Source organism: Aythya fuligula, chromosome W, assembly GCF_009819795.1.
Source record: "Aythya fuligula isolate bAytFul2 chromosome W, bAytFul2.pri, whole genome shotgun sequence".
NCBI lineage: Eukaryota > Metazoa > Chordata > Aves > Anseriformes > Anatidae > Aythya > Aythya fuligula.
The window spans coordinates 18545637-18689815 of NC_045594.1; the positions used below are offsets into that span (position 1 = coordinate 18545637).

At 43.8% G+C, this 144179-nt stretch overlaps 1 protein-coding gene across 1 annotated transcript; it reads right to left on the minus strand.

Annotated features, from left to right (window-relative positions):
• Positions 1 to 22478: 22478 nt before the first annotated feature.
• LOC116501394 (polycomb group RING finger protein 3-like) lies at positions 22479 to 96254 on the minus strand. The gene is made up of 9 exons (XM_032206926.1): positions 96173 to 96254; positions 95115 to 95232; positions 93628 to 93724; positions 86446 to 86501; positions 84562 to 84672; positions 83529 to 83614; positions 50233 to 50370; positions 44726 to 44806; positions 22479 to 22526 (listed from the first exon to the last, which is right to left on the minus strand). Exons 2-9 carry the CDS (start codon positions 95221 to 95223, stop codon positions 22479 to 22481), a joined length of 726 nt encoding a protein of 241 aa, XP_032062817.1. The 5' UTR covers positions 95224 to 95232; positions 96173 to 96254.
• Positions 96255 to 144179: the final 47925 nt, after the last annotated feature.

Here is a 144179-nt window from a genome sequence, read left to right on the forward strand (position 1 = left end):
AAAATGGATAAAAATGTGTTGTTATACATATCAAGTGACTTTGACTGTGAATGTGCTGGTTTTTTGTCTTGAAATGTAAGTGCATTGAAGTTGCAGACCAAATGTATCTTATTTGAGATAGTGTTATCTCTTGAGTTTAAATAGCTAAATTGTTTACGAGCTCTGTTTTACTTCATGGCAAGAAGGTGGGGAAAAATAGAGATTAAACTTGTTTCAAGGAAAGAAATTGTAAAGCTTACTGTGAGATTTGATTTTTAATTTTATTATGCACTGTTTGGTAATTGCATTTTGTACTCTTTTGTGTTCAAGAATACCTGGAATCAGAGAACAATTGACATAACGTTATTAGTTTAGCTTTGTGACTGGCTTCATGGCTGATCATAGATAGATTATCTAGGAAAGTTTTATTACTGTTTAGGTATTTGAGAAGTGTCTAAAGAAGCTGTGTTGCCAGGCTTGGTGCTGACATGCACTAATGCTCCGTGCAAGAGGAAAGCGATACACTCTGTTATAAATGAAGATACAACTCAATCTGAATTTAGTAATATTTATAAAAGACAAGTAAACAGTGCTGGGTGCACGGTGAGTCTACGCTCTACCAACACACACACACAACCATTGAACTTTCTAAATATACAGAACATTGCTTTTACATATTAAACCCGAGTACACCTATACATATGTACAAGCAGAAAAGGTAACAATTGAAACATAAACATTGCAAAGTTTTTAAAGGCAAGTGTTTAACAAGCAATCCTAAGATTCTATTACTATTAATGTCCATGACTGGGGAAGCATAGTTGGAGTTGGTAATCCTGGTTGAAGTGAGAAACACTCTGTAGCCAATAATTTGGCTCGGGTGAGGATCTCAGTGAAGTAGTAATTTATTCGCGATTGCAATGGCGGGCGCCCCACAAGCAGGAGAGAGGGCATCTACTAGTTCCAAAACACAGTTTATATACCTTTTGATGACAGGACCCTCCCCTGTTTCCCCACTGAGTGGGTAATCCAGGTTCACTATCTATCTGATGCTTCACAAACAATGCATGGCCTTCAGTCGCCGGCCTGTTAAATTTCAAATTTCTTTTGACATTTTTACTGCTTGAAGTGGTAATGTTTCTTCACTTATCTGACTTGACTTGACACTGTGATTTTCACCTAATTGTCCTAAGGAGTCTGATTGTCTGCATTCTACAAGGTCGCCTGCTAAGCTTTCTTATCACTGTAAGCATATCTCAGTACCACATTCCCTCCTTCTAAACAATGTAACTCTGCAAAAACAACATTTATATTCCCACAAAGTGCTCCCATATCTTCATTAATTTCTCTCAGATCATATAACAGTCTCCATTTTCCATTCCTTTTCTTGATTACAAACACCGGAGAATTCCAGGGCTAGTCGTGGGAACAATATGTCTCACTATGTCAATAGAGGGTTTGAAAGGTAAACCTTGAGACTCGGGTCTAGGGGATAAGAGAACAAAGGAGTTTCAATATAACTATCGCATGAGGCGCTTCACGGGTCTCTGATATCCGGCTAAGAGATGAGTGAATAAGGAGAAAGGGGGGGAAGATGAAGAACAACTGAAAGACAAAGCCTGGAAGGAAGACTATGAGCCTTAAGTATGAACGACCCCCCAGAGGGACCACCGGAGACTGATACGCAAGTGTCTGTGGGATGGTTCGGATCCCGGGAAACTAATTATAATAACCCTGCCTTTTCCAAAAAGTGGTGTGGAATATGTATTAGCCTAGGAGCATAAAAAACAGCCATCTGATGTAATAGGTGTGCGTCTTGGTGGAGCAGAGACTCCCGGCACACTCAGCGCTGTTTGCTTGCCTCTATTCTTTAATAAGTTGTAAACTTTAATTTCAATCCTATTTGGGACTCAGTCAATTATTACAGTTAATAAAGGGAATAAGCTGTAAGGTTACCAGGACAGTCTTTGTTCCTAAGTGTTATAAGTTAGACCATACAATTTACTGGTCTATTGAAATTATTTTATTAATCAAGTAAGCAGACACAAGCAAAACAGCGCTGGGCGGCTGGGGAGTCTCCGCTCCACCACGGCACGCAACTTCCCCTTTCCAGTGTCGCTGTTTTATAGCATTGAAGTTCCAGCTTGTCGAGACTTGTCGAGACCTGTCGAGACCTGTCGACTTGTCGACTTGTCGAGACCTGTCCTGAGACTGCGCAGTCTGTTGTTGGGGGTCGTTATTCTTCCTCTGGTGATCATGCGTTGTGCTTGTGTTCAGGTGGGGGCAAAACAGGATGTCTTGCTTTGTCCCCATGTTACAATGCCGTGAGTTGTGAAACCTTATCTCCTCAGTAGATTCTTTAAATTCTCAAGGACAATGAACAAACCCCCACTAATTTATCACAATCCCTCCTTTTTCTTTTTCTAACATATTTTGTTCATTGAATTTTTGCAATATCTGCTTGCTGAGCATCAAAGTTTCTGCGTTGTCCTCCTCTTGCTCAAGAGATTCATACTTAGCATGCACAAGCATAAGATGAGCAGCTTCTAATCAACTTTTCACAATTGCGATTACTTGATTGAATATACATGGTCCAAAAGTCAGTGTTAATATAAGTAACAACAAGGGGGCCCTGCTATGGTTGATAGCAGGGTAGTAAGCCAAGGTGAGTAAATTAAACCAGGATTCATACCAATTCTTACGAGCCTCATTTTCCCTTTTGCGTTTTTCTAATCCTTCCCGCAATTTAGTCATTGTATCCCATACCACCCCAGTATGATCTGCATATACACAACATTCTTCACGTAGGGCTGCACACAGTCCTCCTTGTTGTAAGAAAATCAAATCCAACCCTCTACGGTTTTGGAGTACCACTTCAGATAATGACCTAACTGATTTTTCCAGAGCTGTTATTGACTGCTCTATATGGGCCAGATCCTCATCTACGGCAATGCGTAGAGAAGTAAATTCCTGGCTTTGTTTTATCAGGGAAGCAATTCCAGTTCCTGCACCTGCAGCCCCGAGAGCCATTAAAGTGGCTAAGGTGACGGCCGTAATAGGCTCCCTCTTTACCAGATGGTATTCAGACACTGTGTGATGGGTATACATATACTCTTCAGTGTGGTATAGAATCCTTGGTATAATGACCACCTGTACACAAAAATCATGAGATGTGCTAAACAATTTTAAAGATAGGCAAGGAGTGACTCCTAATGATGAACATACCCACCTAGTGTTATTTGCAGGAATTAACCATTTGTGTGTTTGGTCCATTTTTTTCAGTGACATGGCACAAATCATTTTTATCTCTTGGAACTGTGCCGATACCTCTACCTTTTCCCGTAACTTGAGTCAAAGTTCTCCCGATTTCCTGACCCCAGCTGCATTTGGAAGGATTTAACTCATTTGAATATTCAGACCTCACCATATCTCCTGTAGCTTCATAATATGGGGGCTTAACACTTACACATAGCCAGCACCCTTCAGTTATCTCAGGATTAGTTTGATTTAGTACCTGGAAACTAGCATTTATAACTTTCCACATACTACTCTCGGGTACAACCCCTTTTTTTTTTTTTTTTTTTTTCATAATGTTTGGAAGCAGTGTGGGAAAGGATAACTCTGTCGACTTACTAGAAAACATTGTAGTAGGTTGGGCAGTCCCAGGTATATTTACAGTCTGGACAACCAAACCTTCCCCTAGTAACTCTTTATTAAGCCCGACTACCTTGGAAGTCTCGGGTTTTTCCTTCTTTATTAGTATGAGTCCTCCCCTATCTGTTCCGTGTTCGTAAAATCTGACATTTTTCCTAGTACCCAGCTAGTATCGTCCGAGTTTGTTATATTTATATATAGAACCTTGCATATTTCTTTATTTCCGTGGAAGGTTCCTGTATACACTATACCATGCCCTCGCCACCTGTAACAAGGATCCAATTGTTGGTTACAACCTTGCAGCCCATATTCCACCTGTAAGAATTTATCCCGACCAGCCCCGAGTGTCCAGTCTGTAGCAATGGTTTCACACCCCCGGTATGCACAATAATACAAGTTCAGGCATTTACAGTACCCCTTTCCCGGGTTAGAACTTGGGCAGAAATAAAATCCCATATATTCCCAGCATCGGGGCCTCGAGATCAGCTGACATAGTGTAGAAGTAATGCTTGCCCCCCCCCCCGATGTTATCTGGGTTGCAATAACCTGTTGATCTTTGAGTCGACTTAAAGTCCATTTAAAAGGTTGGTGGGGGTGGTGTTGAGTCATTATGCAGGATGAAATCACTGCGAGAACCCCCAAATACCGATAGGAATGGCTGAGGCCCATGTCTTTCCCCACTTATTCAGTCCTCTGCCTCACTCGTCAGTTGGGTTGCAGCCAACTACGAGGTTTTAGTTCTTCTCGGCAGCAGTAGTGTTCTTCAGGGGAGAGCCTCTACCTTAACCCACGGTACCTATCGAGTTCGTCGCAATGTGAGCTTCAGGTCTTTGTTTCCTGGAGCGATCTCCCACTTCTCATCACAGATGGGTCCTTTAACACAGCTGGCATGTGTCCATCCTTTCTCCGCAGTCCGGATGACTGTTTCTGTAGTAAGCAAAACAACATAGGGGCCTTCCCCGTCGTGGTGTTAAAAAAAAAAAGTCTCTTTCCAAGTCTTAATTAGAATTGAGGGTGATCAAGTGGCAATTCCAAGTCACAGGGCATACCATATAGCATTTCAAAAGGAGAAATTCCTACATCAGTTCTGGGCTGCGTCCATATGTTTAACAGTGCAAGGGGTAAGCATTTTACCCAAGAAGCCTTAGTTTCCAGCATAAGTTTTGTTAGTTGTTTCTTAATTTCACCATTCATTCGCTCTACCTTTCCAGAAGAGGAGGGGTGCCAGGGGCTGTGAAAATCCCACTCAATCTCTAAGGCCTGTTTTAATCCTTGCAGTAAAGCTTTACACCCATTCAGTCATGTGGTCAATTCGGACAAACAAGTAACTCAGTAAAGTCTACCTGTATACTTTGGAAAGGTCAAAGCCCTGGCTCCCGTCCCCCTCTAGATAGGTTACAGAAGACCTTTTTATTTACCCTTTGACATATAGTACATCCTCTGCATGTGTGCTTCCCTAAAGTATATATTTCTACACAGACATGCTTTCTTAGAACAACATCACACATTGCTTGCACCTCCCAATGACTCTTCTGACGTAAAACAGTTAATATTTGCCTCATTATCACTTTATTCAGCATTTCTCTCCCATCAGGGAGTATCGATTTTCCTTAAAATGATCCACATATTTGTAACATTAATAACTCCTTGGGAGGTTGTAATTGCTCCAAAACCTTTTTTAGAATTTACCCAAATATATAGGTGGCCCTGTAAACCCCTGAGGTAAAATTGTCCACCTATATTGTTGCTTCCACCCCCATTTCAGAGTCTTTCCAGTCAGAGGCGAATATACGTTCTCAGGGCCTGAGAGCACTCCATTCATAACACTGTTTTTCCAGTCTAACAATTTACTATTTGAATGCCCAATTTAATCATCAAATCCCTTCCCAACAAGTTAGTATCCGCCTTGGATACATACAATAATTGCCCAGTGATCATTTTATCCCCTGGTCTCAGCTTAGTATTCCCCAAAAGTGGCACTGTTATCCCAATACCTTCTACCCCCATCACATTTAGGGTTTCATTAGTTAATTTAATCCCTGATGCTTTACAAGTCAGTAATGACTTAACTGCCCCAGTGTATTGGGTTTGATGACAGGGTTCGGGGGGTGTGAGGGGTGTGGGAGTGGGAAACTGCAGTGGCAGCCCCCGTGAGAAAAAAAACAGAAACTTCCCCGTGGTAGATAAGGGACATTTTCATCTGGCCCCAAAGGGGCCCACTGCTGCCCAGAGCCAAGCCATGAGCAATACAGTCCGTGCCTCTGTGAGAGCACATCCACAAAAACAAACAAACAAAGAAACAAACAAAAACCTGCTGCTCAACAGCAGTTGGGAGAGCGAGAAACCCCCCCGCAGACACCAAAGTCAGTGCAGAAGGAGGGGGAGGAGGCGCTCCAGGCGCTGGGGCCGAAGCCCCCCTGCGGCCGCTGGAGAGGCCCCTGGTAGAGCAGGCTGTTCCCCCCTCCCCGATGCTTGGGAAACTGAACAAACACCACAGCAAATATGCAAATATACCAAAACTTCTAGACTGTTACTTAGATAATGCCTACATCACCTTTCCCTGCTCATTCAATTTCAAACAGCTCTGTTAAATATTACATGCCACACCTTTAACACCTTCGGCAAGACTTTTAATACTTCCTTTATCTTTCTCCAGCCCGTACTTTTCTAATACCAGCACCAAAGGCTCAGTCAGAGTCCAACTTAATTCCATACCTTTTCCCTCCAAGATACTGAAACAACATATCAATCAATATACCATATTTCATCCCATTTTTATTCTTTCCACAAAAACAACATTGACTGTAATATGGTGTTATAATTAATAGTTCCATTTAGGGGCCACTCTGCTCCATCCTCTAGTTTATAAAGTGGCCACCATTGATTACAATATTTGATAAGAGTTCTTTACTTTCTGTACCCTCTCACCCCACTATATCCCTCCAATGTGTTAGTATACATCCTAGGGGGCTTTTCCTCGGGATTTCTTTGCTTTGAACTTTTCCTATTGTAATCTACAGTGGTTAATATTCCACTGTTTTCCTAGAAGCTCTTTACTAGTCAATCCCAATTCCTCCAAAATTCACAATATATAGATACACAAGTAAAATCAGACCACAGTAAATTAACTGCCTGTTGACAATTACACTGAGGACATTTAAACCTGATGAGCCGATAATATGCCTGGGCAAATTTTGTTCCCTTAGACATACACCTCAATGGCAGTTCTTATATTTACATATTTACATATTAACATATGTAAAAAGAATACTTTAACAAAAAATGCCCGGGCTTTTATATATACAATATACAATGTACAGTTATTATTCCAGTTAGAATTATTCTTCAGCAGCTGCAAACATTATGCCAGAAGCCATTAAAGCTCGCTTACCCTCCTCCTGTCCTTTTCTTAAAATCTCGGACATCCCCAGAGTTAATGGGGATGGCCACATATTCCATTCCTGGCTGGGGTCCCCCCATCGCTATTTCTCGTAGGGGATATAATCCCTCCCTTAAAGCAGATTTCTGATTTCTTGCCCTGCTTCTCGTTACCGGCCCCTGTGTTTCATGATCTGATTCCAATTCTCCTGGATTAGCTAATTCGGGGAGTCCATTAAGGACGGGAGCCGTTGGTGCAGGCGGTGGAATATAGGGCGGGGGCGGTGTCGGGACTTCTAAGTCCTTTCTCTTTTTATCCCGCCCTCCTTTTTCTTTTAGAGGATATAGATGCGTCCTCGTATCTGAATTTATCCAGAGGTGCGCATACTCACTTTCTTCCAGGCTAAAGGGTTCCTTTGAGTTTACATAAATATTTAGACCTGACAAACCCAATCTTCAAAAGACCCAAATACAGGTCAGTAAAGGTGGTCTCCTCGAATCTGTTTACCACCCCAAACTTCAACACAATAATGTATCATTTTTACTTTATTCCTTCCCCGCCTAAAAGGGGAATCCTCCCAATTTTTAATCATTAATCCCGGGGTAACCTAACATCAGACGTTACCCCACCCATGGGACCAGAAGGCTTACTCTTCTTCTGTCCCATCTTCCGGAACACCTTCACACACACACGCATGGATCGCTTCCCCCTTTTTGTGGCCCAGTCCCTCATGGGATGTGGGAACCGCACTACCGAGGGGTCCACACTTGCTTCGTCCGCAATTGGACGTCTCGTTTGTTGTGTTCCGGGATACCCAACCCCAACCGAACAGAACACCGGCCTATACTTACCCACCCCGTGGGTCTTCGTTCGGGCTTCGTGCACAAAGGTTGCCTGGGGTTTACCGGTTTTATTTGCTTGTGTCTAATTTGGGGTTCGTCGGTGAAGGATTTGAATGAAAATAGTCCTAGCGAAGGCCACTGAAATCAGCGGGGCGCCCCCTCCAAAGGTCTTTCAATCAGATTGCCTTCATCCGAGTCATGGCACCAAATTGTTATAAGTTAGACAATAGAATTAACTGGTCTATTGAAATTATTTTATTAATCAAGTAAGCAGACACAAGCAAAACAGCACTGGGCAGCTGGGGAGTCTCCGCTCCACCACGACACGCAACTTCCCCTTTCCAGTGTCGCTGTTTTATAGCATTGAAGTTCCAGCTTGTCGAGACTTGTCGAGACCTGTCGAGACCTGTCGACTTGTCGAGACCTGTCGACTTGTCGACTTGTCGAGACCTGTCCTGAGACTGCGCAGTCTGTTGTTAGGGGTCGTTATTCTTCCGTTATTCTTCATGCGTTGTGCTTGTGTTCAGGTGGGGGCAAAACAGGATGTCTTGCTTTGTCCCCATGTTACAATGCCGTGAGTTGTGAAACCTTATCTCCTCAGTAGATTCTTTAAATTCTCAAGGACAATGAACAAACCCCTACTAATTTATCACACTAAGGACATATGATTTCCTATAATGCGCAACTGCTTACCAGCTAGGTGAAGTTGTGTGCGTGGGTCCGCTTCTCTCAACTTGAGTTTCTTTCCAGCTCCGGTGCGCCTATTTCCAGCGACTTTCTGTATGAGCTTCTCTGAGCGGTTTGCTGAGTTTATATACTTATATGTACTATATATACTTATATACTTTATATACTTATATACTTTATTTACTTATATAGTATTGCATTTTCATCTTGAGGACAGGCTCCCCTCTTATACCCTTCTCTCCACAGCAGTTCTTTTCCACTAACTATTCATTGGTCAACAACTTTGCTAGGCAACTCGCATATCCCCAGCAACTTCCATGCCTTAACGGCTGGAGAACAAGCAACCCGAGACTGCATGGCCTCTCCTGAATCACCCTTCTTTGTTCCCCCTAAACTCTTTTACATTCCTGATGGCCTCATCTTAAGAGTCTGTTGTGCCGACCCCCATGGCCACACTCCCAAATCTCCCCCTTCTTTATTAATATCAACCATTTTCTTGACATGAATTACCACTCCATATATAATGTTTTAAATGAAGTCTCAACTCAATCTGAATTTAGTAATATTTATACTTATAAAACGTATAAAAGGTATAAAAGGTATAAAAGGTATAAAAGGCAAGTAAACAGCGCTGGGTGTGCGGGGAGTCCACGCTCCACCAACACGCACACGCGAACATCAAACATTCTAAATATACAGAACATTGCTTTACATACTAAGCCCGAGTATGCCTATACATACATACAATCAGGAAAGGTAACAAACAATCCTTTAAGTTCCATGACTTACTAAAATCAAGTATGCCTATACATATTCACATTCAGAAAAGGTAACAAACAATCCTTAAAGTTCCATGACTTAACAATCTCCATTTTCCACTCCTTTTCTTGATTACAAACAAGTCTCCATTTTCCATTCCTTTTTGTTATAAATGAGGTCTCAACTCAATCTGAATTTTGTAATATTTATAAAAGAAATATTTCTAAAAGGTATAAAAGGCAAGTAAACAGCACTGGGTGTGCGGGGAGTCCACACTCCACCAACAGGCACACACAAACATCAAACATTCTAAATATACAGAACATTGCTTTACATACTAAACGCAAGCATGCCTATATATACATACAATCAGGAAAGGTAACAAACAATCCTTTACGTTCCATAACTTACTAAAATCAAGTATGCCTATACATATTCACATTCAGAAAAGGTAACAAACAATCCTTAAAGTTCCATGACTTAACAGTCTCCATTTTCCATTCCTTTTCTTGATTACAAACAAGTCTCCATTTTCCATTCCTTTTGAACAATATGTCTCGCTTTAAGTTGTCAAGCAACTTGGTCTTCAGACCTTATGTATCCCGTTCTTCCCAGATCGAAGAAAAGCATATCCATCTCCTTTTCAAGGCCAATAGGCCTGGATCAAAAGGCACGTTCAGGTCAACAGGGGGCATAACAGCAAAAGCCTTTGATGGCTGTAGCAGCAGAGGGGCCGATGGCGTAGCAGTTGGATCAGTAAAGGAGCCCGCAGCTCCCTCACTATCTGGCAAGCCACACTTTTGTGATTGTGGCTCCACATGGCTCTTTAAGGCCTCAGAGACTGCTCGCCAGGTGCCAAGCAATTCCACTGCAACCTTGCCGTTTTTAGTTGCAGAGTCCCACACCTTGACCTCAGTTTGGTCCCATATTTCAGGCTCATAAACTGTCCGATTGTTAATAAAGAGAATAAGCTGTAAGGTTACCAGGACAGTCTTTGTTTCTAAGAACGTATGATTCCCCATAATGTGCAGCTGCTTACCAGAGAGGGGCAGCTCTGTGCGCGGGTCTGCTTCTCTCAGCTCGAACTTCTCTCCAGCTCCAGTGTACCTGTTTCCAGCGACTTTCTGTACGAGCTTCTCTGAGCAGTTTGTTGAGTTTGGCTGAAGCTATGTTCATGAGGCAATCAAAGTGCCTGTTCTCGTCCTAGTCTCCATTCTGCCAGCCTGTTCCTCTTCACTTCTTTTTCCTGCTTCTTTATTGATATAACTTCATCATGTTGCCTTTTTTTTATCTTGAGGGCAGGCTCCCCTCTTATACCCTTCTCTCCACATTTACGATGGCATACCTTGATCTTCTTTTTCCATCTACTACTTTTGAAGATACAACAATAAATAATTTTTCCCCTGTTTCTAATTCTGTCTCCTCGAGATCGGGTCGGATTTTGGTTTGCAATTCAATCACTTCCACGCAGTTATGCTGTAGTTCTGTTAGGGGTTCCCCATATAGAAATTGTGCAGGACTCTGTGCAGCAGTTACTTTTAGTTCTAAATCAGGGGAGTCGATCAGGATGGCCTCATACTTCAGCATCCTACTATCAGTTAACCATTTTTTTCAGCCTTTTGCTGGAGTACTCCCCTAACATTATGTGGAGCATATATCGTCAGAGGTGCCCTAAAAGTGACTTTTCTAGCTTCCTCAATCAGTAAGGCAGTAGCCACAATTGCCTGTAAGCACACTGGCCACCCCCTACTCAGGGTCTAATAGTTTGGAACAATATACCACAGGTTTCTTGATTCCTGCCCATTCTTGAGTTAGTACTCCATATGCAGTTTGGTTAGAAACATTTACAAATAAATAAAAGGGTCTTTCTAAATCTGGGAGGCTCAGCACTGGAGCTTCTACATGTATTAACGTTTTCTTGATCAACCTCAACTTTTCCTCATCTTCCTCGTTCCACTTAATTTTTTCTCCAGTCAATTTTTCATATAAAAACTTTGCCTTTTCACTAAACCCTTCAATCCAGGGCCTACAATATCCCAAGAGGCCGAGCATTTGCCTCACTTCCTTCTTCATTTTGGGTGATGACAGGGCTAAAATCCCAGATACCCTGTCAGGATCCAATTTTTTCTTTCCTTGGGTTCTCTTTCACCCTGTTTTTTTCCTGATCCTTTCCTGCTTTCCTGTCCACTTGGTTTTTCAGTTTCCCTTATTGCTGCCATAAAAACATTTGCTTTTGCCTTCTGTTTTTCCCCATCTCTCCTCACATAGACCTTTTATGTTTCCCTCAATAATTCTTCTAATCCTTTTTCATGCCAATCATCAAGTTTCTCCGATTTCTTTTGGATGTCTTCCCAGGATTTTGCTACAAACTGTGTTCTCAACAGTGCCCCTCCTGCAGGGGAATCAGGATCTATACCCGAGTACATCTGAAGGCTTTTTCTCAGCCTGTCTAACCATTCAGTTGGAGATTCATCTCTACACTGACACTCATTAAAAGCTTTATTTATATTTTGTCCCCTTGGAACCGATTCCTTTATCCCTTGTATCATTATGGTCCTAAGATTCCTCATATTTTGCCTCCTCTGAGCAGCCTGATGATCCCAGTTAGGGTTGGTATTTGGCCATTTCACATCCCCTGGAGGACCTCCCTGATTTTGTCTTTCCCACAGTCTCATTCCTGCTTGCCTGATCATTCCTCTTTCTTCTATAGTGAAGAGGATTCCTAATATGGACTGCATTTCTTCCCAGGTATACGTGCTCAGACCTAGGAACTGGTCCAATCTTTCGGCAACTCCTAAAGGGTCATCTAAATGGTTTCCCATTTCCTTCTTAAAATTTCTTACATCTGACGTGTTCAAAGGAACCACTACAAACCCTATTCCTCCCTGGTTCTCCCCAAGGGGTACCTCCCTCAAAGGGTAAAGGCCTCCTAAATCGTCAGTCCGGCCTCGTGTTTCACTTTCCTCCTTTTCTATGGCCCTTATCTTACTTCTAGTCCTTTGTGCAGGAGGAGAGGGATAGAGAACAGGGGCTGTGGGCAATTGACTTTCGAAATGTGGTGGTTCTGGTTGCCATGAATAGGGAGGGGGTAAATTATCCAGAGGTTCCCATTCTTCCTTTCCCCGTCAGTTCTTGTAATATTTGTTTTGGGGGAAATGCGTTTGAGGCTCCTACCCACAGAGCCGCATAATCTCTTTCTTCTTGGTTAAAAGGCTCCTTAGAGTTAACATAGAGGTTTAATGCCTGACATACCCAATCCTCAAAGGATCCAAAAGCTGGCCAAAAAACATGTGGCCTTAAAGGTTCCTTTGGCCATTTTATCATACAAAATTGAGCCATTTTCTCTTTATTTTTTCCTTTTCCTCGATTCCCAAACATCCCAATATTTTAACATTATCCCTAATGGGCTTTCTGGTGGAATGTCTGGGCTCTCTGAGTCTCCCAGGTCAGAGAATCTACTTTCCCCCAGACCCATCCTGGAACCTTCAAATAAGTTCCGAATCCCTGGAACCCTTAAAGAGGTTCTGAATCCCTGGCTGCGTTTGTGTAGAGGTGTCTTGCAAGTGGTTAACCCACCCATGAATTCCTAGACCAATCGCATCAGTCCTTCACCGGCCGAGTCCCTCGCGGGAGATCGGAACCGCGGTTAGAAGACCTCTGCACTCGCTTTGTAACTAAGTTCCGTCTCAGTCACACCCTTACACACAGTCACACAGCCGAATCCCACCCAACCAAATGGTATCTTCATTCGGGTCTTTGCGCGCAGAATTATGGGTCACAAAGGGAGAGCTCTTGGTTCTTTACTTGCCTCTTATGTTTGAAATCTTGTTGGACTCTAGCACCACTATCGGCAAGGGCCACTATGTGGGGCGTCTACCTTTACCGGTCACAGATCCAAAGTCCAAGAAGATTATGTCGGGGTCACCAATTTGTTATAAATGAAGTCTCAACTCAATCTGAATTTAGTAATATTTATAAAAGGCAAATAAACAGCGCTGAGTGTGCGGGTGTGGTGCAGTTGCCTGAAGTAACTACAAAAATAAAACTAACATTCACATTTTAAAGAAAATGTACAGCACTGAAGAGGCTTTTAGGGTAGGGCATAGCTGTATTACCTGAGTGTTCCCTAGGCTTCCAACCTTAGATGCTATCGCGCTGGGGAAACCTGGTGTGCTAGCTCTAAGGAACAGTACGGAGCATAGAGTGGAGTGGAGACACCACGGCTAGGCTCTGTGATCAGGTGGGGACTCGATTGTTCTTGTGCACACCGAGACCGATAAGCTGCACTTTTTGCCACCCTGAGCCAAGAACCTGTAATTTTTTGACAAATGCTGTACCCTAGTGTACTTTTGCTCATTATAATATCATTATAATACCAAAACACACCTCCATCCCAAAAGCTACCTGCCTCCAAGGTGCAATCACCCCTTACTGAGCATGCGCTCTGAATTTCTTGGAGCCTATTACTTTAAACGGAGACGGGAGAACTTTTCACCAGTCATAACTAAGATATGCTTGACTAGAGCCACTCAAGCTCCACCTAAAAGATAGAAAATAATATAAATTGTCTTAAGAGAAAGGGGATGTTAGAGAAGATACCATTGTCAGGGAAGATACTGTCGTGAGGGACCTTCTGACTTCTGGGATCAGTCGATGAGCTGAGCCTCTCTTCCCCCCCACTGGTATGCCTTTGGGTGAGATTTGAACACTTGGTTATAAATCTTTCTAGAGTCTTTGATCCTTTTAACGCATTTATTTCTAGGCTGCGCACCTGTAACACTTGTAACACCTGTGTTTCATGCATGATAGCTTGCTTTTGCAGACAGTCACTATCGCCGGCAATCCAAAGAGTGTACCTGTTGCTGTAATAAATCACACTTGATTGTATTGTTATAGCTCTCATTAAGTGCAACTAGGGTAAGGGTGGTTATACGTTATTGGTGAATCCGTGACCGTGATAGTTCAGCGTTCTGAATCCAACCAGACCCCAGACGGTTAACGCATTATTGGTGAATCCGACTGGACCCGAGACGGTTAATGCGTTATTGGTGAAATCTGTGATTGATAGTTCAGTACCCTGAATCTGACCGGGCCCATAACGGTTAATCAGCTACACCCCTTAACGCGACAGCGGGGAGTCTACGCTCCACCAACATGCACACACGAACATCAAACTTTCTAAATATACAAAACATTGCTTTTACATACTAAACCTGAGTACACCTATACATATGTACAATCAGAAAAGGTAACAAACAATCCTTTAAGTTCCATGACTTAACAGTCTCCATTTTCCATTCCTTTTGAGCAATATGTCTTGCTTTAAGTTGTCAAGCAACTAGGCCTTCGGTCCTTATGTATCCCATTCTTCCCGTATCGAAGAAAAGCATATCCATCATGTCCATGGCTCTATGTCCAGGTGGAGACCAGTGACAAGTGGTGTCCCTCAGGGGACTGTCCTGGGACTGGTACTGTTTAAAATCTTTATCAATGACATAGACAGTGGGATCGAGCGTGCCCTCAGCAAGTTTGCAAAGGGCATCAAGCTGAGTTGTGCAGTTGATACAAGAGAAGGAAGGGATGCCATCCAAAGGGACCTGGACAAGCTTGAGAACTCGACCCACATGAACCTAATGAGGTTCAAAAAGTCCAAGTGAAGCATGGGATTAAAAATTAGAGAGTGATTGATTAAGAGTGAATATGTAGGCAACACTCATTGCTTAATATGTGCTATATTTCTGATGTACTGTGCCTGTGCTGCGCTTAGGCCTCCAGATAACAAGAGCCCCTGGGACCCCGAGAACTAGATGAAACCAACTTTATGGTTTGGACTGTGATCAAGGGCTCAGAAATAAGAAGGACTATTCTTAAAAAGGGATGTCAAACAAGCAAGGCCTTGAGATAACAGGAGCCCCTCGTGAGAGAGGGAGTTAGGAGAATCTTACCAAGTAGCGATAAAGCGCTGACGGCATTAAACTAGGATGCTACTTAGTGTCTTTGCTAACTATGGTGCATTGTGCAAATTAACTAAAGCAAGAAGCCTTGGGCCCCTTACCAAGGTCAGTCTCCTAATGTGTGAGCCTATTTTAAGAAACTGGTAGAAACTGGTCCTGCGGATCGACAAGAGCCAAGGAGCAACTGAGTCTGCGCAAAGACAAGAGGTCAACTAGCGGTGACGAGGAAGAGTCATCAATCTTCGTCCCCATGATCCCCGACGACCACCACCAGAATACACTGTGCAAGCGCAGATGGGAGGAGTTTATGGAAATGACTCTGGAACTAATTTTAATACAAAGCGGGGACAGGTTATGAATATGTATAGGCATATTGTGAAACTTCATGCATATGTAACTGTTTACTACATATAGCTAAGGCAAGTTGCCACGTCAGGCGCACACGACTTTGGCGGGACTACCCCCCATGCTGCCCAGCGCTGAATAAACATACCTACTTTACAATCTTACTGATTGTGGAGTCAGTTTTCCATGACTCACAAGTGCAAGGTGCTGCACTTGGATTGGGGCAATCCTGCACATGAGTACAGACTAGGAAAATAACTCATTGAGAGCAGACCAGCATGAAAAGGACTTCGGGGTTCTGATGGATGAAAAGCTCGATGTGAGCCAGCAGTGCATGCTTGTAGATCAGAAGGCCAGCTGCATCCTGGCTGCATCAAAAGGCGAGTGGCCAGCAGATCGAGGGAGGGGATTGTGCCCCTCTCCTCTGCCCTTGTGAGGCCCCACTTGGAGTACATCCAGGTTTGGAGCCCCCAGCACAAGAAATATGTTGATCTGTTAAAGCGGGTCCAGAGGAGGACTACAAAGATCATTAAGGGGTTGGATTAGCTCTTCTACGAAGAAAGGCTGAGAGAGTTGGTGCTGTTCAGTCTGGACAAAAGAAGGATCTGGGGCAACTTTATTGCAATCTTTAAGTACTTAAAGGGGCCATAAAAAAGTTGGAGAGTGACTCTTTGCTCAAATAGATAATGTCAGGAGAAGGGGGAATGGTTTAAGCTAAAAGAGGTGAGATTTAGATTAGAGGTTAGGAAGAAATTCTTCACTCAGAGGGTGGTGAGGCACTGGAACAGGTTTCCCAGAGAGGTTGTGGATGCTCCATTCCTGGAGGTATTGAAGACCAGGTTAGATGAGGCCCTGGGCAACCTGATCTAGTGGGTGACATCCCTGCCTATGGCAGGGGGGTTGGAACTAGATGATCTTTGAGGTCCCTTCCAACCCAAGCTATTCTATGATTGAATGACTCTATGATTCATTCTATGATTCTATGATTATATATGGCTACCATTGGTGTGAGAATTGCATGTAAGAACAAACCTCTAACTTGGAACCTATCAAAAATTCTTGACAGTTCCTAAATTGATAGCAGGAAAAGAACCCTTTTGCATTCCTCAATACAAAGAGCAATAGAATAGTCTGTAAACTTGCAGTACTGTAGAAAGATGCTGTAAGAAAATCATCAGGGACAGGTATGACCCCTTCCCCCCTATTTGAGAACAAACAGAATTTGGGTTGGTATGCATTTCACTTTTACTTGTGTCACAGTCCAGTCTACCCCTCTACATCAGCATCATCAGTTGCAAGCTAAACTTAAAGTAACATGTACATGTAGGGTAAGTATATTTAGATACACAAATACATATAGATGGCAAAACACCTACAACCCCCCAATAGAAGATATTAACTGACATTAATAGTTAATTTCAGCATGATAAGTAGTGAAGTATGGGGATAAAAATTGATTATGGAATCATGTATGTCATTCTTGTTCCAATAGTTGTGTGTTTAAGAACATAAAGGACTAGCTCACATAATATAGTACTGGGGGCGGGGGCAGGGGTAGGGGGGAATGGAACAACTACCACCAGCCTTGCAGGATTTCAATTAGCTTTTTTACTTTTATTAACAAGCATATAATATTATTTGGCAAAACACTGAATACAAGCATCACTATCATAAAATCAAAACATTAAGCAATAATCCCAAAAGACTTCTTCAGACCAAAACTATACACCAATAGTACAAAAATCACAGAGGAAACAGTATAAAAAGTAAACTCTCAAGTGAAACCAAGTAAAAAATATGGTCTTACACTGTGATAGTTTTAGTATTTCTATTATGCCACATATTGAGGATAAAGGTTTAGTGATTGCACTAGCTTATTGTATTTAACCTTAATTTAATACTGTTGCAGAAAGAACAAACTCTTTTTGTCCAATTAAACTACTTCGATAAAAACTCTATTAAACCAATGCTTTAAGTTAAATGTTACAGAAACATCAATCCATCCTTCAAAAATTGGGACTCCATCTTGCAGACGCACATTTAAGCAATTCCACTGCCTTCAGTGGAATCATCCAGGTTAGTAATAAAGTTACCAGTGTTAGAATTTGCAGAATTGGACTTTTAACCTCTGTTCTGTAATCTAACCTTAGCAGGTCATGACAGCTTCAGAAGGTTTCCAAGAAGCCTTGAGGATCCGCTCAAGTGGCTCAATGAGCAGAAATGGAGTTTTAGATTTGTATATACGCATATCAAACTATGTTGTAGAAATTTAACTGTTGGCTTTCCATAAAAGGCAGGTACCCAGAGAGTGTCTGTACCTGATTACAAATTTTGAGGAAAGCAGATATTACCGTAATGCTCTCTCTGTACCTTTAAAAGAGACAGAAGTCAATACCTCTCAGTTGTATCTAAGTGAATCTTATGCAATGATTCCAATGCGTATGACATTTTTTCTTGTTATTAACTACTACCTTCTGGCAGAAGAACTAAAGTATAAATTGTATTAATATCTCCGGGTGAAATGTCCAAACTGAATCAATCACCATAGGAAATACATAAACTAAATTTCTCTATACAATTCAGCCTTATGTACTAAACACATTTCTTAAGTACTGCTGAGAAAACACATTTATTAAGTTTAATGTGTTGATGTACAGACTAGTTGGCTCTTTCCTATTATACTTAACTAAGATTCATATAATTGGAGAATAGGCTAGCTGCATAGTCACTTTTACCATCCAGTAGGAACAACAACAAAAAAGTGAATCTCTTAAGACTAATTATACTGTTATAACAATAGAGCCAGAAAAGCTTTCAAAGCTTCATAGTCTATTGAAAAAACAATAGTACCATCATAGTTGTAGTATTATTTTGGCAGTTGCATGTTATCAGAGGTTACAAGTGCTGTGTATATTATTGCACAACCAATAAAAATACATATTCCCAGTTTAGATGATACACAAAGATACCAAACATAACTATGGCAAAATACAATTTTAGATAGGCTGCATCTTTTGCAGATTACTTCCACAATTCTTGCTAGATAATTCATTTTAAAATATTGCTGATGGGTAGTTCTTGCACTTACATATTTTACAACCCCATAAAATTCCAAACTTCGTTCTTAAACACAAAAGAACGACAAAAGCCACAAATGACAATCCAAAGCAAAAACCCACTGAATATATATATGAAAATTCCCTCCTACATTCCTTTTCAGTTTAGGAGTAGATGCTAAATTTACAATTTAAACACATACCTTATAAATGCATGTTTCTGACCCACTGGACAAAAGAATAATCAATGCTCTTTAGCCATACAACTCAAAGACATACAAATAAAAGGCATTCAAACTTCATATAAAAAGAATCTCTAAAACCTTTTTTGTTCTTATATGCAAATAAAACCAGACCTTTGAAACCAAAAATACTCAGATGACAAAACAGAATGCTTAATATAATGAATAATTTTTATAAAGTTAACTTAAAGTTCACAAATCTTATTTAAATACAATATTATATATATTTCTGTGAATTACCTATTTTTAATGAAAACTATATCTACAGAAGCTCTGAACCTGGGATAATTCAGTCTCATTGCTGCTGAGGATGATATGAGATACTTTTTATCTCAATTATTTACCAGCATAAGTGGATGCAAAAATTGCTTCACAATAATGCTATCTTTATTAAGATCAAAATAAATTAATCATGACCTCAGCAAGTTTCAAGAAATACCAAGCCCAACTTTAAGATTTTAAAGTTTTAAAAGTCAGTATTTTTTTTTACCCAATATAATTTTGACATTAAACCAACGGTTTCTTAAGCTTCAAAGAAATAAAACTGAATTTTGACCCCAAGGCTTGCCTCTGACTTTAATTAACAGCTGTTGTGTAGTCTTCCTATAAAGCTAGAAAGCAAACAAATTGTGTAGACACCCTCCCATTCCTCCCTATGGGAAATAAGTTTTTGGAATGAATATATTGTGAAATGATGAGAAAAAATAGGGCTGTGAGGTGTGGGTTGTTTGTTTGTTTGTTTGTTTTATTTTGTGTGTGTGTGTGTTTTTTTTTTGTTTGTTTTGTTTTTTTAACATTGCTGAGGTTTTATCAGATTAAACACAGATAGAATTATGAGTAATCACCAGCTATAAGTATTAACACTGGCTACAGGTGCATACCTATATAAACAGATTTAAATATATTGATATAGCACCATAACAAATTCAAGTGATTCCAAATGTAGTTACATATTCTGTACTATAGACTGTTAGAGCAAGAGTTAGAACTGAATGGCTGAGTGGTTTCTGAAATTACGTTTGTAACTGCTAACCTCTTTCAGTTGTAGAACTAACACTAAAATCTCAATAAACTTCAACAACACTGCATCAGCATCTGATCTTGCAATAAGTTTCCATGGTGTACATATACTGAGGTAGACCAATCACAAATGTATTTATTAAACCCTTACATTGCACCTGAAGAATTAGGCATTTACATGGTCTGTGGGTTTGAGCTCCATGTCTACATCGGGTACATGGAGGATGGGTATTTAGAACCATATTTGCACTCTCTGGGGGCTTCAATAACTGGAACCAGACCCTGATTTACACTGGGAAGTATACAATGATAGTGACATGAACAGCTCCAGAAAGGCCTATTATGTCAACTTGCACACACATCCATGTCACCTGCATACACTGTTCTGTAGAAAAACTACTAATAATATAGATTAATTAGATCTCATCTGTCCTCTTCTGCCACTTCTATTAATGCTAAAATGAGCTAAAAGCTAAATTGTAGGTAAGCAAGTATAGAAACAATACAGCAAAACTGGACCAAACTTCTAATTCCATCATGCACATTCTCTAACCTTTGACATAAAGAAGTCCTGTCTAACCCAGGTGTTCAAAATTAGTGGTCTCACATCACTATTTGCAGAGATGGCAGTATTCCACTGGCCTTACTGTGTCTTTCTTGGTCATCCCCATAGTTCAGTAGACTTTTTTTTTTTTCTCTTTGTATTTCTTTCAACTTCCTTACCATTCACATATGGGTACTGAAATGAAAACAAGGGTCCCATTCCCAAAGAAAACCAAGAAAACTTAACACTTCACTCTAGCAACAGCAAAACTAGGAACGAACTAAAAAGCCCAATTAAGAAAAGCATGGGAGATGCACAGAACAACATGTTTGAAAAATTCAAAAAGAGACAATAGGATTTAGAATACTCGAATAAGCCTCTTGTGGGATCAACCTCCCATTATCAAGTAACATTAAGCAATGCTTTCTTGCAAAGTAGGAGAATACATCTGAAAGAAACAGGACAGTGCTAACTGGCATACTGATTTTCTGAGTCATTGACATTTTATGAAAGAATAAAGTGTTTGATAAAACTGCCATTTTCAGCTGACAGGAAAACTCATCCAAGAGTTAAAAACTACTGGCAGCCACCAGCTGCCAATAATACTACTTATCTTCTTTTCAGTGACTTAAGACCCCATGTCAAACACACACACCCATGCTATATATAATGCTATGCAGCATAAAGCTTGCAGAAATCACTTTCAACTACTACCACAATTTTATGAAGCTGACTATTTTAAAAAGTCTTTCAAGCTGTGTAATCAATACTCTGCTAAGTACTACTGAAGGTGGATTCTCTAAGGTGCATGCACATCTGTACATAGACACCCATACACATATTGTATCTCTCAGGGGTTGACACAATCAAAATTATCAGATAAGGTCAGAAGGTACCCCTGTAATCTAATCTGACCTCAAAGATAACTATCAGTTGCGCTTAAAATAGTTATGGTTTCATATAGAAAACGGAAAGAAACACAGAACTGGTTTGCAGTTAACTGAAGAATTTTTATCTAGTGAAATGGAAGCTTCTGCAGCATCAATAAAAGGTGCCTAACAACCATAGTTTTTACAGCTATGAAACAGCAAATACTCCCTAAAGTAAAATTTGAGTTTTGCAATCTCTGATTACATGACATATTTGTTTTAAAACAATTTCACAAGTTCAGTACTTCTGAGTATTTGTTACAATCAGACCTAATGTATTCCATGGCAAAAATATTAAGACTTATTTAAAAAAAATAAAAAAAAAGATTAAAGAAAAAGTCAAGTGAACTCATTTCTATTAAACCCAAAACAACACATAAATGTGGGGATATTAAAACATTACTGAAATACAAAATAAAGATCAAACATTGCATAAAACTAATGAACTAATTGGATCTCCAGGCTTTTTGGAAGTTTATAATGCAGCATAATAAATATTACCAGTCACTGTATCATTAATTCAATGATACACTATGATTCACTATATTCAATGTTCTATAGAATGGCTTGATTAAAGGTGACAAAACTGGACATATTATATAAAACAAGAAAAACTCAGAAAGATATACGGAAATAAGTTGTAAAGTTTCAAGAAAAAAATAAGCAAATGTAGTAATTTGGTGTTAAAAGCAACATTTTAAATCATTCCCACGACATTCTAACTTATTTTTGTATGGCTACAAATAGATGAATCAGGCTGAGCTCCATGGAACTGTGAAGTGTTCACTACCTGTAAATTCAGTGCTGGTAGAGTACTGTTGAGTTGTGAATTATTTTATTTTGTACAAAAATATATATATATATATTTGTCCAAAAATCCATGCAGCAAATCACTAGAAATATTCAGAAGGACAGTCTGCTATAAAAGCACTACAGACTTCCAAAATGATTCTGTTGGTTCACATCACATAAGAGTTAAATGCTGCACTAAGGTGTCAAATGATAGTCTCTGCAAAAAAAAAAAACAAACAAACAAAAAAAAAAAAAAAAAAAAAAAAAAAACTGTCCAGAAGGACAATAAAGATCTCTTACAGCAATTCCATTTTGGGTCTGTAATGTAGAAGTAGAGGTGCTTTCTGCAAGACAGAATCATCGGACAGGTTAAGAGGCAAAATTAAAATGAATTAAACTACTTTGTAAATAAAACTTATCTGTTTCATAAATTAAAGCTTAGAGGGACTATCAGTGTAGCTATATTCCAAAATGCAACCAAAATATCCCACCTATCGAGCTTCCCCCAAAGAATCCTTCTATTTTTGTTTGCAATCTGTTCCCAGCAGGGGCCAACTGCAGATCCTTGAGGAAAGGCATAAGAATGGCAAATAAATAACAATAGCCTCCAGAATGCTCCCCAATTACAAACAATTCAGGACTTTCCTAAACCAGATGTGGGGCCTTGTATTAATAATCCTCAGCCAATAATTTTTCTGAGAATTTACCAATTGCTTTTTAAAAGCTATGTAAATGTCTAATACCCACATCATCCTGCAGTACAGAGTTCTATAGTGTAAGTATACACAACATAAAGAACTGTTATAAAAGCCTCTTCCGTACAAATTTGTGTGAATTGGCTCTATAGGTACATATGTATGTGGATGGAGCAATAGTTACCAGAAAAGAGCAGGCCAAAGAAGAAAAACCCATGCTGAGAAGATAATATGTGAAAGTCTCCCAAGGACTGATAAGCTCCTAAAACTAGCAATCCTGTTGAATCCACAAGAACCGATAAACTCAGAACACCAAAGGTCTGCTGAATGTCATAGCCATGAGCACACACTGGCATCAATAATGGGTTGCATACTTGGACCACATTCCAGACAGTGGTGGCTACTATAAGCAGGTGAAAACTAAGAGTATTATATACCATAGAATAATAGAATGGTTTGGATTGGAAAGGACCTTAAAGACCATCAATTTCCAACCCTCCCCCGCCATGGGCAGGGACACCTACCACTAGAAAAGGTTGCTCAAAGTCCCATACAACCTGACATTGAACACCTCCAAGGATGGGGCGGGCATCCACAAGTTCTCTGGGCAACCTGTTCCAGTGCCTCACCACCCTCATAGTAAAGAATTTCTTCCTTATATCTAATCTAAATCTACCATTTTTTAGTTTAAAACTTTTACCCATTCTCCTATCACTACATAACCTGGTAAAAAGTCCCTCATCTTTTCTGTAGGCCTTCTTTAAGTGCTGAAAGGCTGCTATAAGGTCTTCCTTGAGCCTTCTCTTCTCTAGGCTATAACCCAACTCTCTCAACCTACTTTCTGAGGGTGTACTCAATCCCATTGTCCATTTCACCAACAAAAATGCTAAATAATACCAGTCCCAAAAAAGACCACTAAGGGACAACACTAGTCACTGGTCTCTACCTGGACAATGAGCCGCTGACTTCAACTCTGTATGTGAACATACAGCCTACTCACTGGCGAGGCAGCATGAGAAGCACTATGTAAGCACTGCTTAGCAAAAACTAAAATATCAGTGTGTTATCAGCACTACTGTCATTACAAATCCATAACATAGCACCATACCAGCCACTATAAAGAAAATTAACTTTATCCCTGTGGGAGTATTGCCATGGGAGTCGACAAGCCCCATGACTGGTGATAAGTTGGACTCCTGATGATGAAGCCATGAGGAATGTAAACAAGTAAGAAGGAACAAAGAAGGGTGATTCAGGAGACACCTTGCTGTCTCAAACTGCTTATTCTCAAACATTAAGATATGGAAGTTGCTAAATATTTGCTTTTGCCGAGCAAATATTTAACCAATGAATAGTTAGTGGAAAAGTACTACTGGTAGAGCTAATGATATAAGAAGGGAGCCTGTCCTCAATAAAGTAGTTGAAGTTATTGATCCTAAAAGAAATGATGGTGTCCTTGTGGTCATTACGCCACATGTTCCAACCAAAGACCAGATCAATATCTATTCCTTATTCTATACCATTTACATCATGATCACGTCTCACACTTTCCTATATGTGATAAATTAGTAGGGGTTTGTTCATTGTCCTTGAGAATTTAAAGAATCTACTGAGGAGATAAGGTTTCACAACTCACGGCATTGTAACATGGGGACAAATGGGGAAGGGGGGTTGGGTAAACATCCTTGTTAAAACAAAGATTTTGTAAGATACCACCCACCCACCGCAAGACATCCTGTTTTGCCCCCACCTGAACACAAGCACAACGCATTATCACCGGAGGAAGAATAACGACCCCTAACAACAGACTGCACAGTCTCAGGACAGGTCTCGACAAGTCGACAAGTCTCGACAAGCCGGAACTTGAATGCTATAAAACAGCGACACTGGAAAGGGAAGTTGCGTGCTGTGGCGAAGCAGAGACTCCCCAGCCGCCCAGCGCTGTTTTGCTTGTGTCTGCTTACTTGATTAATAAAATAATTTCAATAGACCAGTAAATTGTGTGGTCTAATTTATAACACTATACATCTTCATTAATCACTACCACCCTTCCCGTTCTTTGATATATACACACAGATACCATTCTCTTAGGCTATGGACCATCCCTCTAAAATGTCTGTTGAGTTCATTTAGTCCACGACTTTGGGCCCCATCTGTCATAATGCTCCATCAGGGCAGGAGGGATGGTGTACGGTGTTCAATTGCTTCAAGTTGAAGGCAGCTCAATTTGCATCACCACAACCAATTCCTTATCCACCGAGTGGTTTGTCCATCAAATCCATGTCTCTCCAATTTTAAGACAAGGATATAGTGCAGAACAGCGTCAAATGCTTTGCACGAGTCCAGGTAGACGATGTCAGTTGCTCTTCCCCTATCCACCAATGCTATAACCCTGTTGTAGAAGGCCACCAAATTTGTCAGGCATGATTTGCCCTTAGCGAAGCCATGCTGGCTGCCACCAATCATGCCCTTATTTTCATAGTTTGCAGGAGGGTCTGTTCCATGATCTTGCTGGACACAGAGGTGAGACTGACCAACCTGTAGTTCCCTGGGTGTTCCTTTTTTCCCTTTTTAAAAATAGGGGTTATGTTTCCCCTTTTCCAGTCACTGGGAACTTCACCAGACTTCCACGACTTCACAAATATAATGGATAGTAACTTAGCAACTTCATCTGCCAGTTCCCTCAGAACCGTTGGATACATCTCACCTGGTAAAATGGACTTGTGCTCCTTCAGTTTCCTTAGATGGTCTCAAACCTGATCCTCTGCTACACTGGGCAGTTCATCATTCTTCTAGTCCCTGTCTTTGCCTTCTGGGACTTGGACTATGTGGCTGGAGCTCTCATCAGTGAAGAGTGAGGCAAAAAAGTCATTGAGTACCTCAGCCTTCTCTATATCCTGAGTACCCAGGTCTCCAATTTCCTTCTGGAGAGGGCCCACAATTTTCATAGTTTTCTTTTTATCACTGACATAATTATAGAAGCCTTTCTTGTTGCCCTTGATGTCCCTGGACAAGTTTAATTGTAAAAGGCCTTTAGTATTCCTAACTTGATCCCTTGCTGCTCAGACAATGTCTCTGTATTCCTCTGAGGCTGCCTGTACTTGCTTCTAACCTCTGTAGGCCTCCTTTCTGTGTCTGAGGTTCTCCAGAATCTCCTTGTGCATCCATACAGGCTGCCTGGTATTTTTGCCTGATTTCCATTTTGTTGGGATTCATCTCTCCTGAGCTTGGAGGAGGTGATCCTTGAATATTAGCCGCCTTTTGTGGGTCTCTCTTCCTTCCAGGGCTTTATCCCACATGACTCTACTAAGCAGATCCCTGATGAGGCCAAAGTCTGTCCCCCCAATGTCCAGGGTGCTGAGCTTGCTGTGCACCCTCCTTGCTGCCCTAAGGGTCTTGAACTCCACCGTTTCATGGTCACTGCAGCCAAAGCTGCCCTTGAGGTTCACATTCCCCACAAGCCCCTCCTTGCTGGTGAGAATGAGGTCCAGCAGAGCATGTCTCCTCGTTGGCTCCTCTATCACTTGGAGAAGGAGGTTATCATCAATGCATTCCAGGAACCTCCTGGATTGCCTGTGTCCTTCTGTGTTGTCCCTCGAACAGATATCGTGGTGGTGAAGTCTCCCATGAGGACCAGGGCTTGTGAGTGTGAGACTGCGCCTATCTGTCTGTTTGGGGCATCATCTGCTCCATCTTCCTGGTTGAGTGGCCTGTAGCACACTCTAACTATAATGTCCCTTGTTCCTGCCCTCCCTTTAATCCTGACCCATAAGCTCTCAGTCAGCTCCTCTCCTCATCCATTCCCAGGCAGAGCTCTATGCACTGGTCATTGGCATAGAGGGTGACACCCCTTCCTCATCTCCCCTGCCTGTCTTTCCCAAAGAACCTGTATCCTTCCATTCCAACACTCCAGTCATAGAAGCCACTACATCTCCGTGATGCCAATAGGATCATAGCCCTGCAGGCACGCATACATCTCTAACTCCTCTTGTTTATTCCCCATGCTACGTGCATTAACGTAGAGACATTTGACTTGGGCCTCTGATGAAGCTAACTTACTGGCTGGAGTGGCTGGACTTCCTTTGTGCTGCTCTTCAGGTGTTTTCCTGCTGACCTGTGATACTTTTCCAGGCTTTGGGCATATATTACTGGCACTGGCATCAAACTGGTAGGAGCTGGATGGATTGAGGTTCCCCTACAACAGCAACTTTAGTTTAAAGCCCTCTTCACTAGCTTGGCAAGCCTATGACCGAAGATGCTCTTCCCCTTCTCTGACAGATGGATGCCATCTGCCCCAAGTAGACCAGGTTTCTCAAAGCAAGTCCCATGGTCTAACTAGCTAAACCCTTGGTTGTCACACCAGTCCTGCAAACATCTGTTAATTTTCCAGCTTTGACTTTGGCAGAGGAGCTGGCCAAGCCACTGTCCATCACTTATCAACAGTCCTGGCTATCGGGGGAGGTCCCAATCGACTGGCGGCTAGCAAACGTGACGCCCATCTACAAGAAGGGCCGGAGGGCTGACCCAGGAAACTACAGGCCTGTCAGTTTGACCTCAGTGCCAGGAAAGCTCATGGAGCAGATCCTCCTGAGAGTCATCATGCAGCACTTGAAGGGGAAGCAGGCGATCAGGCCCAGTCAGCATGGCTTTATGAAAGGCAGGTCATGCCTGACGAACCTGATCTCCTTCTATGACAGAGTGACGCGCTGGGTGGATGAGGGAAAGGCTGTGGATGTGGTCTACCTTGACTTCAGCAAGGCTTTTGACACCGTCTCCCACAGCATTCTCCTCAAGAAACTGGCTGCTCTTGGCTTGGACTGGCGCACGCTTCGTTGGGTTAGAAACTGGCTGGATAGCCGGGCCCAAAGAGTCGTGGTGAATGGAGCCAAGTCCAGTTGGAGGCCAGTCACTAGTGGCGTCCCCCAGGGCTCGGTGCTGGGGCCGGTCCTCTTTAATATCTTCATCGATGATCTGGACGAGGGCATCGAGTGCACCCTCAGTAAGTTCGCAGATGACACCAAGTTAGGTGCGTGTGTCGATCTGCTTGAGGGTAGGAAAGCTCTGCAGGAGGATCTGGATAGGCTGCACCGATGGGCTGAGGTCAACTGCATGAAGTTTAACAAGGCCAAGTGCTGGGTCCTGCACCTGGGGCGCAATAACCCCAAGCAGAGCTACAGGCTGGGAGAGGAATGGTTGGAAAGCTGCCAGGCAGAGAAGGACCTGGGAGTGATGGTGGACAGTCGGCTGAATATGAGCCAGCAGTGTGCTCAGGTGGCCAAGAAGGCCAACGGCATCCTGGCTTGTATTAGGAACAGCGTGACCAGCAGGGCTAGGGAGGTGATCGTCCCCCTGTACTCAGCTCTGGTGAGGCCGCACCTCGAGTACTGTGTTCAGTTTTGGGCCCCTCGCTACAAGAAGGACATCGAGGTGCTTGAGCGGGTGCAGAGAAGGGCGACGAAGCTGGTGAGGGGCCTGGAGAACAAGTCCTACGAGGAGCGGCTGAGGGAGCTGGGCTTGTTCAGCCTGGAGAAGAGGAGGCTCAGGGGCGACCTTATCGCTCTTTTTAGGTACCTCAAGGGAGGCTGTAGCGAGGTGGGGGTTGGCCTGTTCTCCCACGTGCCTGGTGACAGGACGAGGGGGAATGGGTTTAAGTTGAGCCAGGGGAGTTTTAGGCTAGATGTTAGGAAGAACTTCTTCACTGAAAGGGTTGTGAGGCATTGGAACAGGCTGCCCAGGGAAGTGGTGGAGTCACCATCCTTGGAAGTCTTCAAAAGACGTTTAGATGTAGATCTTAGGGATATGGTTTAGTGGAGGGCTGTTAGCGTTAGGTTGGAGGTTGGACTCGATGACCTTGAGGTCTCTTCCAACCTAGAAAATTCTGTGATTCTGTGATTCTGTGACTGGCCCTTTCAATCTTCTCCCCTTTGACCAGCAGGACTAATGATAAAACTACCTGCACTCCTGAGTCCTTTACTACTGCTCCCAGGGCTCTGTAATCCCTCTTGACACTCCTCAGGCTGCTCCTGGCTGCATCATTGGTGCCCTTGTGAAACAACAGCAGCGGATAATTGTCCTTAGGCCGTACAAGGCTTGGCAGTCTCTTGGTAACATCCCGGATACGAGCCCCTGGTAAGCAGCAGACTTACTTCAAGAGCAGATCGGGTCAACAGATGGGTGCCTCTGTACCTCTCAGAAGAGAATCTCCTACTAGAATCATAATCATAGAATCATTAGGGTTGGAAAAGACCTCCAAGATCATCTGGTCCAACCATACCCCTACCACCAGTATCACCCACTAAACCATGTCCCTAAGCACCACATCCAACCTTTCCTTAAATACCCCCAGGGACGATGTAGTGGGTTTATGTGGCAAGGTTTTGGTAGTGGGGGGGGCAGAGGGGTGGCTTTTGTGACAAAAATCTAGAAGCTGCCCCATGTTAGGTAAGGGCCCCGCTGCTGACCAGAGCTGAGCCAATAAGTGGTGTTGTTAGCGCCTCATATTTAAGACAGGAAAACAAATAAACAAACAAACAAACAACTGCTGGGGAACAGCAGCAGAGAGAGGAGTGAGAAACAGTTTTGTAGGCACCAAGGTCAGTGAAAGAGGGGGAGGGCAGGAGCGGCGCTCCAGGCAGAAGTCCCCTGTGGCCTGTGGTGAGGACCATGGTGTAGCAGGTTATCCCCCTGCAGCTCATGGAGTACCACAGTGCAGCAGGGTTCCACACTTCAGCCTGTGGAGGAGACCACGGAGAAGCAGATGGACCTGCACTGAAGGAGGCTGCGGCCTGTGTAGGACCCCTGCCGGAGCAGATTCTAGGCCGGACCTGTAGCCCATGGAGAGGAGCCCACACAAGAGCAGGTGACCTGGCAGGAGCCGTTGTCCATGGGGGACCCAGGTTGGAGCAATGTGCTCCTGAGGGATGGACCCCGTGGTACGGACCCATATCTGGAGCAGTTCTGGAAGAGCTGCTGCCTGTGTGAAGCCCACGCAGGATCAGTTTGGATCAGACCTCCCTGGTCCTGCTGGCTACACTATTCCTGATACAAGCCAGGATGCCAGTGGCCTTCTTGGCCGCCTGGGCATACTGCCAGCTCATGTTCAGGCGAGCATCAGCCAACACCTCTAGATCCCTTTCCTCTGCACAGCTTTCCAGCCACTCTGCCCCAAGCCTGTAGCGCTGCATGGGGTTGTTGTGGCCAAAGTGCAGGACCTGGCACTTGGCCATGTTGAACCTCATCCCATTTTTAATCTCTGCCTATTTATCCAACCTGTTCAGGTCCCTTTGCAGGGCCCTTCCAACCCTCCAGCAGGTCGACCCTTCCCCCCAGCTTGGTGTCGTCTGCAAACTTACTGAGGGCACACTCTATTCCCTCATCCAAATCAGTAAAGATATTAAAAAGGGTGGGCCCCAACAAGGCCCACTAAGGGCTTGTTGAAGCACCAGATATGAGAGACTGAATGTTGGGATCACTCAGGCTGGAGGAAAAAGCTGTATGGGATCTCATCAATGTATATATACTCCTGATTAGGAATGAATGGGGGAAGCAGGGAGTAAAGAAGATGGAGCTAGACTCTCAGAGGTATCTAGTGACATGACAAACAGCAGCATACAGAAGTTGAGATACAGCATATTCCATTTAAACATAAGAGTAAACTTCTTTGCTATGAGAATGGTCAAATAACGAAACAGCTTCCCTAGAAGTGTTGTGGAGTCTCTATCCTTGAAGATATTCAAAATCCAACTAGATGTGGCCCTGGAGAACCTGCTGTAGTTGAGCCTACTCTGAGCAGTGCATGGCAAGGTGGATGTCGTGGTTTAACCCGGCTGGCAGCTAAACACCACGCAGCCGTTCGCTCACCCTCCCCCCTCCCTCTCTGGGACGGGGGAGAGAAATGGAAAGTGAAGCCCGTGAGTTGAGATAAAGACAGTTTAATAAGACAGGAAAATAATAATAATAATAATAATAATGATGATACAATGGTGATAATACGAAAGTAATAATAGTATGTACAAACAAGTGATGCACAATGCAATTGCTCACCACCCGCTGACCGATGCCCAGCCTAACCCCGAGCAGTCCGGCCCCCTCCCCCCGGCTAGCCACCCCTATATATTGTTTAGCATGACGTCAGATGGTATGGAATACCCCTTTGGCTAGTTTGGGTCACCTGTCCTGGGTCTGTCCCCTCCCAGCTCTTACTGCACCCCCCAGCCTGCCCGTTGGCAGGACAGAGCAAAGGCTGAGATGTCCTTGGCTTAGTATAAGCACTGCTCTGCAACAATTAAAGCATCGGGGTGTTATCAGCACTCTTCTCATTCTAAGCCAAAACACAGCATTCCACCAGCTACTAGGAAGAAAATTAATTCTGTGCTAACTGAAACCAGGACATCTATCCACCCCTTATTCCATACCATTTATGTCATGCTCAGGTTACACTCTTTTCCATACATTCTAATTAGTCACCTATAGTAATCATGGTAGTGATAATATACAGTATAATATACTATTTAACATGGTGCAATTCAGTTCATGGGCTATTCTCACCCAGTATTAAATCTCCTTGAGGTACACACCGGACCTCTCCGTTCTTTTGCATTACCCACCAAGTATATCCAGGTCCCTGAGCGAAAACAATTCCACGAATAGGTTTGCCTTTTCCTGAGGCAGGAGTAGCCCAGACTGTTTTACCCAGCATATTTTTTACATGCACTACAGGAACTTTATCCCCATCTACAGTACGTAACAGGTTTGATTGGGCAGGTCCAGCTCGGTTGGTAGATCCCCTAGTATTGACTAACCAGGTGGCCTTTGCCAAATGCGTATCCCAGTTTTTGAACGTCCCAGCGCCCATTGCTTTCAAGGTAGTCTTTAACAGGCCATTGTATCGTTCAACTTTCCCGGAGGCTGGTGCATGATAGGGGATGTGATACACCCATTCAATACCATGTTCTTTGGCCCAAGTGTCTATAAGGTTGTTTCGGAAGTGAGTCCCATTGTCTGATTCTATTCTTTCTGGGGTGCCATGTCGCCATAGGACTTGCTTTTCAAGGCCCAGGATGGTGTTCCGGGCGGTAGCATGAGGCACAGGATATGTTTCCAGCCATCCGGTGGTTGCTTCCACCATTGTAAGTACGTGGCGCTTGCCATTGCGAGTTTGAGGGAGTGTGATGTAATCAATCTGCCAGGCCTCTCCATATTTATATTTCAGCCATCGTCCTCCATACCAAAGAGGCTTTGACCGTTTGGCTTGCTTGATTGCAGCACATGTTTCACAGTCATGAATAACCTGTGCTATAGCGTCCATGGTCAAGTCCACCCCTCGATCACGAGCCCATCTGTATGTTGCATCTCTACCTTGATGGCCTGAGGTGTCATGGGCCCATCGGGCTATAAATAATTCACCTTTATGCTGCCAATCCAGGTCCACCTGAGCTACTTCAATCTTAGCAGCCTGATCCACCTGCTGGTTGTTTTGATGTTCTTCAGTAGCCCGATTCTTGGGCACATGAGCATCTACGTGGCGTACTTTCACAGCCAGGTTCTCTACCCGAGCAGCAATATCTTGCCACAATGCAGCAGCCCAGATAGGTTTGCCCCTACGCTGCCAGTTGTTTTGCTTCCATTGCTGTAACCATCCCCACAGGGCATTTGCTACCATCCATGAATCGGTGTAGAGATAGAGAACTGGCCATTTTTCTCGTTCAGCAATGTCTAAAGCCAGCTGAATGGCTTTCACTTCTGCAAACTGACTCGATTCACCTTCTCCCTCAGCAGCTTCTGCAACTCGTCGCGTAGGACTCCATACAGCAGCCTTCCATCTCCGATGCTTCCCCACAATACGACAGGACCCATCAGTGAACAGGGCATATTTCTTTTCATTCTCTGGCAACTGGTTGTACAGTGGGGCTTCTTCAGCACGACCCACCTCCTCCTCTGATGATATCCCAAAGTATTTGCCTTCTGGCCAGTCCATGATCACTTCCAATATTCCTGGGCGACTGGGGTTTCCTATTCGAGCCCGCTGAGTAATCAGTGCAACCCACTTGCTCCATGTAGCATCAGTTGCATGATGCGTAGAGGGGACCCTTCCCTTGAACATCCAGCCTAGTACCGGTAATCGGGGTGCTAGGAGGAGCTGCGCTTCAGTACCGACCACCTCCGAAGCAGATCGAACTCCTTCATATGCTGCCAATATCTCCTTTTCAGTTGGAGTATAGCGGGCCTCAGATCCTCTGTATCCCCGACTCCAAAACCCCAGAGGCCGACCTCGAGTTTCCCCAGGTTCTTTCTGCCAGAGGCTCCAGGTGGGGCCGTTCTCCCCGGCTGCAGTGTAGAGCACATTCTTTACATCTGGTCCTGTTCGAACTGGCCCAAGGGCTACTGCATGGACTATTTCCTGCTTGATTTGTTCAAAGGCTTGTCGTTGTTCAGGGCCCCATTCAAACTCATTCTTCTTACGAGTTACTTGGTAGAGTGGGTTTACAATCAGACTGTAATTTGGGATGTGCATTCTCCAAAACCCCACAACACCTAGGAAAGTCTGTGTTTCTTTTTTGTTAGTTGGTGGAGACATAGCTGTTATTTTGTTGATCACATCCATTGGGATTTGACGACGTCCATCTTGCCATTTTATTCCTAAAAACTGGATCTCCCGTGCAGGTCCTTTGACTTTATTTTGTTTTATGGCAAAACCGGCTTTCAGAAGGATTTGGACTATTTTCTTCCCTTTCTCGAAAACTTCCTCTGCTGTGTCACCCCACACAATAATGTCATCGATGTACTGCAGGTGTTCAGGAGCTTCCCCATGCTCTAGTGCAGACTGGATCAGCCCATGGCAAATGGTAGGGCTGTGTTTCCACCCCTGGGGCAGCCTATTCCAGGTATATTGGACTCCCCTCCAAGTGAAGGCAAATTGTGGCCTGCACTCTGCTGCTAGAGGGATGGAGAAAAATGCATTAGCGATATCAATTGTGGCGTACCACTTGGCTGCCTTCGATTCAAGTTCATACTGAAGTTCCAGCATGTCCGGCACTGCAGCACTCAGTGGTGGCGTGACTTCGTTCAGGCTGCGATAGTCCACTGTTAGTCTCCACTCGCCATTAGACTTTCGCACTGGCCATATGGGACTATTGAAAGGTGAATGAGTCTTGCTGATCACTCCTTGGCTCTCCAATTGACGAATTAGCTTATGGATGGGAATCAGGGAGTCTCGGTTGGTGCGATATTGCCGCCGGTGCACAGTTGTGGTAGCAATTGGCACTTGCTGTTCTTCGACCCTCAGCAACCCCACAACAGAAGGGTCCTCTGAGAGACCAGGCAAGGTAGATAATTGTTTAATGCCCTCTGTCTCTAAGGCAGCAATACCAAAAGCCCATCGGAACCCTTTTGGGTCCTTGCAGTATCCTCTTCTAAGATAGTCTATGCCAAGGATACATGGAGCATCCGGACCAGTCACAATGCGGTGCTTTTCCCACTCATTCCCAGTCAGACTCACTTCAGCCTCCAATACAGTCAACTGCTGAGATCCCCCTGTCACTCCACAAATATAGATGGGCTCTGGTCCTTTATAGCTCGATGGCATTATAGTACATTGTGCACCGGTGTCTACTAAAGCCTTATACTTCTGTGCGCGTGATGTGCCAGGCCATCGAATCCACACAGTCCAATAAACTCGATTGTCCCTTTCCTCCCCCTGGCTGGAGGCAGGGCCCCCCTAATCCTGGTCAGAATCTTCCTCGTTTCTGTGTTTGAAGGACTGTCTGCTGGAAGTTGGAGCAGCAAACTTTTCGGAGAATCCCTTTTTCCTGATTGTTTTCTTTTGCAACTCACGTACCCGTGCCTCTAGGGTCGCGGTAGATTTTCCATCCCACTTTCTCATGTCCTCTCCATGGTCTCGTAAGTAAAACCACAGGGTGGCACGGGGTGAGTACCCACCATATCGTCTTCCTTGTGTGGGTGAACGCCTACCCCTGACAGCTGAGACACTGCTTTGTACAGGTGCGAAGGAGAATAATCTCTCTTCAAGTTGGTGAACCTTTTCAGAAAGTTTCTCCCAAGTGTTCTCCTTTGGTCGGTGGGCACTGGTTGGTTCAGGTGGGGAGGACAATAGATTCTCTTCAAGTTGGTGAACCTTTTCAGAAAGTTTCTCCACAGCTGAGACGCAGGCCTGTAAGGAAGAGGAGAGACTTTCTTCGTACTGCCGGAGTTGTTTCGCCGCTTCACCCACTGTGGGTTCCTCATCCTCTTTCCAGGCCATTATTGCCAATGAGCTGGCATATGATGATGGTGCACTCCGTACAAACTTCCGCCACATGGGTCGTGTACACTTGACTTCATCTGGATCTGTGGATGTTTGTTTGAGGTCTGGATCCTCATAAATCACTTCCCGTACGGCTAATTCCCTCAGGTACTGGATTCCCTTCTCCATAGTGGTCCACTTGCCTGGTAGACATAAAATATCTTCCTTGAAGGGATACCTTTCCCTCACAGCTGAGAGGAGACGCCTCCAGAGGCTGGTGGGTCGTGCTCCATCTGCAATTGCTTTGTCAATGCCGGCGTCTCGAGCAAGGGATCCCAGCCGCTTGGCTTCCCTGCCGTCTAATTCCACACAATTGGCTCCAGAGTCCCAGCACCGGAGCAGCCAGGTGACAAGCTGCTCACCTATACAGCGACCAAAATCTTTTCGCACATCTCGTAGCTCGCGCTCGTTTAGGCTTCGGGTAGTTACTGTTGCTCTTTCGGCATCCTCATCTTCCTCCTCCTGAATCCTTGACGGCCCAGCGTCGTCATCATCTTCGTCATCTCTATACTTAGTTTTGGCAGAAGCCTTACCTGGATTGGCAGAAGACTCTCTGCGTTCTAAACGACTTGAATTTCTATACCATATTTTCACCTTCTCTACAGGGGCAGCTTGCACTGCTACTGCTCGTTTCTCTGACTTTGTTACAGGGTCTGCCACAGGGGTTGGAATGCCCTCTGCAGGGTCAACTTGCACTGCTACAGCTCGTTTCTCTGACACGGCCACAGGAGCTGGAGCGGCTACAGGAGCTGGAGCAGTTGCAGGAACCGGAGCTGTAGCGGCTACAGGAGCTGGAGTTGGAGCTGGAGCAGTTGCAGGAGCTGGGACTGGAGCAGCAGTAGGAGCTGGAGCTGGAGCGGCTTCAGGAGCTGGAGCTGGAGCGACTTCAGGAGCTGGGACTGGAGCAGTTGCAGGAACTGGGACTGGAGTAGCGGCCGGAGCTGGAACTGGAGCGACTGCAGGAACTGGGACTGGAGTAGCGGCCGGAGCTGGAACTGGAGCGACTGCAGGAACTGGGACTGGGGCGGCTTCAGGAGCTGGGACTGGAGCGGCTGCAGGAGCTGGGACTGGAGCGGCTGCAGGAGCTGGGACTGGAGTGGCTGCAGGAGCTGGGACTGGAGCATCTGCAGAAGCTGGGACTGGAGCATCTGCAGAAGCTGGGACTGGAGCGGCTGCAGAGTCCACCGTAGGGGTCACAGTGGCCGTTGGATCTGTCACGGGACTTGGAGTGGCCGCAGGGTCTGTCACTAAGTTGATAGCAGTATCCATGGCAGCTCGATAGGCATGAGCCAGGCCCCAGCATGTTACAATGATTTGTGTTACTTTGGAACTTCCCGAATCGCGACACCTTTTATTCAAGCATTCTGCCAGTTTTTGAGGATTTTGCACTTGTTCAGGGGTGAATTTCCAAAACACTGGGGGTGCCAACTGGTCTAGATGCCTGCCCATATCCTCCCATACTCCCTGCCACCCACAACTATACTGCCTCCGGGCAGATCTCCGGATGAGCTTCCTAAGTAGTTGTTTAACTTTAAGCAGAACCTGAAGTGCATTCAGGAGGCAGAACAACAGGACTATGCTGGTCTGAGTATCCCAAGGATATTCAATATCTTGGAGAGCTATTGTAATAAACTCGGAGGATAAGAGGGTGGTGAAGGAGGAAGGGAGAGTGATCAAGGAGGGTACAGGGGTGGTGAAGGAGAAAGGGAGAGTGATCAAGTAAGAAAAATTATCTTCCCCTTTCCCCTCCACAGATTGACTCCCTAATGAAAAAAGGCAACAGATACAATTGCTAATAGTTTCCAAAATACAGTTTCCAAAGTATAGAATCGAAGATGTTACTGAGTACAAATACCAGGTTAGAGTCATGGCCAGATATTTCATCATCTCATAAGCCACTGATACAACACACAGTACCATAATGGTCTGAAACCAGGGCCCGGAGAGGATAAACAACATGACAGAGAGCACATACGGAAAATAACGTGCTATAATACTCAATTTGGAAAACAGGCGCAGCACAGTTGAGATTAAAGCAATCAGCATTATGACAAGTGACTATTAAGCAGGTCTAATACTTATACCAATTTTAGTTTAACACACTCTGGTCAGATCTGCCGTTATCTCAACCTTTCGTGCCCCACGTTGGGCCCCTCCCAGCTCTTACTGCACCCCCCAGCCTGCCCGTTGGCAGGACAGAGCAAAGGCTGAGATGTCCTTGGCTTAGTATAAGCACTGCTCTGCAACAATTAAAGCATCGGGGTGTTATCAGCACTCTTCTCATTCTAAGCCAAAACACAGCATTCCACCAGCTACTAGGAAGAAAATTAATTCTGTGCTAACTGAAACCAGGACAGTGGAGGAGGAGATGGACATTCACACAACTAGCTGATTTCCAGAGTTTTCATCTAACCTCAACAGTTTTGTAATTGTGTGAAATATTTTGATAAGCGTACTTTTAACACCACAGGTACATCAAAACATCCTTCTGCAAAAGGGGCGGGGGTTCCTGGTGCACCAAGAATCAGGTTCTTAACTCAGAACTGTACTATTACCAAAAGTCAAAACTATGAAATGCTAGAGTACACTAACAACTGTTTATCTTAAACGTTTCAGCTTACTATATTATTCAGTCAAGTTTGACCAAGTGGGAAGGTTACATAATAAGTTAGCTATCCGATAAGGAGGAAGTCAGACAACTACTCAAACCTCATTATGCGAACCTATACTTTTCTGTAGATGTCTGGGAGAAGCAGATTGCTTGCAAAGAGCAAAAAAAAAGGAGGAAACTGTTTCTGTCAGTTGCCATTGCAACTGTAATAATTTAAAAATTAAGTGCAGGAAGTTTGGTTCACTGCAATGGTACAGAACAACGTAATAAATTAAGCAAAATATTTTCTAGATGAGACTACTCTGGGCACATGAAAAGCATTTGCATATACTGAACAGTTAGTTTACAATCCAAACATACTACTCTTACTTGGAAAATTTCTGTGTGACTATACTGAGGTACACAAAGATCAATCATAGATGATTTAGAGATTTTTAGTGATAATTCATTTTTCGCTTGTCATGCGTTGTTAGAATCTTCAGAGGCAAACTGCTAACCAGGCAGAGTCATAAGGCAAGTGCAAACTCAGCTACTAAATGTCCCAGACTGCTTAAAGAAATAACAGTATGCAACAAATACTACTATCACCCATTGCCTTTTCTTAGTTAGACTACTTGTTACGCGGGGAGCAGATCGGGCTTTCTCAGCTCCACCCTCCCTGCAATGGGTCTTTCCTTTTCAGTCTGCAGAGAGGGGTGAAGCAGTTCTGTAAGGGTACCTCAGGCTTTGGGGGGAAGACCGTGAGTGTCAGTGAGGGAGTTTTGGGCTGTTTGGCTGTGGGCTGTTGGTCCCCTGCAGACTGTCCTAGGATCCAGTTAACTCTGTTTTGTGTGAAAGAGATAAAATATGTACTTTGAGGAAAGGACAAGATGACCCAGGCCTTGGAGATGTCTAAAGGATGATGAACTGAGGAACTGCTAATCAGGAAGACCATTATGTTGACATTCTTGAGGGAAATAGGTCGCCAATCAATGTAATGTGAATAGTTCCCTGTAAAACAAAGATCAGGAGTATTCTAATATAATCTATCTGTGAACTATCCTCATTATAATAGTAAAAATCATGCCCCTTGTCTGGAAGACCCTGGCCCAACAAGGAACCCTTCCTCTCTGAGGATGTGCAGAATGATTATGTCATGTCAGCAGTATGCTAATTATGTAACCAATCAGAGGCTAGGGGATTGTAAAAACATGTAAATGTATTGATAAGTGATTGTATAAAGAGTGGCACAGAAAATCCTTAGGTGTGCCAGCTTAGTGGTAATCCACCTGGTACCCAGACTTGCACAATTCTGAAATAAACAATATCTCAACCTAGTGTGTGGATTGTCTCATTGCACACCAGGTAACAAATCTGAACTTCTTATCAGACAACAACGTGGCCCTCCATGGGCTGCATTGGGAACAACCTGCTTCAGGTTCATGGTCTTCTCCTAGGGCTTGTGGGGAATCTTTGCTCTAGTGCCTGGAGCACCTAGTGCCTGGAGCACCTCCTCCCCTTCCTTCTTCACTGACCTTGGTGTCTGCAGTGTTGTTCCTCTCACATTTTCCTCACCCATCTCACCAAGGTGCTGCTGTGCAGTGTTTTTTTTTTTTTATCCTTTCTTAAATATGCTCTCACAGAGGTACAACCAGCATCACTCATTGGCTCAGCTTTGGCCAGCAGTGGGTCCCTTTTGGAGTCAGCTGGAACTGGCTCAGTCTGACACGGGGCCAGCTTCCGGCCTCTTTTCACAGAGGCCACCCCTGCAGCGCCCCCCCCCCAAAAAAAAAAAAAAAAAAAAAAAAGTTCCATGTCAAACCAATACAGTACACACACCCACACACCCCCCTTAACTTATTAATCTGTCTTTATCTGGACCCCTGAGTTTTCTTGCTTTTACTCTTCTTATTCTGTTCCCTGTCCCATTGATGGGGAATAAGTGAGTGACTGTGCGGGTGTTTAGTGGCTGATCAGGGTCAACCCACAACAAAGGATTATCCAAAACAGCAGAAGTATAGGCTACCATAGAAGTTATTAAAAGGCAAACCCTCTAAACAGAACCCATTAAATCTCTTTATGTACAGTGATTATTGGAGTAAAATAGTAGACTAATGACTAGGTGAAAGGGGAATGGAAGACCAGAATGGAAGAAAACCAGAGGTTCATTTTACAAGCTCAGAGAGACAGTGGGAAAAATATATAAGCATGTTAAAGCACATGAGAAGACTGAAAACAACACTGAGAAACAGTTCAATGATCAAATAGATCAGTCAACAATTGCCACAGTTTAAACCAGGAAACAGGTAATGATAAGAGGAAATGGATAGCAGTGTTGTCTTAAAGAAAACAAATCATCTTAGATTGTCATAATAAGTTACATGAAGGAGCACAAGGCACTCTAAAAAGAGTTCAAGGAATTTATACTTGGCCACAAATGAAGCAAAAAATTGAGCACATAATTAAAAATTATATAAGATATTCAATGATACAAAAGTAAACTAGTAAAACTAAGGTGCCACCTCTATTGTATCAGAAAAGCATTGGATCTTAGCAAATACTTCAAATGGATTATAAAGATAAGTTTCCATGAACTAAAGGAGGATATAAGTATTTCCTTGTCATCATAGATATATTATCAGGATGGGTTGAAATTTTTTCCACTAAAAGGAACACAGCCACTGTAACTGTAAAAAATCTGTTTAAGGAAATTATGTGTAGATATGGAACACCAGCAGACAGAGGATCAGAAAACAAAGGGACTTTTGTAAATGAAGGTACTCGAGCCTGAATGAGTGACCGGGGGATTAAACAAAGACTGCATATATCCTACCACCCACAATCATCCAGAATGGTAGAAAGAATGAATCAGACTATAAAAAATAGTCTAACAAAAATTGTAGGACAATATCCAAAACAATGGGCTGGAAAAATACCCTTTATATTAGCAGCTTTAAGGAATGGTGACAGATTAAGTAGTGGTTTAAAACTGTACCATATAACATTTGCACAGCCCATACCTTGGTGACCCCTAGAGCTCCTGAAAAGAGATCAGTGTGAAAAAGTGAAAACATTACAACAGGATGAAGAAGAAATCAAGTCTCACGTGGAAGTAATACAAGAAAAATATGGAAAATAAGAAAGGAAGAATTGAATTCATGTATATCCTATAGAAAAGGGGACCAAGTGATGTATTTGAAACTGGATAAAAAGGAACATGCTTTAGAGCTGAAATAGAAAGGGTCCAATTATATAATAGATAGGATGAACCCTGTAACATCAAATAGATGAAGGTAATGGCAAATGTCAGGACTTTGAGGGCACTAATAGGCCTTAATGGACCTGAACAACATCACCTGGGGCCTCCCCTCATCTGTCCATCTCAGAGCTGAGCCTTCACTTCTTGTCTGAGATGTGTTGTGGGAGTATTGATCTCCACAGCTGTTGCTGATCATATACCCTCATAGATCCTGACCTGTGGCCTAACTTTCTGGCTTGATCTTGGACCTGACCTGTTTTGGATGTTACTTATATCTAATAATCAGAACTTAACCACTAAACCTAGCATTTCTGTAAAAGAAGAAAGAGAATGGTAGAAGTCTATACATGAATGTAATGAATGTGAACAGCTCTGTGTAATTCCCCCTTGCTATTTCTCCTTCTCCCTCCCCAACTGTTTAGTCACCTGCGTCCCAAGGATCCAAAGCCCAGCTCTGATACTACACAGCTGCCTAGCCTGGGGACACATTTCTGAGAAAATCACTAAGTTATGAGAGAGCCTGCAAGAAGATAAGAAGGGCAAAATTAGAGCAAGGCTAGCTGAGAACTTTGGATCAGATCAAGCCACTAATATCAACAGTGAAAGCTAGATGAAACTGGTTTGATCATGTTCACTTTTTCAGTAGTGACCAGGAATATCACTATTCTTGTACCAGGGCTACATTATGTGACAATTATATTAGGATACCTAACAAGATATGTAAAATGTACATGTATAATAGAAATGGGAAAGATCTACTGTAAATGTAATCTTACTCATGATAAAAGAGAACATATTGGCTAACTAAACAATTATATGAGGAATGAGAAACATTTCAACATTACCAACATGTCATGGGGAGATATTGGGGAAAACATTTAAGGGATAAGGCTGAAGGAAATATTTGTATATCTTTTAAGCCCCTCCCCGTTGTATGATTAATCACATTTGAATGTATAGTTTTATTAATTGTGATAATCATAAAATACTATAGAATCAAAATGTTTATGCTTATAATTATTATACAGTTAATGAAACATTCTGTGATTATGTAAACTATGAATGAAAATTGACAATACTGTTTAACTTAGGTATGAACGTGGAGAGTTGTGTCATAAAGGACTGTTTGAACACCTACTTAGAAGCCACTGGCATGTCTGTATGACCCTCTGCTTCTGAATACACAGATGGAGTTGGTCTCCCTGTTGTTTTTCCAACTGGGTAACTATGAGCAAATGTGTGAGGGAATAAATGAGTTATCATCTGCTATTAATAATAGTTTGACCCTATTAATAACAGCTTTATAAATTCTGTTATTAATGAATATTGGTTGTGATCTTTGTTTCTCCCAACTCAATCCCCCATCAGGGTAAATAGAATTTACAACAAAATTGCTTTTCCTCTTTGTTCATTCCAAACTTCATACCTACTAGTTTCACTTGCCACCCTTCATCTCTTTCATAGAATATGACAGTTTATAGTTTTTCCTTTTTCCATGCCAATCACGACTGCACATGATACAGGTAAATAGTGGATTTATACAGAAGCACAGCAGTGCTCTTGTTTAGCTCTCTATTCTTTTCCTAATAATTTCTAGCATTTCTTCTGTGTTTTTCTTGGACCATTACTGAGCCAATATCTTTATGTCTAACCCCAAAGCCTGATTACTGTTTGATGTCAGTCAATTCAGAGCCCACCATTTTTATATATAAAGTTCAGATACATGTTTTGCCCTCGATACATGATTTATCTATGTATCTATGCCCAGATACATGATTTACCCTTACTGAACCTCAGGTGCCATTTTATCATCTGGTCATCCAGTACTATAAAGGTCTCCTGCGACCTTTCATCACTAACATTTATCTTTACTGTCTTGAATAACTTTATTGGTGCCAGTGTCACCTCACTATTTCACCTCTCTTCCAGGTCATTCACGAATATGTCATAACTGACCTAAGTCTCATATCCTCTATTTCCTAATCTGAAATCAATTATTTCCTCATACATGGATAAAAATTGCCTACCTATTCTCACTCATCCCTTCTATTTATGCATCCAAAAGTATTAGGAAGCTTGTGTTGCATATTCATTATGAACACTAACCCCTCTTCAAAGTTCAAACTCATGAGGTATGAACCTCAAGAAGTTCAACTAGGCCAAGTACAAGGTCCTGCACCTGTGTTGGGGCAATCCCAAGCATAAATACAGGATGGGCAGAGAATGGACTGAGAGCAGCCATGAGGAGAAGGACTTGGGGGTGTTGGTTGATGAGAAGCTCAGCGTGAGTCAGCACATTGCTAACCATATCCTGGGCTGCATCAAAAATAGTGTGGACAGCAGGTTGAGGGAGATTATTCTCCCCCTCTACTCTGATCTTGTGAGACCCCACCCAGAGTACTGCATTCAGCTCTGGAGCCCCCCATATAAGAAGGACATGGGCCTGTTGGAGCATGTCCAGAGGAGGGCCATGAGGATGCTCAGAGGGCTGGAACACCTCTCCTACAAAGACAGGCTGAGAGAGTTGGGGTTCTTCAGCCTGAAGAAGAGAAGGCTCCAGGGAGACCTCATAGCAGCCTTCCAGTACCTAAAGGGGACCTACAAGAAAGCTGGGGAGGGACTCTTTATCAGGGAGTGTACTGATAGGACAAGGAGGAATGACTTTAAACTACAAGAGGGTCGATTTAGATTAGATATTAAGATGAAAGTCTTTACTCTGAGGGAGGTGAGGCACTGGAACAGGTTGCCCACAGAAGCTGTGGATGCCCCATTCCTGGAAGTGGTTGGATGGGGCTTTGAGCAACCTTGTCTAATAGAAGGTGTCCTTGCCCATGGCAGGGGGGTTAGAACTAGATGATTTTTAAGGTCCCTTCCAATCCAAACTATTCTCTGAACCTATTATTCTATATAGGTTCTCTCTCCCAAACCACACACACTTCTAGGTGTGACTTGTAGCCTAGATTTTTAACCTGACATTTCATGATACTTAAACCCATTTTATTTGTGTGGGTATAAATCACATGAATGCACAGTATGAATCCTCATGAATCCAGTATAAATCTCTCAGTATGAATGCCCCATCATTGCTATTCAGTTCTGTTTTGTTGTGCAGGGTTTTGGTTTTATTTTGTTTAAAGATACTAACATCAGTAACTCAGAGACCCACTCAACTGCTTTCCCCAGACTACTAAATGTTGATACAAGTCTCTTGAACTTAAAGTGGGGAGTAAATTTAATTCATCCTCATCCTTTAATGAGTATATTCACCCTCTCTCTACCAAACTACAGGGTACGAATATACTAAATATTTGTCTCTTCTGCATTGTAACCAGTTTCACAACCTACACAAAGTAATATTAATTGTATATGATTTACATGGCTGAGAAAAATGCCCTTCTCAATGGCTTCAGCCTCTTTTACCTTATAATTTTTAATTGCTATCAACTTGACATCTGCCATTAACTTCCCCTTTTCCTTAGTGGCATATTTTAAAATTTTCCTCCCTTTTCTCTTTCAAACCAAGAAAAATACCTGCTTTTAAAGGTAGTTTATTAGACATTTTTAAAAATATGTTTTAACCATTTTGAAGTTATTGCAGTATAGACATGTGAGATATATGTTTTATGAACTTTGTTCTTTAGTCAGCTAACAATTTATATGGAACATGAAAATTTTGCTGAAAAGCAGTTGTGTCATACCTTAAACCTCCATCTAGTAACGACTACAAACTTGAGTGTGTGGTCCTTGCCAAGAATCTCTTCATTGCATAATATATCCAGCTGACAAAAAAAGAAGAAATAATTAATTCACTGATACACAGAACATGGCCTTGAAACAATACACTTCATACAAGGCCCAATAAAAAGATCAAAGAAACAGAACAATTCTCAGGTAAAGACAGCTTTGTTGTTTGACATGCTATGAAAATTGCTTACACAGTGCCCAGGAAGTGACTTTCTACTTTGAAGATACATTTTTAAAAAGGCTATTCCCCCTTACACATCAGTGGGGTTTTTGTTTTACAGAGACTTTATAGTTGTTTTTTCTTTTCTATGTCAGCTTTGAAAGATCTTGATATTGGAAACAGCGAGGGTATGGATACATGAGCAAATGTGAAATCATGTGACCAGCCATCAGCTGAATTTCAATAGATGTTCACGCACATGATCTTATCTTACTTGAACTGCAAGGTGACATGTACTGAAAGGATAAGTCACCGTGACAGTGACATATGCTAGTGGCACTTTACCACAACCTGAGAAAGCTAAGAATGTGCATGCAATCCATTAACATGGCTTAGCTGACAGACTCAAATCAGGATTTGTCTATAGCATTCAACCAAGTGTTCACATCCTTATAGCTTTCCTCCTCAACACATATTTTCACTGGACATACCAATACACTGTTTCCACAAAAATGCTGTGTGCCCTTTAAGGGGGAAAGACTCCTGAAACTCAAATACATGAACATTCTTGCATTTCAATAAGAGCCAGGTAGGTTGTAAAAACAGAGATTGCTGCAGTGGAATAGTAAGTTTAAACACAAAAGGAATGGTGCAATTGGTAAGAAAGCAGTCCAGGTTTCTGAAAGGTATCGGAGACTAACATAGATGCTAGATGGGCCAACCAGGGGTGATATACAGCTGGATCTATTACTCACCAAAAAGGAAGAACTTTCTGGGGACATGATAATCGATGGCAGTCATGACTATAGGAACAACGAAATAGTGAAATTCAAGATTCTGAAGGGAGTGAGGAAATCAAGTAGCAGAGTATAGATCCCAGACTTCAGGAGAGCAGATTTTTGCTTTTCAGGGAGCTGGTGGGTGGAATCCCATGGGAGACAGCTCTGAAGTGCAAAGAAGCTCAAGAGATGACAGGTCTTTAAAGACAACCTCTTCCAACCACAAGAACTGTTCATCCCAATACTCAGCAAAATGAGTAGATGTGTCAGGAGATCAGTTTGACTCAACAGGAAGCTCATGACTGAACTCCAATGCAAAAAGAACATATACAGGAGGTGGAAATGGGAACAGGCTACATAGAAGGAATATAGAAACATTGCCTGGGTATACAGAGATGGTTTGGGGAAAGCTCATCTGGAATTGAAACTGGCAAGAGACATTAAAGGCAACAAGAACTTCTACTGCTATGTTACCAATAAAAGAATAAACAAGGAAAATGTGTGCCCATTGCTGCATGGGCTAGACAATTTAGTGACAGTGTCTGCAGATAAAGCTGAGGTACTCAGTTCCTTCTTTGCCTTGTTTTTCACCAACACGGTCTCCCATGTCTTTGTGCCTAGAGACAGGTTTCAAGGAGGAGAAGAACTACCAGTAGTAGAGGAGGATTGAGCCAGGGATGTATTGAGAAATCTCAACCCATAGTAGTCCAGATGGGATGCATCCAAGGGTGCCACAAGAGTTGGCTGATATAATTGCAAGGCCACACTATCATCACTGAAAGGTCATGGAGATCAGGAAAGGTATCCAATGACTTGAGAAATGTTGCACCCATCTTTAAAAATGGTATTAAGGACTATCTAGGGAACTAGAGACCAGTCAGCCTCACTTTGTTGATCTCTGAGAGAGTCATCTTGGAAGCCATTTCTGGGCACATAAAGGTGAAGGTGTTGGCTATTTCCAGCCACCAAGGGAAAAATAATGCTTGACCAACCTGATTTTCTTCTTTAATGAAATAACTAGATCCATGGATCAGTAGAGAACAGTGGATGTTGTCCACCTTGACGGAAGCAAGGCTTTCAGCACCATCTTGCACAGCATCCTTGTATCCAAATTTGCTGGATGGGTGGACTTCCTGATGGGTGAAAAAATGGGTGGATCGTTGGGCTCAGAGGGCAGTGGTTAATGGGTTGTACTCTACACAGAGAACAGTGACATGTGGAGTATTGCAGGGGTCTATCCTGGGACCTGTCCTGTTGATTGTCCATATCAGTGATCTGGAAGAGGGGACAGAATCCATCTCATCGAGCTTGTGTATGACACCATGTCGTGGTTCCACTCGAGTGGGCAGCCGAGCTCCACCACAGCCGCTCTCTCACTCCCCCTCCTCAAAGAGGAACGGCGAGAAAATACGATGGAAAGGGCTCAAAGGTCGAGATAAGGACAAGGAGATCACGCAGCAATTATTGTAACAGGCAAAACAGACTCTGCATAAGGAGACAGTAAGATTTATTGCTTATTACTAACAAGCTAGAGAAGTGAGAAACAAAGGAAAGAAACCAAAAGCACCTTCCCCCCCCATCCACTCTCTTCCACCTCCTCCCCCCAAGTGGCACAGGGGAATGGGAGAATGGGGGTTATGGTCAGTCTACAGCACTTCTTCTCTGCCGCTCCTTCTCGGTCACTCTCGTCCCCTGTGCTGTGGGGTCCCTCCCACGGGATGCAGTCCCTGATGAACTGATCCGGCGTGGGCTCCCCACAGGCAGCAGCTCTTCCAGAACTGCTCCAGATATGGGTCTGTACCACGGGGTCCATCCCTCAGGAGAAAACTGCTCCAACCTGGGTCCCCCACGGGCAGCAGCTTCTGCCAAGTCACCTGCTCCTGCGTGATCTCCTCTCCACGGGCTACAGGTCCAGCCCAGAATCTGCTCTGGCAGCAGCCTCCGTCGGTGCAGGTCCACCTGCTCCACTGTGGTCTCCTCCACGGGCTGCAGCGTGAAACCCTGCTCCACCGTGGTACTCCATGGGCTGCAGGGGGACATCCTGCTTCACCATGGTCCTCACCACAGGCCGCAAGGGACTTCTGCTCCAGCGCCTGGAGCACCTCTCCCCCTCCTTCTTCACTGACCTTGGCGCCTGCAAGGCTGTTCCTCACTCCTCTCACTCTCCCGGCTGCTGTGTGGCGCAGCGTTTTTTTCCCTGTCTTAAATATACTCTCACAGAGGCACAAAACAATATCTCTTATTGGCTCGCCTCTGGTCAGCAGTGGGGCCCTTACCAAACATGGGGCAGCTTCTAGATCCTTCTTACAGAAGCCATTCCCATGGCCCCTGCTACCAAAACCTTGCCACGTAAACCCACTACACACCATACTGGGGGAGAGCAGCTGACTTAATTGAGGAAGCTGCTGCCTTTCAGGGAGACCTAAACAGACTAGAGGGATGGGCTGACAAGAACCTCATGAAATTCAACAAGAATACTAGAAAAGTCATGAGATGGTACAAGCTGGGCAGCAGCTCTGCTGAAAAGGACCTGGGGGTTCTGGTTGACAGCAAGCTGAACATCAGTCAGCAGTATGTTCTTGCAGTGATGAAGACTAACAGCATTCTGGACTGTATCAATAGAAGCAGAGCCAGCAGATTGAGGGAGGTGATTATTCCCCTTTACTCAGCACTTATTAGACCACATATAGAATGCTGCATCCAGTTTTGGCCCCTCCAGTAGAAGAAATGTTGATAAACTTGAGCAAGTTCAGTGGATGGCCACCAAGATGGTCAGGGTGCTTGAACACAGGTCCTATGAGGAGAGGTTGAGGGAACTGGGCTTGTTTAGCTTGGAAAAGAGAAAGCTTAAGGGGAACCTAGTTACAGACTTCCAGTACCTAAGAGAAGCCTATAGAGAATATAGAGCTAGGGTCTTTGCCTAGGTACATGGTGGGAGAATGAGAGACAATGGTCTTCAATGGAAAAAAAAAGGAAGCTCTGACTGGATATAAGAAAAAAAATCAATACGAGGATAATTAATCAACAGAAAAAGTTGTCCAAAGAGGTCATGGCATCACCATCTTTAGAAGTTTTCAAGATTGAGAGATGGAAGTTTGAGAGTCAGACTGAATGGAAGGGACTTTGACTAATACCAACAAAGGGAGGAACAGAGGCTGAGTTTTCACATGCCTGCCATTATGTGTTCTAGTTTTAGAACCTGAAATGGCAGAACTTGCAGAGGATAGAAATGCCTCTTTCTTCCCTTACCAAGATTTCTTTGAGGATCAGTCTGATTATGTACTCCCTGCAGGGAAAAAGTTGTCCTAGTTTCAGTTAGGATAGAGTTAATTTTCTTCCTAGTAGCTGGTAGAATGCTATGTTTTGGCTTAGGATGAGAAGAGTGCTGATAACATGCTGATGTTTTAATTGTTGCAGAGCAGTGCTTACACCAAGCCTAGGACTTTTCAGCTTCTCACTCTGTCCTTCAAGTGGGCAGGCTGGGGGTGCAGCAGGAGCTGGGAGGGGACAGACCCAGGACAGCTGACCCAAACTGGCCAAAGGGATATTCCACCCCATCTGACATCATGCTAAACAATATATAGGGGTGGCTAGCCGGGGTGGGGGAGGGGCGGCTGCTCGAGGATTGTCAGGGCATCGGTCAGTGGGTGGTGAGCAGTTGCATTGTGCATCACTTGTTCCGTATATATTATTATTATTATTATTATTATTATTATTATTATTTTCCTGTCTTTAAAAACTGTCTTTATCTCAACCCACAGGCTTCACTTTCCCATTTCTCTCCCCCATCGCAGAGAGGGAAGGGGGAGGGTGAAAGAATAGCTCTGTGGTGCTTGGCTGCTGGCCAGCTGTGTGGTGCTTAGCTGCTGGCTGGGTTAAACCACAACAATTAACTCTATCCTAACTGAAACCAGGACAAGGTAAAATAGTTATTTACTGCCCTTCTTCTCAGAGTAGGCAGCACCAGCTGAGTTTCACTCAGAGTAGAGAAGCAGAAGAAAGTATATATGCTGCTTTCCATTAAATCAGTCTTTCAGTAGTCCCCAAGTGTTATCATCTATTCTCCGCACTGAGTGAAAAATCTCAGGTGAAGCAGCGTATCCCTTCATTTAAGGCCACCAAAGCATCTTGGAGAACAGAGGTGGAAATACATAACCAAGCCTCTTGGTATATTTTAAAACTGATCATGGAACAACACACAGAGCTGCACTGCCAACTCTGTATAAAGCCAACAATCAGTAAGAGCTACATTTCCATTGTATTGGGGGAGAGGAATAAAAGGGAAGATGACCAGCATTCCTAAATTAAAGTGTGTGTGTATGTGTGTGTGTGAAAAAAAACTATTTCTCTGCATTAAGCTCATCAATTTAAATAGCCATTTTCTGTTCCTTTATATCAGGAAATACAGTATGCTTTTGTTTTTTGAAAATCTAATTGGAAAGAAATACACTGTTTTGAAAATAATCCATAAGATTTTGATTTACAAAATCATGTTTAAACATTAAAACATTAAAACAATTACCTCATTAAAAGAAGAAAGGTTAAGTTTTTTAGCAATGAACTTCTTTAGATGCAAGACCGTTGCTTGTGCTGAGCAGCGGATCCATTTTCGTTTCAATCCACGTAATTTGCTGCTATTGCATTCCAAGCAGATGCTCACCTTTGGGGAAAAGCAAACAGTCAGGGCTGGTTGACAGAATTTTCAGCAATCCCCATTAAGCATTGCACATCCAGCCTTCATGAGTCCAACAAAAAGGTGAAAATGTAGAATAACAGTATTGTTTAAACTGAAAAACATACAGTCTCACTAAAGAAAAGGTTCTCTAGTATTTTGTCATCTTATTATTAAGCACCATTCAATTCAAAATCACAGAATCACAGAATGGCCGAGTTTAGAAGGGACCTATGAAGATCATCTAGTCCAACCCCCCTGCCAAGCAGGATCACTTAGAGAATACTGTGCAGGATGGTATCAAGGTGGGTTTTGAATATTCCCAGAGAAGGAGACTCTACAACCTCTCTGGGCAACCTGTTCCAGTGCTCTGTCACCCTCACAGTAAAGTGCCTCCTCATATTAAGCCAGAACCTCCTGTGCTTCAGTTTGTGCCCATTGCCTCTCGTCCTCTCACTGGGCACAACTGAAAAGAGACCAGATCCATCCTCTCGACACCCTCCCCTCAGATATTCATACATGTTGATGAGGTCTCCCCTCAGTCTTCTCTTTTCCAGGCTAAACAGGCCCAGTTCTTTCAGCCTGTCCTCCTATGGCAGGTGCTCCAGTCCTCTAATCATCTTCATAGCCTTCCTTTGGACTCACTCCAGTAGTTCCATATTCCTCTTGTACTGGGGAGCCCAGAACTGGTCACACTACTCCAGGTGTGGCCTCACTGGGACTGAGTAGAGGGGGAGAATCACCTCCCTTGACCTGCTGGAAACACTCTTCCGAATGCAGCCCAAGATACCATTGGCCTTCTTGGCCACAATGGCACATTGCTGACTCATGGTCAGCCTGCCATCCACCAGGACTCACAGGTCCTCTCTGCAGAGCTGCACTCCAGAAGGTCAGCCCCCAGCCTGTACTGGTGCTTAGAGTTATTCCTCCCTAGGTGCAGGACCCTGCACTTGCCCTTTGTTGAACTTTATGAGGTTCCTCTCGGCCCAACCCTACAGCCTCTTGAGGTCATTCTGAAAGGCAGCACAGCCCTCTGGGGTGTCAGCCACTCCTCCCAGCTTTGTGTCTTCAGCAAACTTGCTGAAGGTGCACTCTGTTCCATCGTACAGGCTCTTGATGAATAAATTGAACAAGACTGGACCCAGTACTGACCCCTGGCAGACACCGCTATCTACAGGCCTCCAACTAGATTTTGTACCACTAAGCAGAACCCTCTGAGCTCTTTTGTCCAGCCAATCGCCAATCCACCTCACCGTCTACTCATCTAGGTTGCACGTCCTGAGCTTGTCTATGAGGATGTGGGAGACAGTGTCAAAAGTCTTGCTGAAGTCAAGGTAGACCACATCCACCACTCTCTCCTCATCTACACAACCAGTCATCTCATCATAGAAGGATATCAGATTGGACAAACATGACTTCCCCTTGGTGAACCCATGATGACTATTCCTGATCACCTTCGTATCCTCCACATGCTTGGAGATAGCATCCAGGGTGAGCTGTTCCATCACCTTTCCAGGGATGGAGGTGAGACTGACTGGCCTGTAGTTGCCTGGGTCCTCCTTCTTGCTCTTTTTGAAGACTGGCATGACATTGGCTCTCTTCCAGTCCTCAGGCACCTCTCCTATTCTCCACACCATATTCTGGCCTAGCAATAACATCGGTCAGCATCCCTCAGCATCTGTGGGTGCATTCCATCAGGGCCCATGGATTTGTGGATGTCAAGTTTGCTTAGATGATCTCTGAACTGATCCTCTTTGACCAAGGGAAAGTCCTCCTTTCTCTGGACTTCCTCTCTTGTCTCCAGAGTCTGAGATTCCTGAAGGCTGAAGCGAAAAAGGCATTCAGCAACTCTGCCTTCTCCATATTGTTTGTCACCAAGGCACCTGCCCCATTCAGCAGCGGGCCAACATTTTCCCCAGTCTTCCTTTTTTCTACTGATGTATTTGAAGAAGCCCTTCCTGTTGTCCTTGACATCCCTTGACAAATTTAATTCCAAATGGGCTGTGGCCTTCCTTGTTGTATCCCTGCATACTCTGACAGTGTCCCTATATTCCTCCCAAGTAGTCTGTCCCTTTTTCCACATGCTGTAAACTTCCTTCTTCTGTCTGAGCTTTGCCAGGAGTAAGGAATAGTAATAAATAAATAAATAAAGGGAATGGGAAATCAAGGAAATGAGTAATATCCAAAACAATGACGTTTTAAAGAAAGCCTCCTTGGGTGCATATTGGCACATTCGAAGGATATTGTTAGAACTGGGGGCACAGAAACCAAGAGGACTTCCACTAAGTGTTGCAATCAATAGTGGCCACTATATAAACTAAACGGCCACTTTATGGATCAGTCGACTATAACACTATCTTGCAATTAATGTTGTTTTTGAGGAGAGAAGAAAAATAGGATGAAATGTAGTATACTGATATGTTGTTTCAGCATCTTAGAGGAAAAAGGAGTGGAATTAAGTTGGCCCCTGACTGAGCCTTTGGTGTTGGCATGAGAAAAGTACAGGCTGGAGAAAGATAAAGGAAGTGTTAAAAGGGTTGCTGAAGGTGTTAAAGGTGTGGCATGTAGTATTTAACAGAGCTGTTTGAAGTTGAATGAGCAGGGAAAGAGGATGTAGGAATGTTAATAGTTCTGCCTCAACCCAAGGCTGTGATCTTAAAATCACGGGCCTTCCTTGTTGTATCCCTGCATACTCTGACAGTGTCTCTATATTCCTCCCAAGTAGTCTGCCCCTTTTTCCACATGCTGTAAACTTCCTTCTTCTGTCTGAGCTTTGCCAGGAGCTCCCTGCTCATCCATGCAGGTCTCCCGCCCTCTTTGCTTGTCTTTTTGCTCATAGGGATGCACTGATCTTCAGCTTGGAGAAAGTGATACTTGAATACTGACCAGCTGTCTTGGATCCCCTTTCCTTCCAGGTCCCTAACCCATGGAATTCTTCCAAGCAGATACCTGAAAAGGACAAAATGGATCTGGACAAAAGTTCAAGGCAGAACATGAGGGCTGCCTTGTTCCAGAGCTTTACTCCAACTGAAAAGGTTACAAGTAGTTCAGAAGGAGACTAGGTAAAAGCCAAAGTGAGAGATCTAATATGAAAACCTATAACAATAAGATAAAATGAGGTGTTAAAAGGGTTGTTGAAGGTGTTGAAGGTGTGGCATGTAGTATTTGACAGAGATGTCTGAAGTTGAATAAGCAGGGAAAGAGGATGTATTCCAGGGTTGAGGCAGAGACCTCAAAATCACCGGTGTGAGCCCTCTGGAGCAGAGGGATCATGATGGGTCTGAGAGAGTTGTCATGGAAACAGAAAAATAGCTAACTCTTAAAACAACCTGAGTTCATGTGTGAGCTCAGATTGCCAATGGGACCGCTTAGGGAACTTTCAATGATTGCATTCCCCTGACCAACCCCCCCAAGTGAGACCCTAATCACCCCGGAAATTACGGATGGTTATACCAAAATATTGCCTTTGGATGGGAAAATAATAATAGAGGACGGAAAACTCAGCTTACTTAGTGTTACCACAGGGGTTCAAGAATAGCCCCACCATATTTGGGAACTGTGATCTTGAAGCTTGAAAGACCCCTTCAGGAAAAGGGGACACTGCTGCAATATGCAAATGATAGCTACTGAAGAAGAAAAGGAATGTGTACAATGGACTCTTAGTTTACTTTTTTTTTTTTTTTTGGCACTAATACTGTAAACCCAGCCTTTTTCCTCAGTAACAGAGTTTCCAGATCACCCATTCATGATTGCATCAAGACACGGTACACTCCAGCTGACCAGATTTAAAGGAAACACCCCTAGAAGATGCGGAGGATTGGTATATAGATGGCAGCAGCTTCGTCCGCCAGGGATTTCACCTCACAGGATATGCGGTAACAAACATCAGCCCAAAAGGTGGAAATCATCGCCTTGATAAGAGCTCTTGAGCTGGCAAACATTTGGACAGATTTGAAATATGCCTTTGGTGTGGTGCATGCACACGGGGCAATTTGGAAGGAGAGAGGACTGTTACCTTCCTCAATTAAATATGCAGAAGAGGCTGATAGCAGTTATTAGGGAAGAAGGAAAAAGGAGGCCCAGACAGGAACAGCCCCAGCTAGGCAAGGAGCAATGTGCCCTATGTAAGAAATTTGGGCATCCAGGAAGCACGCAAGTTCACCTTGGGACAGAAAATAACTGTACTAGTGTCTCACACAGTGTCCACAGTGCTGGAAGTGAAAGGCGGTCACTGGCTTTCCCCACAAAGGTTCCTGAAATCAGCAGAAACCAAGGAGAGCCAGTACACCATGACTGCCTGGAGACCATTGAAGCTACCTACTCCAGCCGTCCAGATCTGAAAGACACTCCTTTTGATGATGTGGAAATATGGGAGCAGCTACGTCATCAGCGGAAAACGACATGCTGGGTATGCAGTTACCACTTGCAAAGACATAATAGAATCTGGAAAATAAACATCTATACGGACTAAATAATGAGATTATGGGAAGCAGTTCAGCTGCCTGAAAAGGTAGCAATCATGCACACTGAGGCACACCAGAAGGTGAGCTCAGAATTGGAGGAAGGAAATGATCTGGCGGACAGAGAGGCAAAAGAAGCAGCAGAAGGTGAGGTAGCAACTGAGGGAGCCCTGACTCCAGACAGGCAAATTCCCCTTGAAGGTAACCTTGTATATAACAAAAAGGATAGAAAATTAATCAAAAGACAAAAGGGAAAATATAACCAAGAGGGATGGGCTATTACCAAAAAGGGAAGGGAAGCCAGTCATGCCCTCCAATTTATTGTGGTCACCGGTAAAGAAAGAACACCAGAAAACACATTGGGGAATAGATGCTTTGCATAATTATCTAATTGAAAAAAAATATTGCCAGGAACTTATATGCTACCATCACTCAAATAACAATGTGATCTTTGTCTCCAGACTACCCCCAAAAATGCCCCCAAACCAAAACTGTCAAATTGGAAAAGGCCATGAGCCCAGGAAACAGTGGCAAATTGACTTTTTTGAACTTCTAAGAAAAGGGGGGTGTCGATATTTACTGGTGTTGACAGATACCTTTTCGGGATGGCCAGAGGCTTTCCCCACTAGGACTGCCAAAGCCTGAGAGGTAACTAAGTCTCTTGTAGAGAAAACTTTGAAACCACAGTGGAAAGGACTATACCAGGTGCTTCTTACAACCTCTACCGCAATTGAGATCAAGGAACAGAGTGCCTGGATTCACCATTCTCAAGTGAAGAAAGCTCCAGAAGCCCCCTGGAAAGTAACGCCAGGTGACGGTGAACTGAAACTAAAGCTCAGTCGAGCAAAATGAGGACATTATGGTCAGGAGTATTTAGTAATATAGTTAGCAGGAATTTAGTTAACAGAATTGTTTTATTTCTATGGCTTATAAGTTTTAATTGTGATTCAAGAAGGTGCCTCTATGATAATAGAGAATGGTGAGTGGCCTTGGTCTGAAGCTGTAACAACAGAGGATAAGAGCATTAATGGAAAGTTAGATCTTTAGCTCTTAGTTGTATGCAAGCACAGCTATGGATGCAGGCAACGGCTGCCTTGATCGTTAGGGAAGGAAGTGAAGGAATTTTTTCCAGCTGAAGTCCAAAAGACTGTTTGGGACAATACCAATGATTTTGAGAAGTTCCAACCTTGGTGGACTCTGGTGAATTTTACCTATGATCCCATTGTTAACATGGCTACTGCCTTTGTGCTTACTATACATAATGCCACAGCTTATGTTACCCACCCGATCATTGCACTAGGATTAAACCATGAGGAAACAGTGCTCTGTCCTTCAGAGCATAGAACATGGGCACGGATGGAGAATGGAAATTGGCAGTCTGTAAATCTAGAATCATGTGTTACCTGGAAACAACAGGGATTTGTGAAAGCAATACAATTGATGCTCAGGATGTATGTCTTCACATGGAGCAAGGTGTTTGCCACTTTGAAATTCATCCAAATACTAGTCAAAAAACTGTGCTTGTATATGTTGGTCACGGCTGTGTGTTTAAGAACTGCTTGTGATTTTGTAGAAGTAGATAAGGAGTACATAACTCTCCCTAGCAGAAATCATTCTAACTTTTGTATTTGTAACTTTGTTAGAATCGTCGGGTGTGATTTTCTCTATTTGGCATCAATGGTGTCCCACCAGTTGATCAAGCCTAACAACACAATGTATCACAAGTTATTACCTACACCTATTGGGATGAACCTCACATTAGTGAAGCAACTAGTTAAACATCAAGACCTGATCAAAATTTTAAAAGGCATTATGGAAAATGGAGAGAAGACTAATCACTGTCAATCATGATACAAAGGAAATAAGCAGAGTTTTGCAAAGAGTAAAACAAGACACAAATCACAACTGGTGGGACGCACTCTATGGATGGTTGCCAACTGCAATTGGGATTTTGAACACATTGTGTCACCCAATTATTGTTTTACTGATATTAGTTGGTATAAGTTTAATATTGTCTTTTGTAATATTTTCTTGGAATCAGAAATTGTTACAATGAATGGCGATATTAGCTTCCTTGATAAAAGTACATGGCAAGTGTGTTGGGTCTGTCTGAGCTGGAGTCACCTTTTCCCTGCAGCAGCCCACACAGTGCTGTGCTCTGCACTCGTAGCTGGAACAACACTGATATCACTCCAGTGTTGTGTCTATTGCTGCGTAGTGCTGGCACAGCATCAGGACTCCTTCCAAGCCCCCAAGAGCCAGCAGGCTGGGGGTGGGCAAGTGATGGGGAGGGGACATTGCCGGGGCAGCTGATCTAAACCAACCAAAGGGATATTCCATAACACCTGATGTCACAGCAATAAAAGGGGGGGCTCTTGTGGGGGAGGGGGCTGTTCCTCATGAACAACCACTACGCGTTTGAGGCCCTGCTTCCCAGGACGTGGCCGAACATCACTCGTTGATGGGAAGTAGAGAATAATTTTTTTCCCTCCCTCTGTGCTTCCGTGCGGACTGATTGTTTCTTTTGTTTCTTTTTTTTCCTCCCCATTCCCTTTCCCTTTAATTAAACCTTTCTCATCTCAAACCTCGAGTTCTCTGTGTTGTATTTTCTCCTCCTTCCTCTTTGAGGAGAGGGGGAGTGAGAGAGAGGCTGTGGTGGAGCTCGGCTGCCCACCTGTGTAAAACCACCACAGCAAGGCACTGAGGGGAACATATCATAGAAACCGGGAAGAAGAATTTTTGTGTTAAGTAAAAGAATTTACTGTATTTTCCAGAGAAGGGGGGACTGAAACACAGGATTAGAAATTAGAGAGCAATTGATTAAGAACGAATAAGTGCTACATTTGCGATTGTGGGAATAAAAATGTTGTGTTTTTTTTTTTTCAGAGTTACATTGTTTAAAGATAAGCAATGTGGTATTGAGATATGCTTGCAGTGATAAGAAAATTTAGCAGGAGACCTTGTAAAATGCAGACAACCAGACTCCTTAGAACAATTAGGTGAAAATCACGGTGTTAAGTCAAGTCAGATAAGTGAAGAAATATTACCACTTCAAAAAGTAACAAAAGTCAAAAGAAATTTGAAATTTAACAGGCCGGCAACTGAAGGCCATACATTGTCTGTAAAGCATCAGATAGATTGTGAACCTGGATTACCCACTCAGTGGGGAAACAGGGGAGGGTCCTGTCATCAAAAAGTATATAAACTGTGTTTTGCAACTAGTAGGTGCTCACGACTTTGGTGGAACTACACCCTGTGCTGCCCAGCGCTGAATAAACATACATACTTTGCAATCTTACTGATTGTGGAGTCCGTTTCCGTGTTTCCATGAATCACTCAGGGAAGGCAGTGAGACACCCTGCTCGGTGGTTGTTAGCTATACAACGGCTCTTTGATAAATACTACAAACTTGTAATTTTTATCCTGATAAGAATGTGGTGTAATTGCCTGAAGCAACTAGGAAAATAAAACGAACATTCACATTTTAAAGAAAATGTACAGCACTGAAGAGGCTTTCAGGGTAGGGCGTAGCTGCATTACCTGAGTGTTCCCTAGGCTTCCAACCTTAGATGCTATCGTGCTGGGGAAACCTGGTATGCTAGCTCTAAGGAACAGTACGGAGCGTAGAGTGGAGTGGAGACACCACGGCTAGGCTCTGTGATCAGGTGGGGACTCGATTGTTCTTGTGCACACCGAGACCGATAAGCTGCATTTTTTTGCTACCATGAGACAAGGACCTGTCATGTTTTGACAAATGCTGTACCCTAGTGTACTTTTGCTCATTATAATATCATTATAATTCCAAAACACACCTCCATCCCAAAAGCTACCCACCTCCAGGGTGCCACCCCTCACTGAGCATGCGCTCTGAATTTCTCAGAGCCTATTACTTTAAACAGAGACGGGAGAACTTTTCACCCATCATAACTAAGATATGCTTGACTAGAGTCATTCAAGCTCCACCTAAAAGATAGAAAATAATATAAATTGGCCTAAGAGAGAGGGAATGTTAGGGAAGATACCACCGTCAGGGAAGATACCATCCCGAGGAAATACAACATCCTTAGGACCTCCTGACTCCTGGGACCAGTCGACGGGCTGAGCCTCTCTCCCCCCCCCCCCCCCATTGGGACGCCTTTGGGTGAGATTTGAACACTTGGTTATAAATCTCTCTAGAGTCTTTGATCCTTCTAACATGTTAATTTCTAGGCTGTGCACCTGTAACACCTGTGTTTCATGCATGATAGCTTGCTTTTGCAGACAGTCACTATCGCCGGCAATCCAAAGAACCTGTGTACCTGTTGCTGTAATAAATCACACCTGATTGTATTGTTATAGCTCTCATTAAGTGCAACTAGGGTAAGGGTGGTTATATGTTATTGTTGAATCCGTAACCGTGATAGTTCAGTGTTCTGAATCCAACCAGACCCCTAATGGTTAATGCGTTATTGGTGAATATCCAACTGGACCCCTAACGGTTAATGGGTTATTGGTGAAATCTGTGATTGATAGTTCAGTACCCTGAATCCGACTGGGCCCATAATGGTTAATCAGCTACACCCCTTAACGCGACAAAGACTGATATCAGTAATTACTAATGAAATAGAAGACGATTAAATATAAAGCACAGTCACTGTAAGGTAAAATTTACAGGGACTGATGGATTCATCATGGAATGCCTTACAGCAAATAGCAATTCCAAAACACTGGAAGTCAAGCAGGTGGGGCAGAAGGCCTTGGGTGACCAAGGATCTTCTTCTGGAGCTTAGACACAAAATGAAAGTATATGGCTGCTGGAAGCTGGGTAAGTGTCCTGGTTTCAGTTAGGACAGAGTTGATTTTCTTCCTAGTAGCTGGTAGAATGCTATGTTTTGGCTTAGGATGAGAAGAGTGCTGATAACACCCCGATGTTTTAATTGTTACAGAGCAGTGCTTACACCAAGCCAAGGACATCTCAGCTTCTTGCTCTGTCCTGCCAATGGGCAGGCTGGGGGTGCAGCAAGAGCCGGGAGGGTACAGACCCAGGACAGGTGACCCAAACTAGCCAAAGGGGTATTCCATACCATCTGACTTCATGCTAAACAATATATAGGGGTGGCTAGCCAGGGGGAGGGGGGCCAGACTGCTCGGGGTTAGGCTGGGCATTGGTCAGTGGGTGGTGAGCAATTGCATTGTGCATCACTTGCTTGTACACATTAGTAGTAGTAGTACTATTATCATCATTGTTATTATTGTTATTGTTGTTGTTGTTGTTGTTGTTGTTATTATTATTATTATTATTATTTTCCTGTCTTATTAAACTGTCTTTATCTCAACTCACGGGCTTCACTTTCCCATTTCTCTCCCCCATCCCAGAGAGGGAGGGGGGAGGGTGAGCGAACGGCTGTGTGGTGTTTAGCTGCCGGCCAGGTTAAACCACGACAGTCAGGCAACATGGAAGGACTGTTGTGAGGCTGTGCAGGGACAAAATTAGAAAGGCCAAAGCTCATCTGGAGCTCAATCTGGCTACTTCCGTTAAAGATAACAAAAAATGTTTTTATAAATACATCAACACAAAAAGGAGGACTAAGGAGAATCTCCATCCTTTACTGGATGCGGGGGGAAACTTAGTTACAAGAGATGAGGAGAAGGTGGAGGTGCTTAATGCCTTCTTTGCCTCAGTCTTTAGCAGCAATACTGGTTGTTCTCTGGACACCCAGTACCCTGCTGGTGGAAGGGGATGGGGAGCAGGATGTGGCCCTCACTATCCGTGAAGAAATGGTTGGTGACCTGCTAATGCACTTGGATGTACGCAAGTCAATGGGGCCACATGGGATCCACCCAAGGGTACTGAGAGAACTGGCAGAGGAGCTGGCCAAGCCACTGTCCATCATTTATCAACAGTCCTGGCTATCGGGGGAGGTCCCAGTTGACTGGCGGCTAGCAAACGTGGCGCCCATCTACAAGAAGGGCTGGAGGACTGACCTGGGTAACTACAGGCCTGTCAGTTTGACCTCAGTGCCAGGGAAGCTCATGGAGCAGATCCTCCTGAGAGTCATCACGCAGCACTTGCAGGGCAAGCAGGCGATCAGGCCCAGTCAGCATGGGTTTATGAAAGGCAGGTCCTGCTTGACGAACCTGATCTCCTTCTATGACAAAGCGGCGCGCTGGGTGGATGAGGGAAAGGCTGTGGATGTGGTCTACCTTGACTTCAGCAAGGCTTTTGACACCGTCTCCCACAGCATTCTCCTCAAGAAACTGGCTGCTCTTGGCTTGGACTGGGGCACGCTTCGTTGGGTTAGAAACTGGCTGGATAGCCGGGCCCAAAGAGTCATGGTGAATGGAGTCAAGTCCAGTTGGAGGCCAGTCACTAGTGGAGTCCCCCAGGGCTCGGTGCTGGGGCCGGTCCTCTTTAATATCTTCATCGATGATCTGGATGAGGGCATTGAGTGCACCCTCAGTAAATTTGCAGGTGACACCAAGATAAAAGGTGAAGAAAGATAAAGGAAGGGTTAAAAGAGTTGTTGAAGGTGTTAAAGGCGTGGCATGTAGTATTTAACAGAGCTGTTTGAAGTTGAATGAGCAGGGGAAGAGGATGTAGGAATGTTAATAGTTCTGCCTCAGCAGGAGGCTGTGATCTCAAAATCCCCTGTGTGAGCCCTCTGGGGCAGAGGGACCATGATGGGTCCAAGAGAGTTGTCATGGAAACAGAGAAGCAGTTAACTCTTAAAACAACCTGAGTTGATGAGTGAGCTCAGATTGCCAATGGGACCGCTCAGGGAACTGTTGACAATTGCATTCCCCTAACCGACCCCACACTGAGACCATAGTCACCCCGGAAATTAAGAACGGTAAATACCAAAATCTGGTTAAATTGGGAATTGAGAATCTGTTTCAACAAGGTCCAAAAGAAACCCCTATGGAATTTTTGGACTGACTATGAAATACAATGGAAAACAAAACAAAACAAACTAACGAAACTGGAGAAAATAGGGGCAAGGAAAATGGACACTGCCAGACAGGCGAGAGATATTGCCAGAAGCTTATGCGAGGCAAATATTGGGATGTTCGCATGCACAAACACATTGGGGTACAAAGGCATTAAGTGATCATTTACTAAAACAATTTGGTTGCATTGTTTTTTTTGAAATAGCAAAGCAAATTACACAAGGTTGCTTAACTTGACAGAAGATAAATAAGAAATTGTTTTGACAAGCAGCCACGGGAGGGAGAAAAAACAGCTTATAGGCCTTTTGAGAAAGTACAAGTTGATTTCTCTGAATTGCCCAAGGTAGGGAGGATAAAATATCTATTGGTAATAGTAGATCATTTAACACAATAGGTAGAAGCTTATCCCATAGCACAAGCTACAGCACAAAGGGTGGTAAAAATTCTATTAGAACACCTGATGCCTAGATATGGGATAATCCAGTACATTGATTCTGATCAGGGCACACAATTTACTTGTGAAATAATAAAATTATTATGTCAATCATTAGGTATTCAGTGCAAATACCATACTCCGCGGCACCCACAAAGCTCAGGGAAAGTAGAAAGACTGAATCAAACAATAAAACAACAATTGGCTAAATTAATGATCGAGACACAAATGCCCTGAAAGAAATACCACTGACGCTTTTAAACATAAGAACTAAAGCACACAGTGAGACTGGATTATCACCATATGAAATGTTATATGGTATGCCTTATTCTCAAGGGATGCCTCTAGGGAACAATGTAGTTGAGGATCGTAGCATCCAGAAATATATAATTACTATTGGAAGGAGATTGCAAGAGCTAAGAGAAATTGGAATGATGGTTCAAACACCACCCTTAGGATTTGCTATTCATAAGATACAACCAGGAGACAAGGTCTTAATAAAAACCTGGAGGGAAGAATCACTGAACCCCCGATGGGAGGGACTGTACCTTGTTTTACTGACTACTGAAACAGCTGTGAGAACTGCAGAAAGGGGTTGGACCCACGCATCCAGAATAAAAGGACCAGTAACTACCGAAACTTGGAGGGTTGAGTCCGCTCCTGGGGAACTGAAATTAAAGCTAAAGAAGAACTAATATTCTGGCAACGAGGCTCTGCATGAATGAAGGATGCCAAATAAAGGGGACAAGCCTGAAATGAGGAAAGGGAGAAGGCAAGACCAGGGCGGGACCCTCCACTGCGGTGTGTATGGTCTACCGAGGGAGGCAACCCCTATGGGTATGCTGAGTGAGAGGGCCTCGACCGGACTTCTCCCACACTAAGGTCAGGTTGTCCCGAGAAAATAATATAAGAACCTTTGTTTTTAAACCTATATAAAATTGTGATTCGTTTTCCAGGAGCTGGATCACCCTGACAGGCCGAACGGTAACACAAGCCTGAATCGACCCTGAAAGCGGGCCCAACCCCTTGATTGAAGGCATTTGCCTATTATGATCCAGCTACGTGGGCAGAAGATGGATCCTGGGGCTATAGGACCCCGATATATATGCTTAATAGAATAATTAGGTTACAAGCTGTAGTAGAAATGGTAGTAAATAAAACCGGAGATGCACTTGGATTAATTGCAAAGCAAAATACCAAGATGAGAACTGCTTTGTATCAAAATCGCTTAGCTTTGGATTATTTACTAGCACAAGAAGGAGAAATCTGTGGAAAATTTAACCTTAGTAATTGCTGTTTAAAGATTGATGATGAGGGTGTTTCTTCCTAGTAGCTGGTAGAATGCTATGTTTTGGCTTAGGATGAGAAGAGTGCTGATAACATGCTGATGTTTTAATTGTTGCAGAGCAGTGCTTACACCAAGCCAAGGACGTTTCAGCTTCTCACTCTGTCCTGCCAGCTGGCAGGCTGGAGGTGCAGCAATATCTGGGAGGAGGGCTGGATTGCTTGGGGTTAGGCTGGGCATCGGACAGCAGGTGGTGAGCAATTGCATTGTGCATCACTTGTTTTGTACACATTATTGTCATTATTATTATTGTTATTATTATTTTCTTGTCCTTATCTCAACTCACAGGCTTCACTTCACTTTCCCGTTTCTCTCTCCCAGCGAGCGTCCGTGTGTTGTTTAGCTGCCAGCTGGGTTAAACCACAACAGAAAAGCTGTAAATGAACTTTTAAAAGAAATGAAGAAAATTGCATATGTCCCAGTTCAAACTTGGAATGGAATTGATCTAAGAGGATTATGGGAGAGGGCTTTATGGGCGGTGATTGGTTTGCTAAAATAAGAATGGTTGTATTGGGGATATGTGGAGGATTGTTAATAATTCCATGTTTAATACCTGGTATTACCAGACTAATACACTCAGTTATACAAGGAATGCAAATATCTGCGGTACCTGTTGACCCAGAACCAGGGAAAGAGAAAATCCATTCCCTGATGATAATAAAACCAAACAAAGATCCAAAATTGATATCAATTCGGCAAGTATTGACTTGATTGGAAAGGAAAACACGAATCAATGCCATGAAAAAGGAGATGGGGGATTGTGAAATGTGTTCATCTGATTCGTGTCAATATGGAACTATGCTAGGGCCGCATGGTATGATGAATGTGACCTTCTGTCATACATACCCTTGTATAACCACAAATCTAAGAAAAACAGAGTGGTTAATGTATATAGTTCTCGTATCTTGCAAAGGAATGTTTTATCAATTCGTGTCAATAGAGAGCTTGAAGGGAAATGTATTTGTAGGTTTTTCCTTGAAGTCTCTCATATCTGGGGAGGGGGTGTCAGAATAACTGCTAACTGGGAACAAATAAGGATGATTCAGGAGACTCCATGCAGTCTCTGGTTTCTTGTTCTCCAGCTGGTTTCTTGTTCTCCAGCCGTTAAGGCATGGATGTTTCTGAGTGTTTGCTGTTGTTGTTATTTGCAAAGTTGTTTGACCAATGAAAAGTTGTTTTGAAAAGAACTGCTGTGGAGAGAAGGGTATAAGAGGGGAGCCTGCCCTCAAGATAAAAAAAAAAAAAGGCAACACGATGTGATGAAGTTATATCATCAATAAAGGAGCAGAAAGAAGGAAAAAAAAAAAGAACAGGCTAGGAGAATGGAGACCAGGACGGGAACAGGCACATTGATTGCCTCACGAAGATAGGTTTGGCCAAACGCAGCAAACCGCTCAGAGAAGATCGTACAGAAAGTCGCTGGAAATAGGCGGCACTGGAGCTGGAAAGAAGCTCAAGCTGAGAGAAGTGGACTCATGCACACAACTGCCCCTCGCTGGTAAGCAGTTTCACATTATGGGGAATCATACATCCTTAGAAACAGACTGTCCTGGTAACCTTACAGCTTATTCTCCTTCTTAACAATTGGACAGTTAATGATCCTGAAATATGGGACCAAATTGATGTCAAGGTGTGGGACTCTGCAACTAAAAACGACAAGGTTGCAGCAGGATTGCTCAGCACCTGGTGAGCAGTCTCTGAGGCCTTAAAGAGCCCTATGGGACCACAGTCAGACACGTGTGGTTTACCAGACAGTGAGGGAGCTGCGGACTCCTTTACTGATCCAACTGCTACGCCATCGGCCCCTCTGCTGCTACAGCCATCGAAGGCTTTTTCTGTTATGCCCCCTGCTGACGTGGACGTGCCTTTTGACCCAGGCCTATTGGCCTTGAAAAGGAGATGGATATGCTTTTCTTCATTCCGGGAAGAACAGGACATAAGGTCTGAAGACTGAGTTTCTTGACAACTTAAAGCAAGAGATATTGTTCAAAAGGAATGGAAAATGGAGACTTTTAAGTCATAGAACTTAAAGGATTGTTTGTTACCTTTCCTGATTGTACGTATGTATAGGCATACTTGGGTTTAGTATGTAAAGCAATGTTCTGTATATTTAGAATGTTCGATGTTCGTGTGTGCGTGTTGGTGGAGCGTAGACTCCTTGAACACCCAGCGCTGTTTACTTGCCTTTTATACCTTTTATACCTTTTATAGCTTTTATACCTTTTATAAGTATAAATATTACTAAATTCAGACTGAGTTGAGACTTCATTTATAACAATAGGCTGGTAACAGATTTGGAGAAAAGAAGCATCATTACTCGCATTCATTCCCCTTACAATTCTCCTGTCTGGCCACTTTAAAAGACAAATGGACCGTGGCATCTTATAATTGATTCTAGGCGACTGAATGCTAACACTGCCCCTTTAACTTCAGCTGTACCAAATATTACAGAGATGGTAACAAATTCAGGGAGCATCACACCCGTGGATGGCAACTTTGGTTGTTATTTGTATGCTTTTCATGATGCATCTGTAATGGAAGAAACTCTGCCTTGGAATAGATGTATTATCTGTTTAAATGAGCATCTCTATCATCAGATATTATTTATGTAGTACAGGACAAAAAAAATTGCTTAACATTTACCTAAGACACATTACCATATATGGATAAAAGGGTACTTCATCAAAAAAGACCACCAAGGACCTCCAAAGAAAGGAAGGCATGCACAGAAGTTCCTGAAAAGGAGCCAAGAAGAATGGTGAAACACAATTATGCAACATATGTAGATTAGCATGAATATGTATTAGATGGATAAAATATGCATAATTACAGTGTATAAATATATTAACTATTACGCTGGCATTGGGTGTGCTTGATTTTTAGAGAATCCACTGAGCACCCAGGCCTGAATAAAAGTAATATCTCTCCTGAGTGTGTGAATTGGCTTATTGCACACCAAGTAAAAGAATCCACTTTTTTGGACAGCAGTTTTTGGTGACCCAGATGGGACTGCCGTAAGGCCTTGCTTGGATCAACTTACTGGCTGCCAATGGGGAGACACTGTTCTCCAGACTCCAGTGTGCACTGAGCTTTTCAATGGGGACTCTGCAAGTATTCTCCCTGAGCCACAGTGGGTAAGTGACACAGTAGTGTAACACTTGCAGGAGATATTGCTTATCTTAGTTAATCAGTATTTGTATACACTTGACAGTGATGTGAGGAATGTTTTAACAATTCGTGTCCATAAAGAACAATTCTGTTTGAATCCTGTCTGCCTCTGGGCCCTGCACTGTCAATTTAATTCTTGAACCACAGATGCAGTGTGTCCCAGTCTCCCCCTCATTCTAGTCAATTTATCACTTCTTAAATTTATGAACCTGTTTGCTTTTGTTATTCCGGACTTCTATTTCTAACACTGCTATAGATGTGTCTGTGAATGGCTGGGGAAGAATGTTTTAATTACTCATGTGTCTGGGAGTTTCAGAACAACTGATAACAACTAGTGACTGTTATGGGATACTATGTGGATCTTTGGTATCTGGTTAGGGGGGGCCGAGAGATAAAGAGGAAGGAGAAAGAAGCTGAAGGACGGCTGGGAGACAAGACTTGAAGAAGATGTTCCGTAAACTTGGGATGGTGCCCAGTAAGTACAAAGGGGGAGAGGAAGACTGCGAGCCTTCAGCATGGAAGACCCCTAGAGACCCCCAGAAGAGACCCCAGAGGAGACTGCGCATGCTCCAGTAGGAGGGACTGCACCCCGGAAGCTAATTTTAATAATCTATTTTTTTAGAAGTAGTAATGAATATGTATTAGTCTAGGAGCATAAAAATCAGCTGCTTGATGTAACTGGTGTGCGTCCTGGTGGAGCGGAGACTCCCGGTGCACCCAGCGCTGTTTGCTTACCTCTATTCCTTTATATTCTTTCAATAAATCCTATTTTTTTATTTAATCCTAATTTGAATCCTGAGCCATTTATAACAATTTGGGGGCTCGTCCGGGAGGGCTATAGTTCCTGAATTCTGATTTAATCTAGGTGAGGCGCCCCACCATTTGGTGGCTCCTGTTTGAGTCAGATCGGGACTAATGCCATCCTGAACCTGAATAAAGGTAAGCAAAGAATTTGATTTTTTTTGAGCTCCCTTGCCGGCTGTTTTTTGCCCGTAATTCTGCGCGCGAAGATCCGGACGAAGACGACAGGGTCGTTTGGATACCGTTCGGTTGGGTTCCGGTGTCCGGAATCGAACCGGATGAAGACGACAGTCGTTTGGATACCGTCTGGTTCGATCCCAGACGAAGACGCTTGTGGATACCGTCCGGTTGGACTCTGGACGAAGACGACTGATTCGTAAGATACCGTCCGGTTGGGTAAAGGTACGGTTGCCCGTGTTTGTGTGTGAGAGTGTAACTGAGACTTCTAAAGTCAGCGTGGAGGTCTTTTTGTTTTCTCACCGGTTCTAATCTCCTGTCGGGGGGGGCTGGGCTGGTGAATGGAGTGATACGTGGGTGGGTGATAGGTCCTAAACCCCCTGCAAGACACTCTCACTGGGGGCAACCAAGGGCTGTGGGAATTGCCACTAGTAAAATTCCCGGATGGGTCAGATAAAATCGAAGACCAAGGACCAGAAAGGGAGCAAATTACCAGATATATGACCAAAAAGTCCATTATGAATAATGATTAGAAATTGGAACAATAGGGGCCCCAGAAAATTAAAGAGTAAATTAAAAATGATCCAGTATTATATGATAGAATGACCAAAAGAACCCTTAAGACCCCATGTATTTTGATCCACGGAGGACGGGGTCTGTCAGGCTTTGAACATTAATAGTAGAATACCTGTGGATCCGGAAAAGAGCAAGCTGAAACATTGGAATTAGAGAGCAATTGATTAAGAATGAATATGTGCTACATTTGTGCCTGTGCTGCACTTATACCACCAGATAACAGGAGCCTCTCGGACCCCGAGAACGAGATCAAAAACAACCTCACAGTTCGGACTTTAATCAAGGGGTCTGAGATAAGGACGACTGTTCACAAAGGGACAGGTTAGGAATATGCATATGTATAGGAATGTTTATGTATATGTAACTCTTTACTAAAGCAATTTGCCATGTTAGGCGTGTACGACTTTGGTGGGACTACCTGCCCCGTGCTGCATGGAACTGAGTAAACATACCTACTTTACAATCTTACTGATTGTGGAGTCAGCTTTCTGTGAGTCATTTTGGTGAGCCAGGCAGGAGACACTCTGCTCGGCTGTGGGATCGGCTGCAGCGTGGACACCCCTAGGTGCACCCTGAGCGTTTTGCTCGGAGGGGACTCCACTCTCAGCTGCTCACCGCAGGAGCAAACATCTCCTGAAACTGCAGACAAATGGTATGTTTTCAGCTGCTGGAGGGATACTAACCGGAGTGTTAATAATTGTATGTGTTTTTATGTATGTATTTTGTGTTGAAAGTATTTGTGTAAGGGTTTGAAACAAAGTGTTACAAGTCACTTCACGAAGAACACAGTCAGAGACAATACTTATTTGGTTGGTTATCATTCTAAGTTATATTCCTGTGGTATGAATGAGATGTGCTGGAGGCCTCCGTGTGCGATTGTGCTGTGTGAGTGAGACGCAGCGTTGCTGCAAAGTGAGTGCAGAGTTCCGATCCGTGGTTCTGTACTCTCCGCAAGGGGAGTGGGCAGAGATGAACGAAGTGCTTGACAGACTGAAAAGAAGTGCTGTTTTATCCAAGTTTGAGTGGTGGTGCCTAATATATGGGCCCGGTGTATCTTGTGTATCTCGTGTATCCTATTTTTGCTCTTAAATGTTTTGACTGTGACAAGATAAAGGCAGGAGCATGATCTGACTCTACTGGTGCTTTCGGCTGTGCTTCCTGCAACATATGAGGCCCGCACAGGCCGAGACCTGGACTCGCTGAGACCTGAACAGGCCGAGAGACTGGAGCGGCGCTGGGAGACCAGAGAAACTATGGAGGGACTACCGCTGGACGGAGAGAGCCCTGGGACGCTGCAGAGCCACGGACGGCTCTGAGAGACCTGACAGAAGCTGCAAAACACGGGGAAATTGAAGTAATTGCGGAACATCCGAGATCGAGTTGCTACGGGAGACCAGAGCCGTCAGTGGACACCGGCAGTCGACTCTCATCGTGAGGCGAGTCGGCACAGAGCAGAGGGGCGGACATCAGGACCCTGCAGCCTGTCTGACGTAACCATGGAGGCAGCGGCAGCAGTGGCTGTGCTGCTTCTCTCTGGCATTCTTTTTATAAAAGGTTTATCTTGCAATGCAAAAAAGACTATTAGTCCCCAGATTGGTGTTATAACCATTACTAGTGACGACTTAGCTCTATTGAAGGGCAGGAGTGCAGAGACGCAGATTACACTGCCAAATGACCACCGGCAGGCTCTTTCACAAACCTAAGGTTGCAGCTGGCACTGCCTGCAGCCGTATAACAGACGTTACACTCTCTTTCCTAACTAGTAATCATGTGTCTCATCCATTTGTGGTAAATGGTCAGTGGCAAAAAGAAAAGGAGGATGCCACTGACACTAACAGCATGGGTAATAGGAGTAGTATAAGTGACACAGGTGACGGTGCGGGGCGCTCTGCCTGCTGCTCGCCTTCGCCTGACTGTGCACTGCTGCCGACGGTGCTAGATTAAAATGTGAAGACTGCTCAGATGGCAGTGATGAGAGTGCTTGTGTGAAAAAGATGTGTGCTAAATCTTTGTGTGCAACAGTGGTCAGTGTGTGCCAAACAGATGGCAATGTGATAGGGACCCGGATTGTGAAGATGGGTCTGACGAAAGTGCTGAGCTGTGTCATATGAGAACAGTGTCATGGAAATGTGATGGTGAAAAAGCCTGTGACAGTGGAGAAGATTAAGAGAATTGTGGCAATGTGACTTGTAGTGCAGCAGAGTTCACATGCAGTAGTGGACAATGTATTTCCAAAAGCTTTGTCTGCAATGGTCAAGGTGACTGCTCCGACCACTCGGATGAATCTTTGGAGCAGTGTGGCTGCCAGCCTGCACCTCCGGTGAAGTGTTCTGTGAGTGAGGTGCAGTGCGGCTCAGGTGAATGTATCTACAAGAAGTGGCGATTTGACAGAGATCCTTATTGCAAGGATGGAAGTGATGAAATTAACTGCCCTTCTTGGACCTGTGGACCAGACCAGTTCAGATGTGAAGACGGGAACTGTGTCCATAGGAGTAGGCAGTGCAGTGGTGTGAGAGACTGTTTGGATGGCACTGATGAAGCAAACTGTATTCAGTGCTCTGGACCTGGCAAATTCAAGTGCAGAAGTGGAGAATGCATAGATATCAATAAAGTGTGTAACCAGCAGAGAGACTACAAGGACTGGGGTGATGAGCCCCTGAAGGAATGCAACATAAATGAATGTGACTGTCCAGCTGAGTTTGAGTTTGTAGACAAGAGAAACTGTGGAGACATTGATGAATGCCAAAACCCTGGTATCTGTAGTCAAATCTGTATCAACCTGAAATGTGGCTACAAATGTGAATGTAGCCGTGGCTATCAGATGAATCCTGCTACAGGAACCTGGAAAGGGCCATACGGCAAAGCAAATTAGATAACTGTTATTTAACTTGTCAGAAGATAAAAAAAGAAAGTGTTTCAACAAGCAGCCATGGGAGGGAAGAATCACTGAACCCCCGATGTGAGGGACTGTACCTTGTTTTACTGACTACTGAAACAGCTGTGAGAACTGCAGAAAGGGACCCACGCATCCAGAATAAAAGGACCAGTAACTACTGAAACTTGGAGGGTTGAGTCCGCTCCTGGGAAACTGAAACTCAAGCTAAGGGAGAACTAATATTCTGGCAACGAGGCTCTGCATGAATGAAGGATGCTAAATAAAGGGAACAAGCCTAAAGGGAGAAAAGGGAGAAGGCAAGACCGGGGCAGGACCCTCCACTGCGGTGTGTATGGTCTACCGAGGGAGGCAACCCCTATGGGTATTGACTGCCAAGTGAGAGGGCCTCGACCGGACTTCTCCCACACTAAGATCAGGTTGTCCCGAGAAAATAACATAAAAAAAACTCTTTTTTTTAAACCTATATAAAATTGTGATTCGTTTTACAGGAGCTGGATCACCCTGACAGGCCGAACGGTAACACAAGCCTGAAATGACCCTGAAAGCGGGCCTAACTCCTTGACTGAAGGCGTTTGCCTATTATGATCCAGATACGTGGGCAGAAGACAGATCCTGGGACTATAGGACCCCAGTATATATACTTAATAGAATAATTAGGTTATTAGCTGTAATAGAAATAGTTATAAATGATGAGAACTGATCTAAATGAATTATAAAGATGAGAACTGCTTTGTATCAAAATTGCCTAGCTTTGGATTATTTACTAGCACAAGAAGGAGAAGTCTGTGGAAAATTTAGCTTTAGTAATTGCTGTTTAAAGATTGATAAAAAGGGTGTTTCTTCCTAGTATCTGATAGAATGTTATGTTCTGGTTTAGGATGAGAAGAATGTTAATAATATGCTGATGTTTTAATTGTTTTTAATTGTTACAGAGCAGTGCTTACACCAAGCCAAGGACCAAGCCAAATTCAGCTTCTCACTGTCCTGCCAGCAGGCAGGCTGGGAGGAGGGCCGTACTGCTCGGGGTTAGGTTGGGCGTCGGACAGCGGGTGGTGAGCAATTGCATTGTGCATCACTTGTTTCGTACACATTATTACTAGTAGTACTATTATCATCATTATTGTTATTATTATTATTGTTATTATTTTCTTGTTTTTATCTCAACTCACAGGCTTCACTTTCCCGTTTCTCTCTCCCATCCCAGAGAAGGAAGGGGGGGAGGTGAGCAAGCAAACACAAACCTGGAAGGATATGGAATGGGATTTATTTTCATGGCTGCCTGGTGGACCATGGGTTAAAAGAGTGTTATTTTTATTGTCATGTGGTGTAATTATGTTATTGTATATACCTTGTATGATACCTTGCCTTACGTTATTAATACACCGGGTGATAAATAGTACATTTGTAATAACTTCATTAAAAAGGGAAGGGGATATGTCAATTATGATGTTTAAGAATTGGACCCTCCAAGAACGGACTGATGAAATCCAGTTATTAACAACAGAAGTGACACGAATTGGGGATGTTAAAAAGAAGATAAGGGATTGTGAGGAATGTTTTAACAATTCGTGTCCATAAAGAACAATTCTGTTTGAATCCTGTCTGCCTCTGGGCCCTGCACTGTCAATTTAATTCTTGAACCACAGATGCAGTGTGTCCCAGTCTCCCCCTCATTCTAGTCAATTTATCACTTCTTAAATTTATGAACCTGTTTGCTTTTGTTATTCCGGACTTCTATTTCTAACACTGCTATAGATGTGTCTGTGAATGGCTGGGGAAGAATGTTTTAATTACTCATGTGTCTGGGAGTTTCAGAACAACTGATAACAACTAGTGACTGTTATGGGATACTATGTGGATCTTTGGTATCTGGTTAGGGGGGGCCGAGAGATAAAGAGGAAGGAGAAAGAAGCTGAAGGACGGCTGGGAGACAAGACTTGAAGAAGATGTTCCGTAAACTTGGGATGGTGCCCAGTAAGTACAAAGGGGGAGAGGAAGACTGCGAGCCTTCAGCATGGAAGACCCCTAGAGACCCCCAGAAGAGACCCCAGAGGAGACTGCGCATGCTCCAGTAGGAGGGACTGCACCCCGGAAGCTAATTTTAATAATCTATTTTTTTAGAAGTAGTAATGAATATGTATTAGTCTAGGAGCATAAAAATCAGCTGCTTGATGTAACTGGTGTGCGTCCTGGTGGAGCGGAGACTCCCGGTGCACCCAGCGCTGTTTGCTTACCTCTATTCCTTTATATTCTTTCAATAAATCCTATTTTTTTATTTAATCCTAATTTGAATCCTGAGCCATTTATAACAGTGACAAGTGGAATCTACGATATTCAGGTAAAGCATGCTCTGGTATATTTTGGTTAATCTGTAATTGTATGTGCTCGACAGTTATGACTGGAGTATACGGTATCTGGATATAAGCATGGGTACATTTTGGGAATAGGTATTCTGATGATATGAGATTTTGGTTAAAAAGATTCTTTTTGCCTAAAGATATGGGCAAAAGGATCTACAATAACCCCTTGCTCCCCTTTTGGTTGTGTTTCAAAACACTGGAACAAGTTTGGAGGGGATCCCCTGATGAAAAGAAAAATGACTGAATATTGTAATAATTTGTGGCTGATGTACAAATTGGACAGTGAAGAAAAAATGGCCTGAAAATGGGACTTTGAATTATAATACTATTTTGCAGCTGATGCTTTGTCGAAGATTAGATAAATGGGATGAGGTACCTTATGTGGATGTATTCTTTACTTTGAGGAATGATAACGTGAATCAAAATAAATGTAGATTATTGACTTCAGATTCTAATGTAATAATGATGATGGATGATATGAAGAAGCCTTCGCAGCGTTGCTCCGCTTGTAACACAGGAAAGATATTTAAAGCTAGAGAATGAAGAGGAGGGTATCCAGATGCTGATAGCTCCAGGGGGGAAAGTGTTATGACTGGAATGGAGGGTGGAGATCAGGGCAGCGAAACCTTTAGCCCGGTGGCCGGAAGAACTCAAGCACAACAGCATCCTGTGATCCAAGCCCCCCCTTCACCAGTCAGTGGGCCCAGATGGATCACCAGTATATGTAAAAGTACCATTTACAACATCAGACATAATGAACTGGAAGGAATCTGCTGAGTCCTATCGAGATAATCCTGATAAGATGCTTTGATCCTTTAGGATGATTGTTGAAAATCATAACCCAGATTGGCAGGGTATTCAAGTATTGTTGAATAATTTATGCGCTCCAGAAGAAAACAGAATGGTTATGGAAAAGGCAAGGGAAGAGAATGAGAGGCAGAATGATAGAGATGGTCCCGGTCAATTTATGCCAACCCAGGAACCCAACTGGAACCCGAATATGAGTGCAGGGAGATTAATGATTAAGCAATGTCAACAGCTAATCTTGCATGGAATTAAAAACAGAATATCTCGATCAAAGAGCCTTACCAAGTTATACCAAGTGGTAAGTGGTAAGATGGAGGATCTGTCTGCTTTCTCTGAAAGATTGTGTGAGGTGACTAGAAAATGGACAGATCTGGATCCAGAGGATGAGGCTAATAGAATGACCTTTACTACTCTATTTGTGAGGCAGTCAGCACCTGATATTAGAAGAAAGTTGCAGAAGGTAGATGGGATGTCAGGAATGACCATATCTGAAGTGAATGAGATTGCATAGAAATTATATAATAGGGAGGAGGCTGAAAAAAAGGAAAATGAAAAGGAAAAATTGAGGGTCAGAAAACAAAATGCAGCAATATTGGCAGACAGTTTCGCAAGGGTTCAAGCTCCATCTAGGGACTGGGATTTGAAAGAAAAACCAGGACAGGGGAGAGGTAGAAGAATAGGGAAAAGACTAGATGTGAGGACTTCCTTGGCAAAAGATCAGGGTGCCTATTGCAAGGAGAAGGGACATTGGAAAAACGAATGTCCAAAAAGGCAGTCCAATTGGGTTCCCATTCCAACTACAACCCCAGTACCTGGAGAAATGACTGGAGTAGTGAAAGGGGACTCAAGACTGATGGGGACAGGGGGTTGAAGAAATGACATCCACAGCTGACCCCCTGGTTGACATTAAGCTAGGGAATGATGTAGTTAAATTTCTAGTTGATACAGGAACAAGTTACTCCATGTTAAATAGCTATAAAGGACCTATGAGTAAATATTCTGCAACCAGAATTGGTGCGACGGGAAGGCAGGAGGTAAGACCTTTTTTCCAACCCATTACATGCAGAACTGGCAACAAAATGTTTGTGCATAAGTTTCTATACATGCCCCTACCATACCACACCCCTAATGGGAAGGGACCTGTTGAGACAGGCAGGTGGGAATGATGGTCTGGTTGTGGTGAAAAGTGCCTTTTTCAATCACAGATTTAAATAACTGGAAAATAGCTGCCAGAAGTTACAGGGATGACCCGGATAGGATGGCTAGTGCTTTGGAAACAATGAAATTCGGAGGAAGTTACTTAAGCTGCAGGGGGCAGATGCTAGAGATTTCACAAAATTGTTGGATACAGCTTGGGTGGTTTATAGAAATATGGAACAGCAGAAAGAGAAATGGACTGCTAGATTGATTGCTATACTAGAAGGAACTTATGGTTCTCAAAGAGGACCTGGAGGTGGATTTAGAAGAGGTTATGGGACGTGGTAAAGGAATGCCAAAGTCCCTGATAGGAGAAACTCAGTGTGCCTATTGTTAAAAGGAAGGGCACTGGAAATGTTCTCCTTTGAATGGGAGAACCCCGAGATGGGAAGGAAAACTCAGTGTACTTGGACAGCATTTTCACAAGGATTTAAAAAAAAAAAAAAAAAGGCAAAAGAATTAGAATTATGGAGACAAGACAACAGAAAGGGAATAATACTACAATATGTTGAGCTAACAACTCCCAGGAACAATGTCTGGAACTGACGATTAGCCTATTAAATTTCCTCGTACTTAGTGGGTATAGAGCGTCAAAGGAGAAGGCTCAAATTGCACAAGAAACTGTAGCATATTTAGGTTTTGAAATCTTAAACGGACAGAGACAGTAAAGTACTGAAAGGAAGGAAGATATTTGCCAGCTCCCAGAACCTTGAAATGTTCATGAATTAAGAACTTTCCTGGGAATGGTGCTGCATGTGGATTCCTAATTATGGACTGATGATGAAACCTTTATATGAATTGTTGAAGTTATCCAAGGGCTCCCTTCAGTGGACCAATGACAATCGGAGTCTGCTTAAAAGAGCCTTGATGAAAGCCCCGGGTTTCAGGCTGCCTAATTTAGAAAAGCCTTTCAAACTGTACACCTACGAAAAGCAGGCTGTAGCCCTCGATGTCCTGATCCAACGCTTAGGGGACTATGTTAGCAGTGGCATGCTTTTCCAAGCAATTGGATCCAGTGAGTCAGAGATGGCCTGGATGCTTGAGGGCAATGGCTGCTACAGTGTTGCTAATACAAGAGTCCTGGAAGCTCACCATGGGACAAAAAATAACTGTTTATGTTCTGCACGTGGTAACTACGGTATTGGATCAGAAGGGGGGACACTGGCTCTCCCCAGCATAATTTTAAAGTGGTACTTTGTGGGAAAGGAATTCGCAGGTGGCTTCGTGCTGTTTCACACATCCCTGAATTAGAGGTAATGAGGAAACAAGTGGTAGAAACAAAAACTTGAGCAAGGTTGAGATAAAGTAAATTGGCTACAGTGTTAAAGATGAGCTTTGGGCAGTGGCCAATTGCTGGCTGGCTCCAGGCGCGTGTCTGAGGGTCTCTAACCAATTGTATGATAGATTCGGGCGCATGGACAGTGCGTGGGGCTACGTGGAAATTATATGTAGTAGTGAAAAAGGGCAATAAACATCTCCTGTTCAAGAGCCATCAGGAGTCTGTGTGTCATGCATCCCTTCAGTACTTATAGAACCAGATGATGTGACCATCAAGACTACAGCTGTGGTCAACCCTGTCATGTTTCTTTCAACTCGACATGAAGAAAGTAAACCTGAGCATGACTGCTTATAAACAACTAAGGAGTCTATGCAAGTAGACCTGACCTGAGTGATACCCCTTTGCAAGACACAAATTGGGAATTGTATACAGATGGTAGCAGTTTTATGAAGGAAGTAAAAAGAGTATCTGGATATGTAGTCACTACTGTTGAGATGGTAGTGGAAGCTCAAATGTTGCCTCCCAGCACATCAGCCCAGAAGGCCAAATTAATTGCCCTCACTTGAGCTTTGCAGTTAAGCAAAGGCAAACACATAAATATTTGACTGATTCAAAATATGCCTTCGGAGTAGTCCATGCACATGGAGCCATTTGGAAAGAGAGAGTACTACTATGCACAATGGACAGAGATAAAGCATAAGGAAGAAATTTTGAGTTTACTTGAAAGTATACAAGTCCCTGTTGTTGTAGCTGATATGCATTGTAAACCTCACCAATCGGGGTGAACCACCCAAGAAAGAGGAAATAAGCTGTCTAATTTAACTGTGAAACAGTCTGCAGAAAAAGGCAAGGAAAAAGAAGTATTAGCTACAGTGCCACAGAAAAGAGTTTCTCTTCAAAAGAACATGGATCAAAAATAAGGAGGAGTACTCATCAATTATCCAGTGAATTCAATTGAAATGATGCAAATATGAGAAGCTAGTTTAGAGAATCGGGCATTTATCGATTAGTTATTATTAAGACATAATCATGGCTGTGAAGAGTTCAAAGGAATGTGTTGTTTTAATCTCTCTGATAATTCACAGCTATTCAACAGTTAGAGAAATTGGCTTTGGAAGTTTATGAAAGGGAAGGATGGGATCTCTCTTGGTTAACCTCGTGGCTCCCTAATCTAGGATGGCTTAAGCACTTATTTGTAATTATTTTGTTGATTGCTTTAATGATTATAGTCGCTTGCTACTTAATTCAATGTATACTTTTCTGTATCCCAAGAAGACGAAATAAATATGTTGAGACTTAAGGATGTTATATCACCTTAAGTCTCAAAAGGGGGGAGATAGTTGTAATTAGGCATGCACAGAAGAGCCTAAAAAGGAGCCAAGAAGAATGGCACAGCACAATTACACAGCCTATATAGGTTATCATGAATATTCATTAGATATAGAATATGCGTGCATGCAATGTATAAATGTAATGAAGAAACTGGCATTGGGTGTGCTTGATTTGTGGAGAATCCACTGAGCACCCAGGCCTGAATAAATGCAATATCTCTCCTTAGTGTTTGAATTGGCTTATTGCACGCAGGGTAAAAGGATCCACTTTTTCAGACAACACCCCTCCAGGACCACGATAAGACCCAATTTGCATTTACTTGGAAAGGGATACAGTATACCTTTAATAGACTGCCTCAGGGATATTAACACTCCTCTACCATTGCTCATAATGCCTCATCAAAGGTTTTAACAGAAGTCCCCAGTCTACCAGGTGTTACAGTATACCAATATGTCGGTGACATCTTGATAGGAGAAGAAAACTCGAAGGAAATTGGACATACCATGGAAGGTGTATGAGAAAAAAATGTTAAATTTAGGATTAGAAATTCCTCTGTCCAAATATAAGGGACCCGCACAAGAGCTAAAGTTCCTGGGGATCTGGTGGATTAAAGGAGCTGCTTCTATTCCCCCAGAAAAGAAGAGAAATGCTCTAATTTGAAGGAAATAGAGCATGGGCAAAATCCATCTAGCATGAGGGAGTTAGAGCAAGTCCTGGGAATTTTAGGTTATTATTGCTCATCCCTTATACAATTTGCTCAGAAAGGGAAAATCATGAGAATGGACTGAACAGCATGAGAACACATTAGAATTATTAATAAAAGAACTGAGGCTATTCCAGCAGCTAGGTCCTTTACACCTAACCTTATGCGTGTAGAATGGGGATTCAGTGAGCATGGTTCCCATTGTAATTCTGGCAGAAGGGACTAGAAGGACCAGAGAGACCACTAGAGTTTAGTTCCCACTCTTTGAATGACACCAAAATGACATATTCTGATTGTAAGAAACAAAGTTGTGTTTTTGCAGTAGAATGTGTTTTTGCAGTGGAAAATTCCACTAACCTTGCATATACAACCCCCTTGGGCAGCCTGTACCAGTGTTTCATCACTCTCACCGTAAAAAAGTTTTGTCTCATATTTAAGCAGAACCTCCTATGTTCCACCTTGCACCCATTGCCCCTTGTCCTATCATTGGATGTCACCGAGAAGAGCCTGGCTCCATCCTCCTGACACTCCTTTACATATTGATAAACATTAATAAGGTCACCCCTCAGTCTCCTCCAAGCTAAAGAGACCTAGCTCCCTCAGCCTTTCCTCATAAGGGAGATGCTCCACTCCCTTAATCATCCTTATTGCTCTGTGCTGGACTCTCTCAAGCAGTTCCCTGTCCTTGAACTGAGGGGCCCAGAACTGGACACAGTATTCTAGATGTGGTCTCACTAGGGCAGAGTAGAAGGGGAGGAGAACCTCTCTCAACCTACTAACCACACCCCTTCTGATACAGCCCAGGATGCCATTGGCCTTCTTGGCCACAAGGGCACAGTGCTGGAAATTCCACTAACCTTGCATATTCAAATTCCACTAACCTTGCATATTCAAAATTGATTGTGCAGGCATGACAGTGGCATAGCAGTGGGGACTATGTTAAGCAGTAAGGGGAAGGTCCCACTGTCCCAAATTAAGGAGGATAGCTAAGAAAAACAGGACAAGCACTGAGAAATCAGTAAAAACAAAAATCATGGGCCCTCTAGTCATGAGAGAAAGAAAAAAAAAAAGAAAAGGAGAAATTAATGGTTAGTCAAATTAAATTGTACATATATGATATAGCAATGTGTCGAGTAGCTTGTGAACCTGTAGTACTCAGCCAATGAGGAAACAGGGAAGGAATCAAGTATCAGGTAATAGGGAATATAAGGTTATGATATACTTTTACTGTGCTCTTCTACTTGCAGGACGCCCACCACTGCAATTGCAAATAAAAATGCTACTTCACTGAGATACTCGCCTGAGCCTATGTTATTGGCTACAGAGTGTTTCTCACAAGATCTTGAAAAAGGCTTGCTGTCCCTAATGCAAGCAGTGAAACAGGTGGAACAGAGAAGAAAAGGACAGGTGCTGATCTCTTCTCTCTGGTAACCCGCAATAAGACCCAAGGGAATGGCTTGAAGCTGCAACAGGGGAGGTTCAGGCTGGATATCAGGAAAAGGTTTTTCACCAAGAGGGTGGTTGGGCACTGGAACAGACTCCCCAGGGAAGTGGTCATGGCACCAAGCCTGACAGAGTTCAAGAAGCATTTGGACAATCTCAGACACATGATCTGATTTTTTAAATATTTTTTTTTGGTGTTCCTCTGGGAACCCAGGAGTTGGACTCGATGATCCTTATGGGTCCCTTCCAACTCAGATATTCTATGATTCTATGACAGAACATGTTCATCCAGGGACCTTTCTCTCTCCTAGATATAGTTCGTAAAGTTACACCGCCACCTGCAGGCATTGCCCAGAAACCTGGGCTGTAAATGGTATGCCTATCTGGAAGGTATCAATGAAATTATGCCTATTACAGAAGACAACATTAAAGTATGTAATTTGCAGAAAGATATAGACAGCACTTTGTTATTCCAAAACCAGACAAGCAAACCATCTCCAATTCAGGAGGCACCTCATCTGAGGGAAGGCAGTGACCTTGAAGGAGCATGGTTCACCAGTGTATCATCCTATAGGCAAAACAGTGAGTGGAATTATAAGTCTGTGGCACTGGAAGCGGCCACAGGGGAAAGGTTAAGTGAAACAGGTGGAGGAAGTGTGCAAATAGGAGAGCTTAGGGCATGCTATTAGCTGCACAATATGGCGCCAGCCATATCTACATAGACTCATACACTGCTTTCAAGGGAGCCACAGAGTGGATAGGCCACTGGGCAGCCAATGACTGGAAAGTAAATAGAGTCCCAGTCTGGCAAACTGACAGCTGGAAGCAATTGCTAGAAATAAGAGAACAAAGGGTGCTGCACATTGGTCTGGTAAAAGAGCATGATTGGTCAGCTTCCACTACTGCCAATTGAACCAACAAGTGGATAGCCTTACATGACTATGGAAAATTGATGTCATGAGTGATGACCACTAATGGGAACACTTACTCGAATGGTTGCATGTAAAATGAGGCCACACCCAACAAACCAACTTGTATCAAGAAGGCATAGCCCGAGGATGGCCTGTATCAGTGAAGTTGTGCAAACAAGTGGCCATTGCCTGTTCACAATGTCTTTTGAGACTGAAAAAAAACCCACATCAAACATTTGAGTAAAGTGCCTCCCCTACATATCCAGGACAGAAAAACACTGTGGCACACCTGGCAGATCGACTATGTAGGTCCACTGTGACCCTCAGGGGGTAAAAAATACATATTGGTGGGGGTAGATGTCATCTCAGGAATTACCATAGCCACATAGCCACAGTAGTTGCAGCTTCCACTGGAGAAAGTACAGTCCATAGCTTAAAGGAATGGTTTACTACAATCCCCCTTCCAGAGGAGATTCAGAGTGATAACGGATCAATTTTTACAGCTGTAGTTATACAAGACTGGGACAAGGAGGAGTGATCTGGTGGGTATTCCATACTCCATTCTATCCCCAGGCCAATGGTATTGTTGAACGGACTAATGGGTTAGTCAAGCGATTTGCTAAAACCCATGAATCTGGATGGCATCTGCGACTGTCCAGTGTCATCTATCAATTAAATAATAGATGGAGTGGAGATAGTTGTCCAAAGATGAAAGCTTTTTGTGCTTCTGCTACATTTTTGGTACTAAAGGCAGATGTAAAACTGAGGAAATACCCTACTGGCTTTTATGCAGGTCAGCTTGTGCTGGTTAAAATGCCTCAGATTGGGACAGTGTTAATGGTATTAACAACCCCAAAGAACCTTTACACTTGGGAAGTGAAAGATAGTTCCAGGAAACTACATCGAATCAGCACTAGATGGTAGTACCCACCTTTTAACCTAAAATCTGCTGGTTGGATAACAACCGAGCACCTTTTCTTTTGTCTGTTCCCAGTTACTCTAAATGCTGTTTTCTACACCTGGGATCACAGACTCCCCTATACCAATCTAGAGTGTTCCCAAGCAGAGTTGATTTTATTTGTTGGGTATTTCTGTTTTTTGTCTTATCTGTAAACCAAAACTGTAATACCAGCCATCATTAGGGAAGGGGAAGGAGGAACCTTACCCACTGAAATTCGCAAAGAAATCTGGGATAATGCATCAGAGTTTGAAAAGGAGTTTCAATTCTGGTGGCAATTAATCAACTTCACTTATCATTCAAAGTACAAAAAAAAATGTTGGCTTTGTCTTTACTATATGCAATGCTTCGATATATACCATATACCCAATTACTGTGCTAGGATTAGAACCCAGAGCATGTGCCCAACGAAATGTAAATAAATGGCAAACTGTTGATGTTAATACATGTGTTGTTCGAGAACAACAAGGTTTCATTTGTGAGAGTAACACCCTTAAAGCTCAAGATACCTGTCTAGATACAGAACAGAATATCTGCTGCTTTGAAATACATCCCAATGAGATTCCTGGAACGGTAGTTCTATACATTGGGAAAGGGTGTGTATGTATACAAACATTATGTAAATCCTTGTTAATAGATGATATTGTTAATAGTGTTACTAATCACTCTGATATTTCTAACTTTTCCATAATCATAGATTGTGATTTTAATTTCTCTGCACCCATAATTACTCATGAAGATTTGTCTTTTGACTATATGCTATATCATGAACTGCAACCAGCACCTATTGGAATGTATTTGACCCTAGTCAAGCGACCCCTCCACCATCCTGACCTGGCAAGCCTCCTACAACAGGCACAGAGAACAGGACAAAAGACTCTTATCACAGTCCATCAATGACAGTGAAGAAATACATCAAGTGTTGGAGAGTTAGGAAGGACAGAGAATATCAAAAGTGGGAAGTCCACATATACCCTTAACATGATAAGGATTAAAATAAATAGTAAATTAAAAAAGACTTTTCATTCTAGTTATTGAAACATATTCTGTCCTGATGCATCAGAGTGGCATGAGAGTAGACCCTTTCAGAAAAAGGGCACAAAGTACTTGAAATCTAGTTGAGATGAAAACCAACACAGAATTTAGCTGATAGTCCAAAAACTCAGAACTAGTTATAAACTATCAAACCTCAATCAAATTTCCCCACAGCTACCTAAAAAAAAGACAAAGTTCAAGTTTACACAAAAGCATGGGAGAACACTGTATCTTGTCTCTGTCAGAGGGAAAAAAAAATAATAATTTAAAGTAGAACAGGACTGAAGCTGAAATAGAAAATAAAACTAACAAATTACCTATATCAGAAGTAAGCCCACCTGTTCATCACTTCGATGATAGTCATTATCTTCTTCTTTTTCTTCAGAAGTTTCTTTGTTTGAATTTTCATCTGTTTTAGTTTCACCTTCAAGAATAAAGCAGAGCATTAAATTAGACATCTCAGATGACAATTAATCCTGAAACAAAGTCAAGACTAGTCAAGAGCAACTCGTTTTTTCTTTTTTGTTGTTGTTGTTGGTTTGTTGTTTTTTTTGTGTTTGTTTTTCAAAGTAATTAGGTTTGTCAGAACATGATCAGCTTCTCTTCTAACCAGGAAAAAGGTTGGAAAACAGCTTTATTCTTGGTAGCAGAAACGTATGTAATGCGTCTACCCTTCCTGGACATTAATCCAAAGCTTCCCAAAAAAGGCTTCTTGTCAATTCAAAACACCTTGCTATAAATTTATCAGGGATCATTCACTATTGTGTACAACTGGTATGCTCTCCTGACAGTCATAAATTTCAGAATTCTTTTGCCCTAGAATAAATACACACACACCTTAATATAACCACCACATCATTTCTGAAATTAATGTCAGTACAGTTCAGTACTGGAATAAAAAATAACGTAATAACTTAATAAAAAATAACCCTGCCTCCAAGTCATGGCCATCTACTTAAGCAACATCAGCTGCCAATAGGCCCACACAGTCAAAATGGGAACAAGTATATAGTGCAGCGCTCAATATAACCAGCTCTGCTAGCAGCCCAGAAGCAGAGTATCATCATAGAGCTCCCACATAGATACTAATGAAGATCTTCACCAGGAACGCATTACAGCCAGCTAAAAGAACATATTCTATAAACAAGTCTGATGCAAAACAACAATACTGGACTCGGTGAGTTCAAAGATGGTGAGCACATATATAGTCCAATATACATGCACAAACAAGCATTGTACAGTATTATACAATTACATGTGTTAATAAATATTAGCTAGACACCTAGCTATGACAGATCCTTTCAGCAGTTTAATGGCAGTCTGTTTCCCACCCCCCCTACCCCAAGACAGAATAAACATAAGACCATTTACCACTGAGATATGAATCTAGATGTTGCTTTGAAGAGCATGTCTCCCCTTTGATGTCCCCTGGTACTTCCATACCCAGTTTGTGATAGAATTCCTTCTGCTTTTTCATTTCCGCTGTTTACAATTGTACATATTAGTTATGTAATAAAGTTATAGCCCAATATTTATCAAGGTATTCTAAAATGCTCCTCTGACCTGTAAAAGAAGCTTGTCAGGCAGAAAGTAGTATTAGCACTTTTTGCTACTTCTCTGCTCTTGCTGCCATAATCGCATTACCCTAGATCTTATTCTTGAGAGGCATAATATTACCAAGTCATTTGCAGAGCTATTATTACACCATTATGTTATTATAGATAAAATAGATTTTAAATACTATACCATACTTTGTATTTCCTCCTTCAGTATTTCTGTCAAAACATTGGTTTTGAATGTTTATGCTTATTTCAATAAGGCCAAGTGCAAGGCGCTGCATCTCAGTTGGGGCAACTGCCAGTATCAGTGCAGACTAGGGCATGAATGGATTGAGAGCAGCCCACAGAGAAGGAATTGGGGGTACTAGTGAATGAAAAATTGACTATAAGCCAGCAATGTGCACTTGCAGCTCAGAAAGTTAATCATATTCTGGGCTGTATCATAAGAAGTGGCCAGCAGTTTGAGGGAGGTGATTCTCCCTGTCTACTCTGCTCTCTTGATACTCCACCTGGAGTACTTCATACAGGTCTGGGGCCCTCAGCACAAGAAAGACTTGGACCTGTTCTGTTAGAGTGGGTCCAGAGGAGGACCACGAATATGATCAGAGGGTTGGAACACCTCTCAGACTGAGAGAATTGTGGTTGTTCAGTCTGGAGAAGAGAAGGCTCTGGGGAGACCTTAGAGGGGCCTTCCAGTACCTAAAGGGGAGCTACAGAAAAGCTGTGGAGGGACTCTATCAGGGAATGTAGCAATAGGACTAAGGGGTAAAGGTTTTAAACTGAAAGAGTATAGATTTAAATTAGACATTAGGAAGAAATTATTTACTATGAGGATGGTGAGGCACTGGAAGAGGTTGCCCAGAGAAGTTGTGGATGCCCCATCCCTGGAAGTGTTCAAGGCCAGGTTGGACAGGGCTTTGGGCAACCTGATCTAGTGGTTGGCATCCCTGCCCATGGCAGAGGGGTTGGAACTAGATGATCTTTAAAGGTCCTTTCCAACCCAAATCATTCTATGATTCTATGATTTATGATTTTTCAATATCTTAGAAACAATTTAAAAACAATCCCTTTACCTAAACTTGCTTATAAATGTCTGATATTGTCCTCATTTGACAGCTTGATTGGATTCTACTTAAATAAAAGTAGCAACACACCACTGAAAAATAATACTGAATAATTAATATAAAGCATTCCTTTAGTTCAACAGATGCATGGTCCAAATAGATTATGAAAGAACAAATGTTTTGCTAGCAAGTACCTTGGTATTTAAGTATGTTTTAGGAGAAGAAAATTTAACTGAAAATAAAAATTACACTAGATTAATATTCTGTCTCTTAGAACTCTGCAAACCTGGCAGAAAAGACATGAATACATACACAGTTTAAAGAAGAATGTATGCAATATAGAGAATGCCAACATGAAAACTTTGTAGTGCTATTTAGGTTAACAAAATGTTACTTTTCACCGAAACAAACACTAGTATTTTCATTACTGACTTTTCAGTAATGCTGCTAGTACAAGTCTAAAACAGAAAAAAGCACTGAAGTATAGAGAAGTAGTGCTAGAACTGGAACAAGTGAAGATGGTATTTTTCATCTTTCCATGAATACTTTTCCTCACTTCCTCCTTTCATTAATGAAAAGGAACTATGTGTAAATCTAACATTCAGTAAAAACAGGTCATACAGAAAACTTACCTTCTTGGAGGCCTGGCACAAGTTTGTAAACAATATCTTGCATTGTTCTATCATGACTAGCAGGGAAAAAAAATGAAGGTTTAAATTAGCCATCTTGATTCAAAACATTTCTCTTTAAGAGATTCCATATTAAATTGACTCCACAAACCTCCGAAGTCTTGTAAGAAATATACTGATTTCGGATAACTGAAATGTCTAACAGAAGACGACAGTAACAGGAAAGGAATGCAGACAAGGTTCAGGCTAAGACAAGAACTGAAAAAAAATTAAATTGACAGAAGTTTAACAGAAATGCTAAGAAGGATGGTCTTTACGTTGCAAAGGAAGGAATCCTGTAAGAAACGTTTCTACCAGCATGTATATCAGTAACATACTCTCGAAATTCTTTGAAAAATTTGACAAAAGTATGTTTAGCTTTTCTGTTTCTAGACTCTAGACACTTGTCCTGGTTTCAGCTATGATACAATTAATTTTCCTCCTAGTAGCTGGTAGGGTGCTGTGTTTGGGATTTAGGATGAGAATAATGTTGATAACACACTGATATTTTAATTGTTGCAGAGTAATGCTTACACTAAGCCAAGGACTTTTCAGCTTCTCACTCTGTCCTGCAAGTGGGCAGGCTGGGAGTGCAGCAGGAGCTGGGAGGGGACAGACCCAGGACAGGTGACCCAAACTGGCCAAAAGGATATTCCACACCATCTGACGTCATGCTGAACAATTAAGATGGGGGGAGGCTGGCCAGGATGGGGGGACTGACTGCTTGGGGATAGGCTGGGCATTGGTCAGCAGGTGGTGAGCAATTCCATTGTGCATCACTTGTTTTGTACACGTTATTATTAGTAGTACTATTATTATTATTACTTTATTTTCTGTCCTAATAAACTGCCTCTGTCTCAACCCACAGGCTTCATTTTTCTGATTCTCTCCCCCCATCCCAGAGAGGGAGGGGGGCGGGTGAGCAAGTGGCTGTGTAGTGCTTGGCTGCCGGCTGGGTTAAACCACAACTACACTTTTCTTTTAATAGAAATTATACTGCTTCTTATCCCTTTTAATTAATCTCTCACGTTGCTAGGTTTTTAGCTATCCATACTGGGATTTTTAAAAAACATGAGGAAAGGAGCCTATAGGGGAAAAAAAAGGAATGGAGCAAAGAAAAAAAAAAGTGTTTGCTCTTAATCAAAATTTTACTCAAGAGCACCATCATGTAGCACAGAATCCCATCTAGCAAAAAAGGGTGTAACAAAAAGGACAGACTGATCCAAAACATAAGACAGGAACTGGGAGAGCAGGACTAGTTAAGATTCTAAACTTCCATTCTTCAACTCACCTAGGTAGCACTCTGATGTTTTCAACCTGTTTCAAAGTGTAAATACAAGCTGCCCTTTTCTGGATTACTCTAAAACAAGTCATTGCCTGAAAGGACCAGAACATTACACTGAATTCCAAACTATAAATAAAATTCAATACAAGCTAAAATTTCATCTTCAGCTGCTACCAGGGCATTAGCTCCAGAAGAGATTACAGTACCAATCTCCAGCTTTGACTCTCAGGTTAGGATTTTTAAGTGCCATTTACAGTTTGCAGGTACATCTCCCAAAACATTTCAAAGTAAATGAATGATATTAGCCACCAGCATGAGAGAAGAGAGAATTTAACAGTATTCTTAGCCATGACACATGAGTTTCATGACTCCTGTGTTTGTTCAACGTATTCCCCAGATGGCTGGGTGTTATGGTTTAAACACCGGTAGGTAGCCGAGCACCATGCAGCTACTGTCTCACTCCCCCTCCTCAGCAGGACAGAGGGAGAAAATATGATGGAAAAAATCGTGGGTTGAGATAAGGACAGGGAGATTGCTCATTAATTACCATCACAAGCAAAAACAGACTCAGCAAAAGGGAGATTAAATTAATTTAATGCCTATTATCAACAGATCAGAGCAGTGAGAACTAAAAGCAAACTAAAAACACCTTCCCCCCATCCACCCTCTTCTTCCTCTTCCCCCCCGAGGGGTGCAGGGGAAAGGAGAATGGGGGTTGGTGTCAGTCCATAATGCTTTGTCTCTGCCACTCTGTGGTAGTTTTACACTGCTAGGCAGCTGAGCTCCACTACAACCGCTCTCTCACTCTCCTTCCTCAAAGGAAAAGGGGGAGAAAATACGATGAGAAGGGCTCAAGGGTTGAGATAAGGACAGGGACGTGACTCAACAATTATCATCACGGGCAAAACAGACTCAGCATAGGGAGACGAGAGAAATTTATTACCTATTACTAGCAAGCTAGAGAAGTGAGAAACAAAGAAAAACTGAAAACACCTTCCCCCCCATCCACCCTCTTCCACCTCCTCCCCCCAAGTGGTGCAGGGGAACAGGGAAATGGGGGTTGCAGTCAGTCTTCTCCTTCGCCTCTCCTTCATGGTCAGTCTCTTCCCCTGCTCCAATGTGGGGTCCCTCCCACGGGACGCAGTCCTTCCCGAACAGATCCTGCATGGGCTTCCTATAGGCAACAGCTCTTCAAGAACTGCTCCAAATATAGGTCCGTACCACAGGGTCTATCCATCAGGACCAAACTGATCCAACATGGGTCCCCCACGGGCGGCAGCTCCTGCCAGATCACCTGCTCTTGTGTGGGCTTCTTTCCATGGGCTACAGGTTTGATCCAGAGTCTGCTCCTGTGGGAATTCTCCACAGGCTATAGCCTCCTTCAGGTCATATACATCTGCTCCACCGTGGGCTCCTCCACAGGCTGCAGTATAGAAATCTGCTCTGCTGTGGTACACCATGGGCTGCAGGGGGACAATCTGCTTCACCATGGTCCTCTCCACAGGCCCCAGGGGAAATTCAGCTCTGGTGACTGGAACACTTCCTCCCCCTCCTTCTTCACTGAACTTGGTGTCTGCAGTTCTCACTCCTCATTCTCCCATCTGCTGTAGAGCAGCAGTTTTTTCCCCTTTCTTAAATCTACTCTCACAGAAGTGCAACCAATATCACTTATTGTCTTGGCTTTAGCAAGTGGCGGGTCCCTTTGGAGATGGCTGAAACTGGCTCTTATCTAACATGGAGCAGCTTCTGGATTCTTCTCACAGAGGCCACCCCTGCAGCCCCCTACTACCAAAATCTTACCACGTAAACCCACTACATAGTCCTTCATTGTCATGCTCTTCCCCTATTCCAGCATGGGGTACCTCCCATGGGATGCAGTCCTTCCTGAACTGATCCTACATGGGCTTCCCACAGACTGCAGTTCTTCAAGAACTTCTCCAGCATGGGTCCGTACCATGTGGTGCAGTCCTTCAGGAATGGACTGCTCCAGCTTGGATACCCCAGGGGCTGCAGTTCCTGCTAGACAACCTGCTTGTCCATGGACTGGCGCACGCTTCGTTGGGTTAGAAACTGGCTGGATAGCCGGGCCCAAAGAGTCGTGGTGAATGGAGTCAAGTCCAGTTGGAGGCCAGTCACTAGTGGCGTCCCACAGGGCTCGGTGCTGGGGCCGGTCCTCTTTAATATCTTCATTGATGATCTGGACGAGGGCATCGAGTGCACCCTCAGTAAGTTTGCAGATGACACCAAGTTAGGTGCGTGTGTCGATCTGCTTGAGGGTAGGAAAGCTCTGCAGGAGGACCTGGATAGGCTGCACCGATGGGCTGAGGCCAACTGTATGAAGTTCAACAAGGCCAAGTGCTGGGTCCTGCACCAGGGGCGCAATAACCCCAAGCAGAGCTACAGGCTGGGAGATGAGTGGTTGGAGAGCTGCCAGGCAGAGAAGGACCTGGGAGTAATGGTGGATAGTTGGTTGAATATGAGCCAGCAGTGTGCTCAGGTGGCCAAGAAGGCCAACGGCATCCTGGCTTGTATCAGAAACAGTGTGACCAGCAGGGCTAGGGAGGTGATTGTCCCCCTGTACTCGGCTCTGGTGAGGCCGCACCTCGAGTACTGTGTTCAGTTTTGGGCCCCTCGCTACAAGAAGGACATCGAGGTGCTTGAGCGGGTGCAGAGAAGGGCGACGAAGCTGGTGAGGGGCCTGGAGAACAAGTCCTACGAGGAGCGGCTGAGGGAGCTGGGCTTGTTCAGCCTGGAGAAGAGGAGGCTCAGGGACAACCTTATCGCTCTCTATAGGTACCTCAAGGGAGGCTGTAGCGAGGTGGGGGTTGGTCTGTTCTCCCACGTGCCTGGTGACAGGACGAGGGGGAATGGGCTTAAGTTGCGCCAGGGGAGTTTTAGGTTGGATATTAGGAAGAACTTCTTTACTGAAAGGGTTGTTAGGCATTGGAACAGGCTGCCCAGGGAAGTGGTGGAGTCACCATCCCTGGAAGTCTTCAAAAGACATTTAGATGTAGAGCTTAGGGATATGGTTTAGTGGGGACTGCTAGCGTTAGGTTAGAGGTTGGACTCGATGATCTTGAGGTCTCTTCCAACCTAGAAATTCTGTGTGTGATTCTGTGTGTGATCCTCTCCACAGGCTGCAGCTGCCCAGGCCCAAATTGCTCCTGCATGGGCTGTCTATGGGCTGCATCTTCCTTCAGGCAATATCCACCTGCTCCAGTGTGGGGTCCTCCATGGGCTGCAGTGACATGGTACACCATGGGAAGCAGGGGGACAACCTGCGTCACCATGTTCCAACAATCTCAGCTCTGGTGCCTGGAGCGCCTCTTCCCCTTCCTTCTTCACAGACCTTGTCTGCAGGATTGTTCCTCTCACAGCTGCTGTGCACTGTTTCTTAGCCTTTCTTAAATATGCTATCACAGAGGCACAACCACCATTGCTCAGTGTCAGGTCCCTTTTTGAGCTGGCTGGAACTGGTTCTTATCTAACATGGGGCAGTTTCTGGTCTCTTCTCACAGAGGCCACCCTGCAGCCCCACCCCCCCCCCAAAAAAAAAAAATAAAAAAAAAAATCTTGCCATTTAAACCCAATACAATGGGGATGAATTAGATCACAGATTTTTGTAACTACAACATAATACAAAGTTCCTCCCTATTAATTCTCTACTGAAAAAACACCAACTTCCAAAAGAGGTTGCACAAAGGCTATCTGTTTTTATCTTGAAGGGGCAGTGTTCTGTAACTGCCTCAGGAAAATACTTCCCCTAGGAGGACATCCTTATTTTTCAAAGCAATAGAGAAAAAAAAATAGAATAAAGAATGGGATCAATTTTTAAACAGACAATACTGTACATTCAGTGTCCATAAACAACTGTCAAATCCACTTCTAACTTTTCAATTAGAGGTCAAGTTCTCAGGCCTCTCTTAGCATTGAAAACAGCCTTCTGAATCAATACACGGAAGCATTCCTGTAGCTTTACAGAGGACAACCACACTGTGTGGTTTTCATGCCATTTGTTTCTTCTTGCCTACTGGCATGGATTTGTCATCGCTGTTTTGTCATACTTCAGAATACACTTTAGTATAGTCTCTATGTCATTCTCAAAAGGTATAAGGAAAATCTTATTTCAGACTCCTGAAGGGGACTTAGTTTTGAGCAATTCGGAAAGTTTTTATAGGACATCCAGAATTGTCAGTGAAAGTGGAGAGAATCAAATTAATTTTCTGCAACCATTCCTTCAAAAGCTGCACTAGAACCAAGACAGGCACATTTGAAGCAGTGTCACAAACAAAAAGAAACTGCATTGAGGTAAACAAGTCTATTCAACATGCAGCAGCTATTGTGAACACACTATCTCAATACATTTATATCAGTGGAAGTTGAAATTGTACAAATCTCTAGTGCAGATCCAGCCAAGTCAGGTGGTGTCCTGGTTTCAGTTAGAACAGAATTAATTTTCTTCCTAGTAGCTGGTGGAATGCTGTGTTTTGGCTTAGGATGAGAAGAGTGCTGATAACACCCCGATGTTTTAATTCTTGCAGAGCAGTGCTTACACCAAGCCAAGGACATCTCAGCTTCTTGCTCTGTCCTGCCAACAGGCAGGCTGGGGGTGCAGTAAGAGCTGGGAGGGGACAGACCCAGGACAGGTGACCCAAACTAGCCAAAGGGGTATTCCATACCATCTGACGTCATGCTAAACAATATATAGGGGTGGCTAGCCGGGGGGAGGGCTGGACTGCTCGGGGTTAGGCTGGGCATCGGTCAGCAGGTGGTGAGCAATTGCATTGTGCATCACTTGTTTGTACATATTATTATTATTTTCCTATTATCTCCATTGTATTATTATTGTTATTGTTATTGTTGTTATTATTATTATTATTGTTATTGTTGTTGTTGTTGTTATTATTATTATTATTATTATTATTATTATTATTATGTTGTTATTATTTTATTGTTGTTGTTATTATTATTTTCCTGTCTTATTAAACTGTCTTTATCTCAACTCACGGGCTTCACTTTCCATTTCTCTCCCCCGTCCCAGAGAGGGAGGGGGAGGGGGACCGAACGGCTGCGTGGTGTTTAGCCGCCGGCCGGGTTAAACCACAACAGGTGGTATAAACATTTGACTGATATCTTTGAAATATTTAAAATAAGAGGAAATCATTGAAGAAAAATAAAGGTAATGTACAAATAAACACAAAATACACTGAAAAAGAAGGAAATTAAGATATAACACCCCAATCATGTTAGGTCATGCAGTAAGGGAGTTCTATGTGGGAATGAAAAGAAGTAGGCACAAACCTTATATTCAGAGATTGTTCCATTTAAGAGGTTGAAGCCACTAGTCTAACTTTTCTGCTGCCATATTTCTCATCTGTACCTATGAACTAAACAGTTCTTTGAAAGACTAAATCAACAATAATGCTATGTATTTACGGTCTTTGAACATACCCTCTATGTCACTGAAAACCACTGTCCAACTGACAGTTATTTTTCTAAAGATTTTGGAAAAGTGTAATTCAAGTATATGTTCCATATTTGTAACTTCTATGATCCAGGCATACAAAACTAAAAGTCACTAAAAGTGACTAAATCTCATTAAACTTCTCTCAGGAATTAAACAATAAAGTCTATTGTGTTTGTCTGATTTACTTTAGAAGAACTGCAAATTCACAGAAAAATTCAATACCTTACCTCCTTTATATAAATATTTTATCCTCTAATCAACCTTCTTTATATATATTTAAAATTCTGATAAGCAAATTTTAAAATATCTAAAGAGAAACTTTGCTATATTTGAGAGGTTTATACAGTCCAGAGAGTAACTGGTTGTGCTTTACACTTTCATACTGCACACTTACCCGATATACTGTAATGGATGGCTCTGGTGTATAACTATCCTACATGTTGGACAGGTGTTGTTTTCCTCCAAATACTTCACCAAGCAGCTTCTACAGACTAATAACAAGAACATTAATAAACAAGAAAAAATAAAACAAGATGTAGTTTGAAGAAAAAGAAGCTTGCTATATACAGTTTAAGAACCACATGGCACTGTAATCATGAAGTTAATTTGTGACCTCAACCGCTCCTCCTCCTCCTATGTCTTCCCCTCTAGGCCCTTCACCATCTTAGTAGCCCTTCTCTGGACACTCTCCATTGGACCAACCCTAGCAGCTTTACTCACTAAGCCCAGGGAGTGAGCATTGGAATCTACTCCAGTGGAATATTCTAGCAGATCCAGTTGCAAGGGTGAGGCCCAAACCTGTCTGAACCACATAAACAGAAGAACCAAACTCATCTTGTAAAAAACACAATCACTTGCCAACAGCAGATCCTCCAGTTCAGAATAAGCAGATACCAACCTCCTAAACTCAGCTCAGCACGTCAGCTCAGTTTGTCACAGACAAAGTAAAAAGATACAAATGGGGAAACACTTTTTCAACATCTGTTTTTGAAAAAGCTGTCCCCTACCCTTCCACTCATAACATGAGGCTATGTGTCTCCTCAGAATTAATACCATAAGTCTAAGGATGAAACCAAAAGCAATAAAACTTTCTGAAAACATAAATTCATAAGACATAATCCACAAGGAAAAGCAAAGCAAAGCAAAGAAAAGAAAAAGAAGAGGGCAGTAAAACCTCCCTGGCTTCTCAAGAAAGCCCTGTAGGTTTGCTCTAAAAATTCATTGCTATATACAAACTAGAGAAATGGCATGGCCTATGTGAAACATGCTTGCAGTGCATGTTTTAGGGTTGCAAATAAATAAATAAGTACATTTTAGAACAATGAAAAAGTGACCCTCTAGCAAGACCAAATGCAATACTTAACGGCAGCCTTACAGGATTTGGGACCTAACAAAGCAACTCCTAGATTAGGTTTCTAAATGCTTTACTCCAAACAGAACACTGAGGAACTTTAGATTTGGAGCACAGGGAGAAGGAGCTCAAGAATGAGCTAAAAAAGAAAAGCAAATACATTAAAGCTGATGAACAGCATCTATAAATCAAATGCAGTGGAAAAAATGATCTCTGGCAAATCTGAAACACCATACATGTATAATCTCTGTAGAGCATGCCACATTTCTTCTAGTATTCAACAGGAAAACTACATTCCTGAATATACATTGCTGTTGATTATATATATGTTTTAAAGTTTCCTCTCCCTATTTGTCTCATGAGACAATATATATTGCTTTATTGAAAAATTGTAAGTGCATAGCAAAGCTTGCATTATTCTGGTTGAAAAACAGTAAATTTTGAAACTTCAACTACAAACTGTTAAAACATCTAGTATATCAAGTACAAAAACAATTTTAGCTTATTCACAGAATTATATTCCTACTTACAAGTATGTAAGCATTCTGTTACAGTGGTAGCATCAATCAGGTATCCATTGCACAATTGACATGTTATGTGGGCATTAATGTCCCAAAGCTTAATCTTTCTAGTCATCATCTTTGGTATCTGTAAAAAAAATAATAAAAATAAATCACCCACACATTAGATAGGAACTCAGATGTACCAATGACGTAAAAGTAGTTTTGGAATGAATTATTAACTATAATTCACATTAATCATATGCTTATGCAGAGAGCTTCAGGTTCTTGTATACTCATGCACATATTTTGAATGAGTACCAAACTTTTAAAGGATGATAAAAATTAATGGTGAAATAATTGAAATCTACACTATTTTACATGTCCAGATTTCAGAATGGAAGACTCCTAGTACATTACTAATACTGCTCTCCTACTTACCAAATGTGGTGGGTTAGTCTTGACTAACAGCCAACCTTCCACACAGCTGCTCATTCATTCCCCCTCCTCAACAGGACGGGTGGGGAAATAGGAAGAATGGGAACAAGAAAGCTTGTGGTTTGAATAAAGACAAGGAGATTGCTTACCAATTACCACTGCAGGCAAAACAGACTCAACTTGTGGAAAATTAACTTTATAGCCAACAAAAATAAAATTGTAATTACTAAGTCAGGTAGTGGGAAACAAAAAGACAAACATTAAAACAACACCTTTCCTCATCCCCCTTTCCTTTATCTAACTTCACTCCTTCACTCCAGACTCTTCTACCCTCCTGAGTGGCACGTGGGAAACGGAGTGGGGAGTTACAACCAGTAATGGTTTCTCTCTGCTATTCCTTCTTCCTCATGCTTTTCCTCTACTCTGGTATGAGTTCTCCACAGGCAGCAGTTCCTTCAGGAATATCCATCTGTTCTGGCATGGGTTATCCACAAACCGCAGGGAATATCTGCTCCAGTGCCATGGAGCAAGCAACTCCTCCTCCTCTGATTTTGGTGTTGCCTCTGTTTTCTTACTCTTTGTTCCCAACTTCTCTTTCTGTAGTGCTTTCTGCCCTTTCTTAAAGATATATTCACAGAGGTGCCACAAACCTTGCTGATGGACTCATCTTTGACATGTGGTGGGTCTGTTGCAGAGATGGTTATATCCAGAACATGGCAGTCCCTGACATCTTCCCACAGAGGTCTAACCACACTAAGTTTTGGCATCTCTATATGGTTAGAGCATGATTTTTAATTCATATCTGAAAAAGGGATCTGAAAAGTAAAATTAAAAGGGTTTCTGAAAAGGTAAAAATCAAATTAAATAAAGAAAACATGACAAACTAAAACTGTTGTCCCACCAGTAGAGCTACACCCTGTTTTATTAAAAAATGTGAAGTACAGACCTTTTTTTTCCCTCCCTTACAGATTAAAGGGTGCTACAACCACCATTAAAGAGAAGGCATTTGGAATTTAAAAATGAAATAGCTTTTTAAAAATATTTTTTGACAACATTGCTTATCACTGTTACTGAAAACAGGCTACAAAATGCATGCCTTAATGAAACAAAGAAATGCTTTAAAATGCTGTTTTAGAAGAAGCAATGCCAGATATATTTGTAACTGTTTAGAAAGACAAGAAGAAACTTGCAGCAAAATGGTACATTATAAAGATGTAAGTTTGATTAGACTACAGATACTAACCAACCTAATAGAGATTTAGATTAGACTAGACATACTAACCAACTGATGTGCTTCGCAACTTTGTTTTTGTTTTTAATCTGAAAAGTGAACATTGATTTAACATTCAAAGTACTATTAAGTCACCTTTATCCTTTCTCTTTAAAGTAACATCTGAAATCAGAAGTTCTGAGCCAACCATGAGGTTATTCCCATTTGAGCTGTTTTGTTTAAAGAGGAAAAGAGAAAATAATTCTAAAAAAAAAAACAAAACACACAAACTACTGAAACATATAAAGAAGAAATGAGAGGACTCAAATTACCACCTTAAATGAGACATTAAAATTAGGAGCAACAATTAAAAATACTTTAGAAAAAATGTATTTAGGAATTTATCAGGTTTATATCATATAAGAGGAAAGCGCATATTGCAAAGTGAATTAAATAATCATCCATTAACTATTTTTTCCTCCTAATTGTACTGGATCTAGCTGGGATGGAGTTAACTTTCTTCATAGCAGCCTACATGGTGCATCGCATTTGTCACTAAAACAGTGTTGATAACAGACCAATGTTTTGGCTACTGCTGAACAGTACTTGCATAGCCTCAAGACTTTCTTCCCCTCCTTGCCCCCATCTCACACACACACAGAGGGTAGGCTGCAGGTGAGCATGGGGTTGGGAGGGGAAATAGCCACAAGAGTCTGGGAGGGGAAACAACCGGGATAGCTAACCCAACCAAACTGACCAAAGGAATTCAAATTTATGGGGCTTGATGACATGCATCCCAGCATCCTGAAGGAATTGGCTGATGCAGATGCCAAGCCTCTCTCCATCGTATTTGAAAAGTCCTGGCAGTCAGGTGAAGTCCCTGGTGACTGGAAAAGGGAAACATCACTCTCGTTTTCAAAAAGAGTAGAAAGGAAGACCCAGGGAACTACAGACAGGTGAGCTTCACCTCTGTGCCTGGAAAAGATCATGGAACAGATCCTCCTGGAAGCAATGTCAAGGCACATGCAAGACAAAGAGACAGCCAGCATGGCTTCACCAAGGGCAAATCGTGCCTGACCAACTTGGTGGCCTTCTATGATGGAGTGACTGCATCAGTTCACAAGGGAAGACCGACCAATGTCATCTATCTGGACTTCTGTAAGGCCTTTGACACAGTCCCACATGACATCCTGGTCTCCAAATTGGAGAGAGATGTATTTGAAGGGTGGACCATTCAGTGGATAAGGAGTCGTCTTGAAGGTCGCACCCGGAGAGTCACACCCAGAGGGTCTTTTTTTATTTTGAAGTTTCCTTGGTGCAGCATCATTTGATCCTACGTGAAAAAGTAGAAAGGGGTGGTAGTCTTTGGGACCCACCAGACTTGGTAGCCTCTTCATAATATCACAAATATGGACCCTAGGCAGGCAGCAAATCTCTCTGGAGAGATTGTCCAGACAGAAAATGGGAGCCTCAGTGCCTCTCAGAGAGGAGTCTCCAACGACTAACGCCCTTCGTACTTTTTTTGTGGCACTGGTTCTGATGCAGGTGGTAGACTGAGCCAACTTTGCGTGGTTGGCCTTTCTGAGGTCTTTACTAGTTCTCTTGGAGCCTCCTCTCTCCTGCCTTAGGACGTCAACTCTATTGTGCAAGGGCACTTCAGGGGCAAGGGGGAGACTCCTCCTCTGGCTCCAATCAGAGACAAGGGTCGACTCTCCCTTGTCCTGCGAGTCTTTCATATGTGCTCGTTCAGGGCTGCAAGCTTGTTTACCTTCCCCTTGCCAGGACTTAAGGCAGGGCTGTTGCTCGGACCGTGTCAGCACATAATACCATTTATCAATCTCCCGCTCAGATTCCTGGATGCTACGTTGCCTGGTGAGCTCCTTCTTGCAACAGAACCACCTGTTTGAAGAGCTCATCCAGCTGGACACACTTGCACCCATGACACCCATCTCTACCTTCAGGGCCTAGGGAGACTTCCAGAGACTGGAGTTCCCTGGAACTGAGGATCAGGGCAGCTCTTTCGATACTCGGGAGGTCTGTTTGGGTATAGACATCTGCCTATAGGTTGCAGCCCTCCCATCTGTGTTTCAGCCTCAGACCAGCAGACTCGGTGGGTGAACACCATTTCTATTAAAGTAGAATGCCCTTCCTCTGCTTCTCCCAGAATACAAAATGACCCACCTTGAACCCTGACTGCAGGTGCTGCCACGCCATACCCTGACTGGCACACCATGCCCTGTTTGCCTGCATTCCCTAGGGGCTGCCTTTGTACATCAGGGCGGGGGTGGGGGGGCACTCCTGTCTCCACCCAAGCCTCATCAGCCACCCTCGCGAGGGCTGCCAGGTCCTGATGGCTCCCGTGGCTGCCTCAAAGGGGCCTCAATGTAGGAACCCCCCTGCACGCTGCAATCTCCTGCTCTGCTGCAGAACGCATCTGCCCCGGAGCCTTGGTGAGTGACTGTAAAATGGCGGTAATGCCCAATTTAAATGGCCTGCCACTGCTCCTGGCTCAGCCCAAGCCTCCCTTGGCTGCCTCGAAGGGGCCTCGATATAGGAGTACCCCCTGCATGCCGAGATCCCCTGCTCCGCTGCAGAACACATCTGCCCTGGAGCCAATTGCCTCAGCAAGTCAATCACATCGAGTTTTATCACTGACATAATTATAGAAGCTTTTCTTGTTGCCTTTGACATCCTTGGTCAGATTTAATTCTATCTATTGCATGCAACTGGATTTAGAAACACCCCAGGACCCTGCAATAAGTCTCAGGTGAACCTTGCCATTCTCGAATCTTTAACTAAGTGGCTGTTTTTATTGTAGCAAGTTCTTTAGATCATTGTGTTAATTAACTAACGCTTAGATACTGATTAAGTGCTGTTAAAAATCATGTAATCTAACTTTGCTGTTTGCTATAAAGGTATATAATAAATTGCTGCTAGATTAGTGTTGTATAAAATCTAATTCCGTGACACCACATAGCCAGGTGTTAATCTGCATGATGCACTGACTTCTGCCCAAATCCCTGTCTCTGACTGGTAAGACAGAGAAGACCACCTGGGCCCCCATCCCCTTCACTTGTGCCCACAGGACCCTGAAGTCCTGCTTGATCTTTCCCAGGCTATGCTGTACCATATCATTGGTGTCCATATGGAAAAGAAGTAGGAAATAGTAGTCTGCACTTTTTACCAATTGTGGCAGTGTCTCTGCAACATCCCAGACCTTGGTTCCTGGCAAGCAGCATACTTCACTGCATATCAGTGAACGCCTCGGTGCGTTTCAGTAGGGAGTCACCCACTACCAGCACTTGCCATTTCCTTCTGAAACTTTTAGCATGTGTAGCTGGTGCTGTTTCACTGTGAGTCTTGCTCTTTAATTTTATCCACTGCTAAAATTTCATATTTGTTTCTGGTTGGTACTTGTGAGGAAATGGGGAATCATCATCCTGTTGCCACAAGTTATGAGAGACCATGACGCCTCCTTTTCCAAGGTGCTATCTATGTCTTGATTTCCTTTGTTTGCTAGCCTTAGAGGTCAGTGTAACATTCTCTGTGCAATGCCTCAAGTAATGCTCCATCATTTCTTGTTCCCCTTTCCTAATGCAGCATAACCTGCTGACTTCTTCCTGCAGATCTTGCACCTGCTGCCTGAGTGACTCCACCAGTGCACAACTTGCACAGGTGGAGTTCTCGCCCTCCTTTACCCAGGAGTGTGGGCTGTAGATTTTGCAGCCCTCCACCTGGACACCAGCTGCCCTGAGAGGAAGCTCCATCTGGATGACTACCTCCACTCATCCCAGGCTGGCCTGGCTAAGGAAATGGTTCCTGGCTGCTGCAGAGAACAGCATTTGCATAGTCTCAACCACTATTCTTCCAAAGATCTCTGAGGATCAGGGATCTAATCAGCCCTGATAATTCCATGGAAGCCTCGAGCTGCTCAGTAGATTTGCACAGTCAACAATGGGCTGGAGAGACCCTCGAGGCTGCAGCATGTCTGCTGGTGAGAGGAGATGGCAGCCCACCTACTGGCAGAATGCACGTGCCCTGCCTCACAGCTCCTGCACCACTTCCTGTTTGCACACCCTGGTCGCTGGCACTCCCTAAGGGTGGGTTACATGTGGCTTCCTGAAATTTGAACTGGCCACATCATCAGCCAGCACTGCCTAATCTCACCCGCCCCTCTCACAGAACCGATCGCTTGCTGGTCAGTGCCTCCATACACACAACCCGAGAGTGTCAGGACTCAGAAACCTTCTCAGAGATCCTCACAAACCTCACGTTCCTCTCAGCAAGTGGCAATGGCTGCTGCTGCTGCAGTTTTACTAGTGATGAATAATGTTACGACACACTGGGGCTTGGAACAGTGTTGGTGCCTGATAGCCCAAGGGAGGAAGGGAGTAGGGGAAACTACAAAAGTCTTTGGAGTATACTCCCAAACTTAAAGAAAATCCACAGGAGGAGTGGGTGGATGGGGGTAGGTATGTGTCAGATAAAGTATCGCCATTCATGCTATACTTTTTCTACCAAGATAATGTCCTGTTAAAATTATCAACCAGAAAGGTAAGCAGTATATTACAGACATCTTCAGTAAAGTTATGTCACTGACAAGGCAGCTTTGAAGAAGCAGCTTTCAGAGATTCCAGCACTGAAAACTTTTTATAGAGTAGACTCACAGAAACAGAAGAGAAGCAAAAGAGACACCCCCCACACAAGCTTTATCATTAGTGTATATTCTAGTCAGGAATATTTTGGGCTACATGAGGCATACCTCTTAAAACTGCATTTCTTTTCAGAGTCTGCCATCCAGAGACCTAAAAAAATAGAAAAATATTCTGAAAGATAACATCCCAAACTCCTTAGAATCCAGATACCACATGGAAATCTTAACTTAGTAAGCTCACTTAAGACAACCTACATGTATTAACCCAAGACAACTCAAAGGAAAAATAAACATTAATTTCTCATTAAAATTAAAAAAAAAAAAAAAAAAAAAGGAAAGCCAGCCAAAATCTGAAGAAAAAAGGAACTTCAGGAAATACCCACGTAACATCCTTCTGTGAATGGACAAACTTACCACAGAAAAGTAAAAATTCAAGCAGTCCTTGAATTTCTGTCCTCCTCACTTGGAGGAATGTCCAGTACACCTGGAATCGACTGACCCAGGGGTGGAAACACAGCCCTACCATTTGCCATGGACTGATCCAGAATGTCCTGGAACAAGGGGAATCATAGAATAATTAAGGTTGGAAAAAACCTCCAAGATTATCTGGCCCAATCATCCCCCTACCACCAATATCACCCACTAAACAATGTCCCTAAGCACCACGTCCAACATTACCTTAAACACACCCAAGGATAGTGACTCCACCACCTCCCTGGGCAACCCATTTCTGAAATAATTGCCTGAGGGAACTTGGAAATTAAGCTGATATTCACGTTTTATAGAAAAGGTACAGCACTGAAGAAGCTTCCAGGGTGGAGTATAGCTGCACTACATAAAAGTTCCCTAGGCCTCCAACCTTAGATGTTAATCACACCAGGGGAACTCAGTGTGCTGACTCTAAGAGGAACAGTACAGAGCGTGGAGGGGAGACACCGTGGCTAGGCTCTGTCATAAGATGGGAACTTGATTGTTCTTGTGCACACTGAGACCAATAAGCTGCGCATTTGCTGCCCTGAGCCAATGACCTGCCATGTTTTTGACAAAATGCTGTACTTTGTGAACTTTTTCATTATATTCTCATTATAATACCAAATTCTCATTATAATACCAAAACACAAAAGATACCCACCTCCAAGCTACCACCCCTCACTAAACATGCGCTCTGAATTTCATGGAGCCTATACCTTTAAAGAAAAGCAAGAAAACTTTTCACCAATCATAACCAAGACATGCATGACTAAAGTCACTCAAGGTCCACCTAAAAGATAGAAAATAATATAAATTGGTTTAAGAGAAAGGGGATGTTAGGGAAGATATCATTCTGGCTTCTGGAATCAGTTGGCAGGCTGAGCCTCTCTTCCTCTGCATTGGGACACCTCTGGGTAAGATTTGAACACCTGATTATACCGAGTACTTCCCCAGGAAACTTAGAAATCTCTATAAGAGTTGCTTTATACCTTTTGATGTGTTTATAGCTAGGCTGTATTACTCATACTTTTGGTATTTGTATGTGCTTTGCAGACAGTGAATTTATCACTGGTAGTCCAAAGAACCTGGGTACCTGTTGCTTTAATAAATTGTACTAGATTGCATTGTTCCTAGCCGTGATAGATCTCACTGAATGCAACCAAACTCTTTAAGTGTGGCCGTGGTAGTTCATAGAATGCGACTAGAGTGAGGGTTTACTATGTTACTTATGAATCCATAATCGTGATTGTTCAGTACTCTCAATGCAACCAGACTTATAACAGCTAATTGGGTATACCCTTAATGCAACAGAAAAAATTGGCCTACTTGGCAGGGTTGTCATGGATAAACTGCTGCAAAAATACAAACGTGCCCCTTCCCAGGCTGGGAAGAAGTGGCCTCAAAATTTTTGGAAAAATGAAGAAAAAGTGGTAGAAAGCATTAAGCAGTGCCAGGCTGCACAAAAGATTGGAGTGAGAAAAGGTAAAGGTGCAATCTGTGCAGTATTAGAATTCTGTTTGTCTTGCGCTCAGCAAGAAGCTAAGGAAATTCCTGCTCCCAAACTAATCTCTGATGTGGAATATACAGCTTTAAAATCAGAAGTTGAGGTGTTAAAGTCATCATTGGCTTTTGAAAAGGAGACAGGAAAAACACTAGGAATCAGAGTTGCTATACTTTTAAATGAGAATAATCATCTTAAACAGTTGCTGTAAAGGGTTAATCGTCTGTTAGATAAAATGCGATCTTCTGCTCCAGTTAAGTAGGTTCACAAATTAAGACGTAGTACAGACCCTGAAAGTTGGGATGGTGATATTTGGCATGACAGTGATGATGAGGTTAAAGGGACTGCCGATTCCAAAACCAAACTGATTTCCTTATGACCTTCAATTAAAACTGAGACCACTGTTGATGACGAAGATTGTGAGATATGTTCATCTGATTCGTGTCAGTATGGAACAATGCTAGGGCCGCATGGTGTCGTGGTTTAACCCGGCTGGCAGCTAAACACCACGCAGCTGTTCGCTCACCCTCCCCCCTCCCTCTCTGGGACGGGGGAGAGAAATGGAAAGTGAAGCCCGTGAGTTGAGATAAAGACAGTTTAATAAGACAGGAAAATAATAATAACAAAAGTAATAATAATACAATGATGATAATAGTACTACTAATAATAATATGTACAAACAAGTGATGCACAATGCAATTGCTCACCACCCGCTGACCGATGCCCAGCCTAACCCCGAGCAGTCCGGCCCCCTCCCCCCGGCTAGCCACCCCTATATATTGTTTAGCATGACGTCAGATGGTATGGAATACCCCTTTGGCTAGTTCGGGTCACCTGTCCTGGGTCTGTCCCCTCCCAGCTCTTACTGCACCCCGAGCCTGCCTGTTGGCAGGACAGAGCAAAAGGCTGAGGTGTCCTTGGCTTGGTGTAAGCACTGCTCTGCAACAATTAAAACATCGGGGTGTTATCAGCACTCTTCTCATCCTAAGCCAAAACACAGCATTCCACCAGCTACTAGGAAGAAAATTAATTCTGTTCTAACTGAAACCAGGACACATGGTATGATGAATGTGACCTGTCTTACATACCCTTGTATAACCACAAGTCTAAGAAAAACAGAGTGGTTAATGTATATAATTCTTGTATTTTGCAAAGGAATGTTTTAGCATTTCATGTCAATAGAGAGCTTGAAGGGAAATGTATTTGTAGGATTTTCCTTGAAGTCTCTCATATCTGGGGGGTTTCAGAATAACTGCTAACTATTATGACTATTGCATGGGACACTATGAAAGTCTCTGATATCTGGCCAGGAGATTAAGGAGACGGGGAGAGCTGAAGAACAACTAAAAGACAAAGCTTGCAGGGGACGCTGCACAAGTCTCTGACATACAGCCAAGTTGGACAAAGGAGAAGGACAAGAGGGAGGAAGACTATGAGCCTTCAGCACAAGAGACCCCCAGAGACCCCCAGAGGGACCACCGGAGACTGATATGCATGCTCCAGTAGGAGGGTTTGGATTCCAGAAACTAATTATAATAACCCTGTTTTTTCTAGAAGTAGTAATGAATATGTATTAGCCTAGGAGCATAAAAATCAGCTGTTTGATGTGACTGGTGTGCGTCTTGGTGGAGCAGAGACTCCCGGCGCACCCATCACTGTTTGCTTACCTCTATTCCTTTAATAAATTGTAAACTTTGATTATAGTCCTATTTTGAAGACTGAGCTATTTATTACAAATGGGGTCTCGCCCAGGATGGCTTTGGTTCCTGAATTCTGATTTGATCTACGTGAGGCGCCCCACCATTTTGTGGCTCCTGTTTGAGTTGGGTCGGGACTGAGACGGAACTTAGTTCCGAAGCAAGTGAGGAGGTCTTCTAACTGTGGTTCCGATCTCCCATGAGCGACTCGGCCGGTGAAGGACCGAAGCGATTGGTCTAGGAATTCGTGGGTGGGTTAACCACTTGCAAGACACCTCTACACAAACACAGCCAGGGATTCAGAACCTCTTTAAGGTTTCCAGGGATTCGGAACTTATTTTAAGCTTCCAGGGATTTGGCCAGGGATTCGGAACCTCTTAGAGGATTCCGGGGATTAGGAACCTCTTTAAGGGTTCCAGGGATTCAGAACTTATTTGAAGGTTCCAGGATGGGTCTGGGGGAAAGTAGATTCTCTGACCTGGGAGACTCAGAGAGCCCAGACATTCCACCAGAAAGCCCATTAGGGATAATGTTAAAATATTGGGATGTTTGGGAATCGAGGAAAGGAAAAAATAAAGAAAAAATGGCTCAATTTTGTATGATAAAATGGCCAAAGGAACCTTTAAGGCCACATGTTTTTTGGCCAGTTTTTGGATCCTTTGAGGATTGGGTATGTCAGGCATTAAACCTCTATGTTAACTCTAAGGAGCCTTTTAACCAAGAAGAAAGCGATTATGCGGCTCTGTGGGTAGGAGCCTCAAACGCATTTCCCCCAAAACAAATATTCGCTTTAAATACAAGAACTGACAGGGGAAAGGACAATTTGTGGAAAAGTAAGTAAGGTATTTAGGACATTGGCTTAGCCAAGGAAAGAAAAAACTGGATCCTGACAGGGTATCTGGGATTTTAGCCCTGTCATCACCCAAAACGAAGAAGGAAATGAGGCAAATGCTCGGCCTCTTGGGATATTGTAGGCCCTGGATTGAAGGGTTTAGTGAAAAGGCAAAGTTTTTATATGAAAAATTGACTGGAGAAAAAATTAAGTGGAACGAGGAAGATGAGGAAAAGTTGAGGTTGATCAAGAAAATGTTAATACATGTAGAAGCTCCAGTGCTGAGCCTCCCAGATTTAGAAAGACCCTTTTATTTATTTGTAAATGTTTCTAACCAAACTGCATATGGAGTACTAACTCAAGAATGGGCAGGAATCAAGAAACCTGTGGGATATTGTTCCAAACTATTAGACCCTGTGAGTAGGGGGTGGCCAGTGTGCTTACAGGCAATTGTGGCTACTGCCTTACTGATTAAGGAAGCTAGAAAAGTCACTTTTAGGGCACCTCTGACGATATATACACCACATAATGTTAGGGGAGTACTCCAGCAAAAGGCTGAAAAAAATGGTTAACTGATAGTAGGATGCTGAAGTATGAGGCCATCCTGATCAACTCCCCTGATTTAGAACTAAAAGTAACTGCTGCACAGAGTCCTGCACAATTTCTATATGGGGAACCCCTAACAGAACTACAGCATAACTGCGTGGAAGTGATTGAATTGCAAACCAAAATCCGACCCGAGCTCGAGGAGACAGAATTAGAAACAGGGGAAAAATTATTTATTGATGGGTCATCCAAAGTAGTAGATGGAAAAAGAAGATCAGGATATGCCATTGTAAATGGGGATATGGTCCTAATAGAATCGGGACCACTCAGCGCTGCCTGGTCCACTCAAGCATGTGAACTTTATGCATTATTACGAGCCCTAGAACTATTGAAAGGAAAAAGTGTCACTATTTATACAGACTCTAAATATGCTTATGGAATAGTCCGCACATTTGGGAAAATTTGGAAAGAAAGGGGACTCATAAGCACACAGGGAAAAGGGCTGATTCACCAAACTTTAGTTACTCAAATATTGAAGGCATTGAGAAGACCTAGGGAGATTGCTGTGGTACATGTCAGAGGACATCAAAAGGTAACTGGCTTCCACATAAGAGGGAATAACCTAGCGGATAGAGAAGCTAGGGAAGCAGCTCTTAGGAAGCATGATGTAGTCCTAACCCTACAAGAAACGGATAATGGAAAACGGACACAAAAGAAAAAGTATACAGAAGCAGAAATAAAAATTATAAAGACCATAGGAGCAGAACTGAAAGAAGGAAAATGGATTCTGCCTGATGGAAGAGAAATACTGCCAAAGGAACAAACTAGGCATCTACTTTTACGGCTACACCTACAAACCCACTGGGGAACAAAAGCATTGAGTGATCAATTTCTAAAATTTTATGGGTGTGTAGGAATATATGAGATAGCCAAACAAACCGTCCAAGGATGCTTAACGTGTCAAAAGGTAAATAAGAAGGTGGTTACGCAAGCACCTGCTGGAGGAAGAAGAATTGCATATCGACCATTTGAGAGAATACAGGTGGACTTTACTGAACTACCAAAGGTAGGACAATATAAATATCTGTTGGTAATCGTGGATCAACTAACACATTGGGTAGAGGCTTATCCTGCAGCACGAGCCACCACTGCAGTGGTAGCTAAAAACCTGTTGGAGAATGTTATTCCTTGCTTTGGTTTAATTGGGAGCATTGATTCCGATCAGGGGACACACTTTACTTCAAAGGTTTTAAAGGCTTTGACTGTGACCCTGGGCATTAAATGGGAATATCATACACCATGGCATCCTCAAAGTTCTGGACGAGTCGAGAGAATGAATCAGACAATTAAACACCAGTTGGCCAAATTGATGATTGAGACTCAGTTATCATGGGTAAAATGCTTACCATTGGCATTGCTAAACATAAGAACCATGCCACATGGGGAGACTGGAGTATCACCTTATGAGATGCTTTACGGTATGCCGTATTCCCAAGGAATGCCCTTAGATCATTCTCTGATCGAAGACTATGAGACCCAGAAATATGTGATAACTCTGGGAACACAATTGAAAGAACTTCGGGAGAAAGGGATGTTGGCTCAAAATGTGCCCTTGGGGTTCACAATTCATAAAATACAGCCTGGAGATAAAGTGTTGATAAAAACTTGGAAAGAAGAATCGTTGTCTCCACATTGGGAAGGTCCTTATCTTGTCTTGCTTACTACAGAGACAGCTATAAGAACGGTGGAAAAGGGGTGGACACATGCATCACGAGTAAAGGGACCTGTAACAGGAACCTGGAAGGTTGAGTCTACTCCTGGAGATCTAAAAGTTAAGCTTAAAAGAACTTGAAGTATATCAGGGCATACCTACCCTTTGGATGCTAATTGTATGTATATTAAATCTTGTATTGATTAGAATATTAGCAATCATTGGAAACTCATAAAAAGGCCCTAATAGAAGGATTTGGGGACCCCAAAGTCCCATAGGGGGAGTGCCACCTCCAGTAGAGATACCCGCAACATCTTGAATTACCTGAAAATTTAATAATAGGTGGGAAAATTTACCTAGATGGTTGATTATCTGCTTTGAATTGAGCCCCCACTAACTCGTGGAAAAGTTGAAAGCAAATAGAACCATCGGGTGTGTAAGTCTGGACCATTTCCTAAGAAGCATCAGGGAGAGGGCAAGACCGGAGAAGGGACCAGTACTACAGCTCAAGGTTTACCAAGGGCTGCAACCCCTTAGGGTAATAACTGTCGGGTAACATGGCCTTTACCGGACCTCTCCTAATTACATGCTATTGGTCTCAGAATTGTAGTGAATGTATTGTTAACACCTGGAGGGGAAGAATTCAGGAACAAACACTACTATGCCTGTTAAACCTATGCTATGGAAACCAGAGTATGCTCGATGTAATGAAAGCAATAAGATAACCAGTTATGAGCCAGAAGAGGTCCCCTATCAATGGTGGATAGAGGTAAGAGCTAATAATGAAGGAGGGTTAATTGGGAAAAGTACAATTATTATACACCCTGCGGAATCATGAAATTGAAACACGAGCTAAATATGGGATTCCAACCATTGCTAAAAACTTGTTTATAAAACTTACAGAGAATATTGTGAAAGCATACTTTTATGGTTCAACTGGCTTTGGCCAAATTCGAAGCCAAGACACGAATTAATGAAATTCAAAAGAAGAGAAGGGATTGTTATATATGGAGTGGTAATTTGTGTCAGAAAAATGGTTGATATTAATAAAGAAGGGGGAGATTTGGGAGTGTGGCAATGGGGGTCGGAAAGCCTCCTGGTTGGTGATAACATCAGACTCTTAACAATGAGGTCATCAGGAATGTAAAGAGTTTAGAGGAAATAAAGAAGGGTGATTGAGGCTACGCCCTGTCCTTTGGGGTTGCTTGTTTTCCCCTCTGTTAAGGCACGGAAGTTGCTGGGGGGGTTGCTGGTTAGAACTGTTAACATTTATTGTTTAGTGTGGTTTCAAGTGAAACACGGGAAAAGCAATCATGTTTTGTTGCTTTTGGGAACCTTGTGGTGGGCAGAGCATGTGCAGAAGAAGAGGGAGACAGTCGAAGCCACTCCTGCAGTCTGGAACAAAAGGTTGCTAATGGTGATGGGGAAACCATGAGCCTTTCACCCACAACGACCACCACAAAGAGAAATATAATATGAAGCAGGGATAGGATATCCATATGTATAGGCGTACTCGGGTTTCCTGTAAATATGTAGCAGCAATGTCCTATATATATTTGGAAAGTTCGACGGTTGGGTGTGCGTGTTGGTAGAGCATAGACTCCCCGCGCACCCAGCACTGTTTACTTGCCTTTTATAAATATTCTTTTATGTACTAAAGTCAGAGTTCAGACTTCATTTATAACAATGATCAAGAACCAGAAGAAAGGGAGCAAATTACCAGACATACCACCAGAAAGTCCATTAGGAATAATGATTAGAAATTGGAATGATAGGGGCCCCAGGAAATGAAAAAGTAAATTAAAAATAGTCCAGTATTATATAATAGAATGACCAAAAGAACCCTTAAGACCCCTTGTATTTTGGCTGATATTTGGGTCCACGGAGGACTGGGTCTGTCAGGCTTTGAACATTAATGTTAATAATAGAATACCCGTGGATCCGGAAGAGAGCAAGTATGCTGCAGCTGAAACATGGAATTAGAAATTAGAGAGCGATTGATTAAGAATGAATATGTGCTACATTTGCGATGTACTGTGTTTGTGCTGCACTTAGACCTCCAGATAACAGGAGCCCCTCGGACCCCGAGAACCATGTCAAAACAACCTCATGGTTCGGACTTTAACCAAGGGGTCTGAGATAAGGAGGACTGTGCACAAAGGGACAGGTTATGCATATGTATAGGAGTATTGGGAAAATTCATGTATATGTAACTCTTTACGACTTTGGTGCAGAGCGAGTTTATTTAGGCGTCAATACCTTTTAAACCTCCATATTGACAGATACACAGGAGTGATTCCTTGTTTTGTATGGGCTTCCTAACAAAGTGCATGAGAAAAATTGGCCTTATCCCTCTATGAGAGAGGCGCATCCCATCTGGTGTCAGCAGGCCCGGAGTCACGTAGACCTTCCCATGATCGAAAAACCCAAAGTTCTGCCAGTTGCACCAGTCCCGATGCCACGTGCTAATGTGATGAGTCTGCTTGTCAGCATCGATTCCCCCCTATCGGAAGGACAGAGGCAAATGCAACCTGTGCCCCTGATCCTTTAAGTAGTTTCCCCAAAGCCCTAAAGTCCCTTTTGATCGCTCTTGGACTTCTCCTTGCTACCTCGTCATTACCAGCCTGAAAGACCAGTAGCGGGTAGTAGTCAGTGGGCCGTACCAGGTGCTTGACTTTCTTAGCAAAGTCTCTCACCAGAGCCCCAGGGAGGCAACAGACTTCCCTGTGGTTTGGGTCTGGTCAGCATATTGGGCCCTCTGTCCCTTTCAGAAGGGAGTTCCCCATGACAATAACCCTTCTTGCTTTCTTGACAGAAGATGTAGCAACGCGGGGGTGTAGGTTGCCTTGCCTTAGGCACCCTCTCCAACTGGGATGGGCTTTCGTCTACATCGTTGTTCTGACTGTCATGTTCTAGAGCCTCATACCTGTTATATAAGGATAGATGGGAAGGTGAGGTGGGCAGGGACAGGGCTCGCCTACCACCCCGAACAGGAACCTGCCTCCATTCCCCGCCTTGGCCTAGGTCTCCTCCTACTGCCTGGTGGGATGGGAGAATGAACTTTTGTCTTCTGTGTAACAGGAGACACTTGTGCTGTGGCAGTCTCCTGAGTCTGTCTCAGAGAGGGTAGATTACACCTCCACCAGTCAATTTCCCTCTCTGACTCCCTGATGCTCCTGAGCCTCTTCACATCCTCCCGAAGCTCTGCTACCTGGCTGAGGAGCTCTTCAACCTGGGCACACCTCCCACAAGCATACCCCTGGCTGCTGCAGTCAGATACTGACAGAAGACTCAGGCACACCCTGCAGCCCAAGACCTGGACGGCAGTGTGTTTTCCCGAGCACTCCGTCTGAGTAGCCACATCGGTGACTGTGGCTGGAGAGGCTGCAAGAGATGTGGAGGCCATGGTTTTCTGCCTGGTTGATACCATGGCCAGGTTCCTCACAAGCAGGTTACAAGTACTGATGGGAAAGACCGCTGTGAAAGAGCGGCGAAGGGCCCTGCCTGTGCAAATTGCCGCGTAATGCCCTGTTCACCACGTTCCTGGTCACCTGCGCTCCCCAGGGGCTGCTTTTGAACGGCCGGGGAGGGGGCGCTGCTGGCATCTACGCCTCGTCAGCCTCCCTTGCGAGGGCTTCCGGGTCCTGGTGGCTTCCTCGGCTGTTTTGAGTAAAAAGAAGCCCTGCCCGCTTCGATCCCCCGCTCCGCTGCAGAACGCATCTGCCCCGGAGCTGATCACCTCGGCAAGAGGCAGGAAAGACAGGAGGAGGAAAAAAAAAAAAAAAAAACACAAAAATAAATAAATAAATAAAAAGTGCTGTGCTTCACAGCAGCTGGGAGAATGAGAAACAGCCTTGCAGGTGCCAAGGTCAGTGAAGAAGGAGGGGGAGAGGTGCCCCAGGCACCGCAGTAGCAGTCCCCTGTGGCGAGGACCATGGTGAAGCAGGCTGTCCCTCCGTAGCCCATGGAGTACCACAGTGGAGCAGGGTTTCACGCTGCAGCCTGTGGAGGAGACCACAGTGGAGCAGGTGGACCTGCACTGAAGGAGGCTGCGGCCTATGGAGGACCACCGCAGGAACAGATTTCAGGCTGGACGTGTAGCCCATGGAGAGGAGACCATGCAGGAGCAGGTGACCTGGCAGGAGCTGCTGCCCATGGGGCATCCAGGTTGGAGCAGTTTGCTCCTGAGGGATGGACCCCGTGGTACAGACCCATATCTGGAGCAGTTCTTGAAGAGCTGCTGCCTGTGGGAAGCCCACGCTGGATCAGTTCACCAAGGACTGCATCCTGTGGGAGGGACCCCACAGCACAGGGGACAAGAGTGACCAAGAAGGAGCGGCGGAGAAGCGTTATAGGCTGACCATAACCCCTGTTCCCCTGTGCCACTTAAGGGGAGGAGGTGGAAGAGGGCAGATGTGGGGAAGGTGCTTTTGGTTCTTTTTTTTTTCTTTGTTTCTCACTTCTCTAACTTTTTAGTAATAGGCAGTAAATCTTACTATCTCTCTATGCTGAGTCTGTTTTGCCCGTCACAATAATTGTTGAGCGATCTCCCCATCCTTATCTCAACCCTCAAGCCCTTTTCATCGTATTTTCTCCCCATTCCTCTTTGAGGAGGGGGATTGAGAGAGCAGTTGTGGTGGATCTTGGCTGCCCACCCGAGTAACACCACCACACCATGTTGGAGCAGTCTGTTCCTGAAGGACTGCACCCCATGGTACAGACCTTTATTGGATCAGCTCTTGAATTGCAGTCTGGAGGAAACCCACATAGTGATTGTGAAAGAGTGTATCCCATGGGAGGGACCCCATGCTGGAGCAGGGGAAGAGAATGACCATGAAGGAGCAGTGGAGACTGTTATGGTGTTATGGAGACTGTTATGTTAAGTGTTATGGACTGACAGCAACCTGTATACCTGTACTCCCTGCCCCCCTGTGCCTCTTGGGGGGGGGGGGGGATATGAGGACGTAGAAGAGGGTGGATGGAGGGGGGAAGGTGTTTTTAGTTTGCTTTTAGTTTCTCACTGCTCTAGTCTGTTAGTAATAGGCAATAAATGATATTAATCTCGCTACATTGAGTCTGTTTTGCCCATGATGGTGATTGTTGAGTGATCTCCCTGTTCTTACCTCAACCCACAAGTTGAATTCTTGAATTCTTTTGTTTTGAATTGGTGTGCAGTGGTGGTTTTGTTTTTAAGTATGGATTCCAGAGATGTATATAATATCTAACTGATTCTGTCTGTTCTAATGATCTTTGTCTTTCTCCAATGATTATATTCACTAACCAGCATGATGTTGAAACAAAAAGGGGTAATTGCTGATATCTAATTAGTTTTCTATACATGGTTCTTAAAATTTAATTTATTCCTCCCTCCCTAAGGGGGCTGGGAAGTAAATATAACCTGGCCACTTGTCAAACATGTTAAATGTTCACCAGTCATAGAACTTGTCTCCAACTGTCCAACTGAAGGTGCCTGATGGTGTGCTGCTGCCCCCCCGCCAAGGTCCTGCACTTCAGGGACCATGTGGGGACTGGGGTGTAAAAGTATACTTTAGTTTCAGAAATAACTACATGGTATATTTAGAAACCATAAGCCTGTTTTCTTTATCAATGAGGTATGTAAGTCAACCTTTTCTTGTAACTGTTCAAGATGATTGGTCACAAAGCGGCCTTGTTTCTTTAGTCAGCCTGCTCTCTGATGTCATGCTTTTAGTATTGACCTAACAAGAGTGTATGTTTAGTTAAAAAGCTCTTCCTCCTTTCTACTTTATGCTTGAACATATTTCAAACAGTTTGTTGGGGTATACCCAGCAGTCTTTTCTGGATATCCCCCCCATAAGCACTTTGCTTCCCATCTCAAATTTTCCTAATGGGGTTTGGAATTCCTAAATTGATGCCAGTTTCCATGGAATCTGTATCATCAGATTCTGATAGTTATTTTTGTAAATCATGTCTGTCTTGGCAGTGCAATATAAAAACGAGCCCTTTTAAATCAAGGTGTGGATGGTGTTGTAGTTGCTTAGTCAGAAGAGAAGTTTGAATTTTAACTATTGATAAACAAGAACAGCTTAACTGGAAGAGCTTTTTTTATTTTTATTTTTAATAGCACTTGTTGTTGTGTTTATAATACTGGAATGCCTGGAGGCCCCAAGTCAAGAGGTTTATTATGCTTGATGTGGATGCTAGTTCATGAATCCTTGTGCTATAGGTTGTATAATCTGACTGCTTAGGGAGAGGTAGAAATCCCTTGTGTGTGTGTGAACAGGTTGTCCTATAATTCATTCATAAGAGACTTGGTACAGCTCTTGTTTTTGTTATTGTTCATCAGGATATCAATTTATGTCATGGTAGGATTTTTCTTCCTGTGAGAGCATAAATGCTGCCCTGATTAGATGCAAAGATTTGTGGCCAGCCATTGGAGCTAATTTTCTTTTGTTTATTCTTCTGTGTGACAGGTTCTCTCCTGACTTGATTTTTCAGAACGTTTTTGGAAGAAGTAGAGAGTGTGTATTGACCTGCATAAATTGGTATTTGAATATACTAGGTGGGTTTTTGACAGATGCGAAACTGAAAAATAATGTATTTAATTTTAAGCATTCATTAATGCAGCTTCTGAAGCATAATCTTAAATGCTGTTCTACAAACTTAATATTTGATTGGGAAAGTTTTATTTTTTATTTATTCTTTTTTTTTTTTTAACTGTAACTATTATTTGAATTCTTTAAGGAGATTGTATGCAAGTGATAACTCGAGCTATTTTTAATTTTGACTTCAGAAAAGGTTTGAATAAGGGTAGTGTGAACTTCATAGTGTGAAATACGTTCATCTGATTTCTGTCAATATGGAACAATGCTGGGCCTCATGATGAAATGTGACCTTCTGTCTTACATACCCTTGTATAAATAACCACAAGTCCAAGAGAAACAGAGTGGATCCGCGGTTCCGTATTCTCTGCGAGGGGAGTGGGCGGAGATGAATGAAGTGCGTGACAGACCGAAAAGAAGTGCTGTTTTATCCAAGCGTTGATTGGTGGTGCCCAATATATGGGCCTGGCTGTGTATCTTGTGATCCTATTTTTGCTCTTAAATGCTTTTAGTGCGAAAAGAAGAAAGGCGGGAGCATTATCTAAGTAACTAGCAGTTGAGAAGTGTTGGTGTATTTGCTGTGGTCAGTTTCCCAAGTACTGGGGGGGGAGGGTGCTGACTGATTATCAAAGCAGTAGAACGGAGAGAGTCATTTCTTCGGTGGTTTGGGCTTGAGTCCTGGGAATTTGGTAAGAAGGGGGAGAGCGAATTTATTTAGGCGTCAATACCTTTTAAACCTCCATATTGACGGATACACAGGAGTGATTCCTTGTTTTGTGTGGGCTAACTAACAAAGTGCATGAGAAAAATTGTCATTCGGCTTGAAATTCGGTCCTGTGGAAATGTACATTTTCTGGAAAAGGTGGTAATGTTCATTGTAATGTACATTTTCTGGAAAAGGTGGTAATGTTCATCTAGAAGATAGAAGGCTGAGTGCTTCAGCTCTTTTCCTGAAGTTCCATGGATTTATGATTGAAAATCATAAAATTTATGTGGTGAATGGAGCCAAGTCCAGTTGGAGGCCAGTCACTAGTGGCGTCCCCCAGGGCTCGGTGCTGGGGCCGGTCCTCTTTAATATCTTCATCGATGATCTGGACGAGGGCATTGAGTGCACCCTCAGTAAGTTTGCAGATGACACCAAGTTAGGTGCGTGTGTCGATCTGCTTGAGGGTAGGAAAGCACTGCAGGAGGATCTGGATAGGCTGCACCGATGGGCTGAGGTCAGCTGCATGAAGTTCAACAAGGCCAAGTGCCGGGTCCTGCACCTGGGGCGCAATAACCCCAAGCAGAGCTACAGGCTGGGAGAGGAATGGTTGGAGAGCTGCCAGGCGGAGAAGGACCTGGGAGTGATGGTGGATAGTCGGCTGAATATGAGCCAGCAGTGTGCTCAGGTGGCCAAGAAGGCCAACGGCATCCTGGCTTGTATCAGGAACAGTGTGACCAGCAGGGCTAGGGAGGTGATCGTCCCCCTGTACTCAGCTCTGGTGAGGCCGCACCTCGAGTACTGTGTTCAGTTTTGGGCCCCTCGCTACAAGAAGGACATGGAGATGCTTGAGCGGGTGCAGAGAAGGGCGACGAAGCTGGTGAGGGGCCTGGAGAACAAGTCCTACGAGGAGCGGCTGAGGGAGCTGGGCTTGTTCAGCCTGGAGAAGAGGAGGCTCAGGGGCGACCTTATCGCTCTCTATAGGTACCTCAAGGGAGGCTGTAGCGAGGTGGGGGTTGGTCTGTTCTCCCAAGTGCCTGGTGACAGGACGAGGGGGAATGGGCTTAAGTTGCGCCAGGGGAGTTTTAGGTTAGATGTTAGGAAGAACTTCTTTACTGAAAGGGTTGTGAGGCATTGGAACAGGCTGCCCAGGGAAGTGGTGGAGTCACCATCCCTGGAAGTCTTCAAAAGACGTTTAGATGTAGAGCTTAGGGATATGGTTTAGTGGGGACTGCTAGTGTTAGGTCAGAGGTTGGACTCAATGATCTTGAGGTGTCTTCCAACCTAGAAATTCTGTGATTCTGTGATTCTGTGAAACGCGGCTCATTAATAATCTGAAATAGTAAAGTTTGTATGTGGGAAGAAGCGTTTAATCCCAGAGAACTGGGACATTGGGGAAGAAGATTAGGAAAAGATAGTAAAAAGGTTTGCGTGGAAATTGAAACAAAGGACAGTAACTAGTAAGGAATCGTAATAAATAAATAAATAAATAAAAGGGAATGGGAAATCAAGGAAATGCGTAATATCCAAAACAATGACGTTTTAAAGAAAGCCTCCTTGGGTGCATATTGGCACATTCGAAAGATATTGTTAGAACTGGGGGCACAGGAAGCAAGAGGACTTTCACTAAGTATTGCAATCAGTGGTGGCCACTATATAAACTAAACGGCCACTTTATGGATCAGTCGACTATAACACTATCTTGCAATTAATGTTGTTTTTGAGGAGAGAAGAAAAATAGGATGAAATGTAGTATACTGATATGTTGTTTCAGCATCTTAGAGGAAAAAGGAGTGGAATTAAGTTGGCCCCTGACTGAGCCTTTGGTGTTGGCATGAGAAAAGTACAGGCTGGAGAAAGATAAAGGAAGGGTTAAAAGAGTTGTTGAAGGTGTTAAAGGCGTGGCATGTAGTATTTAACAGAGCTGTTTGAAGTTGAATGAGCAGGGGAAAAGGATGTAGGAATGTTAATAGTTCTGCCTCAGCAGGAGGCTGTGATCTCAAAATCCCCTGTGTGAGCCCTCTGGGGCAGAGGGACCATGATGGGTCCAGAGAGTTGTCATGGAAACAGAAAAACAGTTAACCCTTAAAACAACCTGAGTTTATGAGTGAGCTCAGATTGCCAATGGGACCGCTCAGGGAACTGTTGACAATTGCATTCCCCTGACCGGCCCCACGCTGAGACTATAGCATTCCCCTGACCGGCCCCACGCTGAGACTATAGTCACCCCGGAAATAATGAACGGTAAATACCAAAATCTGGTTAAACTGGGAATTGAGAATCTGTTCCCACAAGATCCAAAAGAAACCCCTATGGAATTTTTGGACCGACTTTGAAATACAATGGAAAACAAAACAAAACAAATGAAACTGGAGAAAATAGGTTGCTAAGTTAGAACAAGGAAAATGGACACTGCCAGACAGGCGAGATATATTGCCAGAAGCTTATGTGAAGCAAATATTGGGAATTTTGCATGCATAAACACATTGGGGTACAAAGGCGTTAAGTGATCATTTACTAAAACAATTTGGTTGCATTGGGTTTTTTGAAATAGCAAAGCAAATTACACGAGGTTGCTTAACTTGTCAGAAGATAAATAAGAAAGTGTTTTGACAAGCAGCCACGGGAGAGAGAAAAACAGCTTATAGGCCTTTTGAGAAAGTACAAGTTGATTTCTCTGAATTGCCCAAGGTAGGGAGGATAAAATATCTATTGGTAATAGTAGATCATTTAACACAATATGTAGAAGCTTATCCCATAGCACAAGCTACAGCACAAAGGGTGGTAAAAATTCTATTAGAACACCTGATGCCTAGATATGGGATAATCCAGTACATTGATTCTGACCAGGGCACACACTTTACTTCTGAAATAATAAAATTATGTCAATCATTAGGTATTCAGTGGGAATACCATACCATACAGGGAAAGTTAACTCCATCCCAGCCAGACCCAGTACAACCTTCACCCTTTATTCCATAACATCTGTGTTGCTTTCAGGTCCCACATACCTTAGCATATAGGTATTCTAATCACCACTGTTCCCTGTCCTTTAACAGATTTATCAATAGCTACTTCTTTTCATTCTATAGGCCTCTTCCCAAAATGTCCATAAGAGCTGTTGATGATTTAGGCTTCATCTGCCAAAATGCTCACTTAGGACAGGTGGAGTTGGATTTCTGGATGCCAGCACCAGCTTAGCTCGAGTCGTTGCTGCACTTGCCCAGCTCCTTGCGAAGTTGACCTGTCATTGGTTCTGCAGTGTCTTCCTACAACAAATAACTTAGATTACAGATTAGTTTTCTCCCAAGGTTAAATCTCCTTGAGGCACACACTTGATATCCCCATCCTTTTGCATGACCCACCAGGTCTGCCCTGGTCCTTGGGTGAAGAGAATCACCTGAGTGGTTTTGCCTTTTCCCAAGGCAGGAGCAACCCACACTGCTTTCCCCATCCACTTCCCTACATGCACTATGGGGACTTTAGCTCCTCCCACAGTGTGTAGGGATTTTGTTTCAGCAGGACCAGGATGGATGTCGGACCCTCTGGTGTTAACTAGCCAAGTGGCTTCTGGTAGATTTGTCCCATTGTTTCCATGTCCCAGTACCCAATGCTCGCAACATGGTCTTTAACAGTCCATTGTACCTCTCAACCTTCCCAGAGGCTTGTGGGTGATAGGGGATGTGATACACCCGATGCTATGCCTCTTGGCCCAGGAGGTGACAAGATTGTTTCAGAAATGACTCCCATTGTCTGACTCAGTTCTCCTTAGTGTACCATGATGCCACAGCACTCGCCTTTCCAGGCCCAAGATGGTGTTTTTGGTGGTGACATGGTTTACTGTGTATGGTTCCAGCCACCCAGTAGTTGCTTCTACCAACTCTCTAGTCTGTACCGTTTGCTTTGGATGGTTTGTGGGAGTGGTCCGATGTAGTCAATCTGCCAGGCCTCACCATATCAAATCCTAGCCAATGCCCCCTATTCCAAGAAGACTTTACCCTCATGGCTTGCTTGATCGCAGCACAGGTTTCACACTCATTGGTGACCTGTGTGATGGCCTCAATGGTCAGGTCCACCCCTTGATCACGAGCCTATCTGTATGTGGCATCCCTCCCCAGACGTCCTGCTGTTTCATGGGCCCATCGAGCTACAAACAGATCACCCTTATGTCCCTAGTCCAGGTCCACCTGAGCCACTTCAGTTTTCGAAGCTTGGTTCACCTCTTTGTTATTCTGATGTTCTTTGGTGGCCTGACTCTTGGGCATGTGGGCATCTACATGATGTACCTTTACGGCCAGGTTTTCTACCTGGGCAGCAATATCTTTTCACAGGGTAACAGCCCAGATAGGTTTACCTCTGTGCTGCCAGTTGCTCTGTTTCCATTGCTGCAGCTACCCCCACAGAGCACTTGCTGACTCGACTCTCCCTCCCCTTCCATGGCCTCCACAACTTGTCGTGTGGGACTCCACACAGCAGCTTTCCACTTCCGATGGCTTCCTACCACATGACAGGATCTGTCAGTGAACAACTGCTTTCTGTCTTCTGGCAACTCATTGTATGGTGGTGCCTCTTTGGCACGAGTTACCTCTTTGGTTGAAACTCTGAAATCTCTGCCTTCTGGCCAGTCCATGATCTCTTCCAGGATTCCTGGGTGGTCAGGTTTCCCCATTCAAGCCTGCTGCATTATTAATGCTGCCCACTTACTCCACATAGCATGGGTTGCATGGTATGTAGTGGGGATTTTCCCTTTGAACACCCCATGTAACATAGGTAGCTGTGGTGCCAAGAGTTGTGCTTCTGTACCCATGACTTCTGAGGTGGCTCGAACCCCCTCGTATGCTGTTAGTTTCTCCTTTTCAGTGGGGATGTGGTGATGTCCTTCCTGCCTCTTTACCCCCAGGAACTGGATTTCCTGTGCAGGTCTCTTGATCTTACTCTTTTTAATGGCAAAACTAGCTTTCAGGAGAATTTGGATTATTTTGTTCCCTTTCTCAAAAACTTCCTCTGCTGTATTGCCCCACACAAGGATGTCATCAATGTACTGCAGATGTTCAGGAGGTTTCTTGAACAGTTGGATTGATGGGCAGAGGCTAGTGAGATGAGGTTCAACATAGCTAAGGGCTGGGTCCTGAAATTTGGTCACAACAACCCCATGCAGTGCTCCAGGCTTGGGGCAGAGTGGCTGGAAAGCTGTGCAGAGGATAAAGCTTCACACCACCTTTGGGCAGCTGTGGAGATAGCAACTGCATGAGATGTGAGCAGGTGGAAGATGTGCTCAGCATGGTAATTGAGCTATGAGAAGAGGTGGAAAAACTGAGGGGCATTTGGGATGCAGAGAGGGAGATAGACTGGTGGTGCCAAGCTTTGGACTCTGTCAAACAAGAACATGCACCAGGAGTTCTCCAACAAGAAGGGAATGCAGTATCCATCCCCCAGCAGATACAAGGCGTAAGCTGCAAATATGTGAATGAATGGAAACAATCCAGGCTTGAGATGGCAGGAGAAATCTGCCTTCACCCATCTCACCCTATCAGGTACCCCTGAGCAATAGGTATGTGTTGAGGGATTTTTTGAAACAGCAAAAATCCCATGGCTTGCTGCAGCTGAGCAAACCAAGCTACCAGGACAACTATGAGAAGTTCCCATGACACTGTTCCCACATTGCCCAATTGAGGAATTCAGAAAAATATTGTTACCAGTAGCTGGCTTCAAGGACAAGGTCTATGTGACTGCTAATCACAAGGGGGCTGTTTTCTTGCAGGTGGGGTTATTTTCTTGTCGTTGTTTGTCTGAGTGCTTTTGACCAATAATCTTGTGTGAGACACTATCCGCCCCTGTTAAGTTCACTATAAAAGTTAGGCTATTTGGGCAATAAAATGGAGCATGATCTGACTCTACTGGTGTCTGTCGTGCTTTCAGCCGTGCTTCCTGCAACAGGTATGAGGCCCTGGAAGCTGAAAGGTAATCGATGGATGGAGAAAGTGATGATCCCTCTCCACCAGAGATATTGCCAGGGTCGGAAAGGCCAACCCCCCGTATCGTGACCACTGGCAGGAGGAAGAAAAGGCGGGTTTTAGTTGTGGGTGATTCCACAACAGGGGGAACAGAGGGTCCAGTGTGTAGAAGGGACCCTTCTCTAAGGGAAGTCTGCTGTCTTCCTGGGGCCCAGGTTAAGGATGTCACCAGGAGACTTCCCAGCTTTTTCAACCCTCAAACTATTACCCACTGCTGGTCCTACATCTAGGAAGAGAAGTGGCAATGCATAGCCCGACAGCAATCAAAAGGGACTTCAAGGAATTGGGATGGATGATCAGGAACTTGGGTGCGCAAGTCATCTTCTCCTCAGTTCTCCCCAGTACTGACAGCAACAGGAACAGAAGGATAGTGTCCATTAACATGTGGCTCCGTGGCTGTTGTCATTGCCAAAATTTTGTGTTCTTTGGCAACAGGAACCCTTACATGGCACCAGGCTTTCTGGCATTGGACGGGATTCATCTTTCCCAAAGGGGGAAGAGAGTCCTTGATCATGAGCTGTTGAGGCTCATTGATCAGGCTTTAAACTAGATTCGATGGGGAAAGGGGAAATCATCAGGGATGCTGGTGACAAGGTACGGGATGACATGCCATCCCACTCATGCCAGCTGAACACCAGAGCTGGGAAAGGATGCCCAGAATCTAGAGAGGTAACAGAGGTTAACAGGAGAGCTACTGTAGGCCCACATGGATGAGTTATTGTCTCCCCATCCAGAAAGGTAGACGCATTGGGAGACCAACTCAAATGCCTCTATGTGAATGCAAACAGCATGGGGAATAAACAAGGGGAACTGGAGGTGTGCGCGAGGTTGTAGGGCTATGATCTCATTGCAAGTACTGAGACATGGTGAGACAGCTCCCATGACTGGAATGTGGCCATGGACGGCTTTGTGCTTTTTAGGAAGGACAGGCCAGGAAGGCGAGGTGGTGGAGTTGCTCTTTACGTGAGTGAGCAAGTGAAATGCATGGAGCTCTGTCTAGGAGTGGACGAAGTGTGAGTCAAGAGCCTATGGGTGAGGATTAAAGGGCAGGCTAACAGGGGTGACATTGTGGTGGGTGTTTACTACAGGCCACCTGGTCTGGAAGAGGAAGTGGATGAGGCCTTCTGCAGGCAGCTGCAAGTTGCCTCACGTTCGCAGGCCCTGGTTCTTATGGGGGAGTTTAACCACCCTGATATTTGCTGGAAAGACAATACAGCTTGGAACAAACAGTCCAGGAGGTTACTGCAGAATGTTGCAGATAAATTCTTGATGCAAGTGGTAGGTGAGCCAACAAGGAGATGGATGCTGCTGAACCTGACACTAATAATAAACAGAGATGGTCTATCTGGAAACGTGAAGATTGAGGGCAGTCTCAGCTTCAGTGACCACAAGATGTTGGAGGTGAAGATCTTGCGAGGAGGAAGCAGGGCAAAAAGTAGACCACAACCCTGGATTTCAAGAGAGTTAACTTTGACCTTTTCAGGGAACTAATTGGAGGAATCTCCTGGGCTAGGGCCCTAGAGGGAAAGGGAGCCCAGGAGAGTTGGCTAATATTCAAGCATCACTTCCTCCAAGCTCAGGATTGGTGCATCCCTACAAGAAAGAAATCTAACAAGGGGGGCAGGAGACCTGTGTGGATGGGCAAGTTCTTGGGAAAACTTAAACAGAAGAAAAAAGTGTACATGATGTGGAAGAAGGGACAGACCACTTGGGTGGAATATATGAACACTTTCAGAGAATGAAGGGATGCAATGAGGGAAGACCAAGGCCTGGTTAGAATTAAATTTTCAAGAGACATCAAGGACAACAAGAAGGGCTTTTTCAAATACATCAGCAGCAAAAGGAAGACTAAGGAAAATGTGGGTGCACTGCTAAATGAGGTGGGTGCCTTGATGACGGCAGATACAGAGAAAGTGGAGTTACTGAATGCCTTCTTTCCTTCAGTCTTCACTGATAAGACTAGCCCCAAAGCGCTACCAAGCCCGGAAACAAGAGAGGAAAATGGGAGAGAAGAAAACTTTCCCCTGGATGAAGAGGATTGGGTTAGAGGTTATTTAGGAAAGCTAGACACCCACAAATCTATGGGCCCTGATGGGATGTACCTGAGGGTGCTGAGGGAGTTGGTGGATGTGATTGCTGAGCTGTTTCCATCATCTGTCAGTGGTCACGGTCATCTGGAGAGGTCCCGGGTGACTGGAGACTTGCTAATGTGATGTTGTGACAGTGACATAAGCAATCATAGTAGTGGTGACATACAGTATTATATCATAATTAACATAATACAATTCAACTCATAGGCTATTCTCATCCAGTACTAAATCCCCTTGAGGTACACATCGGACCTCCCCATTCTTTTGCATTACCCACCAAGTGCATCCAGGTCCCTGGGCAAAAGCAATCCTACGGATGGGTTTGCCTTTGCCTGAGGCAGGAATAGCCCAGACCACCTTCCCCAGCATGTTTCTTAAATGCACTACAGGGACTGTGTCCCCTTCTACAGCACGTAACAGGTTTGATTGGGCAGGTCCAGCTCGGTTGGCAGATCTCCTAGTATTGACTAACCAGATGGCCTTTGCCAAACATGTATCCCAATTTTTGAATGTCCCAGCAACCATTGCCTTCAGTGTAGTCTTTAACAATCCATCACTCGATTTTCCTGGATGCTGGTGCATGATAGGGGATGTGATACACCCACTCAATACCATGTTCTTTGGCCCAAGTGTCTATAAGGTTGTTTCGGAAATGAGTCCCACTGTCTGACTCTATTCTTTCTGGGGTGCCATGTTGCCATAGGACTTGCTTTTTGAGGCCCAAGATAGTGTTCTGGGCATTGGCATGGGGCACAGGATATGTTTCCAGCCATCCGGTGGTTGCTTCCACCATTGTTAGTAAGTGGTGCTTGCCATTGAGGGTTTGAGGGAGTGTGATGTAATCAGTCTGCCAGGCTTCTCCATATTTATATTCCAGCCATCATCCTTCATACCAAAGAGGCTTTAACCTCTTGGCTTGCCTGATTGCAGCACATGTTTCACAATCATGGATAACCTGTTGTTGTGGTTTAACCTGGCCGGCAGCTAAGCACCACACAGCCATTTGCTCACCCTCTGTCGTGGTTCCGCTCGAGTGGGCAGCCGAGCTCCACCACAGCCGCTCTCTCACTCCCCCTCCTCAAAGAGGAATGGGGAGAAAATATGTGAAAAGGGCTCAAGGGTTGAGATAAGGACGAGAAAATCACGCAATAATTATTGTAACGGGCAAAACAGACTCGGCATAAGGAGATAGTAAGATTTATTGCCTATTACTAACAAGCGAGAGAAGTGAGAAAACAAAGGAAAAAGCAAACCAAAAGCACCTTCCCCCCCATCCACCCTCTTCCACCTCCTCCCCCTGAGCGGCGCAGGGGAATGGCGGAATGGGGGTTATGGTCAGTCTACAGCACTTCTTCTCTACCGCTCCTTCTCGGTCACTCTCGTCCCCTGTGCTGTGGGGTCCCACCCACGGGATGCAGTCCTTGATGAACTGATCCGGCGTGGGCTTCCCACAGGCAGCAGCTCTTCCAGAACTGCTCCAGATATGGGTCCGTACCACGGGGTCCATCCCTCAGGAGAAAACTGCTCCAACCTGGCTCCCCTATGGGCAGCAGCTCCTGCCAGATCACCTGCTCCTGCGTGGTCTCCTCTCCACGGGCTACAGGTCCGGCCCAGAATCTGCTCCGGCAGGGGTCTTCCACAGGCGGCAGCCTCCGTCGGTGCAGGGCCACCTGCTCCACCGTGGTCTCCTCCATGGGCTGCAGCATGGAACCCTGCTCCACCGCGGTACTCCATGGGCTGCAGGGGGACATCCTGCTTCACCATGGTCCTCACCACAGGCCGCAGGGGACTTCTGCTCCGGCACCTGGAGCACCTCTCCCCCTCCCTCTACACTGACCTTGGCACCTGCAAGGCTGTTTTCTCACTCCCTTGACTCTCCCGGCTGCTGTCTGGCGCAGCGTTTTTTCCCTGTCTTAAATATGCTCTCACAGAGGCGCAAAACAACATCGCTTATTGGCTCAGATCTGGAAAACAATGGGGCCCTTCCCAAACATGGGGCAGCTTCTAGATCTTTCTCACAGAAACCACCCCTATGGCTTCCTGTTACCAAAACCTTGCCACGTAAACCCACTACACCCTCCGCCCTTCCTCTCTGGGATGTGGGGAGAGAATCAGAAACAAATGAAAGCCTGTGGGTCGAGATAAAGACAGTTTATTAGGACAGAAAACAAATGAAAATAATAATAATGATAATTGTCCTACTACTAATAATGTATACAAAAAAAGTTATGCACAATGCAATTGCTCACCACCCACTGACTGATGACCAGCCTATCCCCGAGCCGCTGGTCCAGGCTGGTCCTAGTGTTCCAGGCACGGGCATGAGGCACAGGATATGTTTCCATCCATCCTGTGGTTGCTTCCAACATTGTAAGCATGTGGCACTTACCATGGAGGGTTTGAAGGAATGTGATGTAATCAGTCTGCCAGGACTCTCCATATTTATATTTCAGTCATCGTCCTCCACACCAAAGAGGCTTTGACTGTTTGGATTGCTTGATTGCAGTGTATGTTTCACAGTCATGAATAACCTGTGCAATAGTGTCCATGGTCAGGTCCACCCCTCGATCACGAGCCCATCTATATGTTGCATCTCTACCTTGATGGCCTGAGGTGTCTTCCTCACTCAACATCATTCGATCTCCTCCTTTAAGAGAAACTCGACACACATACTCAACTTCCGATTCCCCTGACAGCCTTGAGAACCTTTCCTGTATTTTAATCAACTCTGCCAGTGACCATGGAATCGTTCGCACAGTAGTGCTGATTTCATTATCATCATCAACAGTAGTCTCAGTCTTAACCAAAGGTCTCAAGGAAATCGACTGAGTTTCAGAATCAGCAATCTCTTCAACACCATCATCACTGTCAGACCAGAAATCACTATCCCAGCTTTCAGGTTCTGCACTATGCAGCAATCTACGAATCTGCTTGATCGGAGCATAAGGCTGTATTTTATTTAAAAGATGACTAAACCTCTCCAGTAATTGTTTAAGATAATTATTCTCACTCACAAGTTTATCCACTCTGACTCCTAATGCTTTTCCTGTCTCCCTTTCAAAGGCCAATGATGACTTCAATACCTCATTCTCTGATTTCAAAACTGTATGTTCCGCATCAGAGATCAGTTTGGGAGCAGGAGTTTCCTTAGCTTCTTGCTGAGCACAAGACAAACAGGCTCCTAACACAGCACAAATTGCACCTTTACCCTTTCTTTGACCAATCTTTTGTGAAGCCTGACACTGCTCAATGCGCTCTACCACTTTCTCCTCATCTTTCCAAAACTTTTGGGAAAACTCCTTCCCTGCCTGGGAAGGGGCACATTTGTATTTTTGCAGCAGTTTATGCATAGCAATCCTGCCGACTATGCCAATTTTACTGTCACGTTAAGGGGTGTAGCTGATTAACTGTTATGGGCCCAGTTGGATTCAGGGTACTGAACTAGTCAGATTCACCAATAATGCGTTAACCGTCTGGGGTCCGGTCGGATATTCACCAATAACGGATTAACTGTCTGGGGTCCGGTCGGATATTCACCAATAACATGTTAACCGTCTGGGGTCTGGTTGGATTCAGAACACTGAACTATCACGGTCACGGATTCACCAATAACGTATAACCACCCTTACCCTAGTTGCACTTAATGAGAGCTATAACAATACAATCAAGTGTGATTTATTACAGCAACAGGTACACAGGTTCTTTGGATTGCTGGCGATAGCGACTGTCTGCAAAAGCAAGCTAGCATGCATGAAATACACAGGTGTTACAGGTGTGCAGCCTAGAAATAAATGCGTTAAAAGGATCAAAGACTCTAGAAAGATTTATAACCAAGTGTTCAAATCTCACCCAAAGGGGTCCCAATGGGGGGGGGAAGAGAGGCTCAGCCCGTCGACTGATCTCAGGAGTCAGGCGATCCTAAGGATGTTGTATTCCCTCGGGATGGTATCTCCCCTGACGGTGGTATCTTCCCTAACATCCCCTCTCTCTTAGGCCAATTTATATTATTTTCTATCTTTTAGGTGGAGCTTGAGTGGCTCTAGTCAAGCATATCTTAATTATGATGGGTGAAAAGTTCTCCCGTCTCCGTTTAAAGTAATAGGATCCGAGAAATTCAGAGCACATGCTCGGTGAGGGGTGGTCGCACCTTGGAGGCGGGTAGCTTTTGGGATGGAGGTGTGTTTTGGAATTATAATGATATTATAATGAGCAAAAAGTACACTAGGGTACAGCATTTGTCAAAACATGACAGTTCTTTGTCTCAGGGTAGCAAAAAGTGCAGCTTATCGGTCTCGGTGTGCACAAGAACAATAGAGGGCGTGGCTTGGCCTCCTGCACCCCCTGCAAGCTTCCTGAATCCTCAGCGACAGCCCAGCAGACTCTGCTCCTCTGTTAGCCCTCCCAAGAGTTACAGTTATTCAAGAACTACTCCAGCATGGGTTCTTTTCCACGGGATGCAGTACTTCAGGAACGGACAGTTCCAGCATGGGCTCCTCTCTATGGACTGCAAATGAATCTTTGCTTTAGCACCAGGATTTATGTGGTGGTCATGCCCAGCTGGACAGCTGAACTTCAACACAACCACTCTCCCATTCCCCCTCCTCAAAGGGAAAAGGGGAGAAAATACAATGAAAAGGGCCCAAGAGTTGAGACAAGGACAGGGAAATCACTCAAGTTATCATCATGGGCAAAACAGACTTGGCATAGGGAATTTAATGTAATTTATTACCTATTACGAACAAGCTAGAGCAGTGAGAAGCTAAAAACACCTTCCACCTCCTCCCCCCTCTTCTACATCCCTCTCCTGAGCAGCACAGGGGAATGGGGAATGGGGGCTGTGGTCAGTCCATAATGCTTTGTCTCTGCTGTTCCTTCAGGGTCACTCTTTTCCCATGCTCCAACGTGGGGTCCTTCCCACAGGATGCTATTCTTCCCAAACATCCTGTGCAGTCTTTCCCCAGGCAGCAGTTCTTGGAGAACTGCTCCAAATATGGGTCTGTACCACAGCACCCATCCATCATGAGCAAACTGCTCCAGCATGGGTCCCCCATAGGTGGTGGCTCCCGTCAAATTACCTGCTCCTGTGTGGGCTATTTTCCACAGGCTACAAGTTCTGCCCAGAGTCTGCTCCGGTGAGGACTATCCACAGACTGCAGCCTCCTTCAGGACAGATCTACCTGTTCCACCATGGGCTCCTCCACAGGATGCAGTGTGGAAATCTGCTCTGCCATGGTACACCATGGGCTGCAGGGGGACAGCCTGCTCCACCATGGTCCTCTCCACAGGCCCCAGGGGAAATTCAGCTCTGGCGCCTGGAGCACCTCCTCCCCCTCCTTCACTGAACTTGGTGTCTGCAGGGCTGTCTCTCACTCCTCACTCTCCCAGCTGTTGTTGTGAAGCAGTTTTTCCCCCTTTCTTAAATATGCTCTCACAGAGGTGCAAACAGCATCGCTTATTGGCTTGATTCTGGCCAGTGGCAGGCCCCTTTTTGAGCTGGCTTAAAGTGGCCCTTATTTAACATGTGGCAGCTTCTGGACTCTTCTCACAGAGGCCACCCTTGCAGCCCTCCACTACCAAAAATTTTTTTCCCTTTCTTAAATATGCTCTCACAGAGGCACAACCAACATGGCTTATTGGCTTGGCTCTGGCCAGTCGAGGGTCTCTTTATGAGTCAGCTGAAACTGGCTCTTAACATGGGGCAGCGTGGTGGTTTTACCTTGCTGGGCAGATGAACTCCAACACAACTGCTCTCTCACTCCCCCTCCTTAGAAGAAGAGGGGAAGAAAAAAGTATGCTGGAAAAGAACAACAACAAAAAAATAACTTATAGGTTGAGATAAGGATAATTTAATTAAAAGGAAGGGGGTGGGGAAAAAGCAAAGGCCACGTGGAACCGCAGTGTGAGAGAAAAGAAAATACTCTCTACTTCCCATCAATTAGTAATTTTTGGCCACATCCTGGGAAGCAGAGCCTCAATAGGCATAGCTGTTTGGGAAGATGGGTGTTTTCATAACGGGAGCCCCCCTCCTCCTTCCCCTTTTCCACCTTTTAGTGCTGAGTGTGACCTCATATGGTAAGGAATATCCCTTTGGTTGGTTTAGGTCAGCTGCCCTGGTGATGTCCCCTCCCCACCTCTTGCCTACCCCCAGCCTTCTGGCTCTTGAGAAAGGCAGTTTGGAGGGAGACTTGATGGTGTGTCAGTATTGCTCAGCAATAGACAAAAACACTGGTGTGATACCAGGGCTGTTCTAACTACAAGTGCAGAGCACAGCACTGTATGGGCTGCTGCAGGGAAAGTTAACTCCATCCCAGCCAGACCCAGTACAACCTTCACCCTTTATTCCATAACATCTGTGTTGCTTTCAGGTCCCACATACCTTAGCATATAGGTATTCTAATCACCACTGTTCCCTGTCCTTTAACAGATTTATCAATAGCTACTTCTTTTCATTCTATAGGCCTCTTCCCAAAATGTCCATAAGAGCTGTTGATGATTTAGGCTTCATCTGCCAAAATGCTCACTTAGGACAGGTGGAGTTGGATTTCTGGATGCCAGCACCAGCTTAGCTCGAGTCGTTGCTGCACTTGCCCAGCTCCTTGCGAAGTTGACCTGTCATTGGTTCTGCAGTGTCTTCCTACAACAAATAACTTAGATTACAGATTAGTTTTCTCCCAAGGTTAAATCTCCTTGAGGCACACACTTGATATCCCCATCCTTTTGCATGACCCACCAGGTCTGCCCTGGTCCTTGGGTGAAGAGAATCACCTGAGTGGTTTTGCCTTTTCCCAAGGCAGGAGCAACCCACACTGCTTTCCCCATCCACTTCCCTACATGCACTATGGGGACTTTAGCTCCTCCCACAGTGTGTAGGGATTTTGTTTCAGCAGGACCAGCATGGCTGTCAGACCCCTTATTGTTAACTAGCCAAGTGGCTTCTGGTAGATTTGTGTCCCATTGTTTCCATGTCCCAGTACCCAATGATGCAGTACATTCCCCCAGCTGGTGCAGGGGAATGAAGATTGTTGTCCATCTACAATGATTTCACAGAATCACATAATTGTAGGGGTTGGAAGGGACCTCAAGAGGACATCGGGTTCAACACCACTGCCAAAGCCGGTTCTGGGCGGTGGCATGGGGCACAGGATATGTTTCCAGTCATCCAGTGGTTGTTTAAACCATTGTATGTACGTGGCGCTTGCCATTACATGTTTGAGTGAGTGTGATGTAATCAGTCTGCCAGGCCTCTCCATATTTATATTTCAGCCATCGTCCTCCATACCAAAGAGGCTTTAACTGCTTGGCTTGATTGATTGCAGTGCATGCTTCACAATCATGAATAACCTGTGCTATAGCATCCATGGTCAGGTCCACCCCTCGATCATGAGCCCACCTGTAGGTTGCATCTCTCCCTTGGTGGCCTGATGTGTCATGGGCCCATCGAGCTATAAATAATTCACCTTTATGTTGCCAGTCCAGGTCCACCTAAGCCACTTCACTCTTAGCAGCCTGATCCACCTGCTGGTTGTTCTGATGTTCTTCAGTGGCCTGATTCTTGGGCACATGAGCATCTACGTGGCGTACCTTTACAGCCAGGTTCTCTACCCGAGCAGCAAAATCTTGCCACAATGCAGCAGCCCATATGGGTTTCCCTCCGTGCTGCCAGTTGCTCTTCTTCCATTGCTGTAACCACCCCCACAGGGCATTTGCTACCATCCATGAATCAGTGCAGAGATAGAGAACTGGCCACTTTTCTCGTTCAGCAATATCTAAAGCCAGCTGAATGGCCTTCACTTCTGCAAACTGACTCGATTCACCTTCTCCCTCAGCAGCTTCTGCAACTCGTCGTGCAGGACTCCATACAGCATCTTTCCATCTCTGATGCTATCCCACAATACGATAGGACCCATCAGTGAAGAGGGCATATTGCTTCTCATTCTCTGGTAGCTTGTTATACAGTGGGGCTTCTTCTGCTTGGGCCACCTCCTCCTCTGGTGATATCCCAAAATATTTGCCTTCTGGCCAGTCCATAATCACTTCCAATATTCCTGGGTGACTGGGGTTTCCTATTCGAGCCCGCTGGGTAATCAGTGCAACCCACTTGCTCCATGTAGCATCAACTGCATGATGTGTAGAGGGGACCCTTCCTTTGAACATCCAGATTAGTACCGGCAATCGGGGTGTGTCCTGGTTTCAGTTAGGACAGAGTTAATTTCCTTCCTAGTAGCTGGTAGAATGCTATGTTTTGGCGTAGGATGAGAAGAGTGCTGACAACATGCTGATGTTTTAATTGTTGCAGAGCAGTGCTTATACCAAGCCAAGGACATCTCAGCTTCTCATTCTGTCCTGCCAACAGGAAGGCTGGGGGTGCAGCAAGAGCTGGGAGGGGACAGACCCAGAGCAGCTGAACCAAACTAGCCAAAGGGGTATTCCATACCATCTGACGTCATGCTAAATAATATATAGGGGTGGTTAGCCGGGGGAGGAGGACCGGACTGCTCGGGGTTAGGCTGGGCATCAGTCAGCAGGTGGTGAGCAATTGCACTGTGCATCACTTGTTTCTTACACATTATTATCATTAGTATTATTATCATCATTATTCTTCTTATTATTTTCTTTTCTTAATAAACTGTCTTTATCTCAACTCACAGGCTTCACTTTCCCGTTTCTCTCCCCCATCCCAGAGAGGGAGGGGGGAGGGTGAGCAAACGGCTGTGTGGTGTTTAGCTGCCGGCCAGGTTAAACCACAACAGGTTTAAGCCGGGAGGAGCTGTGCTTCAGTACCAACCACTTCCGAAGCAGATTGAACTCCTTCATATGCTGCCAATATCTCCTTTTCAGTTGGAGTGTAGTGGGCCTCAGATCCTCTGTATCCCCAATTACAAAACCCAAGGGGTCGTCCTCTTTCTGCCAGAGGCTCCAGGTGGGGGCATTCTCCCTGTCTGCAGTGTAGAGCACATTCTTTACATCTTCCCTGCTAGGACAGGCCCAAGAGCTACTGCATGAACTATCTCCCGTTTAATTTGTTCAAAGGCTTGTTGTTGCTCAGGGCCCCATTCAAACTCATTCTTCTTACAGGTTACTTGGTAGAGCAGGTTTACAATCAGACTGTAATTTGGCATGTGCATTCTCCAAAACCCCACGAGACCTAGGAAAGCTCATGTTTCTTTTTTGCTAGTTGGTGGAGACATAGCTGTTATTTTGTTGATCACATCCATTGGGATTTGACGACGTCCATCTTGCCATTTTGTTCCTAAAAACTGGATCTCTCGTGCAGGTCCTTTGACTTTATTTTGTTTTATGGAAAAGCCAGCCTTCAGAAGGATTTGGACTATTTTCTTGCTTTTCTCAAATACTTACTTTGCTGTGTCGCCCCACATGATGATGTTATCGATGTACTGCCGGTGTTCAGGAGCTTCCCCCTGCTCTAGTGCAAACTGGATCAGTCCATGGCAAATGGTAGGGCTGTGTTTCCACCCCTGGGGCAGCCGATTCCAAGTATATTGAACTCCCCTCCAAGTGAAAGCCAACTGTGGCCTGCACTCTGCTGCTAGAGGGATGGAGAAAAATGCATTAGCGATATCAATTGTGGCGTACCACTTGGCTGCCTTCGATTCCAGTTCGTACTGGAGTTCTAGCATGTCCGGCACTGCAGCACTCAGTGGTGGCGTGACTTCGTTCAGGCCACGATAGTCCACTGTTAGTCTCCATTCGCCATTAGACTTTCGCACTGGCCATATGGGACTATTAAAAGGTGAACGAGTCTTGCTGATCACTCCTTGGCTCTCCAATTGACGAATTAGCTTATGGATGGGAATCAGGGAGTCTCGGTTAGTGCAATATTGCCGCCGGTGCACAGTTGTGGTAGCGATTGGCACTTGCTGTTCTTCGACCCTCAGCAACCCCACAACAGAAGGGTCTTCCGAGAGACCGGGCAAGGTAGATAACTGTTTAATGTCCTCTGTCTCTAAAGCAGCTATGTCGAAAGCCCAGCAGGTACCCTTTTGGTCCTTGAAATATCCTCTTCTGAGACAGTCTATGTTAAGGTTTCACAAAGCATCCTGGCCAGTCACAATATGGTGTTTTTACCACTCATTCCCAGTTAGACTCACTTCAGCCTCCAATACAGTTAACTGTTGGGATCCCCCCGTCACCCCTGAAATACAGATGGGTTCTGGACATTTATAGCTTGATGGCTTTAGTGTCCACTGGTGTGGTGGTTTCACCTTGCTAGGCAGCTGAATTCCACCAGAACCTCTCTGTCACTCCCCCTCCTCAGAAGAAGAGGGGAAGAAGAAAAGGAAAGAAACAACTCATGGGTTGAGTTGTTTCTTAACTTATAAGGATAATTTAATTAAAGGAAAAATAATTATTAAGGAAAAATTAATATTAAACAATTCAACTAAAGGAAAAATGGGAAAGGGGAAAAGGGAAAAAAATACAACAAGCAAAGGCTGTGTGGAAGTGCAGAGGAAAGAAATTACTCTCTACTTCCCACAAATGAGCAATGCTTGACCACGTCCTTGAAGCAGCACCTCAACTCATGTAGCCGTTGTTTGGGAGGACAGACATTTTCACAATGAGAGGCCACCCCTCCCATCTCCTTCCTTTTCCCACCTTTTATTGCTGAGTGTGACATCATATGGTATGGAATATCCCTTTGGTTGGTTTAGGTTAGCTACCCTGGTGATGTCCCTTTCTCACTTTTTGCCCACCCCCAACCTGTTGGCTCTGCGGGGGTTAGAGGGAATCCTGATGGTGTTCCAGCACTGCTCAGCAGTAGACACGATGCTGGTGTGATACCAGGGCTGTTCTAGCTACAAATGCAGAGCACAGCACTGTATGGGCTGCTGCAGGGAAAGTTAACATCCCAGCCAGACCCAGTGCAACTGGGCACAGGTGTCTACTAAAGCCTTATACTTCTGTGGGTCTGAAGTGCCAAGCCATCGAATCCACACAGTCCAATAAACCTGAATGTCCCTCTCCTCCCCCTGGCTGGAGACAGGTCATCTCTAATCCTGGTCATAATATACATTACTGTTTCTGGGGGAATGCCCACTGGAAACTGGAGCAGCAAGTTTCTCAGAGAACCCCCCTTTTTTCGATTGTATTTCCTTTCAAATCACCTACCTGTGCCTCTAGGGTCGAGGTAGATTTTCCATCCCATTTTCTCATGGCCTTTCCATGGTCACATAGGTAAAACCACAAGGTGGCACGAGGTGTTCACCCACTATATCTTCTTTCTTTAAATGGAAGGACACTTACTCCTGATAGCTGAGATACTAGTTTGTACAGGTGGGGAAGAAGATAAATTCTCTCTAAGTTGGTGGACCTCTTGAGAAAGTTTTTCCACAGCTGAGACACAAGCCTGTAGGGAAGGGGAGAAAATTTCTTTGTACTGCCAGAGTTGTTTAGTCAGTTCATCCAGCGTGGGTTCCTCATGGTCTTTCCGGGTCATTACTGCCAGTGAGCTGGCATATGATGATGGTGCACTCCGTACAAACTTCCGCCACATGGATCGTGTACACTTGACTTCATCCAGATCTGTGAATAGTTGGTCATTGTCTAGGTCATCTTAAATAGCCTCCCATATGGCTAATTCCCTCAGGTACTGGATTTCCTTATCCATGGTGGTCCATTTGCCTGGTTGACATACAAGTTCTTCCTTGAAGGGATACCTTTCCTTCAGCCCTGACAGGAGATGCCTCCAGAGGGTGAAGATTTTTGTTCCTTTTCCAATTGCTTTGTCAATGTCTGTGTCCCTAGCAAGGGATCCCAGCTGCCTGTCTTCTCTGCCCTCTAATTCCAGACTACTGGCTCCACTGTCCCAGCACTGGAGCAGCCAGATGACAAGGTGCTCACCTGGACAATGACTGAAATCTTTTCACATAGCTTGCAGCTCACGCTGGTATAGGCCTTGGGTAGTTATTGATGCTCTTATGATATCTTCCTCTTCATCTTCCTGTTTGTCTGATGGCCCAGCCACTGCAGAGTAGCCTATCTCGTCTTCTTCTTCCTCCACTGTCTGAGTAGGAGCTCCTCTGCTCCCTAAATGACCTGACTTTCTCATCCATTGCTTCATCTTGGATACAGGGACAACTTGCACTTGTACAGTTTGTTTCCCTGACCTTGCCTTGGGGCCTGTCACATGAGTTGGAACAGCTTCAGGGCCCGTCACAGGGGTTGGAACGACCACTGCACCCGCCACAGGGTTTGGAGTGGCTGCTGGGCCTGTCACAGGTGTTGGAGTGGCCACAGGGTCTATCACTAAGGTTATAGTTGCATCGATTTCAGCTCGGTAATCATAGGCCAGACCCCAGCACGTTGCAGTAATTTGTGTCTCTTTGGAATTGCCAGGGTGGTTTTTTAGGGTTTTGCAGTTGTTCAGGGGTCACTTTCCAAAGCACTGAAAGTGCCTGCTGCTCTAGATGCCTGCCCGTATTCTCCCTCACTCCCTGCCACTCATAACTATCCTGCCTCAGGACAGGTCTCTAGATGAGATTCCTAAGTAGTTGTTTAACCTTAAACAAAGCCTGAAGTTCATTGAGGAGGTATTACAATAAGAACATGCTGGTCTGAACATCCCAAAGTCTTGAAGAGCTATTGTAACTAGCCTGGAGAAGAACAGGGCAGGTGAAGGAGAAAGGGAGAGTGAACAAGTAGGAAAAAATATCTCCCCCTGTCCCCTCCATAGATTGGGTCTCTGAAGAAAAAAGGTAAAAGGTGTAATTATTAATAGTTTCTGAGATATGGTCTCCAAAGTATGGAGTTGATGGCAATGCTGAGTGCAAATACCAGATTAGTCTCATGACCAATAATTTTATCATATCATTAGCCAGTGTTACACCATACAGCAAAGTAATAATCTTAAACCAGTCCCCAGAAAGCGTAAAAAGCACGGCGGGGAACACATACAGTAATTAATGTGCTATATAACTCAATTTAGTAAACAGGCACAGCAAACCTGAGATCAAAAAAATCAACATTATGATTAGCAATTATTAAACGGATCTAATTCTGTACTGGGTCTGGCTAGGATTTTAACTTTCCTTGCAGCAGCCCATAGAGTGTTGTGCTCTGCACTTGTAGCTAGAACAGCCCTGGTATCACACCAGTGTTGTGTCTGCTGCTGAGCAGTGTTGGCACCCCATCAGGATTCTCTTTAACTCTCTCAGAATCAGCAGGCTGGGGGCAGGCAAAAAGTGAGAAAGGAACATCACCAGGGCAGCTGACCTAAACCAACCAAAGGGATATTCCATACCATATGATGTCACACAAATAATAATAACAATAATAATAATGACAATAATGATGATAATAGTAGTACTAGTAATAATGTGTACGAAACAAGTGATACACAATGCAATTGCTCACCACCCGCTGTCCGATGCCCAGCCTAACCCCAAGCAGTCTGGCCCTCCTCCCAGATCTTGCACCCCCAGCCTGCCCTCTGGCAGGACAGAGTGAGAAGCTGAAATGTCCTTGGCTTGGTGTAAACACTGCTCTGCAATAATTAAAATATCAGCATGTTATCAGCACTCTTCTCATCCTAACCAGAACATAGCATTCTGCCAGCTACTAGGAAGAAACACCCTCATCATCAATCTTTAAACAGCAATTACTAAAGTTAAATTTTCCACAGACTTCTCCTTCTTGTGCTAGTAAATAATCCAAAGCTAAGCGATTTTGATACAAAGCAGTTCTCATCTTGGTATTTTGCTTTGCAATTAATCCAAGTGCATCTCCGGTTTTATTTACTACCATTTCTACTACAGCTTGTAACCTAATTATTCTATTAAGCATATATATCGGGGTCCTATAGCCCCAGGATCCGTCTTCTGCCCACGTAGCTGGATCATAATAGGCAAATGCCTTCAATCAAGGGGTTGGGCCCGCTTTCAGGGTCGATTCAGGCTTGTGTTACCGTTCGGCCTGTCAGGGTGATCCAGCTCCTGGAAAACGAATCACAATTTTATATAGGTTTAAAAACAAAGGTTCTTATATTATTTTCTCGGGACAACCTGACCTTAGTGTGGGAGAAGTCCGGTCGAGGCCCTCTCACTCAGCATACCCATAGGGGTTGCCTCCCTCGGTAGACCATACACACCGCAGTGGAGGGTCCCGCCCTGGTCTTGCCTTCTCCCTTTCCTCATTTCAGGCTTGTCCCCTTTATTTGGCATCCTTAATTCATGCAGAGCCTCGTTGCCAGAATATTAGTTCTTCTTTAGCTTTAATTTCAGTTCCCCAGGAGCGGACTCAACCCTCCAAGTTTCGGTAGTTACTGGTCCTTTTATTCTGGATGCGTGGGTCCAACCCCTTTCTGCTGTTCTCACAGCTGTTTCAGTAGTCAGTAAAACAAGGTACAGTCCCTCCCATCGGGGGTTCAGTGATTCTTCCCTCCAGGTTTTTATTAAGACCTTGTCTCCTGGTTGTATCTTATGAATAGCAAATCCTAAGGGTGGTGTTTGAACCATCATTCCAATTTCTCTTAGCTCTTGCAATCTCCTTCCAATAGTAATTATATATTTCTGGATGCTACGATCCTCAACTACATTGTTCCCTAGAGGCATCCCTTGAGAATAAGGCATACCATATAACATTTCATATGGTGATAATCCAGTCTCACTGTATGCTTTAGTTCTTATGTTTAAAAGCGTCAGTGGTATTTCTTTCAGGGCATTTGTGTCTCGATCATTAATTTAGCCAATTGTTGTTTTATTGTTTGATTCAGTCTTTCTACTTTCCCTGAGCTTTGTGGGTGCCGCGGAGTATGGTATTTGCACTGAATACCTAATGATTGACATAATAATTTTATTATTTTAGAAGTAAAGTGTGTGCCCTGGTCAGAATCAATGTACTGGATTATCCCATATCTAGGCATCAGGTGTTCTAATAGAATTTTTACCACCCTTTGTGCTGTAGCTTGTGCTATGGGATAAGCTTCTACATATTGTGTTAAATGATCTACTATTACCAATAGATATTTTATCCTCCCTACCTTGGGCAATTCAGAGAAATCAACTTGTACTTTCTCAAAAGGCCTATAAGCTGTTTTTCTCTCTCCCGTGGCTGCTTGTCAAAACACTTTCTTATTTATCTTCTGACAAGTTAAGCAACCTCGTGTAATTTGCTTTGCTATTTCAAAAAACCCAATGCAACCAAATTGTTTTAGTAAATGATCACTTAACGCCTTTGTACCCCAATGTGTTTATGCATGCAAAATTCCCAATATTTGCTTCACATAAGCTTCTGGCAATATATCTCGCCTGTCTGGCAGTGTCCATTTTCCTTGTTCTAACTTAGCAACCTATTTTCTCCAGTTTCATTTGTTTTGTTTTGTTTTCCATTGTATTTCAAAGTCGGTCCAAAAATTCCATAGGGGTTTCTTTTGGATCTTGTGGGAACAGATTCTCAATTCCCAGTTTAACCAGATTTTGGTATTTACCGTTCATTATTTCCGGGGTGACTATAGTCTCAGCGTGGGGCCGGTCAGGGGAATGCTATAGTCTCAGCGTGGGGCCGGTCAGGGGAATGCAATTGTCAACAGTTCCCTGAGCGGTCCCATTGGCAATCTGAGCTCACTCATAAACTCAGGTTGTTTTAAGGGTTAACTGTTTTTCTGTTTCCATGACAACTCTCTGGACCCATCATGGTCCCTCTGCCCCAGAGGGCTCACACAGGGGATTTTGAGATCACAGCCTCCTGCTGAGGCAGAACTATTAACATTCCTACATCCTCTTCCCCTGCTCATTCAACTTCAAACAGCTCTGTTAAATACTACATGCCACGCCTTTAACACCTTCAACAACTCTTTTAACCCTTCCTTTATCTTTCTCCAGCCTGTACTTTTCTCATGCCAACACCAAAGGCTCAGTCAGGGGCCAACTTAATTCCACTCCTTTTTCCTCTAAGATGCTGAAACAACATATCAGTATACTACATTTCATCCTATTTTTCTTCTCTCCTCAAAAACAACATTAATTGCAAGATAGTGTTATAGTCGACTGATCCATAAAGTGGCCGTTTAGTTTATATAGTGGCCACCACTGATTGCAATACTTAGTGAAAGTCCTCTTGCTTCCTGTGCCCCCAGTTCTAACAATATCTTTCGAATGTGCCAATATGCACCCAAGGAGGCTTTCTTTAAAACGTCATTGTTTTGGATATTACGCATTTCCTTGATTTCCCATTCCCTTTTATTTATTTATTTATTTATTACGATTCCTTACTAGTTACTGTCCTTTGTTTCAATTTCCACGCAAACCTTTTTACTATCTTTTCCTAATCTTCTTCCCCAATGTCCCAGTTCTCTGGGATTAAACGCTTCTTCCCACATACAAACTTTACTATTTCAGATTATTAATGAGCCGCGTTTCACAGAATCACAGAATCACAGAATTTCTAGGTTGGAAGACACCTCAAGATCATTGAGTCCAACCTCTGACCTAACACTAGCAGTCCCCACTAAACCATATCCCTAAGCTCTACATCTAAACGTCTTTTGAAGACTTCCAGGGATGGTGACTCCACCACTTCCCTGGGCAGCCTGTTCCAATGCCTAACAACCCTCTCAGTAAAGAAGTTCTTCCTAACATCTAACCTAAAACTCCCCTGGTGCAACTTAAGCCCATTCCCCCTCGTCCTGTCACCAGGCACGTGGGAGAACAGACCAACCCCCACCTCGCTACAGCCTCCCTTGAGGTACCTATAGAGAGCGATAAGGTCGCCCCTGAGCCTCCTCTTCTCCAGGCTGAACAAGCCCAGCTCCCTCAGCCGCTCCTCGTAGGACTTCTTCTCCAGGCCCCTCACCAGCTTCGTCGCCCTTCTCTGCACCCGCTCAAGCATCTCCATGTCCTTCTTGTAGCGAGGGGCCCAAAACTGAACACAGTACTCGAGGTGTGGCCTCACCAGAGCTGAGTACAGGGGGACGATCACCTCCCTAGCCCTGCTGGTCACACTGTTCCTGATACAAGCCAGGATGCCGTTGGCCTTCTTGGCCACCTGAGCACACTGCTGGCTCATATTCAGCCGACTATCCACCATCACTCCCAGGTCCTTCTCCGCCTGGCAGCTCTCCAACCATTCCTCTCCCAGTCTGTAGCTCTGCTTGGGGTTATTGCGCCCCAGGTGCAGGACCCGGCACTTGGCCTTGTTGAACTTCATGCAGCTGACCTCAGCCCATCGGTGCAGCCTATCCAGATCCTCCTGCAGTGCCTTCCTACCCTCAAGCAGATCGACACACGCACCTAACTTGGTGTCATCTGCAAACTTACTGAGGGTGCACTCAATGCCCTCGTCCAGATCATCGATGAAGATATTAAAGAGGACCGGCCCCAGCACCGAGCCCTGTGGGACGCCTCTAGTGACTGGCCTCCAACTGGACTTGGCTCCATTCACCACATAAATTTTATGATTTTCAATCATAAATCCATGGAACTTCAGGAAAAGAGCTGAAGCACTCAGCCTTCTATCTTCTAGATGAACATTACCACCTTTTCCAGAAAATGTACATTACAATGAACATTACCACCTTTTCCAGAAAATGTACATTTCCACAGGACCGAATTTCAAGCCGAATGACAATTTTTCTCATGCACTTTGTTAGTTAGCCCACACAAAACAAGGAATCACTCCTGTGTATCCGTCAATATGGAGGTTTAAAAGGTATTGACGCCTAAATAAATTCGCTCTCCCCCTTCTTACCAAATTCCCAGGACTCAAGCCCAAACCACCGAAGAAATGACTCTCTCCGTTCTACTGCTTTGATAATCAGTCAGCACCCTCCCCCCCCAGTACTTGGGAAACTGACCACAGCAAATACACCAACACTTCTCAACTGCTAGTTACTTAGATAATGCTCCCGCCTTTCTTCTTTTCGCACTAAAAGCATTTAAGAGCAAAAATAGGATCACAAGATACACAGCCAGGCCCATATATTGGGCACCACCAATCAACGCTTGGATAAAACAGCACTTCTTTTCGGTCTGTCACGCACTTCATTCATCTCCGCCCACTCCCCTCGCAGAGAGTACGGAACCGCGGATCCACTCTGTTTCTCTTGGACTTGTGGTTATTTATACAAGGGTATGTAAGACAGAAGGTCACATTTCATCATGAGGCCCAGCATTGTTCCATATTGACAGAAATCAGATGAACGTATTTCACACTATGAAGTTCACACTACCCTTATTCAAACCTTTTCTGAAGTCAAAATTAAAAATAGCTCGAGTTATCACTTGCATACAATCTCCTTAAAGAATTCAAATAATAGTTACAGTTAAAAAAAAAAAGAATAAATAAAAAATAAAACTTTCCCAATCAAATATTAAGTTTGTAGAACAGCATTTAAGATTATGCTTCAGAAGCTGCATTAATGAATGCTTAAAATTAAATACATTATTTTTCAGTTTCGCATCTGTCAAAAACCCACCTAGTATATTCAAATACCAATTTATGCAGGTCAATACACACTCTCTACTTCTTCCAAAAACGTTCTGAAAATCAAGTCAGGAGAGAACCTGTCACACAGAAGAATAAACAAAAGAAAATTAGCTCCAATGGCTGGCCACAAATCTTTGCATCTAATCAGGGCAGCATTTATGCTCTCACAGGAAGAAAAATCCTACCATGACATAAATTGATATCCTGATGAACAATAACAAAAACAAGAGCTGTACCAAGTCTCTTATGAATGAATTATAGGACAACCTGTTCACACACACACAAGGGATTTCTACCTCTCCCTAAGCAGTCAGATTATACAACCTATAGCACAAGGATTCATGAACTAGCATCCACATCAAGCATAATAAACCTCTTGACTTGGGGCCTCCAGGCATTCCAGTATTATAAACACAACAACAAGTGCTATTAAAAATAAAAATAAAAAAAGCTCTTCCAGTTAAGCTGTTCTTGTTTATCAATAGTTAAAATTCAAACTTCTCTTCTGACTAAGCAACTACAACACCATCCACACCTTGATTTAAAAGGGCTCGTTTTTATATTGCACTGCCAAGACAGACATGATTTACAAAAATAACTATCAGAATCTGATGATACAGATTCCATGGAAACTGGCATCAATTTAGGAATTCCAAACCCCATTAGGAAAATTTGAGATGGGAAGCAAAGTGCTTATGGGGGGGATATCCAGAAAAGACTGCTGGGTATACCCCAACAAACTGTTTGAAATATGTTCAAGCATAAAGTAGAAAGGAGGAAGAGCTTTTTAACTAAACATACACTCTTGTTAGGTCAATACTAAAAGCATGACATCAGAGAGCAGGCTGACTAAAGAAACAAGGCCGCTTTGTGACCAATCATCTTGAACAGTTACAAGAAAAGGTTGACTTACATACCTCATTGATAAAGAAAACAGGCTTATGGTTTCTAAATATACCATGTAGTTATTTCTGAAACTAAAGTATACTTTTACACCCCAGTCCCCACATGGTCCCTGAAGTGCAGGACCTTGGCGGGGGGGCAGCAGCACACCATCAGGCACCTTCAGTTGGACAGTTGGAGACAAGTTCTATGACTGGTGAACATTTAACATGTTTGACAAGTGGCCAGGTTATATTTACTTCCCAGCCCCCTTAGGGAGGGAGGAATAAATTAAATTTTAAGAACCATGTATAGAAAACTAATTAGATATCAGCAATTACCCCTTTTTGTTTCAACATCATGCTGGTTAGTGAATATAATCATTGGAGAAAGACAAAGATCATTAGAACAGACAGAATCAGTTAGATATTATATACATCTCTGGAATCCATACTTAAAAACAAAACCACCACTGCACACCAATTCAAAACAAAAGAATTCAAGAATTCAACTTGTGGGTTGAGGTAAGAACAGGGAGATCACTCAACAATCACCATCATGGGCAAAACAGACTCAATGTAGCGAGATTAATATCATTTATTGCCTATTACTAACAGACTAGAGCAGTGAGAAACTAAAAGCAAACTAAAAACACCTTCCCCCCTCCATCCACCCTCTTCTACGTCCTCATATCCCCCCCCCCCCCCCAAGAGGCACAGGGGGGCAGGGAGTACAGGTATACAGGTTGCTGTCAGTCCATAACACTTAACATAACAGTCTCCATAACACCATAACAGTCTCCACTGCTCCTTCATGGTCATTCTCTTCCCCTGCTCCAGCATGGGGTCCCTCCCATGGGATACACTCTTTCACAATCACTATGTGGGTTTCCTCCAGACTGCAATTCAAGAGCTGATCCAATAAAGGTCTGTACCATGGGGTGCAGTCCTTCAGGAACAGACTGCTCCAACATGGTGTGGTGGTGTTACTCGGGTGGGCAGCCAAGATCCACCACAACTGCTCTCTCAATCCCCCTCCTCAAAGAGGAATGGGGAGAAAATACGATGAAAAGGGCTTGAGGGTTGAGATAAGGATGGGGAGATCGCTCAACAATTATTGTGACGGGCAAAACAGACTCAGCATAGAGAGATAGTAAGATTTACTGCCTATTACTAAAAAGTTAGAGAAGTGAGAAACAAAGAAAAAAAAAAGAACCAAAAGCACCTTCCCCACATCTGCCCTCTTCCACCTCCTCCCCTTAAGTGGCACAGGGGAACAGGGGTTATGGTCAGCCTATAACGCTTCTCCGCCGCTCCTTCTTGGTCAC

Bases quoted from the DNA above. Each gene is read 5' to 3' on its own strand.
- LOC116501394 (XM_032206926.1), bottom strand. From the start codon at position 95,223: ATGATGACTAGAAAGATTAAGCTTTGGGACATTAATGCCCACATAACA. The intron at 86,502-93,627 runs GTAAGTGTGCAG...TTTCCCTGCTAG, and splicing joins CATCCATTACAGTATATCGG to TCATGATAGAACAATGCAAG. The intron at 44,807-50,232 runs GTAATTGTTTTA...TTTTTTTGTCAG, and splicing joins ACCTTTCTTCTTTTAATGAG to CTGGATATATTATGCAATGA.